Here is a 144,179-nt window from a genome sequence, read left to right on the forward strand (position 1 = left end):
AAATTTTCCTTTAAGTATCGAAGCGTGAATCACATTGCTCATCAGTTTTCTTATCACCAAACGCGTTCCATTACACAGTTTTGGTTGGTTTAAATTTCTAAGCATGATGACTACCGAGCCAACTTTAAGTTTTAAATTATGCGGTGGTAAACCAGGCACATCCAAGGAGTTTAAAAATTCAGTTGGATAATTAGTGGCTTCTTCTTCGTTTGTTACACAGTCGATAGATTTGAATGAATACAGAGTACCTACGATTTGATTTTGAATTATAAGATTGAGGTCATCTGCATCTTTATTTTTAGCGGCCAAAATTGCTCGCTCACTTAACCATTTAGTATTTTTGTGGTTAGCAATGTCGGATTATATCTGTGTTCTTCGATAATTTCCGCCCCAAATGAAGTCATTTGGAAACAGACATTGTATTTTTGAGTGTTCGCTAGAAAATGTCGTGATTCTAGTGTTTCGCCATAAAGCAGGGAGCACAATGGCTCTGGTGGCGGGACCAATAAAGGCAATTTCACTTTACCACTAAGGCAGCACAAACCAGGCGTTTCACCAGCAAACTTCAATGCTCCACAATGCTGGCAAACAACGTCCATTGGACCAATGCAAACTAAACGATGCAAGCTGTAGTCGATGGTGCAATCATACAGAAACGCTGCTCGATTCAAATCAATACTTGAACCATTTCTTCTTGCACTTCGAAGATTATTCCTCTGTTCATCTGTACGATAAGCTCGACGATTTCGCTCTTTTTGCTCTTGTGTTTGAGAAGCACGAATTAAGGCCCTTCTTTGCTCCATAATAACGCGGCGCAGTTCTCGTGAAATTTCTCGTTTTCCATCAGATAATTGACTCGCGAAATTCCGTTGCCTAATTGCATTACGGCTTCGCTGGGAAAGATTAGATCTTCTAGGACGCGGCATTTTTATACCCGGTACTCGAAGAGTAAATAGGGTATATTGTATTTGTGCACATAACGGTTGTATGTAACGCACAGAAGGAAACGTTTCCGACCCCATAAAGTATATATATTCTTGATCAGCATCAATAGCCGAGTCTCTGTCTGTCTGTCTGTCTGTCCGTCTGTCCGTCTGTCCGTCCTGATGAGCGCCTAGTACTCAGAGACTATAAGAGCTAGAGCCACCAAATTTTGCATCCAGACTTCTGTATGCTCACACTGTTACAAGTGTATTTAAAAAATGAGCCACGCCCCCTTCCGCCTCCGCAAAAGGGCGAAAACCTCCCAAATCTACAATTTTGAAGATAGCAGAAAACTAAAAACGCCATTCCGTAGGGAATGACCATATCTATCAGATCACCAAATACGATTGGATCATTATTATAGCCACAATGAAGAAATTAATTTGCAGTAGCCAAACCCACCCCGTCCCGCAGCATTCACACTCTGCTTCGCGCTGTTTATGGCCTGGCCCCTGACACGTCACTGCCTCTGCCGCTGCCTCTGCCGCTGCCTCTGCCGCTGCCTCTGCCGCTGCCTCTGCCGCTGCCTATGCCGCTGACTCTGCCGCGACTCCGCAGTGTGTGTCTATAGGGGAGGGTGGCGAGCTAAAGGAGCGTGTTGGCGTGAGTAGTGTTGTTGATGTAGATGACAGATGAAGAAAAAATGTAAAATTTGACAAATAACCGCCAAGTTGCAGATGTAGTACTGAGTGCCGGGTATAAAAGTTGTGACGCGTAAGAAGCGTCTCACACGTCCCTTCTCGTTATTAAAATGATTAATACAAAATTAAACAAATAAATAAAACAAATATTAAATATAATTAAACAAATACAAATAAACAACAAATAAACTTTTTAGACAAATTTCTGAACACACACATGATGTCTTCAGAAAAAATAAAGTTTTGGCTTTAAGGCCGCAACAAACAGGCCATAAGTTGTTATACCCGGTACTCGAAGAGGGTATATTGTATTTGTGGGGAATAACGGTTGTATATAACGCACAGAAGGAAACGTTTCCGACCCCATAAAGTATACATATTCTTGATCAGCATCAATAGCCGAGTGGATTGAGCCATGTCTGTCTGTCCGTCCGTCCGTCCGTCCGTCCGTCCGTCCGGCCGTCCTTATGAGCGCCTGGATCTCAGAGACCATAAGAGCTAGAGCCACCAAATTTTGCATCCAGACTTCTGTATGCTCACACTGTTACAAGTGTATTTCAAAAATGAACCCCGCCCCCTTCCGCCCCCGCAAAAGGGCGAAAGCCTCCCAAACCTACAATTTTAAAGATAAAAGTAAACTTGAAACGCCATTCCGTAGGGAATGACCATATCTATCAGATCGCCAAATTGGGATCCGATTGTACCAATATTATGGCCACTATGAAGAAATTAATTTGCAGTGGCTAAACCCACCCCGTCCCGCAGCTTATATTTGTTTTTTGTACATTCTCTCATTCACACTCTGCTTCGCGCAGTGGCCGCACACTGGCCGCCGGCCGCTGGCTCTGCTTCTGCCGTGAGTCTGCAGTGTGTTGCTTTAGGTGAGCTAAAGAGGCGTTGGCGTGAGTAGTGTTGTAGATGTAGATGACAGATGAAGAAAAACTTAAAATTTGACAAATAACCGCTAAGGTGCAGATTTAGTACTGAGTGCCGGGTATAAAAGTTGTGACGCGTAAGAAGCGTCTCACACGTCTCTTCTCGTTTTTAAGATGTATTCTGCTACTCGGGACGGAAACAAATCCAACAAATCAAAAACCATGGCAATCGGTCCAGCCGTTCTCGAGTTATAAGTGTTGTAACAAATACGACTTTCTTTTATATATATATAGATATATGTGACTTAAAAATAGTCTAATGACAGTTTTGTTTTTTTTTTCTATGGCAGAACTCTTTTTAAAGAATTTTTCAAATCGGTTTTTTTTAAAGCTTTTTTTCAGAGGTAGCGTCTTGTTTTTTTACATAACCTAAGAATCTTAGATCTTGTTGTAAAGATTTTTATACCGGGTACTCGAAGAGTAAATAGGGTATATTGTATTTGTGCGAATAACGGTTGTATGTAACGCACAGAAGGAAACGTTTCCGACCCCATAACGGATATATATTCTTGATCAGCATCAATAGCCGAGTCGATATAGCCATGTCTGTCTGTCCGTCCGTCCGTCTTGTTGAGCGTCTGGATCTCAGAAACTATAAAAGCTAGAGCCACCAAATTTTGCAGTTGTGGCTCTAGGGAAGGGGGTCGAGCTAAGAACAAATTTAAAATTTGACAAAAAACCGCTAAGGTACAGATGTAGTACAGTAAGAAGCGTCTCACACGTCCCTTCTCGTTGTTTATCTGAAAAGCTGATTGATGCAGCTGAAAAGTGAACACAAACACTTCGAAGCAGCAGCAAATACATAATTATTAAGAACAGCTCGGCTCGTTAATCTCTTATACTAATATGTCCTAATACACTCCGCGTCAACAATCTAGAGCCGAAAAATGGGAAATACAAAAAATAACAGAAAAAGTTGATCGCTTGCTATGGGAAATGAGGCTGGTGAAACACATAGCGAGTCTGTGGCTTTTGGCGTTGCTCCAAGTGGTGAAAGCTTTAGGGCCGACGCATCACACAATTCCCTGCGTCCCGGACTATATTATTGAAGCTGAAAACTAGGTCTACTTTTGATAAGCTAGAATCCATACGCATGGATATGGATATTGAGAAGCTGTGCCAAATGGATGAATATGATCTGCGAGGACTGTTGCAATCGTTGACTGTACTGGAATCTAATTTTGCTCTGGTGCACAGCAGCTTAGAGGAAATGGATTTTGAGTCCATGTCCAATGAAGTACCTGCCAAATTCGACTCGTCCATATTATCATTGCATTAGCAAGCATCCCAATCAATCGTCGTGATGGCCAATCGATCTCGGTTACCTCAACTGGTGCTGCCCAAATTCGGTGAAATTCATACGAAGTGGGCATATTTCTTCTCAATGTTCACCACGATCATTGACAAGGAGTCCGAGCTGACCCCTATTGAAAAGCTGCAGCATCTGCGTTCCTGTTGGAGTGGCGCAGCCCTCAATACCATCAGGAGGCTAATTATATCGTGGCATTAGATATTTTAAAGCGTCGCTTTAATAATAAACAGGTTATTTTGCAGGCACACATCAGAGGATGTTTGGGTTGGATAAGGCTGACGCATCGGTGGGCAGGCTGAGGGAACAGACTGACAGAGTAACCTCACATATTCGTGCAATGGAATCGCTGACAAGTAAGGAAGAAAGTAGCAGACTGTATTCTTGTACAAACAGTGCTTCAGAAGCTGGACAAGGCCACTCGGAACAGATGGGAGGAAACTTCGTCGCATCAAGCGCCCCCGTATCTTGTGTGTTTTGCGAGGGCACTAACCATATGATTGTCAATTGTCCACGATTTACACCTCTGTCGCCAAATTATCGCCATGTGGAAGCAAAGCGGCTTTTATTATGCCTTAATTGCCTACGAAAGGATTCACGCTTTTGCATTTCATTCGTCCAACTGAGACTATACAATCTGCTTCTACGAATAAAGCCTCGCAATAACAACCAAGTCATACCGCCATGGTTGCCATGTCGTCCTCATTGCCTCAAGTCCTAATATCCTTTAGTCCTTCTGATGCTGTGCTGTTAGCCACCGTCGTCGTTCTCGTAAAAAAACAGCGTTGGTAGGTATCTCGGTGGATCTCGTTCCGAAATCGCGGATTTCAGATTTCACCACTAGCATCACTTCCGTCGTTGCCCAGAAGATCACGGACAATGAACCTAGCATCTCAATTAGCACCGCTAATTGGACTATCCCGTCGAATATCCAGCCCGCTGACCCTTTGTTCCATAAGCCGCAACGGAATGACCTGCACATCGGAGCTGGACTGTTCTTCGAGATGCTGTGTGTGGGACAAAATTTAGCGGGCGCCTGGACTGCCGTTGCTGCAGAAGACACACCTCTAATGGATCATATGTGGTGGCGGGCACTCGGCCCCAGGCTCTCGTCGTTTATCACAGCGCAATCTTCGGATTGCGGGCATTCTGGCGGGTAATCGTCCCCCAACATATCGTCGTTTATTGTCGCCCAATCTTCGGATGCCGGGCACTCGGGCGGTCATTTGGCCCCAACACATTTCGGTTATCGCAGTCCAATCTTCGGATGACACCAATCACAGCACTCGGCTCGATGAGTTGATTCATAAAATTCGGTCATCGGTCATCTAAGTCACTCAACTCTCGGCTTCGATTCTCTTCACACAATCATTTTGGCCAGGGATCATCCATTGACGTTCGCCATAATAACTCACTTTCATCGAAAAAATCACCATGCTGGTCCACAGTCGCTACTTGGAGCGATTCCCCTGCAGTTCTGGCGCATCGGCGGCAGGAAAACCGTTTCTCAAGCGTTGCGAAATTCTTCGTCAAATTCGTCGACGAACAAATCCAGAACTCGTCTGGTGGAGCATATCATGGCTCACCTTCGGAAGGATCGGGTGCAGTATTCGCCTGCTTTCAACGCCACTGGAATTGACTACGGCAGTCCTTTCTACAATGATTTATATTGGAGACTCCGAAATATCGCTCCGTGGGATATTTCCCTCTTTAATTTCGATGAGCTGCGGACCTTGGTCTGCCAAATCCAGGTTGTAATCAATTCTCGACCACTTATCGCTATTTCAGAAAACCCTGAAAATCATCGCCCTCAAACCAGGACATTTTATAATTGGTCATCCGCTGATGGAGTTTCCCGAGCCAGTCGTATCGGGTCTAAACTACAGAAGTGGGGGTTGCTGGCAACGAATCACCTGTGCCCAGCAGATCTTTTGGAAGCGTTGGAGTGAGGAGTACTTGACTCTGCTCCAACAACGTGCCAAATGGAGCCAACCGCAGCCTTCGATTCAAGCCAACGATGGCATCTGCATCAAGGATGAGAACCTGCCGCCGTTGAAGTGGCCTTTGTCCTGCGGACATTATCCGCAACCACTCGTCGAGCTGTCAACAAGCTGTGCGTCCTACCCGTTGAGGATCCACCTAAAAGCCCTGGTCTTTCAACGGAGGGAAGTATGTTCGGAGCACCAGCAAATCCATAATTATTAAGATCAGCTCGTCTCGTTTATTTCTTATACTAATATGCTATTGCGCTCATCGCTCCCTCTTACAGTGCATAGAATCGTTATAAAATATTGTCGATCGCCGTGCATCTCTCTAAGCAGTCCAATTATTTCTATGTCTAATCGATGTCTAATGTCTCTTATAATCGAGGTCTCACCTACTGTACAACTTAATATACCGAATCTTTGTTCACGGCCACGGCCCTTTAAATTGTATTTAATCGTCGAATTTTTTAAATGTGGCGTCAGAGTTGCCGAAAATGCTCGGCAGCTTCCAGCACTTTGAAATGCAAAAATTATGATTTTTATGCGGTTTTTTTTACGACATGTTGCTTTTAAGAACTCAGGTAAAGTCGAAAAGTTTTTTTATTGACAGGCATTGCTCATTAAGCCTAGTACTCAGATCGAAAAAATCGAAAATTGAATAAAAGGTTAATAAAACAGTGAATGCAAAATGGATCCATGCAGGAGATTATTTTAGTGAGACTGGCGGCTCTTGCATGATCGGAGGAGGATTAAACCCCAAACTTTGATTAAACCCATATCTGCAGGAAAGAAACCAGGACGGTCGTTGTCCATACATTTGAGTATTATAAATCATATGAATATGTTTACATTTATGGAAACCCATTAAACGAGACCCTTTGCATATTCCGCAGTTTGAAAATATGACAGAGGATTTGCATATGGCTGTGAATAACATCTGCAGCCTTCTTTGATTGGTGGCCGTGCCAAGGAGTATTTGCGCCCGTGGCAAAGTTGTAAAACGGCGCGTCCAAGCACCCTTCCTATTCAAAATTTGATAGTTTCGAGTCCAAATTGTCGCCATCGCCCCTTGGCACGACCCTGTGGAGCAGTACTTGGTCCCAAACGGAAAAAAACTTAAACAGTTTGTTAACAGCCCAGCCGGGTCTGTGTCTTGGCAACATGGAGATACTGGCGTTCAAATAGGTTAAAAAAATTAAAAATGCAAATAAATTCAATATAATCTCATTAATCTATAATAAGTGTTTCCTTTCTTTGCCGTTTGATGGCCTTAAGCTCGTTTGGAAGCACGGTGGTCAATTATCTTTCAACTTCAGCTGTGTTTGTAGGAGGGCGGCTTCCTGGCGCTGCAGATAAAATCCTCAGAAGGTCCAAGCGTCCCGAAATGAATAGACGACACAGTTTAGGTATAATATATATATCGGCGGGCTTATTATGCACTCGGTCGGCGCGGGTGTAGAATAGTATGTGTTTGTGTGGATGGATGGATGTATGTGTGTGTGTAGAATTGACACTTCCGAGTTGCGTGTACCGGAATGTACGGGAGTGGGTAGAACTAAATCTTAGCTTAGCGGCTGGCTGCCCGCCAGCTGGCGCTCGCTCGCTCGCGAAAGAAAGAGAGCGTAGGGAGTGAGAGCGTAGGGAGTGAGAGCGAGAGCGAGCTCCGGCTGTTAACAACAGCCCGCTGCTAACTCTCTGCTGCTACTTTCAACATCCTCCCCCCCCCTTGCAGTACTGCAAAAGGAGATCCTGGGTCTCGAAGGCGGTGTCCGGCCTGGGACGCAGAAGCGGCCGATGCCACTAGAAGTGGTGCGGGGGCTGGACGTCGAGAAGAGGGCGGTAGTTGCGCACCGTCCATGTGCAGCAACGAGTGGTGGCGGCGGTCACACACCTTACACCGGTCGCCGCTTCGGCAATCCTGTCCGGAGTGGTGGTGAGCCAGGCAATTGGTGCAGTAGCAGAGCAGACTCGGCATTGGTAGGACTCAGTACCTTGGGATCGTATGCTCGGAATGGTGCGGTCGTCATGCGACCGAGACGCCATGTACATATGCATGCGGATGGCTAGGACGAAATGACGAAGTCGAAGAAGCATTAGTAAGTTGAGGAACGGAACGGAGTACGGATGTAAAATATGTCTGGACATGAGACTGAGGTTCGGATAAACCTGAATTCTGTGTGGGATGTACTGGTAGGCTTGGGCCTGGTGACGGGCTCCACACGTGACGCAATTGTGGGCGCTTGTACATTCTCGTAGCTGGTGACCTCGTGCCAAACAGTTTAAGCACAACTGCTTCGTCTTAATGCAGCTAGAACGTGCTTCAACGCCCATTTGGATGAAGTGCGGGCAGAGTCGGATTGGATGATCTTCCTTGGAACAGAGATCACACTTCTTCGGATTCACGCGGGTATTGAAGGATTGAAAATTCCTCGGAAGAGGACTGCCTTGAGACCTTAACGGGTTGGCGTGGCTTCCGGAGAGTTGCGGATTTTTATTGACTTTGGAATGTGGCGGATGCGGATCGCTCTTAGCCTGGAAAGGGTCGCTCTCCATGGCCTCTAGCGTCAAGTATAGCTGTGTGAGGAAGGAGTCCATTTCCGTCAATGGAGGCATTACCTTTTGGCCACTTACTGACGCTTCCCACAGAAGTTTTGGCAGCTTGGAGGCACAGATAGTCACTAGCAGACTATCCCAATTGTCTGTGCAGACCTTGGAGTGGGCCAGGGAGGTAAGAACCGCTTGAATAGTGCTCTGAAGGTCTTTCAAGGCACGACTGGTCTCGGAACAAACGCGAGGCAGCAATAAAAGGATATTTATTTGGGTAGTCACCATGAGTCGATTATTTTCATATCGGCTAAGGAGGGCTGACCATGCTGCCTCGAAACCGTCGTTGGATCGCCACGGGTCTTAGTGGTACAGCTTCTCCACTGGAGATAGCCTCGAATTGTTGATATAAATCGCGGTGAATAGGTCGCGGAGCGTCTGCCAGCGGACGTAATCCACTGCGAAAACTTCAATATCACAGGGGGGCAGCCGACAGCCGCCCTGGGAGGTTTGCGGCCCGGGAGGTCGGAGTTCTGGGCGTTATATTTGGGCTATGAGGTCCGCTACGCACCGCTCGTAGCCCTCATAGCATTCGCCATACATGTCCTAAACTTGCTGTTGAACTTGACGGGGGCTCGCACAGCTTTTGCCACCGAACAGGCCTCAAACTCAGCATCCAACTTGGCCCACATGTTCTGGAGCTGGTCACGACGGACCTTTGAAACCGCGGAAGATGGCGTGCTGGTCAGTGGTGAGCCGTGCTTCCAAGGTGGTCAGCCTATGGATGGCTGCCACAAACTTGGCCGGTGCGGAGGTGACGGTCGACTGTGCCATTGGAAGTGTGGGGCGAGAACTGATTTCCGATTTCGGTTGTTGAGCGAAAGCACCCTATGCGTGATCGGCAAAGGAAACAGGACCGATTTTGTCGTCGCCGCAGTGGCACTCGAGGAGGCCCTTGGAGTACCTGGGGTCTTTGCCTTTTGAGTCCCTGAGTCCCCTGAGTCCCTACCAGGCGTAGGCACCGACAAAAACTTCTTATTGTCTTCCCCACCTGTTGGCTTACTAGGAACCACCGCACGCGGAAGCACAAATGAACGCCAAATGAGGAATGTGCGGATGAGGCGGGTATGGACACCACACCAGAGGTAGAAAAACAAGGAATTGTTTTCCTGTCGAGCACGAATATCGGACGATATTCCTCAAGAAAAAGGATATTTTATTATTGGCAGTGGTTTTAATGCACGAAAAAGTCGGAAACGGAAACCGCACTAGACTACGATATTATATACATCGGCATTGGATTTTATATAGTCGTAGTGAGTGAATCAAAATCGGAAGTATTAGGGAAAAGTATCGGATGATATGACGCAAGAAAAAAGGATATTTTTCTTATTCCCATGATCCGATCCGATCCGATTCCGATGATCCTGTTGGGCTTTGAGGTGGCTCAGAGGGGGCCTAGCTGAGGCCACCGGACGGGTCGCAGGTTGCGGATAGCGAACGGCCTACCCCAGTGGGTAGGTCAGCTGCGAATAGGCGGGCATCCTAAAGAGCATCAACTAAGTTGGCTCTGAGGGAGAGTACCGAAATAAGCAGTCCCGGACAGCCAGCGGGTGTTCGCGACGCAGCAACACTGACGATGCGCTTGTGGTGCCGCCTCTCATTAAGTAGCTCACACAATCCCATCCCTACACAACACCTACCCACATCCTAGCCCCAACACTCACCTCACACCGGGCCGGACTAAGGTGTCACTCGACCCGTGCCAAGAGTCAGCCTGGCTGGGGGCCCGGTATAAACACTAGCCCAGTCGTGAACGGAGAGCTCAGGGATTTGGCAGCCCCTGTTCTAATTATGCCTTACCCGGGTAACGCAGAGCTCTGCCGGGGTGGACCGTTCCCCTTCTCTGCAGCTCGTGGGAACTATATGGATAAATCACTAAATATTGAAAACAAAAACCAAAACGAGAGAGGCACTCCCCAAATGCCTGCAGGGAGAAATCCCAAGCGGGAGAAGGCAGCGGCCCAAAGGCCTGGCCCGATCCGCTCAGACGCAGAAAAGACCTGCACGGTAAAAGACGCGGGTACGAATCCTGGTGGATCCCATCCCAAACCTGGGATGGGTGGAAAGTCAACACCCAAAACTGATACCATGGTAGGGCAGCTAAGCAATATTGCGGCTGCTCAACCTTCCGGTGAAGCGGCGGGTGAGGACTTGCCATCTACCAGCGTCCTAGCCAAAGTATAGCTATGCCGAAAAGAGAAGTGCTGGGCACATACTCCGTCGGCAGAACGCCAGCCAAGAAGTCAGTCCGACAGCAGACTGGCTGAAAAAAGTAGAATGGGCCTCGACGGTGTTGCCCAACTTCAGTGTGGAGCCACAGAAGGTGGCCGCACAACAGAAGAGGCAACGCTCTCAAGAGACGCCCGGACCTGCCGCGAAGCGATCCAGGATTCTACCTAACGTATCCTTCGCGCAGATTGCCAAGGAGAGGACGCTGATAGGCGTTCTCGATAAAGGCAGCGCGGAGGGGAAAATACCCAGAAGCCAATGGAAGTGGGTGGAAGCGGCACTGGCCGACCGCTGCTTCGAGCTTCTAGAGAAGGATCCCGGGCCACCCCAGTCTGCAAGGACATGGGATGGTTCCAGGGAAATATAAAAGTGGTAGCCTGCGAGGATGAGCGCTCCGTGAAGCTATACAAAGCTGCGGTGGCGCAAATCGGTGAGGTCTACGCAGGGGCGAAGCTCGTCGCTGTAGACTGGAGCGAGGTGCCAAGTAGGCCAAGAGCCCGTATATGGGTACCGGCCACTTTCAAAGGAGCCCGAGCGGATCCTAACGATGTTGCAGAGATGCAACCCCACACTGCCAACCTCAGACTGGAAGGTGGCTAAAGTGGAGGCATCAAAGGGCCCCACAAACCAGGCGGTAGTGATCCTGAACAAGGAATCGCTAGCCCCGATCGAGGCAGCCAGGGGAGAGCTCAACTTCGGGTTCAGCTCGGTGACCATGAAGGTCTACAAGTCGGATGCAGCGGCCGAGGCGCGTTCTGCCAACAAACCAGTTGAGCAGGACGTTGCCTCGGAGATCGAGGCACCGGAAGTAGACCCGGAGCCGGAGCCGGCCCTAGAGAGCTACTCCTCGGAGACGGAGCTGCTGCTCGATTTTGAGGCGATGTGTCGGGACGACATCCTCGACGACTCAGACGCCGATATAACAGTGGTGGAGAATGACTCTAATGAAGTCTCTGAGGCTTCTGCAGATAAATCTCCACCACTGTAAAGCAGCAACCGCTGCCCTTATACTCCGCTTAGTCGCGAGCGGAGGAGACATAGTCCTAATCCAAGAGCCCTGGGTGGTAGGAGGCAGGGTCTGTGGATTAGCGACAAAGGACTACAACCTAATTGTAGCCCAAACGGAAGGTAAAATAAGAACCTGCATATTAGCAAGAAAGCACTTAAATATCTTTCTGCTCCACAACTTTAGCAACGGCGACAACACGGCGGCCAGCCTAGAGCTACAAGGGACACGCCTGAACCTGGTGTCGTCCTACATGGCTCATGAGGAAAGCGATCCTCCCAGTGACCTCGTTCGCAAGATTGTCAGCGACAGCGAGAGGTCGGACACAAGCCTACTAATAGGCTGCGATGCCAACGCTCATCACACCCAATGGGGGAGCTCGGATACAAATGTAAGGGGTGAGTCACTTTTCAGCTTCATCCTTAACTCCAACCTATTTATTGGAAATCGGGGTAATGACCCCACTTTCATTATAAAAAACCGCCAAGAGGTTATTGACCTCACTCTGTTGTCTCACAAACTGTTAGACACTATGAAAAGTTGGAGAGTCCTAGAGGACCACTCCTTCTCCGACCACAGGTACATCGAGACAATCCTATCGCTCGAAAGCACCATACCCACTAGCTATGTAAACCCAAGAAAAACCAACTGGGATACGTATAGCGCAAAAATGGAGGAATTACTCCCCCCCCTAGCCCCAAAATGCCCGGATACACAAGACGATCTTAATCGTCTTGTGGACAATTTCACGGAAGCTTGCAATAAGGCCTTCATGGCAGCTTGCCCCTCGACCAAACCAAGAGGGAAAAAAAACCCCTGGTGGTCTAAACATATAGATACCCTCCGAAAAGACTGCAGGACTCTCTTTAACAGAGCCAAAAGCAGCAGCGAGGTAGCGCACTGGGAAAATTACAAAAGTAAGCTAGCCCTATACAAAAGAAACAAGGAGAGCAAAAGGGCCTCTTGGCATAAATTTTGCTCGAAATTGAGGACACGTCAGAAGCCGCAAGGCTACGCAAGGTCCTGTCAAAAACATCCCCCTCGGTGGGATATCTCAAAAGAACTGATGGTACGTGGACAAACTCTAGCGAGGACTCCCTACACATTCTTCTCGAAACTCACTTTCCTGGGTGTACGACCATCGAGCCGGCAGACACCCCAAGTGAAGGCCCGGATACCTCGATGGGGCACATCCTCACAAAACGGAATATAAGCTGGGCAGTAAACAGCTTTAAATCCTACAAATCGCCTGGCCCGGACCAAGTCATTCCGGCTCAGCTACAAAAAGCCGGGGACGTGGCCATCAACTGGCTGCAAAGCATCTTCAGGAAGATACTGACAGTGGGAAAAATCCCCCGCGCTTGGCTAAAGGCTAAAATAGTCTTTATACCCAAGGCAGGGAAACCCTCTCACACAACCCCAAAAGACTTCAGACCAATAAGTCTATCGTCCTTCCTTCTTAAAACCTTTGAAAGACTAGTCGGGCTGCAGCTGAGGACAACCATTAAACCTCAGTGGCTGTCAGGCGCTCAACATACCTACCGAAATGGGAAATCCACGGAAACGGCACTCCATGAAGTAATCTCGGCGGTAGAGAAATCTCTTCACGTCAAAGAATACTCCCTAATCGCTTTCCTAGACATTGAGGGAGCTTTTAACAACGTCATACCGGGAGCCATCACAGAGGCACTGACTGACCTGGGGGTGGATCGTCACTTGGTGATGCTCATAGATCAATTGCTCACATGCAGGACAGTGACATCATCAATGGGATCGTCCACTCAGTCAAGGTATGTCAACAGAGGCACCCCGCAAGGCGGTGTCCTGTCTCCCCTTCTATGGAACATAGCCGTCAATAAGATCTTGTGTGACTTGGAAGGGGAGGACTGTAAGGTGGTAGCATACGCGGACGACGTTGCCATTATCTTCTCGGGAAAATTCCCCCAAACACTCTGCGAACTAATGACCGCAAAGCTCGCACGACTGTCAGAATGGACAAAGTCGCGTGGACTGGGAATTAATCCCTCTAAAACGGAACTTGTGTTGTTTACAACCAAATACAAAATCCCGCCCCTCAACCCCCCAATACTAAACGGATGCAGGCTCTCCTTCAGCGACAGTGCCAGTTACTTAGGGTTGGTAATTGATAAAAAGCTCAGCTGGAACCTAAGCATCAAAGACAGAGTGAAGAAGGCTACGATAGCCCTCTACACTTGCAAGAAGGCCATTGGGCTAAAATGGGGCATGAACCCAAGAATAGTCCAATGGATCTACCTAGCAATAGTTAGACCAATACTGCTCTACGGAGTCACAGTGTGGTGGACTGCCCTATCGAAGGGGACCATCACAAAACAACTAAGCAAGGTGCAGCGAACTGCAGCCCTAAGCATCAGTGGAGCTCTGAGCACAACGCCAACGGATGCGCTAAATGCTATACTTTGCCTGCAGAGCCCTGACCTTGCAGGTAAGGAGCAGGCAGAAATGGCAGCAATCCGTCTCAGAGACTCCGACCAATGGGTGTCACATCGCACCGGCCATGCATCCATCCTAAATGGAAACAAAATCGTCCCCTCAAAAACGGACTACTGCGTTCCGAGGGAGTATACAGATACCCCCTTTGAGACAATCATCCCTCACAGAAACGACTGGCTTGAGGGACCGCCTGGTCCAAAGGAAGCCATTCAAATTTTTACTGATGGCTCAAAGCTTGACAACAAGGTCGGAGGAGGAATATACTCCGAACTGCTGAACATAAGCTACTCCTTCAGGCTCCCGGATCACTGCAGTGTCTTCCAAGCGGAGGTCATAGCGATCAAGGAAGCTCTGAGCTGTCTTCAGGAACTAACCCCTGAAGCGACTCACATAAACATCTACAGTGATAGCCAAGCTGCAATCAAATCATTGAATGCGATAACGACAAGCTCGGCCACAGTTGCGAACTGTCGCAAATCTCTTCACGAGATGGCTTATCAGTTCGTCATCAGCCTAATATGGGTCCCGGGCCACCAGGACATTGAAGGCAACTGTATAGCAGATGAGCTGGCCAGAGCTGGAACAACAATCCCCCTTCTCAATGATAAGGAGGATATTCGTATGCCAATGGCCACCTGCAAGCTCAGAATAAAAGAACATTTTAAGAAACTTACAAATGACAGATGGCAAACTGTGCCACTATGTCGCATAACTCGGCAAACATGGCCTAACATAAATAGGAAGCGCACCGATGAGCTCTGCAAACTCAGTAGGAGTAGGTGCAGCTCAGTCATACGCTCCCTTACGGGACACTGGCTAATAGGCACACATGCAAACAGGCTGGGAGCCCCTTATAACGATTTCTGTCGAAGCTGTAGAGATGAGGACGAGGAGGAGACTGTGGAACACCTTTTCTGCTCCTGCCCGGCTCTCAGTAGAAGGAGACTCCAATACTTGGGCGCTCCTTTTCTAAATGACATTTCGGACATGTCTACAATAAGTCCCAGACGGATCGCATGCTTCATAAGGGCATCCGGATGGGATAATGGATAAAATAGGGTCTCACGGGAGAGAAGGGAGCGAAACATACGGTATCACAATGGGCCGAAACCGGCCTAAGTGAGTCGGGTCTCTGACAATCCCCGACAGCCGCCTCAACCTAACCTAACCTAACCTTATTCCCAGCGGTTTTGGCGCACATAAATCACAATCGGGATCCGCACTAGACTAGGATATTTTTATATATCGATATCGGAATGGATTTAGTCGGAGTGGGCGATGGACAAGACGATTTGCGCAAAAACATTAAGTACTCGGATGGATAAGAGTCCCGTGAGCGATACTTTTATTTTTGCCACCACTAAGTTTTTTTTTGTTTGTCACCTCTAGTTTTTGGCAGTGCGGAAATGGGCTGTGCCTCTTGTTTAATTAATTTATCCCGGATGTGGGGGAAATTCTTTTGGCTGTGGGTCACTTCAGGTGCGCCTGGAATGCTAAGAATCACGGTAGTCGCAAAATTTGCATATGCAGCGGAGTGCTGGGACTAACGCGTAGGTGCATACATATACCAAGTGTGGTATGTAGATGTGAAGTAATTGGTTTTTTTGCGGTATTTTTCACCGGGATTAGTTATGTTTATTATATTATTTAAATATCATTCTATTTCTAGTGTTCGTTCGGCAAACAACACTTTTTTGAGTTCAAAATTTTCATTAACTTTTTTATAATATTCAACACAAAACTGGTCAATGCGGACTCATCTCTGCGACCAACCTATTTCGCTGTAGCGATAAAATATCAAAAATAAAAAAAATTTAAATATCCAATGTAAATAGAGAATGTAAGAATATACAAATCTATTGTGAAGGGTTCTCCAAGCACTATTTTATATATTTTTAACGGAGTTTAAGATTTATTTTTGCGCATGTTTCCTTAAATGTATTTTATATCGTTCTCTTCTCCAAGCAATCTCTCTCTCTTCCTTCACTTCCATCGACTGCCGGCCCGATCCAGCTTTCGATCGCTGGTCCACGATAGTTTATCGATAGTACATATTTTGTTACTCGATAGCCTACTAGCTACTTCACACTCGATAGTTAACACTAGTTATTCATTAGCTTAAACTACTTAACACTACTTAACAATCGATAATTAACATCAGTTACTCAATAGCTTAAACTACTTAACAGCTCGGCCATTCTGACCTTTTGATCGACCCGATCATCTTGGTTGCTTAGTTTAGTATATACAAGTTGTTTAAGATATCTCTATTATTACGGTATATTTTCAGAATCAACTACGACACAATTTCGCCAGTCTACCCATTTTCTTAATCTATTAGCCTCTATTATACCTTATATATGGGCCTTTAAATTTTGGTATGAATTTCTTATTTGATCCTATTGTAGTATCGACATTCCGCACTACCACAAAATCCCCAATGTTATGTACTATATGTGCTCTGTGGTTTTTCTTAAATGTCTCATTTGTTTTGTTCTGCATCTTCTGAATCTTGTCACTTGATGCCTTCCGTACTGCATTCAGATTCCGGGCCAAATCCGATTTATCCTCAAGATATTCACTAAGTGAATCGACTTCGAGTCCTCTTTGATAGACACCGTACAACAAAACTGAGGGAGCCTGACACTTTGTTGAATGCACTGAATTATTTACTGCGTATTCGACCTTACCTAACAATTTATACCAATCGGAATGCTGAATGGGATCTGAAATTTTTGGGATCTTAATTATTTTATTTATTCGCTCTACCTGGACGTTTGCTTGCGGAGATGCCGTAGCTACCTTAACGTGTTCAATATTGTTCTCTACCAGGAAGGAGCTGAATTCCATCGACGTAAAACAACTTCCTCTATCACTAATCACTCTTCTTGGTCTGCCATAATATTCAAAGTATCTGCCCAAACTGGAGTTTACTTCCTTCGTGCTTGTTGAATTCACGGAATAGAGCTTAACGTACTTTGTAAACGCGTCCACTATGACTAATATGTGTTTTTTCTTTGAAAGAATGGCTGGCAATGGACCAAAATGGTCTATATGAATTGTGTCGAACGGAATCGGTTTTTTCTTAATATTATGCAGTGTACGATTATTCCCGTGTCAAGGTACTGAATTCATAATACATTTTAGACAATTTTTAATGAAATGTTCGACCTTGGATTCCATGCTCGCAAAACCAATAGTGCCTCCTTAAGTCCGCTATACACTTAAAAGCTCCCATGTGGCATAGCTTCTCATGTACCGAGCGAATAACATTCTCCTCCATTTCCGATGGGACATAAAGCAAGATCATATCATCTTTTATTTTTCTGTACACTAATCCATCCTCTAGTGTAAAATTCTTTACTGGTCCCGACACTAACTCATCTCTTAATTTGGTTATTTCTGAATCTCTACTTTGTGTTATCTGTAGCTGAAGATTTATCTCGTCCTCGTTTAGCACCGCTATTATCTGATCAGATTTACTTATATTTTGAATGTCTACGGAAGATTCTAAACACCTGCTCAGCGCATCGACATGCGACATGAACTTCCCACTTCGGTGAACAATTACATATTGATAGTTTTCGAACTCTAAAGCCCAGATGGGCAATTCTGGCATTAACACTTTTTTTATTAAGCGTGAGGGCTAATGAGTTACAATCAGTAACAATTTTAACCGGAATACCCTCCAGATATATATGGAATTTTCTTAATGAGTACACAATTGCTAACGTTTCCAGCTCGAAACCATGGTGTCTCGACTCGGCTGAAGTTGCGGACTTTGAAAAAAACGCAATTGGGTGGAATTTCCCATCGTCTTGTTTTTGTAATATGATACCACCATAACCATGAATACTTGCGTCGCAATGTAATTCGGTCTCTCTATCTGGATTATATAATGCAAGAATTGGCTTTGAAGCTAATCTAGAACATAGATCCTGAAATACTTTATGGCATTCATTTGTAGACACAAACGTAACCCCTGGTCTTGTCAGGTTCTTAATTGGCTTGACTATTGTTGCAAACGCCGGAATAAACCGTCTAAAATATGAAAAGAGTCCCAAGCACGTTTCGACTTCGTACACATTCTTTGGAACTGGAAGGTGCTTAATTGCTACTGTATGCTCTTCATTAGGCCTTATTCCCTCTTTGCTAACTCTGAATCCTAAAAAGTCTATCTCTGTGGCGCAGAACTGACATTTCTTTAGTTTTAGTTCCAGTCGGAATTCCGTTAGCCTTCTTAAAACTCGTCCTAATAAAATTAAATGCTCTTCAAATGTTTTGGTGCCGATTGCGATATCATCCATATAAACCGCAATATTGGCTTCCTTAATCAATGGCTGAAGAACGAAATCTGTGAACCGTCTAAAACAAGCGGGTGCCATTTTTAGTCCGAACGGCATTCTCACGTACTCGTACTGACCATTTGGTGTCACAAACGCCGTGTACTTAACGGAATCTTTGGCAACCTTAACTTGATGAAATCCACTTTTTAAGTCTAATATACTGAAAAAACGATTGCCCTCCAGCTTCTCTAGGCAGTCATCTATGCGCGCCAATGGGTAACCATCCCTTTCAACAATTCTATTTAACTGTCTAAAATCTACACATAATCTTTTTTTCCCCACTTTTCTTTTTCACTAGCAGAGTATGGTGATGTACTGGGCCGAATGTGGCCCGCTTCTAACAATTCATTAACTAAAGTTTCTAGCATCTTACGCTCGTGGTATGAAACTCTACGCGGTGCTGATGTTATCGGAACGTCATACTTCAACTTAATTTTCAATTCAAAATTATGCTCTACCGGAGGGATCCTTGCGCTATCAACATAGTTTTCTTTAATAGTTTCCTTAACTGATTTAATTTGCTCAGTTCTTATACTTTGATTAATAGAAAAGACCTCTTCGTTCTGAATGTTAATACTGAATATAAATTGATCGGAATCTGAATAGTCGGAATTGAAAGGTTCGGAATCTGAATGGTCGGAATTTAACGGTTCGGAATCTGAATGATCGGAATTCAAAGGTTCGGAATCTGAATGATCGGAAATTAAAGTTACGGAATCTGAATGGTCGGAATTTAAAGGTTCGGAATCTGAATGGTCGGAATTTAGAGGTTTGGAATCTAAATGGTCGGAATTCAAAGGTTCGGAATCTGAATGGTCGGAGTTTAAAGGTTCGGAAACTGAATGGTCGAAACACACCGAAGCTGAATGATCTGAAACTGAGGGCTCAACCTGCGTTTTTATCTTATTGTTTTGATTTTCGGAAGCAGAAATATGCTTATGGTTGCAGAGATTACAACTTAACATAGTCCTATCAGATTTCACCGGACTGAATACACAGTGCAGAATTTTTTCAGAGATTTCCAAATTATATTTATTTGCCTTTAGTTCAATGTTTGGCGTTTCAATAGGTTCACAAAATTTTAATTTTAGGTTAAATCTTCTTAAAAAATCTCTTCCACATAAAATAGGATAAGGAATGTAGTTATCTGGAACAACGTAACATAATATTCTGTGCGTAAAACCGGAGAATGACATAAATATCCAGATCTTCCGAAACGTACATAACCGAAAATTTCCCAATCCCTTAAAGTTCGTTTCCTTTAAACTGTTTTCTCTTAATTTAAGTGGTAATGCGGAATGACGTACTAAACTAATTGCGCTGCCCGTATCAAAAAGAGAAGTATACTGCTTATAAATCCTATCTGGCGTATCTATAGTGTCGCAAGAGATTCTTACCGTATTTATTACTGACACTTCGTTATCGTCTACCTCCTTGCTAGTCCCTTCCTGTCGGAATTGATCCGACAATGCCACCGCTTTATTTCCTGAAGGTGGCGGGACCTTGCAGTTTTTGATAGCATGGTCCATGGAGCCGCAACGGAAACAGGAGCCCTTCATCCTCTTGGGCTGTGTACACGATTGAGCGATGTGTCCAGTGCCCAAACAATTGTAGCAGCGTACCGTAATTCCCCTGCTTGCCGGAATGCTATTGTGTCCCATCAGCTTCTTTGCCGACTGCGATGCGTTTTTTACGCATAGCAATGTCCGTGGAATCGTCTTTTAGCCCGTCGATCACGAACTGTACGGCTTGTTCTTCGTCGATCGGAGCTCGTTGCGCAATTTCTTGCATTTGCAGTACATAACCTAGAACTGACATCTTTCCCGGGCAATAAACCGTAGATTTGAGAGTGTTTATTACCTCTACTATTGAGGAAATCCGACCAAATGTGTCCAGGAAATCTTTCTTAAAGGCAGCAAACGACGTCGCCTTGTTTGCTTTCAGAAACAATTCTGCGTCCGTTTCCGCCTTCATTAAACGGTAATGATTTCAGGTAATTTCATTAAGTCAGCGCCATTTGCCATTGCCAGTTGCCGAAGCTGTCTGAATGTTGCAGCCTGATCGAACTCAATGTTATTTTCGATCAGCCACTCTGAAACTGCGTGTCTGTTCATCTTCTCCAGAAACTGCGACGCTAAAATCTAACGGTACCGAACGTTCCAGAAACAGAAAAATGCTCTATATGTTTTTGCTAATGCTGCGACGAACAGACGCCCAAAACGTACATATGTATGTATGTCGTGGCATCTCCCTTCTGTTACCGGAGTCTTATGTGCCGAAATCCAACTGTACCGAACGTTCCAGAAACAGACAATGTTCTGTATGTATTTATTTGCTTATGCTGCGACAAACAGACGCCACAACGTACTACCGGAGTCTTATGTGCCGAATGTATGAGTGTTTCCTTTATCCCACTTCTGAAGTTGTGAAGGGTTCTCCAAGCACTATTTTATATATTTTTAACGGGGTTTAAGATTTATTTTTCCTTAAATGTATTTTTAAATCGTTCTCTTCCCTAAGCAATCTCTCTCTCTTCCTTCACTTCCATCGACTGCCGGCCCGATCCAGCTATCGATCGCTGGTCCACGATAGTTCATCGATAGTTAATATTTTGATGGTTAACACTAGTTACTCAATAGCTTAAACTACTTAGCTCTACTTAACAATCGATAATTAACATCAGTTACTTAATAGCTTAAACTACTTAACACTATGGAAATGAATAAAACGCCAATAAACAACTTCAGAGGAGTGTGTTTTATTGGGGCCGGGGTGCGTGCGTGCTGATCAGATGTTAGATGTTAGAACAGGTTCGTAACAATAATGGCGCCCAATCTAAGACAAATTTATGAGTCGCAGTCCGTTCTCGAACACGAAAGTGGGAGAGTACGGCTGCGAATCATGAAGGTCGAGGAGGTTAAAAATGTCCAGCCGAGAGGAACGATCTCGAGTGGTAGTCTGCAGTCAGGGTCCGTCTGTGTTCCGGTGGCCTGTAAGGAGCTGTGAAGGTTGGCTCGCAGATGCACGGCACTGAGGGATCTGGAAATGTAGGAATTCACAAAGTAAATATTTTTTTTGTAGTTTGTGTTTAAACTTATCTGACAGAGGGAAGCAGGAGCTCGCAAGGGGGTGAGGTTGGCACTGACTCAGGAGAATCCTCAAGCCAGTTAGCAACTGACCCGTTGCCTGGTGGACGAAAGAGAGCCTGGAAAGAAAAAAAAATACCCGAAGTTAGATAAGATGAAGTTTTTATACCCGGTACTCGAAGAGTAAATAGGGTATATTGTATTTGTGCGGATAACGGTTGTATGTAACGCACAGAAGGAAACGTTTCCGACCCCATAAAGTATATATATTCTGATCAGCATCAATAGCCGAGTCGATTGAGCCATGTTTGTCTGTCCGTCCGTCCGTCTGTCCGTCCTGATGAGCGCCTAGTACTCAGAGACTATAAGAGCTAGAGCCACCAAATTTTGCATCCATACTTCTGTATGCTCACACTGTTACAAGTGTATTTCAAAAATGAGCCACGCCCCCTTCCGCCTCCGCAAAAGGGCGAAAACCTCCCGAATCTACAATTTTGAAGATAGCAGAAAACTAAAAACATTCCGTAGGGAATGACCTTATCTATCAGATCACCAAATTGGGATCCGATTGGATCATTATTATAGCCACAATGAAGAAATTAATTTGCAGTGGCCAAACCCACCCCGTCCCGCAGCGTTCACACTCTGCTTCGCGCTGTTTTGGCCTCTGCCCCTGACACTTCTCTGCCTCTGCCTCTGCCACGACTCTGTAGTGTGTGTCTATACTATAGACTCTATAGGGGAGGGTGGCGAGCTAAAGGAGCGTGTTGGCGTGAGCAGTGTTCTTGATGTAGATGACAGATGAAGAAAAAATGTAAAATTTTACATATAACCGCTAAAGTGCAGATGTAGTACTGAGTGCCGGGTATAAAAGTTGTGACGCGTAAGAAGCGTCTCACACGTCCCTTCTCGTTTTTGTGTATGTTTGTATCTGAACTTAGCTGACTGAGGGAAGCCGGTGCTCTCAATGGGGTTAAGTTCGTGTAGTTTTTTTTTTGTGCTGCTTCCCCTACTTACCGCTGGAGGACACCTGGAAAGTAGTATCTCGTAGAAATTTGTTTTGCTCTAGGTGACCCGTGGGGACATTAAGTCGGCCACGCGATGCACCGGGAGCAGCTACAGGATCCCGAAGAGAGCTTCCAGTAGAGTAGTGGGCTAGAAGGTAGCAGAGCTAGGTAGCTGGGTGAGCGCCCTTGACTCTTAATCTTCCGTAGAAGATGAGAAGTCAACAGCGCTCGCAACGACGAAGTTGTAGACGTTGGACAAGGAAAGACGTAGGGAACCAGGTGCAGATGGCTCCAGTAGCAGTTGTGGTTACTTTCCCCTCTTGTTGTTGATCTTGCAGTATTGTGAAGTTCCGTGTAAGTTTTGTTTGAGTTAGTTAGAGTTCTGTGAAAGAAAGAAAAGTTAGGTAGGTAGAGAAAAAGTAAATAAGCACTTGAAATTTGTCAGAGGTGAAAATAACTCGCAGGACTCCTCAGTCAGGGAACCTGACAGAGCAGATGCGAGGAGAAGATATGCAGGCCGCGGAAGGAGGCGGAAACGAGAGCTGGAATCGTCCGAAGACGAAAGAGTTGCCGTCCGAAATTATTTCGGGCATTAACGTCGCCATAGCTCAAGCGCAGGAGACGCAGAGGAGAGGTATGACGGACACCATCAGCGGGACGTTGCAGGAGGAGTTCCGTCGAGGTTTTATCGAGCTGATGGCGGCCATAACGGAGGCAATGAAGCCCCTGCGCCAGAAGAAAGAGATTACCTAGGATCTGGTCTGGGAGGATGATCCAAACGGCAGGGAAGACGGTCAGACGGCTCCAGAGCCACCAAGGAAGCCGCAGGGACGTAGCCGAAAGTGATCCTTTATGGGGGATGATGGCGACCTGAATAAGAGACCGGAAAGACTGGAACGGGAACCAGCTGACGACGGCGGAGCACTGAGATTTAAGACGCCCTACGAGAGGCGAGACGAATGGAGGATATCGAGCCAGAGTCGCTGTTGTTGGAAGGAGAGAAGAAGGATAAAAGGATACTCACGTGGAATCCGAGTGGGTGTGAGCCTACGTTGGGCGCTGCAGCAGCCTAGAGGAAAGACGGTATTATCATTTCCTTCGATTGTTTGCGAATAATTCCTCCGTCCATGTACGCCTGAATTTTCGCTGGGTGTTGCAGTCGAAGGAAATCGATTGGCAAAATACTGGAGTAGAAGTATTTTTTTGGAGGTCTACAGGGGAAGGGGCAAGGCGATCAACGATGCCGATGAGAGAGAGAGAGAGAGGAGAGTAGAAGAGAGACTCGAAAACATTGCGGGATCCACAAACCAGCTCACCCACACCCTCAAAAACGCCATGCTATGCCCTTGAACTTGGTTCAAGGGCAATAGAAGAGATGTGATCAGCTGCAGCAAGAGGGACTGCATACGCTGAACATGCAGGTAGTGGGAAAATAACGGTCAGCAGTGTTAGAGCGTTTTGTGTGCGTGACCGTGGAGCAAAAAATCGTGAAAAAAGAAGACAGACCGGCGGGACAATCTTGAGGACTTTTTTTTATCCGCATATTAATAAAGAGAGCCCATTCCAAAGGGAAAGAATCTCTGATTCAATATTTTAAAACCCGTTGGGGACAAATTGAACCGGCTGCCCTCCCGTAAATGGGCCAAATTCCCATTCCCTGGGCCTCGGAACATTGGACACACCCCTGCCCGGGCGCGAGCCCGCCACCGCAGCTCCAGCAGCAAATAAATTAAATACACGCCCGCACAAATAATATTCATATATACATAAACAATATTTATTTTTATGTTACCGCTCTACCCTTGGGTAGAGGGGGATTATTTGGCCGCCCGCCTTTACAAGGTGGAAATCGCCACGTCGAGATATGTAACTTGTTACAGTTTTACTCCAATTTTGTCGATGAACTCGATTAATGTTTGGTACGAGCTAATTTGTTCTTTTTCGAAGAATTTATAGATATTATTATATTTCCTTAGCGATGGGTAGCTTAGTCTTGCTGTGTTGTACTTGGTACAATTAAATATTATATGCGATGCGTCATCGATAGTATCGCAAGTATCACAAATGTTACTTGCGACTACGTGCATTTTGGCAAGAGTGTGCCTATCAAATGCACTGCCGCTAAGCAGTCTATTGATCCTTTTAGCGTCAATGGCTTTTAGCTTATTTCTATTTAGGAACCATGGTTTTGTTAAGGTAGAGGGAAAAAGTGAGCAGTATCCTCTGCGTTTAACGCTGGCAAACTCGGCATACTCTCTCTCCCATTCTTCTTTCAGTATTCGGTGTATCTCACATATTGCATCTTTAAGATTCCATTTAACGACTGTATATTTTCCCAGTCTGTGTGCTTCTTTGGCTGCTGAATCTACTGCCGTGTTCTGAGGAATGTTTGCGTGGCCGGGTATGAAATGGATTTCTACCTTCTTTAGGTATTGGGCTTGACGGATCTTCTCCCTGATTTTATAAGCGATGAAATTATCCTGAATGCTCCTTGCCAGTATTAGAGCCCCGTTTCTGCTGTCCGTTAGGATGGCGATTCGAGAAAACCCGCGCGAGATAGCATGGTCCAAGGCCTTTTCAATTGCAAGCAACTCGGCGGACAGAGATGACAAGGTTTTGTGCGTGTAAAAGCTATCTATGAAACCTGAGCTGTCGTGTAGGAAAGCTGCGCTAGAGTGTCTGTTAGCTACTGAACCATCAGTGTAGTAGATCTCAAAGCCACCCCTCGACAGGAGTGCCCTTTTTTCCCTATGGAGAACTAATATGCCCGCCTGGTCTAAGCTGTGCTTGTTATCAGCAGCCTCTTAAAAAAGTCTAAGTCTGACCTAATTTTGGTGCAATGCGAATGGCCTGCTCGATGTGCACTGAGGCTGAGTTGTTCGCTGAAATTGTTCTGCCTAGATAAACAATATTTATATTAAATATTTAATTCTTTTGTCGTCCCCATATACATATATGCATATATATATATATATTTCATTCCCCATATTAATGTAACATAAATGTAGTATTTGTATTTATATTTATTTTATTATTTATATTTATTTTCTGTAACCATTTATTTTCCGTTACCGATTATTTTCCACCCATAAAGGGAGTAGGCGGGAGTAGGCGAACGCGCCACCAAGGTTTAGTGTAGGGAATAACAATTAAGTATGTGTTAAGTTTTTGAGTGAAATTATAACGTTTGATATGAAGTGCTAGTGTGTTTAGTATGGGGGGAAAGGGGACCACAGCGGCGAAATGGAGGATGGCCGCTGCACTTGAAGAGGAGATTTGTAGTTGTTCTGCGTCGGAGTGAGGATTGTCCGTGAAATCGTAAAGTAAAGTCCGTTGCATTTTTTTCAATTATCGTTTGTTTTGGTATTCGTTCGAGATGTCCGAACAGTTGGTTTGTTGTGCGACCTGGGGGCCTGGGAAAACCTATCCCTGGGATGACTGGCTAGCCGGCCTTGCCCCAACACCATTACAGGTTCGTAACACAGACAAACATATGCACGTACATATGTAAATGTCGGACTCCGATATTATGGCGGTGTAGCGGATAACTTGACACGAAGATTCTTAGTGGGATCGGACATATGTACATATGAATGTATGTACATATGGATATGTGGACACTCGGACTTGAAGAGTGCGGAACGCCAATCGCGAAAGGATTCGATTGCCGGCACAATGTGAGCGTACTTATCTGCAGTTATTTTTTTGGAATCCACCGATGCTTGCTGGGACAGTCTCGATTCAGCAAGAATCCGGCTCGAAGGACCAATGTTGGTAGGAGGGCGGCTTCCTGGCGCTGCAGATAAAATTCTCAGAAGGTCCAAGCGTCCCGAAATGAATAGGCGACACAGTTTAGGGATAATATATATATCGGCGGGATAATTATGCACTCGGTAGGCGCGGGTGTAGAATTGTATGTGTTTGTGTGGATGGATGGATGTATGTGTGTAGAATTGACACTGACGAGTCGCGTGTACCGGAATGTACGGGGGTGGGTAGAATTAAAACTTGGCTTAGCGGCTGGCTGCCCGCCAGCTCGCGAGCGCCAGGAAAGAAATAGAGCGTGAGAGAGTGAGAGCGAGAGCGAGCTCCGGCTGTTAACAACATCCCGCTGCTAACTCTCTGCTGCTACTTTCAACAAGCTGCATTGTTGCCTCCATTTGATTGAGACTTTACCCTGTGTTTGCTAGGTACCCTCGGAATATAAAACAAATCTTTATTTTCTCTTCTTTATTCGAGCTGCTAGCAACATACTAACGAATACTATCGTTAATACAAAATACTATCGTCTGACTTTCTAGATTTTTTCGGCCTGTTTTTGTGTCGATCTGAGTACTGCCTGGCGAACAGCCGCTAGAAAGTAACTTGTGCGCACAAAATTTTCTTATCGGTTCCATACGAATATCGTCCCTGATTTTTTTTGCAAGGCTATAGAATTTCTAGGCTATAGAAAAAAAGTCATAATTCGTTAAAAAATGTAAATGCCCGATATCTATCAGAAAAAGTCGGTTTGGTTCCAAAGTTCGATTTTTTCGAGTATTGTAGTGTACCAGTTATCTGGTACTTTTTTAGAGCTGGGATTTGTTACTTCGAAAACCAGGGTGATTTACTGGAAACATAAACGGTGACTTCAGGAACATAGGTATTCAGGGCGGACTATAACGTGCGAAAAACAAATTGACTGTGGGCTCTATGCTTGATGAGAACTGAAGAAAGGACCAATCAACGTGCGAGAGATGAAGACAAAGATCGATAAAATTAGTTTTGCGAAAACACTTTATTCGACCTTTTGAAGGTAGAATGGTGTAAATACTTGAAAATTCGACTAATATAGATAAAGGAGGATGATGCGGATCTTTAGGAAATTGCCCCTGACAACCTTTGCTCGAGAAGCATAGCTGACAAAAATGAGATCTAAAAGTCTATCTCCATTGTTTTTGAAAGAGTTAATTTGGGCAAGGGAGTCGTCAGTTATCCCCTTGATGAAATCATGTTGATCAGTACAGCCTAAAGCAGAAACTACAGAATGAATTGCAGAACGGTGGTTTCAATAAACAACAGGATCAGATCTGGGAGGAATATAAGAACAGGTCAAAAAGATAAACGCCGTTCCAATACGGATTTCGACTGCGAAAAATGCAATACCATGGCTGATGTTAAATGGAAACAGGTCGGACGCAAAGACCGTTTTTACTGCAATAAGAACCCCACCAGCAAATTACGGACGATCCATTTTATAGGTAGTGAACTTCAGGACGAAAATTTCATGATCGGAGACAGAGGAGTTATGACAGGTTTCAGTAATAGCGATAGCGTCGAATCCAAAAGAGGCACTGTCCGTATGTGCTTCCGCAACACCTCGCAACCAGTTCGGAATAAAAATCTTCAAATAAAAAGCCAAGTGCTGCTGGTTCGACCGAGTCGGAATTCAATCAATTTAAAACTCTCCTTCTTTCAATTTCGCTATTCACCTATTACATGCATGTTCTTCCTCTATCTCTATCGATATTCACATATTACATGTATGTTCTATAGCACCAAACTTCTGTGAGCATGTAAAAAATACAACAATTCAATATCTTAATGCTACAAATTCATTTTACTTATATCCAAATACTAATTGCTCCCGGCCATAAGCCCTTTTCGCTAATTTGGCGTAAACATGCTCCCGGCCTTGGAAGCTCCTTCCAAATATCAATTCAATATCTTAATGCTACAAATTCATTTTACTTATATCCAAATACTAATTGCTCCCGGAGCCCATTGTCCTGGGGGTATGTTGTCTTCTCCCATTAAGACCAAAATGACTGGTTGAATTTTGTTGCATACCGAAGACCACTTGCTTCGCTCCTGCAACAACGTCAAATACTCCAGCGACCAGCGTCTCCAAAGTGCATGGTGTACTGCGACGATTCTTTTCCATCGATTAGCAGCAGATAACTTAAAAATGTCCTCATAAAATGGCTCAGGCATGCAGTTCAATGTTCGACCAATTAAGAAATGACCCGGCGTCAATGCCTCGTAGTCATTACTGTCCGACGAAAGTGGGTGAAGCGGTTGTGAGATCATCACTGCCTCTGCTTGTGCTATCGCTGTGACCAGTTCCTCGTGGTTAAGCGCTGTGCTATCGAAACTTCGCACCAACAATTGCTTCGCTACCTTCACCGCGCTCTCCCATAGTCCTCCAAAATGCGGCGATCGAGGTGGGATAAAATGGAAATTGACACCGAGTTGGCTGCACTGATCCACAATTTGGTGCTTGCCACTGTCATTCCAGATCAAATCCGCTATTGCCTTCAGCTCCCGTGAAGCACCAACAAAATTGGTGGCATTGTCACAGAAAAGCTCTGCGCTGATCCCACGACGTGCAAAAAATCGTTTGAGTGCGGCTATAAATGCGTTGGTGCTCAGGTCTGACCCAAGCTCTAGATGGCAAGCCTTGCTCAAAAAGTCCACAAAAACGCATAGATAAACCTTGATAGGCCGCCGTCCTCTTTGGTTGAAGTGCATCCATAGCGGTCCAGCGTAGTCGAGTCCAGTACGTTCAAAGGCCTTCACTCCTTGCTGCACTCGGCTTGCTGGTAAGGAATCCATAATTTTCGTAGCTAATATTGGACGTTGGCGAAAACATGCAATGCAACTCCTTACCGTGCTGCGAGCTACTTTTCTAGCATTGATGACCCAAAAACGCTGTCGCACAAAAGCACATAACGCTTGTGTATATTCAAACAATGATTTTACAACAATATGATTATTTGGTAAAAGCATGGGGTGTTTGGTGTCAAATGGTACATTGGCCCTAGACAGTCTGCCACCTACAAGAATTATTTCTATACCCTCAGACTGGTCTAGAAACGGGCTAAGTGCTTGAATTTTTGTAGAACTTATCATTTTGCCATTGTGTAATTTTTCGATCTTAGTGTAAAAACTTAAAGCTTGCAAATTAAATACTACATAATTCAAGCCACCTTTTAATTCGAGTGCCGTTAGCTCTTTAGCTCTAGTCGAATCAATCTTTTGTGCAATTTGACGCCAACGATAAACGAACCCAAATACTCCCGTTAGTTTTAAAAAATCCTTAGCATATTTGCTTCCTCCTATTATGTCATCTACTATAATCTTTGGACAGGCTAGCAGGCTAAATTTGTTGTTTCGTTGTTCGGGGAGTCCCTCTGGACCTTGCCATTCTCCAAGTGTCCACTGCTCATCAGGTAACTGCAAGAATTCTGGTCCTTGCCACCACAACGACGAAGCCTTTAGCTGACTCGTGCACAGCCCTCGAGAAACGATATCTGCCGGATTTCGCTTTGATTCTATTTTGTACCACTCCTGTGCGTTCGACAGCTCTTGAATTATAGCTACTCTGTTGGCCACAAAGGTTGTCCAACGACTAGCATGCGATGCGATCCAACTCAAAACAATTGTCGAATCTGTAAAGTAACCGACCTTAGAAAATGATTCGGGTGTACACCTTTTGATTTTTTCCATAAGCTGCGCTAACAGTCTCGCACCTTCTAATTCTAATCTAGGTAGCGATACTACTCGAACAGGTGCAACCTTCGATTTGGCTGCCAACAAATTTGCTGAAATGCCTCCATGCTTATCAATGACGCGAACATATACCGCCGCTCCGTAAGCTCTACAAGAGGCATCTGAGAACCCATACAGCTCAATACGGCTCAATGCCGATGCATGGACTGGCACTACAGCTCGTGGCAACGAACACTCATGAACAAGTTCCATTTCGCTTCTGTATTTCTGCCATTGTAGCGCATAGCTTGGTGGCAACTCCTCATCCCATTGCTGCTTTAGCAGCCATAGTTCTTGCATGAAAATCTTTCCTAAAATCAAAAGAAATGGGGCTTAGAAATCCCATTGCATCAAACAACTGTGCTAACTCTGATAACACGATACGCTTCGTAATGCTGTCCAAATTACTTGCGACGTACGAAAATTTAAACTTATCAATCCTCGAAGCCCAAGATATTCCAAGCGTCTTTGCTGTATCTGTTACCTGTAGCTCTAATGGTTCTACTACGTCTGAACGATCTCCATCACAATAGCTGTTAGAACGCCACTTATGAAGCTCGAATCGCCCCAACTTTAACAACTCGGTAACTTCATTTTTTAATGCCTTTAGCTGCTCATAAGAGCTCGCTCCAGCTAGCATATCATCCATGTAGAAGTTTTGCCTTACAGCTTCGCTAGCTAATGGGAACGATTCCCCAAATTGATCCGCTAAATAGTAAAGACATCTAACTGCTAGAAAAGGTGCTGAATTAGTTCCATAGGTAACCGTTTTAAGGCGTAGTACCTTAATTGGGTCATTACTACAATAACGCCATAAAATGCACAAATAATTGCAGTCGCTTGGCTCAACTAATATTTGCCTATACATCTTAGAGATGTCAGCCGTCAATGCGAATCGATAAAACCGGAATCGAGTAAGGGTATTGAACAAATCTGGTTGCCACGTTGCTCCTACCAGCATTGTGTCGTTTAAATCAAGCCCATTGCTTGATTTACACGATGCATAAAATACGACTCTCAACTTTGTCGTCAAACTTTCTGGGCGAATCACCGGATGATGGGGCATGATATATTTCACCTCGTGTATCTTGTCAGCCGCTACCTCCTCTAAATGATCCAATTGCCTGTACTCATCGATAAATTCTGCGTAAGCTCTCTTGAGCTCTGGATTCTTATTGAGCTTTCGTTCTAAGTTCAAACACCTAGTCAAAGCGATATTATAGGAATCACCTAGCGACTTCTGTTGCTGTGCAAAAGGCAAGCGATCTACTATACGATTATCGTTTGTCCGTTTTACTGTAGCCACAAACATCTCTTGACAAAGCCTTTCAGATTCTGTTAACCTTTCCGGGTCGCGACACTTCCTCGCATTGCCAGAACTGTTGCACCAAATTTTGAAACTGGTCAGCCTCCTGTTGCCTTGGACCATCAGGTTTATTCACAATCAACGCTACATTCTCGTCAGGAATACACTCGCCTACCACTATCCAACCTAACAACGATCTCTGTAGTACTGGCCTATTTAATCCCATTCTAATTTGACCAGCTACTATTAGCTGAAAGAACAAATTAACTCCAAGTAGCATATTTATTTCTTCTGCCGAATCAAATGAAGGATCTGCAAGTTTTCCCTTTTTTGGAACTAGTGACCTTATGACTCCTGTCGCTGTGGGATGATACCGTGTTATTTCTGGCAAAACACTAAACTTGCCTGCTGCAACAAAGTTTGTCACTCTGGACTTGAACGTTGTTTCAATCTCCCCTACAACCTCGGGCCTTAAGTTTCAAATATCATTTGGTGAATACTGCACTTCGCTGACTGGAAGGTTTAGCTGCGACGCAAATCTGGCTGTCACAAACTTAATTTGACTACCTGAATCTAAAACACATCTGCATTTATAGAATCTACTATCTGCACCTTTAACCAGTACAATGGCAGGAGCTAGAAAACTGGTTCTTCTATTTGTAAGAAGCGAACTTTGCAACGATGCCTGGCCATTACCTAGAGCCCTTGTTGCATTTCCATTGGTTGATTCCCCATGTAACAAGATATGATGTGGCTTATTACAGATAGTGCACAATGGCGCCGTACATTCCATGGTTCGATGCCGCTTGCTAAAACAACGAAAGCATAAACCATGTTTCTTAATTTCAAAATACCTTTGTAGACGAGTCAGAGAAGCAAATTTCGGACAGACCTTTACGCTATGCGAACCTGAGCAGCAGTGGCATTAAGTTCCACTTGAATCTACTGCGGCCGCCAAACTTCCCCTTTTTTTGCGGTTATTAGTCTTAACCATCCCTGGTTTTCTCACTTCTCGACCCGCTAGGTTAATGCCTCTGTTGACTATAAACAGCGAAAGCGCCTTCCATGATGGCAATTGAGAACAATCGAATTCGTTCTCCCATTTTTCCAGCGAGTCTTCATCCAACTTGCTTTGGACTAAGTGGAACAAAAGCGCGTCTAAGATTTCACTCTCACTGCCTAATGAGCGTAGAGCCTCCAACTGAGAGTTAACAGCATCAACTAATCCTCTTAGTGAATCTGAATTTGCATGTTTTAGCTTATTTATGCTAAAAAGCTCATGCACATGGGCTTGAACAATAATGGACTTATTCTCAAATCGATTCTTAAGCAGCTGCAATGACCTTCTGTAGTTAGCTGCAGAAAGTTCCAAACACTCAATCGTACGCAAGGGAATTTGGCCTAAACACGACCTTGAGTGGATAAATTTTGACAGTTCGTCAACATCACAATCCGATTCTATGAACGTTTCAAAAGTGTTGAGCCAACTTGTCCACGCTGTAACCTTTCCACTTAATTCGGGCAACTTCAAGTTACTTAGGTGACTTCGAAGCACGCGAACTTCCCGACGAAGTTGACAGCGTAGAATTAGCAGACGGACTTGTACCAAATGCCGCTTGACGGCCCTTTGGGCTAACTGCGTCAGAATTTTAGCAATTATATCACAATATAAATTTTCAATTTCTTGTCTAGTCCCAAATTCACGAACATCGTCACTATCATTTTCTATTTGTTGTTGGATGCTGCATAATTGCGTAAAAACTGATTCGACCAGATTCAATCGCGCTTCTAACTCTGATGCAACCATTGTTGCACATATCTCCGAAATGTATGCCTTGTTTTGATTTAACGAAGCCATCAAACTTTCTCGCGAAGCACTAGAGTCCGCATCTTTACCTTTTTTTGGAGCCATGTTGCTCGCAATATTATTAACCAATGTTAATACAACTGATTATATCTGTTTGAGCTAGGTGTTACAATGCTCACACCATCAATTAGCTACCGAAATTAAATCAGTTAAACAATGCACTCAACGTGGTGCCAAAAATTTGAAGTCACTCAAAACGATCTTTCTCTAAAAAACCACGGACTCAAAAATGCACTCAAACGCAGTACCCAAATTGCTAACTGACTTCGAAATTATTAAATCACTCAACAAACGAACTTATGAGTATAAGCAATGCACAATATACCGGCTTAATATTTCTGTATGTATTTCCTTTAAAAGTGTCATATACGCGTGAGCACAGCCATTGCTTCTTTCTTTTCTTTTCCTTTAGCTACTTTCTGCCGCTGCGCTTGCACACTATATTCCAAGATCAGTTCAAGGTTACGAACTCTATTCACTCTCCGAAATACGTACATATGTACATATGTACATATGTGTATGCATGTGTGAGAGTGTCTTTTGTCTTTTTATACCCGGTACTCGAAGAGTAAATAGGGTATATTGTATTTGTGCGGATAACGGTTGTATGTAACGCACAGAAGGAAACGTTTCCGACCCCATAAAGTATATATATTCTTGATCAGCATCAATAGCCGAGTCGATTGAGCCATGTCTGTCTGTCCGTCTGTCCGTCCGTCCGTCTGTCCGTCCTGATGAGCGCCTAGTACTCAGAGACTATAAGAGCTAGAGCCACCAAATTTTGCATCCATACTTCTGTATGCTCACACTGTTACAAGCGTATTTCAAAATGAGCCACGCCCCCTTCCGCCTCCGCAAAAGGGCGAAAACCTCCCAAATCTACAAATTTGAAGATAGCTAAAAACTAAAAACGCCATTCCGTAGGGAATGACCATATCTATCAGATCACCAAATTGGGATACGATTGGATCATTATTATAGCCACAATGAAGAAATTAATTTGCAGTGGCCAAACCCACCCCGTCCCGCAGCATCCACACTCTGCTTCGCGCTGTTTATGGCCTCTGCCCCTGACACATCTCTGCCGCTGCCTCTGCCGCTGCCTCTGCCGCTGCCTCTGCCTCTGCCGCGACTCTGCAGTGTGTTTCTATAGGGGAGGGTGGCGAGCTAAAGGAGCGTGTTGGCGTGAGCAGTGTTGTTGATGTAGATGACAGATGAACAAAAAATGTAAAATTTGACAAATAACCGCTAAAGTGCAGATGTAGTACTGAGTGCCGGGTATAAAAGTTGTGACGCGTAAGAAGCGTCTCGCACGTCCCTTCTCGTTTATTTTCTTAAGTTCCAATTGAACTAAGTACACTCACAATCACACTTGCATATACTCGAACCTCAATTATCTCGAGTTAGCCGTACACTATATTAAGCACCAATGTGTGTTTAACACTTTTACCAGACACACCAGCTTTATATGCCAATTTTTCATCTTTTATTATATTTTAATTACTATCGACATAGCAACATACATATAGGATGTACCGCTATTTTGGCCTCAACAAGCTATGTATATACTACTCACAGTCCGATTACAGAGCCGACACTGCAGCTTCCACCAAACTTCTGTGAGCATGTCAAAAATGCAACAATTCAATATCTTAATGCTACAAATTCATTTTACTTATATCACTAAGCAAACAACTGAGTTGTTTGCTTAGTGCTTATTTCCAAATACTAATTGCTCCCGGCCATAAGCCCTTTTCGCTAATTTGGCGTAAACAGTATGTATTTTAGACAAATTATCTAAAGGCTGGGTACGTTCTGATATTGGACGGAGAAATGGTGCCTTAGTTTTTTGAAATGTTAGGACAGTAACTCTAGGATTCTGGGTAGATTATCCAGGCAGAAAATCATGCATAATAGTGTGCTCAGGCCATGCAGACGGTTCTAAAGCTTTGGATGCAAGGAAATCGGGATTCTCATGCATCGATTGAAGATAAGAGATTAGATGTAGTTTGAAATCATCCGGTGTGGCTTCTGGTATATGACGAGAGAAAAAGATTGCTTGCGGGGGACCACCGCCCTGAGTGGTACTCCAGAAAAGCGAACTGGTGGAGCTACTCCTAAAAGAGTCAGTCACTGGAAACTGAGTCCGAAGTTAAATTGACAGGGGTATGGATTTTTGAGGCAACTACTATGTTGTTAGGCGTAAGAAAGGTTCGATCCTCCGACGGTGGATGGACATCCATCGGTGAAGGTTGGCTACTAGGAGTAGAAAATGAGTCCATGGGATGTAGGCGAGAGGCAGGCGTTCCACTAGGTAAGAACAGCAATAAGTGGTTGTTCGGGGTTTTCGGCTTGGTGACTCACTCAAGAGTTTGAGGCCCAGAAATTGCACTTAAAAAATAAGGAACTTCTCGTTGAGAGTATTGAATTGTTTCCAAACATCTTGGAAATCATTCCTCGATTTCCTCATAAAGGTGCTCATTTCCGCCTCAATCTCCCGGCAGGCCAAACATGACTAAGAATGACCCATACGTTTAGATATTAGGTCAGTAAGACTAGCAAAAACAATTGTATATACAAAAACAATGCAACGCTCCACTGTTAGATGTACGCTCGAGAGTCACAGAAAAACTATAAGTTAATAAATCAATTAAAAACACTGAGTATTCAGTTTGATCAGGTATGAATATGTGTGTAACTTAGATACATAAGACGAAATTGAGATATTAAAACTAAGTTAATTGTTTGATTAGGCGAAAAATGCGAGATCGATGCAGAAGCACGACCGGCTTGCTTGAAACTTTCTGTGCGATGTTAAGATGTGTACATATGTACATATGTACACAATCTCATTTCACTCATACAAACTCAATGATTCACAGAAAATCAAATCGATTTAGATATTTTCGCAAAAGTCATGCGCTCGGAACTTTTCAGCTACATATGTATGTATGTCTCTCTCGTTCTGCCCTCAGCAATGATCCAAGATGCAAGCCAAATGATGCATCGTGTGAACAAAGCGTGCATCCTCACATAAGTATGTACATGAAAGCTCTACGCGATTCAGAAACAGCGTAAACAGCGTCAACGATGTAATTACAATTGTGCAGTGAAGAGTGTGTGTCTGGGTTTGGATAAAATATATACATATGTACATATGTATGTACATATGTAAGTTGGGTTTTTCCATTAAATAATTTTATCAAATTATATCTAAATTACAGTACTTGACACGATTTTTCCTCTTCGAACCAAAAGGAAGATAGATTTAAGATACTAAAGTTATGTGAAAAAATAAACCGCTACCTCTGAAAAAAGCTTTAAGAGAGTTATGTCATAGAAAAAACGAGAAGGGACGTGTGAGACGCTTCTTACGCGTCACAACTTTTATACCCGGCACTCAGTACTACATCTGCACTTTAGCGGTTATTTATCAAATTTTACATTTTTTTTTCATCTGTCATCTACATAAACAACACTGCTCACGCCAACACGCTCCTTTAGCTCGCCACCCTCCCCTATAGACTCACACTGCAGAGGCAGAGGCAGCGGCAGAGGCAGAGGCAGAGACGTGTCAGGGGGAGAGGCCATAAACAGCGCGAAGCAGAGTGTGAATGCTGCGGGACGGGGTGGGTTTGGCTACTGCAAATTAATTTCTTCATTGTGGCTATAATAATGATCCAATCGTATCCCAATTTGGTGATCTGATAGATAAGGTCATTCCCTACGGAATGGCGTTTTTAGTCCGTCCGTCCGTCTGTCCTGATGAGCGCCTAGTACTCAGAGACCATAAAAGCTAGAGCCACAAAATTTTGCATCCAGACTTCTGTATGCTCACACTGTTACAAGTGTATTTCAAAAATGAGCCCCGCCCCCTTCCGCCACCGCAAAAGGGCGAAAACCTCCCAAATCTACAATTTTGAAGATGAAAGAAAACTAAACGCTATTCCGTAGGGAGTGTGGCGAGCTAAAGGAGCGTGTTGGCGTGAGTAGTGTTGTTGATGTAGATGACAGATGAAGAAAAACAAATTTGACAAATAATCGCTAAGTTGCAGATGTAGTACTGAGTGCCGGGTATAAAAGTTGTGACGCGTAAGAAGCGTCTCACACGTCCCTTCTCGTTGCTTTTTTTTACATTATAAATTTGACATGTGTCATCTGCCTACATCACTTCTCACGCCAATACGCTCTATTAGCTCGCCCCCTCCGCTAGAGAGAATGTGCATTTTTGAAATACACTTGTAACAGTGTGAGCATACAGAAGTCTGGATGCAAAACTTGGTTGCCCTATCTCCTACGGTCTCTGAGTACTAGGCGCTCATAAGGAGGGACAGACGGACGGACACTCAGACATGGCTATATCGACTCGGTTATTGATGCTGATCAAGAATATATAATAATTTGTGGGGTCGGAAACGCTTCCTTCTGTGTGTTACATTTTCAACCTCAACTATTAACCTCAACCCGATGCCATCAAGGGGTTAATCATCTCACTCTCTTGCCGCTTCACGCACACTTCGCAGAACCCTTTCCCTCGCACTTACTGGCAGCATTGTTAGGGGTGCAGTTCTGCCGACGAGACCTCCTTATGTAATTTCTTCATGGACGGGACCACCTTACATAATTTCATCATTGGGCTGAGCATGTTGCTCGTCGGGTCAAACAGTTGTGTTCCGATCGCGCCACTGAGAAGTACGAAGTACGGTGAATCACCACCATTTGAGCGTTGACACTTCGCCGAGTAAGTGGGGGCCCTCTTGCCCTTCCTCACTTTCGAGTCGCTGCTAAGTTGGGGAAAACAAAGGCAACAATGAAATGAAATTAAGCCTCTCAAATCACCAATAAATTGAATTAAACCGCGACAACTGCGCTCAACAGCACCAACAACAACAGGCTCCCGGCCGGACGACGCGGCGGCTGTTTGGCGATACGATATAATTGCTATTTTTGTGTACTGTTGTTCTCCCGGTGAATATAAAATTAAAGTGCAATCAACTATTATTTCCTGTAAAGTTTTAAGCTGAGGCTGAATGGATTCTCCCAAGAATCTCCTCCGACCCCACTCCACCCAAACTGTTTGCATCTTAATGGGGATACATTTTACTGTGTATGTGCTGTGTGACTTATTGACCCTTGCTAATTGAGCCTTGTCGCTCGATATGTGTGCCGTGAGCATTTTCTGGGAAGGTTCCACACCAGGACCGAATCGTTAGACATACCTATGTATGTATGTATGTACTTTGGAGTATTGATCGGTTCGGTTCGCCCTTGCGCAAGTTCGCCTTCGGAAAGTGTTCGTTGAACCTTGAAGTCTTAGCTAATGAAATGATTTGAATTCGTCTCTTCTGCCTGCTGAAAAGGGTATGTCTATTTCGCCAATAGCCATCCCATGATGAGTTTGGCTGAGGCATCTCGAAAGCAAATTCAGCACGATAGGGAAGACAATTAATTCCATAAGCTGGTGCTCCTTATTTAATCCAAATCAATTTCAATTAAATTCGAATCATTTCAATAACTTGATTTTGTATTCTTTCCCTTACCCTTACCTTACCCTACCATTGCTTGGTAGCGTACAATATTAATTAAACAAATAAATACTTAATTTAAAGCATGAACTCAACTGGAAACAAATTCGGTATCAAGCGATGCTGTGCGCTGAGCTTACGCGTTTTTTTATTAGCTTATTTGCATAATATGGAAATTTGCTAATGCACTTACATACATATGTATGTACATACATGCCCATTGAATTTTAGCTTTGACTTTGAGGCTTGAGCTTAATGTTGTTTGTGTATCTTTATTTCTGTTTCGTTTTAGTTTCTCTTGTATTCGGAGTTGGCAGCGAACTCGAATCAACAACAGCAACGGAAGTAACTGCGTGAACCCCCATAAAACAGAACCTGACCCACAAAATCCCATTAGCACATAGCAGCGCAGAGCTAGCAAAGCTGAGAAAAGGTCACACGTTTTTACAGCAATAATAATGTTTGGTAATGACAATGTAGACCAAGCACAGCAGAAGGAGCAACAGCAGCAGCAGCAGAAGAAGGCTTCCGGACCAGCGAGTTCGAATCGTTTCAATATTAGCTTCTATGTTAAAATTGCTGTAAACGTAAACACAACTATGTCCACCACCAACATCAGCCAGCAGTCGTCCCTGACAGCGGCGACATGCCAGAGAAAGCAGCAGAGCCGCTGCTTTGATTTGCGGCAGCAAGTGACGCGGCTGGGCCGGCAGCTGGCCAGCGGCCAGGAAGGACACGAGGGCATATCCGCAATTCTGATTGTGAATCTCATGCTATTGATTCTGTTGTCGATTTGCTGCGAAGGGTGTCGCTCTCACGATGGAAGGCATTTTAATTACTCAGGCATGCCAGAAAAGTTCCAGGACCATCTGGGTCTGCTCCCAAAGCTGGACAGTGACGTGGTGGAAAAAGTTGCCATTTGGCACAAACACGCTGCAGCCGACACGCCCAGTATAGTGGAGGGAATTGCCATCAGCAGCATATCCCGACCAATACAAGCACCAGCACCGGCACCAGAGGATGGAGTCGATGAGCGTGTAGTCCTGGAACGCGTCACACGTGAGTGTGTGCAGCGTTGTATTGTGGAGGTGAGTGCTGTCATTACACGATGCTTTATGCGTAAGTCAGCAATATGTATTGATAATATGTAAATACAAATGTAAATGTGGGAGAAGCACTATAAAATCGATTAAAGCTAGTATGTAAAATGAGAAAAAAAGTTAAGTCAGTTTTCGTCAATACTTTCCGAATTACAACATTTAATTGCGTACATATGGTTCACGATTGTTGTTGCTCCATATATCCAGCAGCTAAGCATGAGTGAACTCATAAGCATATGCCAAATTTAAAATATTCCGAAAAGGAGCAAAAACAGGCAAAAAGCAATAACACCACCCAATTCTATAACAACACTGCTCGACACGATTTTGCCGCTTCGATCCAAACCAATTTTTAATGAAATATATGGGGCTTAGAAATGGTTTGGTGATGCTTTTTTTTCTATGGCATAACTTTTTTTTAAAGAATATTTAAAATCGGGTTTCTTTTTTTCACACAGCTCAAGTATCTTACATCTGGTTGTAATGAACTTAGTTATTCTTTAAAGCTAATGAATGCATCTACATACATATATAGTGTACCCAAGCACTTTGTGGTTTTAGTTTACCGTTTGAAAAATATTAAGTTTTTAGATGCAAAAATGTTTTGTGAGGTATTTTTTACGACATTTTTGACTTCAAAAACTAGAAAAAATATTAAAAACGAGAAGGGACGTGTGAGACGCTTCTTACGCGTCACAACTTTTATACCCGGCACTCAGTACTACATCTGCAACTTAGCGGTTATTTGTCAAATTTTACATTTATTCTTCATCTGTCATCTACATCAACAACACTACTCACGCCAACACGCTCCTTTAGCTCGCCACTCTCCCCTAGAAACACACACTGCAGAGTTAGGGCAGAGGCAGCGGCAGCGGCAGAGGCAGAGGCAGAGGCAGTGATGTGTCAGGGGCCAGGCCATAAACAGCGCGAAGCAGAGTGTGAATGCTGCGGGACGGGGTGGGTTTGGCCACTGAAAATTAATTTCTCCATTGTGGCTATAATAATGATCCAATCGTATCCCAATTTGGTGATCTGATAGATATGGTCATTCCCTACGGAATGGCGTTTTTAGTTTTCTGTTTTCTTTAAAATTGTAGATTTGGGAGGTTTTCGCCTTTTTGCGGGGGCGGGGCTCATTTTTGAAATACACTGGTTTCAGTGTGAGCATACAGCAGTCTGGTGCCAAAATTTGGTGGCTCTAGCTCTTATAGTCTCTGAGAACTAGCCGACAAACAAGACGGACAGACGGACAGACAGACATGGCTCAATCGACTCGGCTATTGATGCTGAGCAAGAATATATAGACTTTATGGGGTCGGAAACGTTTCCTTCTGTGCGTTACATACAACCGTTATTCCCCACAAATACAATATACCTATTTACTCTTCGAGTACCGGGTAAACCATTTTTTATACCCGGTTTTTGTTGAGCGCCTGGATCTCAGAGACCATAAAAGCTAGAGTCACCAAATTTTGCATCCAGACTTCTGTATGCTCACGCTGTTACAAGTGTATTTCAAAAATGAGCCCCGTCCCCTTCCGCCCCCCGCAAAGGGCGCCATTCCGTAGGGAATGACCATATCTATCAGATGACCAAATTGGGATCAGATAGGATGATTATTATAGCCACAATGAAGAAATCAATTTGCAGTGGCTAAACCCACTCCGTCCCGCAGCTTATATTTGTTTTTTGCACATTCTCTCATTCACACTCTGCGTGCGGCCTCTGCCGCTTCTCTGCCTCTGCCGTGCCTTGGCAGTGTGGCACTAGGGGAGGGGGGCGAGCTAAAGGAGCGTGTTTTCGTGAGAAGTGTTGTAGATGTACATACATAGATGAAAAATGAAGAAAAAATTTAAAATTTGATAAAAACCGCTAAGGTACAGATTTTGTACCCTTTAGCCGCGACTGAGGCAGAGGAACGGCAGGGGCAGAGGCCGCACACAGCGCGAAGCAGCGTGTGAATGAGAGAATGTGCAAAAACGAAAATTATTCAATTTATTTCTTGGTTAACAAATACTAAGCGAAAAAATCGTTCGTTCTCTTTCGTAGTGACCAGACGTGTTTTTGTTTTGCGCTCCGTATTTTCCTTTCTATTTTGGATAAACAACCGGGTTTTTTTCAAAATAACTCTTCTAATAATTACTGAATAACTTGCCACTTTTCTTACATGTCCTAATACGCGAGTGCATGCCTTTTATTTGTTTAAAATTAAAATTTAATCATATTCATTTGTGCGTCGGTTAGTTGTGTGTTTGTGCTTTTTCTTTTTTGTAAGTACGCCCTCACTATTAGCCGCTCTCTCTTGTAGTTGCGCTTCCGCCGTCCACTCTCTAGCTCGAGTAACTGTTCTCCCTCTCTCGCTCTCAATTCTTGCTGTGCAGTAGCGCGCTCTAGCTGTCGCTGCGTTTCTTCTTTCTCTACTCTCTGCGCTCATCTGTTTTCGATCCCGCTTTAAGCACTGCTTATTTGCATTTGTCGGCACACTGGTTTCACTGCTATTTGTTTTTTGAGAAAATAATTTTTATTTATTTCATTTATTTATTTCTTTTTTTTATACCCGGTACTCGAAGAGTAAATAGGGTATATTGTATTTGTGCGAATAACGGTTGTATGTAACGCACAGAAGGAAACGTTTCCGACCCCATAACGTATATACATTTATTCTTGATCAGCATCAATAGCCGAGCGATTGAGCCATGTCTGTCTGTCCGTCCGTCCGTCCGTCCGTCCGTCCGTCCGTCCGTCCGTCCGTCTTGTTTGTCGGCTAGTTCTCAGAGACTATAAGAGCTAGAGCAACCAAATTTTGCATCCAGACTGCTGTATGCTCACACTGAAACCAGTGTATTTCAAAAATGAGCCCCGCCCCCGCAAAAGGGCGAAAACCTCCCAAATCTACAATTTTGAAGATAACAGAAAACTAACGAGAAGGGACGTGTGAGACGCTTCTTACGCGTCACAACTTTTATACCCCGCACTCAGTACTACATCTGCAACTTAGCGGTTATTTGTCAAATTTTACATTTTTTCTTCATCTGTCATCTACATCAACAACACTGCTCACGCCAACACGCTCCTTTAGCTCACCACCCTCCCCTATAGACACACACTGAAGAGTCGCGGCAGTGGCAGAGGCAGAGGCAGAGACGTGTCAGGGGGAGAGGCCATAAACAGCGCGAAGCAGAGTGTGAATGCTGCGGGACCGGGTGGGTTTGGCCACTGAATTAATTTCTTCATTGTGGCTATAATAATGATCCAATCGTATCCCAATTTGGTGATCTGATAGATATGGTCATTCCCTACGGAATGGCGTTTTTAGTTTTTAGCTATCTTCAAAATTGTAGATTTGGGAGGTTTTCGCCCTTTTGCGGAGGCGGAAGGGGGCGGGGCTCATTTTTGAAATACACTGGTTTCAGTGTGAGCATACAGCAGTCTGGTGCCAAAATTTGGTGGCTCTAGCTCTTATAGTCTCTGAGAACTAGCCGACAAACAAGACGGACGGACGGACGGACGGACAGACGGACAAAATTGTAGATTTGGGAGGTTTTCGCCCTTTTGCGGAGGCGAAAGGGGGCGTGGCTCATTTTTAAAATACACTTGTAACAGTGTGAGCATACAGAAGTCTGGATGCAAAATTTGGTGGCTCTAGCTCTTATAGTCTCTGAGTACTAGGCGCTCATCAGGACGGACAGACGGACAGACAGACAGACAGACATAGACTCGGCTATTGATGCTGATCAAGAATATATATACTTTATGGGGTCGGAAACGTTTCCTTCTGTGCGTTACATACAACCGTTATCCGCACAAATACAATATACCCTATTTACTCTTCGAGTACCGGGTATAACAACTTATGGCCTGTTTGTTGCGGCCTTAAAGCCAAAACTTTATTTTTTTCTAAAATGTTCATTTGTTGTTCATTTGTATTTGTATTTGTTTAGGTTAGGTTAGGTTGAGGCGGCTGTCGGGGTTGTCAGAGACCCGACACACTTAGGCCGGTTTCGGCCCATTGTGATACCGCATGTTTCGTTCCCTTCTCTCTCGTGAGACCCTATTTTATCCATTATCCCATCCGGATGCCCTTATGAAGCCTGCGATCCGTCTGGGACTTTTTGTAGACATGTCCGAAATGTCATTTAGAAAAGGAGCGCCCAAGTATTGGAGTCTCCTTCTACTGAGAGCCGGGCAGGAGCAGAACAGGTGTTCCACAGTCTCCTCCTCGTCCTCATCTCTACAGCTTCGACAGAAGTCGTTATATGGGGCGCCCAGCCTGTTTGCATGTGTGCCTATTAGCCAGTGTCCCGTAAGGGAGCGTATGACTGAGCTGCACCTACTCCTACTGAGTTTGCAGAGCTCATCGGTGCGCTTCCTATTAATGTTAGGCCATGTTTGCCGAGTTATGTGACATGGTGGCACATTTTGCCATCTGTCATTTGTTAGTTGCTTAAAATGTTCTTTTATTTTGAGCTTGCAGGTGGCCACTGGCATACGAATATCCTCCTTATCATTGAGAAGGGGGATTGTTGTTCCCGCTCTGGCCAGCTATACAGTTGCCTTCAATGTCCTGGTGGCCCGGGACCCATATTAGGCTGATGACGAACTGATAAGCCATCTCATGAAGAGATTTGCGACAGTTTGCCACTGTAGCCGAGCTTGTTGTTATCGCATTCAGTGATTTGATTGCAGCTTGGCTATCACTATAGATGTTTATGTGAGTTGCCTCAGGGGTTAGTTCCTGAAGACAGCTCAAAGCTTCCTTGATCGCTATGACCTCCGCTTGGAAGACACTGCAGTGATCCGGGAGCCTGAAGGAGTAACTTATGTTCAGCTGTTCGGAGTAGATTCCTCCTCCGACCTTGTTTTCCAGCTTTGAGCCATCAGTAAAGATTTGAATGGCTTCCTTTGGACCAGGTGGTCCCTCAAGTTTCTGTGAGGGATGATTGTTTCAAAGGGGGTATCTGTATACTCCCTCGGAACGCAGTAGTCCGTTTTTGAGGGGACGATTTTGTTTCCATTTAGGATGGACGCATGGCCGGTGTAATGTGACACCCATTGGTCAGAGTCTCTGAGACGGATCGCTGCCATTTCTGCCTGCTCCTTACCTGCAAGGTCAAGGCTCTGCAGGCATAGTATGGCATTTAGCGCACCCGTTGGTGTTGTGCTCAGAGCTCCACTGATGCTTAGCGCTGCACCTTGCCTAGTTGTTTAGTGATGGTCCCCTTCGATAGGGCAGTCCACCACACTGCGACTCCGTAGAGCAATATTGGTCTTACTATTGCTAGGTAGATCCATTGGACTATTCTTGGGTTCATGCCCCATTTTAGCCCAATGGCCTTCTTGCAAGTGTAGAGGGCTATCGTAGCCTTCTTCACTCTGTCTTTGATGCTCAGGTTCCAGCTGAGCTTTTTATCAGGCCCTTTTTGCTCTCCTTGTTTCTTTTTTGTATAGGGTTAGCTTACTTTTGGAATTTTCCCAGTGCGCTACCTCGCTGCTGCTTTTGGCTCTGTTAAAGAGAGTCCTGCAGTCTTTCCGGAGGGTATCTATATGTTTAGACCACCAGGGGGGTTTCTTTTTATACCCGGTACTCCAAGAGTAAATAGGGTATATTGTATTTGTGCGAATAACGGTTGTATGTAACGCACAGAAGGAAACGTTTCCGACCCCATAAAGTATATATATTCTTGATCAGCATCAATAGCCGAGTCGATAGAGCCATGTCTGTCTGTCCGTCCGTCCGTCTGTCCGTCTGTCCGTCCTGATGAGCGCCTAGTACTCAGAGACTATAAGAGCTAGAGCCACCAAATTTTGCATTCATACTTCTGTATGCTCACACTGTTACAAGTGTATTTCAAAAATGAGCCCCGCCCCTTTCCGCCCCCGCAAAAGGGTGAAACCCTCCCAAATCTACTATTTTGAAGATAAAAGAAAACTAAAAACGCCATTCCGTAGGGAATGACCATATCTATCAGATCACCAAATTGGGATACGATTGGATCATTATTATAGCCACAATGAAGAAATTAATTTGCAGTTGCCAAACCCACCCCGTCCCGCAGCATTCACACTCTGCTTCGCGCTGTTTATGGCCTCTCCCCCTGACACGTCGCTGCCTCTGCCTCTGCCACGACTCTGCAGTGTGTGTCTATAGGGGAGGGTGGCGAGCTAAAGGAGCGTGTTGGCGTGAGCAGTGTTGTTAATGTAGATGACAGATGAAGAAAAAATGTAAAATTTGACAAATAACCGCTAAAGTGCAGATGGTGCCGGGTAAAAAAGTTGTGACGCGTAAGAAGCGTCTCACACGTCCCTTCTCGTTCCCTCTTGGTTTGGTTGAGGGGCAAGCTGCCATGAAGGCCTTGTTGCAAGCTTCCGTGAAATTGTCCACAAGACGATTAAGGTCGTCTTGTGTGTCCGGGCATTTTGGTGCTAGAGGGGGGAGAATTCCTCCATTTTTGCGCTATACGTATCCCAGTTGGCTTTTCTTGGGTTTACATAGCTAGTGGGTATGGTGCTTTCGAGCGATAGGGTTATCTCGATGTACCTGTGGTCGGAGAAGGAGTGGTCCTCTAGGACTCTCCAACTTTTCATTATGTCTGACAGTTTGTGAGACAATAGAGTGAGGTCAATAACCTCTTGGCGGTTTTTTATGATGAAAGTGGGGTCATTACCCCGATTTCCAATACTTAGGTTGGAGTTTAGGATGAAGCTGAAAAGTGACTCACCCCTTACATTTGTATCCGAGATCCCCCCATTGGGTGTGATGAGCGTTGGCATCGCAGCCTATTAGTAGGCTTGTATCCGACCTCTCGCTGTCGCTGGCAATCTTGCGAACGAGGTCACTGGGAGGATCGCTTTCCTCATGAGCCATGTAGGACGACACCAGGTTCAGGCGTGTCCCTTGTAGCTCTAGGCTAGCCGCCGTGTTGTCGCCATTGCTAAAATTGTGGAGCAGAAAGATATTTAGGTGCTTTCTTGCTAATATGCAGGTTCTAATTTTACCTTCCGTTTGGGCTACAATCAGCTTGTAGTCCTTCGTCGCTAATCCACAGACCCTGCCTCCTACCACCCAGGGTTCTTGGATTAGGACTATGTCTCCTCCGCTCGCGACTAAGCGGAGTATCAGGGCAGCGGATGCTGCTTTACAGTGGTGGAGATTTATCTGCAGAAGCCTCAGAGACTTCATTAGAAACATTCTCCACCACTGTTATATCGGCGTCTGAGTCGTCGAGGATGTCGTCCCGACACATCGCCTCAAAATCGAGCAACAGCTCCGTCTCCGAGGAGTAGCTCTCCAGGGCCGGCTCCGGGTCTACTTCGGGTGCCTCGATCTCCGAGACAACGTCCTGCTCAACTGGGTTGTTGACAGAACGCGCCTCGGCCGCTGCATCCGACTTGTAGACCTTCATGGTCACCGAGCTGGCTGCCTCGATCGGGGCTAGCGATTCCTTGTTCAGGATAACAACCGCCTGATTTGTGGGGCCCTTTGATGCCTCCACTTTAACCTACTTCCAGTCTGAGGTTGGCAGTGCGGGGTTGCATCTCTGCAACATCGTTAGGATCCGCTCGGGCTCCTTGAAAGTGGCCGGTACCCATATACGGGCCCTTGGCCTACTGGGCACCTCGCTCCAGTCCACAGCGACGAGCTTCGCCCCGGCTAGACCTCACCGATTTGCGCCACCGCAGCTTTGTATAGCTTTACGGAGCGCTCATCCTCGCAGGCTACCACTTTTATGCTTCCCTGGAACCATCCCATGTCTTCGCAGACTGGGGGTGGCCCGGGATCCTTCTCGAGAAGCTCGAAGCAGCGGTCGGCCAGTGCCGCTTCCACCCACTTCCATTGGCTTTTGGGTATTTTCCCTCCGCGCTGCCTTTATCGAGAACGCCTATCAGCGTCCTCTCCTTGGCAATCTGCGCGAAGGATACGTTTGGTAGAACCCTGGATCGCTTCGCGCAATTCCGGGCGTCTCTTGAGAGCGCTGCCTCTTCGGTTGTGCGGCCACCTTCTGTGGCTCCACACTGAAGTTGGGCAACACCGCCGAGGCCCATTCTACTTTCTTCAGCCAGTCTGCTGTTGGACTGGCTTCCTGGCTGGCGTTCTGCCGACGGAGTATGTGCCCAGCACTCCTCTTTTCGGCATAGCTGTATTGTTTGGTTTGGACGCTGGTTGATGGTAAGTCATCACCCGCCGCTTCACCGGAAGGTTGAGCAGCCGCAATATTGCTTAGCTGCCCTACCATGGTATCAGTTTTGGGTGTTGGCTTTCCACCCATCCCAGGTTTGGGATGGGATCCACCCGGATTCATACCCGCGTCCTTCACCATGCAGGTCTTTCCTGCGTCTGAGCGGATCGGGCCAGGCCTTTGGGCCGCTGCCTTCTCTCGCTTGGGATTTCTCCCTGAAGGCATTTGGGGAGTGCCTCTCTCGTTTTGTTTTTGTTTCCAATATTTAGTAATTTCTCCATAAAGTTCCCATGAGCTGCAGAGAAGGGGAACGGTCCACCCCGGCAGAGCTCTGCGTTACCCGGGTAAGGCATAATTAGAACAGGGGGCTGCCAAGTCCCTGAGCACTCCGTTCACGACTGGGCTAGTTTTTATACCGGGCCCCCAGCCAGGCTGACTCTTGGCACGGGTCGAGTGACACCTTAGTCCGGCCCGGTGTGAGGTGAGTGTTGGGGCTAGGATGTGGGTAGGTGTTGTGTAGGGATGGGATTGTGTGAGCTACGTAATGAGAGGCGGCACCACAAGCGCATCGTCAGTGTTGCTGTGTCGCGAACACCCGCTGGCTGTCCGGGACTGCTTATTTCGGTACTCTCCCTCAGAGCCAACTTAGTTGATGCTCTTTAGGATGCCCGCCTATTCGCAGCTGACCTACCCACTGGGGTAGGCCGTTCGCTATCCGCAACCTGCGACCCGTCCGGTGGCCTCAGCTAGGCCCCCTCTGAGCCACCTCAAAGCCCAATAGGATCATCGGATTTGTTTAATCATATTTTATATTTGTTTTATTTATTTGTTTAATTTTGTAGAAGATCTAATCTTTCCCAGCGAAGCCGTAATGCAATTAGGCAACGGAATATCGCGAGTCAATTATCTGATGGAGAACGAGAAATTGCACGAGAACAGCGCCGCGTTAGTATGGAGCAAAGAAGGGCCTTAATTCGTGCTTCTCAAACACAAGAGCCAGCGCCAGATCGCGGAATGAATGACGAATTTAATAGAGAATTGGAACGTGAACGTGAATATGATCCACATGAACTAATCCAATCAGTTCAAACGAATGTACCTCTGTTGAATTCTAAGCAGAGGGAAGTCTATGATACACTGATTACACAAACGCGCATTGGAAGCACTAGACCGAATATTAAAAGATCTGCGCAATGACTCGAGATGTTTTGGTGGTGCAATGATTTTATTATCTGGCGATTTCCGACAAACACTACCAGTCATTCCAAGATCTACTGCTGCCGACGAAATAAACGCTTGCCTCAAAGCATCAAATTTGTGGCGAAATGTAAAGAAACTTCAACTGTCTGTAAATATGAGAGTTGCATAGTTGAACGATCTACATATCTGCTGCTGATTTCTCGAAGCAATTGCTGACTATCGGTAATGGCCGTGTTCCTGTTGACAAATCGAGCGGTTTGATTTCATTTCCTCCAAATTTTTGCAATTTCGTATCATCAAAAGCTGATCAACAAAGTATTCCCGGATATCATTGCTAACCACAAAAATACTAAATGGTTAAGTGAGCGAGCAATTTTGGCCGCTAAAAATAAAGATGCAGATGACCTCAATCTTATAATTCAAAATCAAATCGTAGGTACTCTGTATTCATCTGGGGGTTTATGTTTATTGTTTATAAGTAAAGTATAATAAGTGATTAAGTATGGTATAACGGTACAAGAATTAGATACCTGCGTCGTTCGTCGTCTGGTCTCGCACACAACCTTTTACGTCGGAGGTTGGATAGAAACTCCCTCTCAGCGTTCTCTCGCCGATCGGTTGTCCGCTCTCGTTCTCATCTCGCTCTCCTTCGTTTCTCTTTGCGTTTTGCTCTCGTGTTTGGAATTCGCAGTGACGCGAATTCGCCCTTGCTCGTTTTGGTGTTTTGTCTAGGGATCGCAATTGGCAAAACCTAGCCCACATCCGGCCGTCCTGACTATGCACTCGCCTCGAATGCATCGTCGCTATCGTCGTCATTGCTCGTGGACCATGGCTTCAGGTACTCCGCACACGAAGAGGAGTGCTTTGGACCATCGGAATTGCCAAATTTTTTTTACGTCGTAAGCATTGTTATGCTTCACCCTAATGATCTGGTAAGGACCCAAAAACTTTGGCTTAAGTTTGAGTCCGCTTCCAAACTGAGTCCTCTTTATGACAACTAGGTCGCCAACGTCGTAATGTCTGGGTGGTTTACGTCGCAAGTTATACGTCTTCTTGTTCTCGGCTTGCAGATTCAGAATTTGAGTTTTCGCTTTAGCCCGTAGCTCATTGCGGTCGTCTTCAAATGCAATGATGGACTCCTTCTGGATCAAACTCTGAAGCTGCTGGTCATCTTTGGTGCGCATCTTGATACCCATCAGAAGCTCGAAAGGAGTTGTATCGATGCTTCTGGTGTACGTCGAGTTTATTGCTCGCTGGACTCGATCTACGTGCTTAAACCATTTGGATGGATCGTCTACACTGAGCTTGGCCAGCACGGAGATGATCACTGAGTTGAGCCTTTCCACCTGCCCGTTTACCCGTGGCAGTCCGGTAGTCGTCTTCACCAGTTTAATTTTTTCGTCTTCGCAGTACTGTAGGAAATCTTGTGCGGTAAACGCCGAACCTCTATCTGAAATAATACAAGCAGGGTTGCCAAACGTCTCGCTTTGGCTGCGTAACTTTGATATGACCTCGTTAGATGTAGTAGACTTTGTAGGGTATAGCCAGCAAAACTTCGTGAAAGCGTCGATAACAACAAGTATGTGTTGTAGCTCTTGCTGGTTGACTCCAGTGGACCCAAAAAGTCGATGAGATAGGTCTGCAGCGGCACGTCATATTTTTGCATAAGCACGGCTCCAAAACCGTCTATAGATGCATCCGTCTGGAGCTTTGTCTCGTACTGCTGATTGTAAATGGCTAGCATTGGGTTTGATGTCAAACATTTCTTCAACACTCCAATAGCGTTCTCTTCGTCTGGGCCAATTACAAACTTTGCATTGTTCTTCGTTAGGTCAGTCAATGGTTTGAATTTTTCCGGTTTATACGTCGATATTATTTCGCGAACTTCATTTCGTGTAATCTCGTTTATCGCTTCGTTTATGTTTAGTTCACAATTGTCCACCGCTACGTCGATTTTCATTATGGACGATTCGTCATACGCAACTTCGTTATTTTCATTTGGCATTTTATTAACTTTTACTCCATGGCGATTAAATGATACTTCTGCGTGCAAACAAAGCTCTTCCCCGATTATCAGTTTAATATCCATGAACTTTGCAGCAACAACATAAAATGTCAAAACATATTCTTCGTCGTCAATACGTATGCTATGCTCCACTTGACCAATCGTCTTGATATTGTCAGCCTTGCTTTCATTTCCGAAACCGACCAAGCGCACTCTGCAGTTCTTTAATTTTGGCATACACAGTTCGTCGTAAAAGTCTTCGCGCAAAATATTGAATTTACTGCCAGTGTCAAAGAGTGCCATACATTTCTTATTTTTAATCGAAACTTCTTTGGATGTCAATTCCGCTTTATTCAAAACTACACGCATGTTTTGTTTTTCTTCGTTTGCCTTCTCACTTTTCTCCTTGCAATTCTTTGAAATGTGCCCAAACTGATTGCACTGGAAGCACTTTTTATACCCGGTAAATACCCGGAAGAGTAAATAGGGTATATTGTATTTGTGCAGATAACGGTTGTATGTAACGCACAGAAGGAAACGTTTCCGACCCCATAAAGTATAAGTATATATTCTTGATCAGCATCAATAGCCGAGTCGATTGAGCCATGTCTGTCTGTCCGTCTGTCCGTCCGTCCGTCTGTCCGTCCTGATGAGCGCCTAGTACTCAGAGACTATAAGAGCTAGAGCCACCAAATTTTGCATCCAGACTTCTGTATGCTCACACTGTTACAAGTGTATTTCAAAAATGCCTCCGCAAAAGGGCGAAAACCTCCCAAATATACAATTTTGAAGATAACAGAAAACTAAAAACGCCATTCCGTAGGGAATGACCTTATCTATCAGATCACCAAATTGGGATCCGATTGGATCATTATTATAGCCACAATGAAGAAATTAATTTGCAGTAGCCAAACCCACCCCGTCCCGCAGCATTCACACTCTGCTTCGCGCTGTTTATGGCCTGGCCCCTGACACGTCACTGCCTCTGCCTCTGCCTCTGCCGCTGCCTCTGCCGCGACTCTGTAGTGTTTGTTTCTAGGGGAGGGTGGCGAGCTAAAGGAGCGTGTTGGCGTGAGCAGTGTTGTTGATGTAGATGATAGATAACCGCAAATAACCGCTAAGTTGCAGATGTAGTACTGAGTGCCGGGTATAAAAGTTGTTACGCGTAAGAAGACGCGTCTCACACGTCCCTTCTCGTTTCCCTTCTCTTTGCTCCAGCAACTGCTAGACACATGACCCTTCTCTCCGCAGTTGTAACACACGACGTCTTTTTTGCCAGTATGGGTATAATTTTGTCCAACCGACATCTTCTTATCTCTTCCCGTCTTATCACTCTTTTTTATTTTCTCGTTTATTTTCTCATAATCTTTTAATTTGTCCTTAAAATCAGACAAATTTTTCGCACCATATAAAATAGATTTATTTAATGCCATCTCGTCGACTCCGTCAATCACGTATTGCATAAGTGCGTCGTCTTCAACATTTCCTCTTGCAGCAATATCTCTCATGCGATAAAAATATTCCAGAACATTCTCTATCGGTCTTCGTTTACTCTCGTTGAGTTGCATGTGTATCTGTTTGCTATTTACCTTCGACTGAAACTCATTCAACAGCGCAACCTTCAATGTTTCCCATGAGTTCAAATGGTTTTCGCTTAAAACAAATAATTTGGCAATGCCCTTCAAAGACTTCTTTGCAAAAATAAGTTTCTGTAAATTAGTCCAACGCATGAACTCAGCCTGCTCTTCAAACTCTGCTATCCATTCTTCGACAGCTATCTGGTCAGAGCCGTCAAACATTCGGATAGACTCTTCGATATCGCGAAAACTTATAGCAAACCGGGGTGCGACCTGCTCATCGTAGTTTTCCCTTTGTACGTTGCTTCGGCGTCTATTTTCTTGTCGTCTTGTGTGCATGTTGCTATAGTTGTCTCCCTCACTCGTGCGTATCTCGCAAACACTGCGAAACACGTCGTTCTCTTGATCTTCGTTTTCGTCTTCATCGTTTGCGTCTTCATCATTCTCTTCATCATTGTCGTCGTCTTCGTCGTTTTCGTCGTCGTTGTTGTTGCTTGTCAACAGCTTGCCTTTCATCAGACTGCGAAATATGTGTAGCATCATATTTTCTGATGCATTTTCTGCATCAATATCACACACACTGAAACAAGATCACGGTCCGTCAGCTCTGCTTGTAGGTATGTGCGCTTCGCTACAAATCTGGCGTCGTTTTCGTCGTATTGTCTGGACGTTGATATGCAATGACTGCACCATCAAGTGGCCCATGCGACACCAAGCCAAAGCCTGTTACGCGCGGAACCCAGCAGAACGCAGCCCTCCTCCCGCCCAACCGACCGAGAGGCGCTGCCGCATGACGCGCGGCGCGATTAACCGAACCGGTCGCGAGCATGCAGGAAAGATAGATGTTAGGCTAATATTCGAGGAAAATTAGAACTAAACACAACTAAACTAGAGCAACTATAGCTAAGCAAGCAAAATTATCAAAGTCAAAAATTAAATTAACTACGGGAGAGGTAGGCTAGTATAAGAGATTTAAGAAGAGGAAGGGAGTGAGTCGAGGATATAATGTGATAGAGAGAATTATAATCCGAGCATAACACTCTAAAGGGCTCGTGCAAGGCATAATTCGATCTACACATTGGAAGGAACAAAGGAATATAGTTTCTAGTGGGTCTAATGGGAATCGTAAAGTTTACGCGGCTCAACAAGTCAGGGCTGTCTACATCCCCTTGATCAAGTTGAGCATAAAGAGTACACCAAGCATTTTTCTACGACTAACTAAGGATGGAAGATTTATTAAAAGAAGTCTAGTACGGTAGGATGGCAGTCTCACAGTTGCATCCCAGTTGAGGCCCCGTAGGGCAAATAATAAGAAGTTTTTCTGTACTGATTCAATACGGTCCTGATGTATGTTGTACTGAGGGCACCATACACATGAGCCGTATTCTAAAATCGGACGAACAAGCGAGATATAGAGAGTCTTCGTTATATAGGGGTCATCAAATTCCTTTGACCACCTCTTTACAAACCCAAGCACACCCATGGCTTTATTTACCATGGTAGAAATGTGTTCAGAAAACTTTAACTTGGGGTCTAGTTTAACACCAAGATCATCAACTAATGTAATTCTCTCAAGAGAACTACCGCAGAGGGTGTAAGGTGCCAGTAAGGGGCTGGAGCGATGAAAAGTCATTACTTTGCACTTCAAGGCATTAAGGTGTAACATATTTGCGCAACACCATGACTGAAAGCTATTGAGATCAGATTGCAAGCGAGAGTGAAATGAGATGTCCTTATACTGGACACAGAGCTTAACATCATCCGCATACATAAGTATTCGAGAATTTGTTAAGACAGAAGGCAGGTCATTAATAAAGAGTGTGAAAAGTAAAGGGGCCTAAATGGCTACCCTGTGGTACTCCAGAAGTAACCATGACAGGTAAAGATAAGGAGTTTTTGAAACGGACCCTTTGAGACCTAGAACACAGGTAGCTAGAAATCCATCTCAACAGATTGGGCGGAAACCCTAGAAGGTCGAGCTTTTTTGTGCAAGAAGAGAGTGGTTTACAGAATCGAATGCCTTACTGAAGTCAGTGTAAATAACATCCGTCTGCAAGTTACCTTGGAATCCTTTAATGACAAAGGAGGTGAACTCTAAAAGATTAGTGGTTGTTGATCGTCGCCGTATAAATCCGTGCTGAGCTGGAGATATAAGTGATTTGCAAAGATGTTGCAAGTGCGGAGTTAAAATTTTCTCGAACATTTTAGGAATAGCGGATAACTTAGATATACCTCTATAGTTTTAGGCGTCAGACTTGCTACCTTTCTTATGGAGAGGAATTATAAAGGATTCCTTCCAGATGGGGGGAAAGCTAGAAGAATGGATGGAAAGATTGAATAATTTAAGCAAAGGTCCGCACAGAGACTCGGCACAGTACCTGAGTACACAGCCGGGAACTCCGTCAGGGCCCGGTGAAAATACCGGCTTAACTAATTTAAGTTCATGAAGTAAGGAGCCTTCATTTAACATAGGGCAGAAAATGCCATTGGACCTTGGTAAACTATATGGATACATAGTGCCTGGGTAGCTTTCCTGGGAATAGGTGGTTTGGAAAAATTGTGCAAAAGATCGGCGATTGCCTGATCATTGTTTGCCGACATATTCAAAAGATGATAGCATGGATGGATGTGCGGACGTTCTACGCTTACTGTTTACAAAGCTGTAGAACTGTTTAGGGTCCTGTGAAAAACGTATCCTGCATCGAAGTAGGTAGTTCCTATAGCATTGAGCATTAAGAACAGTGAAATTTGACCGAGCTATTAAGTAATTAGAAAGAGAAGAGGGAGAACCAACTTCTTGAGATTTTTTAAATAGTCTTGATTTTAGGTTCTTTAGACTGGATAACTCTTTGGTGAACTAAGGAGGTTTCGCAGATCTAGTCGGACATGAGAGTGGGAAAAAAAAAAAATTGTGTCAAGTACATTGTAAAAAATGTTTGTGCCTTCAATGACGTCAGTGCACGAGTACAGAGCGGACCAATCAAAATCCCTAATTAAGTTATTGAGCTTCGTAAACTCGGCTTTACGAAAGCAGCGGACGCGTTCAGATAGCCTACCCGCACGATCCGATACAGTAGGTCCAATATCTACCGACACTTCGAAAGTAGGATGATAGCAGTCTTCAGGAATAGTGAGCGGGAGTGCTCGTGTTAACAACGATAAGGTCGGATCCGAGACAAAGCACAGATCAAGCAATCGACCCAAGGAGTTTTTCACATGGTTGACTTGAGACAGGGATAGGTCTAATAAGCCATCAATAAAATCATGTCGTGACATGGGCACAAGGTTATTTGACTCGTTAACCGAAGACCAAACAGTACCTGGCAGGTTGAAATCCCCAAGAACTATTAAATGGTCTTTGTCAGATAGCGAGGAAGATACAGTTTTTAAGGCGGACAAGTGCTGCTCGTATATTAATACATACGAAGTCGGTGGAATATACGAGCAAGTGACATAAATAGACTGGCCGGGAAGAATCAGTCTAACACAGAGGAATTCCAAGTCTTGTGAAACCTGGACTATGAAAAGTTCCGACGTGAAGTAAGAGTTTACTGCAATCAGAACGCCTCCTCCACGCCGAGACGAACGATCATTCCTATAAATTGTGTACCTATCTGCCAAAACTTCGGAACTAAGAATGTCCGGCTTTAACCAGGTTTCGGTAAACACAATAACATGGGATGAAAATGTGAAACTATCCATAAAAGAGTGCTCAGCTTACTACGTAAGCCGCGAGCATTTTGATAGGCTACAACGAGGGAAATTAGTTTTTTTACTGCGAGGAGTGGGAAGAGGTGGGCAGAGCAGAGGAGGAATAAGCAGAAGAGGAAAGAGTAGAGGAGGAAAGAGCACTGGCCTCACTACTAGGAAGAGTTATGGGGGGCCTATTTTTCTTCTTAGCCTTAAACTCTTTCACAACCAGGTGCTCTGGCCAAAATTTGGAAGAGCAAATGGTCTCGAAATGAGTTGGAGACACGCTAATCTTGAAAGAGGATATCTCCCTGGCATGAGAGAAATTAAACTTCTCCACCTTTAAGCCATCGGTTTTTATTTTGCTTTGTATAAAAGCAGTTACATCATTAGATGTGAGGTCAGGGGGCAAGCCGAGAGACAAAAACTTGCCGCTTTGGTGGGACTCCCACCAGAGGTTTTGGCACCACAGGTCTGATACCTGTGACGGCAATATCCGGTGGTCCGGGACGTTTATTAACTGGTGGGATCGAAATAGATGGGATGGGCTTTGGAACGGACTCGACAGACACGGACGCTACAGTGCTAACTGGCTACATGTTCTCCGAGATGATCGATTCGGTAGCCGAAACTTGATCACCAGCAGCTGTCGTTGCCATTGGAGTGGCAAACGAAATTAGCTGCTGCACTATCGGAGTGGACGGAGACAGTTGATCAGCAGCGAGCGATCGAGGGACAGGCACTTGCAGATCACGAGGAGTGACTTTTTTGCGCCTAGGAGACTCATTCAGCAGTTTAAAACCGCTGAACTGAGACTCCATGGCTAGAAGCCGATCGTACTGCTTCTTAAAGCCCACGGTCAGCTCCTTAAAGCCCTTTCGCGTCTGCCTCATAAATGTGACCATGTCGTTCTCGACAGACCGACATGCCTCGCAACTGTAATGCAGACCATTACGGTTTGGAATTTCGTCACCCACGAGGCCTGAAAACCCAATACATTTTGCGTGCACTACATTATCGCAGAGCCAGCATGGGATGTTCGGCTGGTCATGGGTGATCTGCTTCTTGCAAGCCTTAGCGGAACACACAACCACGTATTCCATTATTTATATTAAATATAGAAATAAAAAAACCAAATAAATAAATGAAATAATGAAATATAAAAAATTTTTTCTCAAAAAAAAACAAATAGCAGTGAAACCAGTGTGCCGACAAATGCAAATAAGCCGTGCTTAAAGCGGGATCGAAAACAGATGAGCGCAGAGAGTAGAGAAAGAAGAAACGCAGCGACAGCTAGCGCGCGCTACTGCACAGAAAGTATTGAGAGCGAGAGAGGGAGAACAGTTATTCGAGCTAGAGAGTGGAAGGCAGAAGCGCAACTACAAGAGAGAGCGGCTAATAGTGAGGGCGTACTTACAAAAAAGAAAAAGCACAAACACACAACCAACCGACGCACAAATTAACACGATTAAATTACAATTCTAAACAAATAAAAGGCATGCAATCGCGCATTAGAATATGTAAGAAAAGTGGCAAGTTATTAGGCAATTATTAGAAGAGTTATTTTGAAAAAAACATTTTTATCCAAAATAGAAAGGAAAATACGGAGCGCAAAACAAAAACACGTCTGGTCACAACGAAAGAGAACGAATCGTTCGAATCCACTAAATTCGCGCAGCCGGCCTCGGTTGCCTCTGTCTCCTTCTCTCTCATACAAAAATTTGTGTAATGCACAAATGCTGGATTTCGTTGCTCCTCGTAGGCTTTTCGGAATTAACTCGTTTAAACACGTCATTTTGCTGAGATAAAAAAAATCGTCTATTTAGTTTACTCTGCTTTTTTTTTATACCCGGTACTCGAAGAGTAAATAGGGTATATTGTATTTGTGCGGATAACGGTTGTATGTAACGCACAGAAGGAAACGTTTCCGACCCCATAAAGTATATATATTCTTGATCAGCATCAATAGCCGAGTCGATTGAGCCATGTCTGTCTGTCCGTCCGTCCGTCCGTCCGTCCGTCCGTCTTGTTTGTCGGCTAGTTCTCAGAGACTATAAGAGCTAGAGCCACCAAATTTTGGCACCAGACTGCTGTATGCTCACACTGAAACCAGTGTATTTCAAAAATGAGCCCCGCCGCCTTCCGCCCCCGCAAAAAGGCGAAAACCTCCCAAATCTACAATTTTAAAGATAACAGAAAACTAAAAACGCCATTCCGTAGGGAATGGCCATATCTATCAGATCACCAAATTGGGATCCGATTGGATCATTATTATAGCCACAATGGAGAAATTAATTTTCAGTGGCCAAACCCACCCCGTCCCGCAGCATTCACACTCTGCTTCGCGCTGTTTATGGCCTGGCCCCTGACACGTCACTGCCTCTGCCTCTGCCGGTGCCTCTGCCGCGACTCTGCAGTGTGTGTTTCTAGGGGAGGGTGGCGAGCTAAAGGAGCGTGTTGGCGTGAGTAGTGTTGTTGATGTAGCTGACAGATGAAGAAAAAATTTAAAATTTGACAAATAACCGCTAAAGTGCAGATGTAGTACTGAGTGCCGGGTATAAAAGTTGTGACGCGTAAGAAGCGTCTCACACGTCCCTTCTCGTTTAACTTGTTAATATCCTCGTCGTTTTCAGAAATAACGTTTCTTGCACCGCCGTCGTCGTCGTACAGTCACTTATAGTTTTTTACTTATTCTTCACACGATGTTCCTTCACACACGTACGAGCCTCAAAAAATGTGGGGCCTTCTTTAAATCTTACTTCAATCCCGGACGAGCCTCCAAAAATGTGGGGCCTTCCTCAAATCTTACTTCAATCCCGGACGAGCCTCCAAAAATGTGGGGCCTTCCTCAAATCTTACTTCAATCCCGGACGAGCCTCCAAAAATGTGGGGGTTTATGTTTATTGTTTATAAGTAAAGGTTAATAAGTGATTAAGTATGGTATAACGGTACAAGAATTAGATATCTGCGTCGTTCGTCGTCTGGTCTCGCACACAACCTTTTACGTCGGAGGTTGGATAGAAACTCCCTCTCAGCGTCTCTTGCCGATCGGTTGTCCGCTCTCGCTCTCATCTCGCTCTCCTTCGTTTCTTTTTTTAGCGTTTGCTCTCGTGTTTGGAATTCGCAGTGACGCGAATTCGCCCTTGCTCGTTTTGGTGTTTTGTCTAGGGATCGCAATTGGCAAAACCCAGCCCACATTCATTCAAATCTATCGACTGTGTAACAAACGAAGAAGAAGCCACTAATTATCCAACTGAATTTTCAAACTCCTTGGATGTGCCTGGTTTACCACCGCACAATTTAAAACTTAAAGTTGGCTCTGTAGTCATCATGCTTAGAAATTTAAACCAACCAAAACTGTGTAATGGAACGCGTTTGGTAATAAGAAAACTGATGAGCAATGTGATTCACGCGTCGATACTTAAAGGAAAATTTACAGATGAGGAAGTTCTTATTCCAAGGATTCCGATGATCCCAACGGATATGCCCTTTGAGTTTAAACGAATTCAATTCCCGATTCGTCTTGCCTTCGCCATGACGATCAACAAATCACAGGGCCAATCCTTGACTATTTGTGGCCTCAATCTAGAAAATGCATGTTTTTCTCATGGTCAATTGTACGTGGCATGGTCCCGTGTCGGCAAACCATCCGCTTAATTTGTTCTTGCGCCTGACCAAAAAACAAAGAATGTCGTTTACCACAAAGTGCTTAAATGAAAATCCTATTACCATCGCATTGGATCATTGCAACCTATAGAAGATGCACAGCATAAATTCTTGCAAATATACTTCATGGGCAATATGGACACAGCTACGAAGAGAGCAATTCTCCAAGATCTGCAGCAAATGATTCATGAACATCATGCATTGGTCAGGCTGTTCAAGACTGCTTTAGAGCGCATGCCAATTGATTGCAATTCGGTCAAGTCAATTAAATACATTTGCAAATATGTCACGAAAGGGAGCGACATGTCGGTTTTTGGTATCCAAACATCCAATACCAACGATGAAATCACGCGCTATCAAGTTGGTACTTTTTTGTTTCTATCTATATAAACATATTATTTTGTATCATTGTTTTCCGTTCATCAAAGCCTAAATTAGTTCAGCTAAAAAGTAACACGACATTCATTGACTGTTAGGCGGTGCGAAGTTCGCCGGGTCAGCTAGCTTAATATAAATAATAGAAATAATGGAATACGTGGTTGTGTGTTCCGCTAAGACTTGCAAGAAGCAGATCACCCACGACCAGCCGAACATCCCATGCTGGCTCTGCGATAATGTAGTGCACGCAAAATGTATTGGGTTTTCAGGCCTCGTGGGTGACGCAATTTCAAAGCGTAATGGTCTGCATTACAGTTGCGAGGCATGTCGGTCTGTCGAGAATGACATGGTCACGTTTATGAGGCAGACGCGAAAGGTCTTTAAGGAGCTGACCGTGGGCTTTAAGAAGCAGTACGATCGGCTTCTAGCCATGGAGTCTCAATTCAGCGGTTTAAAAATGCTGAATGAGTCTCCTAGGCGCAAAAAAGGTCACTCCTCGTGATCTGCAAGTGCCTGTCCCTCGATCGCTCGCTGCTGATCAACTGTCTCCGTCCACTCCGATAGTGCAGCAGCTAATTTCGTTTGCCACTCCAATGGCAACGACAGCTGCTGGTGATCAAGTTTCGGCTACCGAATCGATCATCTCGGAGAACATGTAGCCAGTTAGCACTGTAGCGTCCGTGTCTGTCGAGTCCGTTCCAAAGCCCATCCCATCTATTTCGATCCCACCAGTTAATAAACGTCCCGGACCACCGGATATTGCCGTCACAGGTATCAGACCTGTGGTGCCAAAACCTCTGGTGGGAGTCCCACCAAAGCGGCAAGTTTTTGTCTCTCGGCTTGCCCCTGACCTCACATCTAATGATGTAACTGCTTTTATACAAAGCAAAATAAAAACCGATGGCTTAAAGGTGGAGAAGTTTAATTTCTCTTATGCCAGGGAGATATCCTCTTTCAAGATTAGCGTGTCTCCAACTCATTTCGAGACCATTTGCTCTTCCAAATTTTGGCCAGAGCACCTGGTTGTTAAAGAGTTTAAGGCTAAGAAGAAAAATAGGCCCCCCATAACTCTTCCTAGTAGTGAGCCCAGTGCTCCTTCCTTCTCTGCTCATTACTCCCCTGCTTATTCCTCCTCTGCTCCATCCACCTCTTCCCACTGCGATTCTTCGCAGTAAAAAACTAATTTCCCTTATTGTAGCCTATCAAAATGCTCGCGGCTTACGTAGTAAGCTGAGCACTCTTTTTATGGATAGTTTCACATTTTCATCCCATGTTATTGTGTTTACCGAAACCTGGTTAAAGCCGGACATTCTTAGTTCCGAAGTTTTGGCAGATCGGTACACAATATATAGGAATGATCGTTCGTCTCGACGTGGAGGAGGGGTTCTGATTGCAGTAAACTCTTACTTCACGTCGGAGCCTTTCACAGTCCAGGTTTCACAAGACTTGGAATTCCTCTGTGTTAGACTGATTCTTCCCGGCCATTCTATTTATGTCACTTGCTCGTATATTCCACCGACTTCGTATGTATTAATATACGAGCAGCACTTGTCCGCCTTAAAAACTGTTTCTTCCTCGCTATCTGACAAACCCCATTTAATAGTTCTTGGGGATTTCAACCTGCCATTTACTGTTTGGTCTTCGGTTAACGAGTCAAATAACCTTGTGCCCATGTCACGACATGATTTTATTGATGGCTTATTAGACCTCTTCCTGTCTCAAGTCAACCATGTGAAAAACTCCTTGGGTCGATTGCTTGATCTGTGCTTTGTCTCGGAAATTTCCATAAGAAAGGTAGCAAGTCTGACGCCAAAAACTATAGAGGTATATCTAAGTTATCCGCTATTCCTAAAATGTTCGAGAAAATTTTAACTCCGCACTTGCAACATCTTTGCAAATCACTTATATCTCCAGCTCAGCACGGATTTATACGGCGACGATCAACAACCACTAATCTTTTAGAGTTCACCTCCTTTGTCATTAAAGGATTCCAAGGTAACTTGCAGACGGATGTTATTTACACTGACTTCAGTAAGGCATTCGATTCTGTAAACCACTCTCTTCTTGCACAAAAGCTCGACCTTCTAGGGTTTCCGCCCAATCTGTTGAGATGGATTTCTAGCTACCTGTGTTCTAGGTCTCAAAGGGTCCGTTTCAAAAACTCCTTATCTTTACCTGTCATGGTTACTTCTGGAGTACCACAGGGTAGCCATTTAGGCCCCTTACTTTTCACACTCTTTATTAATGACCTGCCTTCTGTCTTAACAAATTCTCGAATACTTATGTATGCGGATGATGTTAAGCTCTGTGTCCAGTATAAGGACATTTCATTTCACTCTCGCTTGCAATCTGATCTCAATAGGGAACTCTGAACTCTAAACGCCTTTGGACTCTTTGTGTTTTTGGAACTATTTAACAACTTCAACTTTCATAAAAATTAAAGAAAATTATTTGCTTCTGCCGAAAGCACTATGCAACTAAACCTTTTATCTACAAACAAGTTTGTATGATTCTTTTTAACTTAAAAAATAGCTCTTACCATAAAACGAAAAGTACAACCAAGTCTACAAGATTCATATTTTAATACTAAGTCGACCTGTCATCTCCGCCCACTGATTCCCAATTAAGACGCTGAGTAAAAATGCTTGCTTGGCATTCCTCATTCCTCGCTTGAAACTGGAGCAATCCGCACTGTAGAATCGGGACCTGGAATTCGCTTTGCCCGGAAAAGCTGTGCACACAAAGCAGACTTCGTTGAGATGTTTTGCCTGCCGCACATCGAGAGTGTGCAAAATGCGTATCCAATTGATGAGCGATGTGGGAGTTACTCATATTCGTATTTCTGGGTTGGCCAGAGCCTGTTGAGATATCAGCAGCAAGATGAACACAATGGTGTCTATAACACACTAACCCCGTACACCAATCCCGAGCTAATGCAATCGAGAAATTTGCACAACAAAAGATGAGCAATGACGACATGAAAATCCCCAACCCCAATCAGTCTGCTTGGCCCACCCAGTCTCATTATCATTCTAGTCTCATTCCATTGCCATCGTGAGTTGAGAGAGCTTCAGCACGCAATAGCCATTTATGTATATGAAAAAGCCAATCGAGCTAAATTAATAAAATACTGCATACATTGTATGTACAATTTAAAGAGAGAAAAAAAACTAAAGCACAAACACCAGGAACATATTCTGTGTCAGCACTGCCTGAGTGTTTGGAGAACATCTAAACAATCAGTTAACGTTGAGCAAAATACCTATGTGTTGCATACAAACACTCATATGTACATACATATATGTACATATGTATGTACATACATACATATATCCCTATAAAACAACAAAATGTCCTATGTCACAACATGTGAATGCAAGCCAAAACGGAACATTGTCTTGGTTGGTGTTAGGCACTTCGCCTTATCCTATGCACAATAGATAGAACCCTTTTTCGGATGGACTTGGGCCACCAAAAATTTCACTTTGTTGTTAACTGACTTTGCCGTGCCACGTTTCTTTGTGGCTCAGTTTCTAGGCATTGCAGAGAAACGAGGAAAAAACATTTGAAGATTATCATAGAGTGTGTGGTGATTTTTTTTTTTTTTGTTTGCCGACACGGAAATTCCCAATCGATCGTCATCCCACTCGTTCCAGACCCTCCGCAATTTAAGCAATCCTCTGTTGTTCTTTGTATAATTCTCGAAACGAAAAAAATTCTGTTGTTCTCTGTTGCAGGCTAAAAACGCTCAGCCAAGTTTGGCCAACATTCAATAGAAAAACGAGAAGGGACGTGTGAGACGCTTCTTACGCGTCACTACTTTTATACCCGGCACTCAGTACTACATCTGCACTTTAGCGGTTATTTGTCAAATTTTACATATTTTCTTCATCTGTCATCTACATCAACAACACTGCTCACGCCAACACGCTCCTTAAGCTCGCCACCCTCCCCTATAGACACACACTGCAGAGTCGCGGCAGAGGCAGAGGTAGAGGCAGAGACGTGTCAGGGGGAGAGGCCATAAACAGCGCGAAGCAGAGTGTGAATGCTGCGGGACGGGGTGGGTTTGGCTACTGCAAATTAATTTCTTCATTGTGGCTATAATAATGATCCAATCGTATCCCAATTTGGTGATCTGATAGATAAGGTCATTCCCTACGGAATGGCGTTTTTAGTCCGTCCGTCCGTCTGTCCTGATGAGCGCCTAGTACTCAGAGACCATAAAAGCTAGAGCCACAAAATTTTGCATCCAGACTTCTGTATGCTCACACTGTTACAAGTGTATTTCAAAAATGAGCCCCGCCCCCTTCCGCCACCGCAAAAGGGCGAAAACCTCCCAAATCTACAATTTTGAAGATGAAAGAAAACTAAACGCTATTCCGTAGGGAGTGTGGCGAGCTAAAGGAGCGTGTTGGCGTGAGTAGTGTTGTTGATGTAGATGACAGATGAAGAAAAAAAAATTTGACAAATAATCGCTAAGTTGCAGATGTAGTACTGAGTGCCGGGTATAAAAGTTGTGACGCGTAAGAAGCGTCTCACACGTCCCTTCTCGTTGCTTTTTTTTACATTATAAATTTGACATGTGTCATCTGCCTACATCACTTCTCACGCCAATACGCTCTATTAGCTCGCCCCCTCCGCTAGAGAGAATGTGCATTTTTGAAATACACTTGTAACAGTGTGAGCATACAGAAGTCTGGATGCAAAATTTGAGAGCTCTAGCTCTTATAGTCTCTGAGTACTAGGCGCTCATCTGGACAGACAGACGGACATACAGACAGACAGACATAGACTCGGCTATTGATGCTGATCAAGAATATATGTACTTTATGGGGTCGGAAACGTTTCCTTCTGTGCGTTACTTACAACCATTATCCGCACAAATACAATATACCCTATTTACTCTTCGAGTACCGGGTATAATTAATTTAAGTTCGTCGAAGACTAACCCTCAAGTTTATTCACATGTACTTGTATTTGGGAAATAAATAAGACTAAATAGTCGAAAGTCAGACTATCCAATCCCCGCTACTCGGAACCATACATGAACAGATGAAAATGCAAATCCACATGTATCTATGTACAAACATACATATGTACATATATACATTGTTTCTGTATACTCGTATAATTTTATAAGATGTACACAGGTATTTACATTTAAAGGGTAATAATATCCACTTACCTTTTCCCATGCAAAGCAGCAGACACTTCCGTTCCCATGACCTACATGACAGTGAAATTTACTAATTGGAGTGTGGTCTTTTATTTATAATGTGTTTTTGAACTTTCCCAGGAGGACTTGTTTCTGGACGAGTTCGGAATCAAGTGCGAAAATGCGGACAGCAGCGAGAAGTGCTACAAAATACGCGTAAGTGGTGTTAAAACGAGGGTGCCAAACGACATGTGATATCCATCAGACGATGAAAGGAATCTAAAGAGCAGGGAGCAATAAAAGAGGGACCAGGGGTAATTTGAAACCGCCTTAGGCTTGACGGGAGGGAGAATTACTTGTTGACCGCGAACAGGTTTGAGGCTTCAGTATGGTTAAGTTTTTAGTCCTCGATTTCATCGAGAGAAATATTTCAAGTGAGCGTCTCTGCAATTCGCACTCTTATACAGGATACTTGCACAGGATACTATTTATGTATCTTACTCATAGAGTGAAGGATTTGGTTTTATAGCTCTTACAATGATACCTCCCTCCCTACCGTTGGATATCTTTGAATGCAAAAACAAACGACGTAAGTAGTAAATTAAATTTTGTAAATGAAACTCTGGTAATAAAACCTTAAATGCTGTAAAAAGTAAAACCCTTTCATCAATGTCTTTCTCGTGGTTCTTCAAAGAGTTAGTAATTCAAAAGAAATGCCTCTCAAATTTAAATATGTATGCACAGTGTACACTCTGAATGCTTGAATTTTCTGAAAAGTTTTGACTGATTTTCATTAGGATGGTGTATGATTGACTGATGGACTCTCCGCTGGGAGAGAAGCCTCTTTTTTAGCAATTGTAATATATTGAAATACATTCTGCAGTGCACCAAGGGATGTGCTCAGTGGTACAGAGCCCTCAAGGAGCTGGAACCCTGCCAAGAGGCTTGTGTAAGTGCAGGATAATATCCGACTTCCCTAAATATAATTTTCCGAATGATCTCGGCCATTTCCCTGTGGCTTGCCAGTCCTCGCCGCAGTTCTATTCCCACGACATGCCCTGTATCGGCGCCTGCGAGATGGCCCAGCGCAGTTACTGGCTCTTACAGCGCCACGCCATGACTCAGACGGTGCAAAGGACACAGCCACAGTTCGTGCAGGCACCCAGTCAGGAGCGACGGGACACGCCTCTGACTATCAAGTGGGCTATGCACTTGCCGGAGCACTACCTGTCCAGCCGACCTTTCAACATCCAGTACCAGTACGCAGACCTACACCACGAGCAGAATGGTGATACAGAACAGAAGAAGGATGGGGTGTGGTTTAATTTGGCGGACTACGACTGCGACGAGTACTACGTCTGCGAAATTCTAGAGCCCCTGATGCCCTATACACAGTACAGAGTAAGTAAAACCATTTCTTGCCTCCAAAAATAATCTATATTTTACGAGTATCGAGCCATTTGTAATGCCAAAGTTCCAATACCTACACCCTTTCCTTCAATGAAGATTTTTCGTTTAATTTTTGCTCCCGGGCGACTGCCAGTTTTCATTTCAATTAAAAAGTCTGAATGTCTATGTATATGGTATGTACTATCCGTACATATGTATGTATGTACATATGTATTATGTATGTAAACATAGATCCGAAATTCTCCTGTTCTCTCGGTTTCTCTGTTCTCTTCTGTTTTTATCAGAATTTGGAATCTTTTTCGAACTTCAGTTTGAAACAAATAATGACTATGCTCAAAACTTAAAGTTTAAAATGTTTGGTGGATCTGCGTAGTTATGTATACCCGGTTAGTTATAAATAGGGTTTATTGTATTTTTTGGAAGCAGTCGAGCTTTTTCGCTAAGTCTGACTCCACATTTACGGCGAATACTCTCCCTAGTTAGATTTTTATATTTTAGTTTATTGTTCGATGATTAAATACAATTTAAAGGACCGTGGCCATGAACTACGATTCGGAGTGATAAATGTGTAAGATTTTTGTAAGAAAACCGACAAGATGTTAAGCGCTTGATGATAATTCTAACTAGTTCGCGTTGGACGATGATATGCTTGCTATGCGCAGCATTAGAAAATAATTTGACTGCTTTGAGTGCGATGCACAGCGGTCGACAATAAGTTAGACTGATTCGAGAAAAGGGCGAAGCACTGCAATATAAGTAGTACGAAGGGTACATACATACATATGTCTGTCTGTCCGTCCGCCCGTCTTGTTTGTCGGCTAGTTCTTAGAGACTATAAGAGCTAGAGCCACCAAATGTTGCCTCCACACAAGATTTATGGCCATGATAATGCAGCATTTTATATCCGGTACTCGAAGAGTAAATAGGGTATATTGTATTTGTGCACAAAGTGAATGTATGTAACGCACAGAAGGAAACGTTTCCGACCCCATATAGTATATGTGTATATTCTTGATCAGCATCAATACCCGAGTCGATTGGGCCATGTCTGTCAGTCCGTCCGTCCTTCCGTCCGTCTGTACGTCCGTCCGTCTGTCCGTCTTGTTTGTCGGCTAGTTCTCAGAGACTATAAGAGCTAGAGCCACCAAATTTTGGCTCCAGACTGCTGTATGCTCACACTGAAACCCGTGTACTTCAAAAATTAGCCCCGCCCCCTTCCGCCCCCGCAAATAGGCGAAAACCTATCAGATCACCAAATTGGGTCACGATTGGAGCATTATTATGGCCACAATGAAGAAATTAATTTTCAGTGGCCAAACCCACCCCGTCGCGCAGCTTATATTTGTTTTTTACACATTCTCTCATTCCCACTCTGCTTCGCGCAGTTTATGGCCTCTGCCCCTGACACGTCTCTGCCTCTGCCCTGACTCTGCAGTGTGTTGCTCTAGGGGAGGGTGGCGAGCTAAAGGTGCGTGTTGGCGTGAGTAGTGTTGTTGATGTAGATGACAGATGAAGAAAAAATGTAATATTTGACAAATAACCGCTAAGTTGCAGATGTAGTACTGAGTGCCGGGTATAAAAGTTGTGACGCGTAAAAAGCGTCTCACACGTCCGTTCTCGTTTTTTTTTTTTGTTTTCATTGCCCATTTTTATACGCGAAGAGAAAATAGGGTATATTGTATTTGTGGGGAAAAAAATGTAACACACAGAAGGAAGCGTTTCCGACCCCACAAAGTACATATATTCTTGATCAGCATCAATAGCCGAGTCGATATAGCCTTGTCTGTCTGTTCGTTCCTCTGTCCGGAGTTTCCTTGTTCTCGGAGACTATAAAAACTAGAACCACCAAATTTTTTCTCCAGACTGCCTTCCAGCAGCTTTGCCTATGTTCGCTTTTTTTTCATTCTTTCTTGATCGCACACTCTGCCCCATGCAGTGTGCGTCACTGCTTAAGGATGTCGAGATAAAATGGCGTGTTAGAGGGAGTGATGTAGATGTAGATTACAGATGTAGAAACAATTTAATAAGTTAAATGTAAAATTCGAAAAAACCACTAAGGTACAGATATACTGACTGAGTACCAGGTATAAAAGTTGTGACGCGTACGAAAAGTCTCACAAACGTCTCTACTCGTTTTATTTTCACTATTCGGTAGTATTTATTTTATCTGCTATTAGCAGATTTTTGTTAATTATGGACCTAATAAATTAAATTAAATAAATAAAAGCAAACCGTGAACCGTGGCGGTGGCAAAACACTGCTTTGGGAATTTTTTACATGGCAGAGCGTTGGTCTTCTACAAAAAAACGATGGTATCATGCGAAAAGAAGAATTGATGGATTGGCCAGCTAAAAGTCCCGACCTCAATAAGATTGAAAATGTATGGTCAATCGTGAAACAACGTCTTGGGCAATACGAATTAGCCACATCTAACCTAGGCTAACCTAATATATGGGACCGTGTCCGTGTCCGGTGAAATGAAATGTCTTTATCCTAGACGCAGAGCTTAGCATCTCCGCATACATACATAAGTACTCGAGAATTTGTTAATACAGAAGGCAGGTAAATAATAATAATAATCAAAAAGAGTGGGAAAAGTAAGGAGCCTAAATGGCTACCCTGTGGTACCTCAGAAGTAACTATAACCGGTAAAGATAAGGAGTTTTTGAAGAGGACTCTTAGAGACCTAGAACACAGGTAGCTAAAGTGCTCGTGCTAACAACGCCACGTTCGGATCCGAGACAAAGCACAGATCAATCGACCCGAGGAGTTTTTTACATCTTTGACTTGAGACAGGAACCGGTCTAGAAAAAGCCATCAATAAGGTCATGTCATGACTCGTTAAACGAAGAGCAAACAGTACCTGGCAGGTTGAAATCCTCAAGAACTATTATATGGTCTTTATCAGATAGCGAGGAAGAAACAGTTTTTAAGGCGGACAAGTGCTATTATATTAAGACATCCGAAGTCGGTGGAATTTACTAGCAAGTGACATAAATAGAATGGCCGGGAAGAATCAGTCTGGCACAGAGGAATTCCAGGTCTTGTGAAACCTGGACTGTGAAAGGCTCCGACGTGAAGTAAGAGTCCACTGCAATGAAAACCCCTCCTCCACGTCGAGACGAACGATCATTCCTATAAATTGTGTACCGATCTGCCAAAACTTCGGAACTAAGAATTTCCGGCTTTAACCCGGTTTCGGTAAACACAATAACGTGGGATGAAAATGTGAAACTATCCATAAAAAGAGTTCTCAGTTTACTACGTAAGCCGCGAGCATTTTGATAGGCTACAAAGAGGGAAATCAGTTTTTTCACTGTGAGGAATTGCAGTGGGAAGAGGTAGATGGAGCATAGGAGGAAGGAGCAGAGGAGAAAGGAGCAGAGGAGGAAGGAGCACTGGCCTCACTACTAGGAAGAGTTATGGGGGGGCCTATTTTAAAGCCTTAAAATCTTTCACAACCAGGTGCTCTGGCCAAAATATGGAAGAGCAAAGAGCGATACGCTAATCTTGAAAGAAGCTATCTCCCTGGCATAAGAGAAATTAAACTTCTCCACCTTTAAGCCATCGGCTTTTATTTTGCTTTGTATAAAAGCAGTTACATCATTAAATGTGAGGTCAGGGGCAAGCCGAGAGACAAAAACTTACCGCTTTGGTGGGACTCCCACCAGAGGTTTTGGCACCACAGGTCTGATACCTGTGACGGCAATATCCGGTGGTCCGGGACGTTTATTAACTGGTGGGATCGAAATAGATGGGATGGGCTTTGGAACGGACTCGACAGACACGGACGCTACAATGCTAACTGATTGCATGTTCTCCGAGATGATCGATTCGGTAGCCGAAACTTGATCGCCAGCAGCTGTCGTTGCCCTTGGAGTGGCAAACGAAATTAGCTGAATTTGAAAGCTTAATATTTAATATTTTTAAAAATTTTTAATATTCCAGACGGTACGCTAAAATTACATATAGCTGGGTCCACTTTTTAGCTGCATCAATCATTTTTTCCGTTAAACAAAATTCTTTACAACCAGATCTAAGATACTTAAGTTATGTGAAAAAACAAGCCGCTATCTCTGAAAAAAACGTTACAAAAAAAACAAGACTTTAAAAATTCTTCAGAAACAAGTTCTGCCATAGAAAAAAAAAAACCATAATTCATTAAAAAATTTAAATGCCCGATATCTCAGAAAAAGTTGGTTTGGTTCCTTGAGGGTTAGGTTAGGTTAGGTTGAGGCGGCTGTCGGGGATTGTCAGAGACCCGACACACTTAGGCCGGTTTCGGCCCATTGTGATACCGCATGTTTCGCTCCCTTCTCTCCCGTGAGACCCTATTTTATCCATTATCCCATCCGGATGCCCTTATGAAGCCTGCGATCCGTCTGGGACTTATTGTAGACATGTCCGAAATGTCATTTAGAAAAGGAGCGCCCAAGTATTGGAGTCTCCTTCTACTGAGAGCCGGGCAGGAGCAGAAAAGGTGTTCCACAGTCTCCTCCTCGTCCTCATCTCTACAGCTTCGACAGAAATCGTTATAAGGGGCTCCCAGCCTGTTTGCATGTGTGCCTATTAGCCAGTGTCCCGTAAGGGAGCGTATGACTGAGCTGCACCTACTCCTACTGAGTTTGCAGAGCTCATCGGTGCGCTTCCTATTTATGTTAGGCCATGTTTGCCGAGTTATGCGACATAGTGGCACAGTTTGCCATCTGTCATTTGTAAGTTTCTTAAAATGTTCTTTTATTCTGAGCTTGCAGGTGGCCATTGGCATACGAATATCCTCCTTATCATTGAGAAGGGGGATTGTTGTTCCAGCTCTGGCCAGCTCATCTGCTATACAGTTGCCTTCAATGTCCTGGTGGCCCGGGACCCATATTAGGCTGATGACGAACTGATAAGCCATCTCGTGAAGAGATTTGCGACAGTTCGCAACTGTGGCCGAGCTTGTCGTTATCGCATTCAATGATTTGATTGCAGCTTGGCTATCACTGTAGATGTTTATGTGAGTCGCTTCAGGGGTTAGTTCCTGAAGACAGCTCAGAGCTTCCTTGATCGCTATGACCTCCGCTTGGAAGACACTGCAGTGATCCGGGAGCCTGAAGGAGTAGCTTATGTTCAGCAGTTCGGAGTATATTCCTCCTCCGACCTTGTTGTCCAGCTTTGAGCCATCAGTAAAAATTTGAATGGCTTCCTTTGGACCAGGTGGTCCCTCAAGCCAGTCGTTTCTGTGAGGGATGATTGTCTCAAAGGGGGTATCTGTATACTCCCTCGGAACGCAGTAGTCCGTTTTTGCAGGGACGATGTTGTTTCCATTTAGGATGGATGCATGGCCGGTGCGATGTGACACCCATTGGTCGGAGTCTCTGAGACGGATTGCTGCCATTTCTGCCTGCTCCTTACCTGCAAGGTCAGGGCTCTGCAGGCAGAGTATAGCATTTAGCGCATCCGTTGGCGTTGTGCTCAGAGCTCCACTGATGCTTAAGGCTGCAGTTCGCTGCACCTTGCTTAGTTGTTTTGTGATGGTCCCCTTCGACAGGGCAGTCCACCACACTATGACTCCGTAGAGCAGTATTGGTCTAACTATTGCTAGGTAGATCCATTGGACTATTCTTGGGTTCATGCCCCATTTTAGCCCAATGGCCTTCTTGCAAGTGTAGAGGGCTATCGTAGCCTTCTTCACTCTGTCTTTGATGCCCTTTTTGCTCTCCTTGTTTCTTTTTTGTATAGGGCTAGCTTACTTTTGTAATTTTCCCAGTGCGCTACCTCGCTGCTGCTTTTGGCTCTGTTAAAGAGAGTCCTGCAGTCTTTTCGGAGGGTATCTATATGTTTAGACCACCAGGGGGGTTTCTTTTTCCCTCTTGGTTTGGTCGAGGGGCAAGCTGCCATGAAGGCCTTATTGCAAGCTTCCGTGAAATTGTCCACAAGACGATTAAGATCGTCTTGTGTATCCGGGCATTTTGGGGCTAGGGGGGGGGAGTAATTCCTCCATTTTTGCGCTATACGTATCCCAGTTGGTTTTTCTTGGGTTTACATAGCTAGTGGGTATGGTGCTTTCGAGCGATAGGGTTGTCTCGATGTACCTGTGGTCGGAGAAGGAGTGGTCCTCTAGGACTCTCCAACTTTTCATTATGTCTGACAGTTTGTGAGACAATAGAGTGAGGTCAATAACCTCTTGGCGGTTTTTTATGATGAAAGTGGGGTCATTACCCCGATTTCCAATACTTAGGTTGGAGTTTAGGATGAAGCTGAAAAGTGACTCACCCCTTACATTTGTATCCGAGATCCCCCATTGGGTGTGATGAGCGTTGGCATCGCAGCCTATTAGTAGGCTTGTATCCGACCTCTCGCTGTCGCTGGCAATCTTGCGAACGAGGTCACTGGGAGGATCGCTTTCCTCATGAGCCATGTAGGACGACACCAGGTTCAGGCGTGTCCCTTGTAGCTCTAGGCTAGCCGCCGTGTTGTCGCCATTGCTAAAATTGTGGAGCAGAAAGATATTTAGGTGCTTTCTTGCTAATATGCAGGTTCTAATTTTACCTTCCGTTTGGGCTACAATCAGCTTGTAGTCCTTCGTCGCTAATCCACAGACCCTGCCTCCTACCACCCAGGGTTCTTGGATTAGGACTATGTCTCCTCCGCTCGCGACTAAGCGGAGTATCAGGGCAGCGGATGCTGCTTTACAGTGGTGGAGATTTATCTGCAGAAGCCTCAGAGACTTCATTAGAAACATTCTCCACCACTGTTATATCGGCGTCTGAGTCGTCGAGGATGTCGTCCCGACACATCGCCTCAAAATCGAGCAGCAGCTCCGTCTCCGAGGAGTAGCTCTCTAGGGCCGGCTCCGGCTCCGGGTCTACTTCCGGTGCCTCGATCTCCGAGGCAACGTCCTGCTCAACTGGTTTGTTGGCAGAACGCGCCTCGGCCGCTGCATCCGACTTGTAGACCTTCATGGTCACCGAGCTGAACCCGAAGTTGAGCTCTCCCCTGGCTGCCTCGATCGGGGCTAGCGATTCCTTGTTCAGGATCACTACCGCCTGGTTTGTGGGGCCCTTTGATGCCTCCACTTTAGCCACCTTCCAGTCTGAGGTTGGCGGTGTGGGGTTGCATCTCTGCAACATCGTTAGGATCCGCTCGGGCTCCTTGAAAGTGGCCGGTACCCATATACGGGCTCTTGGCCTACTTGGCACCTCGCTCCAGTCCACAGCGACGAGCTTCGCCCCTGCGTAGACCTCACCGATTTGCGCCACCGCAGCTTTGTATAGCTTCACGGAGCGCTCATCCTCGCAGGCTACCACTTTTATATTTCCCTGGAACCATCCCATGTCCTTGCAGACTGGGGTGGCCCGGGATCCTTCTCTAGAAGCTCGAAGCAGCGGTCGGCCAGTGCCGCTTCCACCCACTTCCATTGGCTTCTGGGTATTTTCCCCTCCGCGCTGCCTTTATCGAGAACGCCTATCAGCGTCCTCTCCTTGGCAATCTGCGCGAAGGATACGTTAGGTAGAACCCTGGATCGCTTCGCGGCAGGTCCGGGCGTCTCTTGAGAGCGTTGCCTCTTCTGTTGTGCGGCCACCTTCTGTGGCTCCACACTGAAGTTGGGCAACACCGTCGAGGCCCATTCTACTTTTTTCAGCCAGTCTGCTGTCGGACTGACTTCTTGGCTGGCGTTCTGCCGACGGAGTATGTGCCCAGCACTTCTCTTTTCGGCATAGCTATACTTTTTGGCTAGGACGCTGGTAGATGGCAAGTCCTCACCCGCCGCTTCACCGGAAGGTTGAGCAGCCGCAATATTGCTTAGCTGCCCTACCATGGTATCAGTTTTGGGTGTTGACTTTCCACCCATCCCAGGTTTGGGATGGGATCCACCCGGATTCGTACCCGCGTCTTTTACCGTGCAGGTCTTTTCTGCGTCTGAGCGGATCGGGCCAGGCCTTTGGGCCGCTGCCTTCTCCCGCTTGGGATTTCTCCCTGCAGGCATTTGGGGAGTGCCTCTCTCGTTTTTGTTTTTGTAATTAGCAATATTTAATTTTTCCATGTAGTTCCCACGAGCTGCAGAGAAGGGGAACGGTCCACCCCGGCAGAGCTCTGCGTTACCCGGGTAAGGCATAATTAGAACAGGGGGCTGCCAAATCCCTGAGCTCTCCGTTCACGACTGGGCTAGTGTTTATACCGGGCCCCCAGCCAGGCTGACTCTTGGCACGGGTCGAGTGACACCTTAGTCCGGCCCGGTGTGAGGTGAGTGTTGGGGCTAGGATGTGGGTAGGTGTTTTGTACGGATGGGATTGTGTGAGCTACGTAATGAGAGGCGGCACCACAAGCGCATCGTCAGTGTTGCTGTGTCGCGAACACCCGCTGGCTGTCCGGGACTGCTTATTTCGGTACTCTCCCTCAGAGCCAACTTAGTTGATGCTCTTTAGGATGCCCGCCTATTCACAGCTGACCTACCCACTGGGGTAGGCCGATCGCTATCCGCAACCTGCGACCCGTCCGGTGGCCTCAGCTAGGCCCCCTCTGAGCCACCTCAAAGCCCAATAGGATCATCGGATCATCATCCTTGAGGGAAAAAAAGTTAGATTTTGTCGAGTAGTGTTATTGATCAGTATCAATATGTAGCTATGGCCTGCCATCTGTCCATCCTGATGAGCGCCTACTACTCAGAGACCATAAGAGATGGGACAACCAAGTTTTGTATCCCGACTTCTGTATGCTCACACTGTTACAAGTGTATTTCAAACTTTCGCCCCAGCCAGTTCCGCCCCATAAAAATCGAAAATCTCCCAGAGCCACAATTTCAAAGATAAGAAAAAAGTAAAAGCGTAATTCCGTGGAGAATTTCCATATCCAACAGATCACCGAATAAGGATCAAATTGGATCATTACTATAGCCAGAATGACGGAATTCATTTGCAGTGGCTAGCCCCCACCCCTTCCGGCAGCTAGGATTTTTTGGCTCATTTAACACTCTGACTTATGCAGTGTGCGTCACTGGGGTAAGGTGGCGAGCTGTAAGGGCGTGTTGGTGTGAAAATTGATGCACATGGTACATCTACATCAGGGCTCGGCACGGCCCTATCCCTGGGGTGCGGAAAAATGCGCTGCTGCTGCGCTGCTGCTGCGCTGCCCTCACGTACACGCGTATTACAGTGATTCGTACCAATACCAATGTTCCGTTTTGCGTGCGTCTTCACACACAAACGCAAAAACGTCTCGTTAATTGTATGGGTGCCGAGCCCTGATCTACATAGTAGTTGTAGATAATAGATGTAACAAAAATATGAAATTCGAAAAAATAATGAGGTTAAAAACATACATGTAGTTGTTTTTATATTTCTTGATGGCAATGTGAACATTTAATGATGAATTAACGAGACGTTTTTGCGTTTGTGTGTGAAGACGCACGCAAAACGGAACATTGGTATTGGTACGAATCACTGTAATACGCGTGTACGTGAGGGCAGCGCAGCAGCAGCGCAGCAGCAGCGCATTTTTCCGCACCCCAGGGATAGGGCCGTGCCGAGCCCTGATGTAGATGTACCATGTACCATGTAATGATGAACTTATATTTATTAAAGTAGCTCCAAGTTACATTTGTTACAGTAGGGTATTCTTAATTATGCGCGTTTACAAAATGATGCGTGACTGCCTGAGTACGAGTGGCGACTTCGACTGATCTCTCGTTCTCGCTATCGGCTCTCTCAGAGCCGATGACCGCTCTCTGCAGACGACACAAAAAAACTGAGCAACGCCTTAACGCCTTAAGCAAGCCGGTCGTGTTTCTGCATCGCTCTCGCATTTTTCGCCTAATCAAAAAAAAAAAAGAAACTTATAAACTGTAATTAACTCAATTTGGTCTTAAGTACCGGAGTTACACACATCTTCATATTTTATAAAACTTGTGTCTACTCAGTGTATTAAATTGAATTATTAACTTATAATTTTTCTGTGGCTGCCGAACAAACATACATACATACATAAGTACATCTAACAGTGGAGCGTTGCATTGTTTTTGTTTAGACAATTGTTATTGCTATTCGATCGGTTGCTCTGCTTTACTCATCGACTCAATGCTCTTTGGCACTCACCGTACCCCTGTCAATTTAACTTCGGACTCAGTTGGCAGTGATGGAATCCCTAACAGTAACCAGCTTCCAGTTGCAAATTATTTGCCGGTCTCTGTTACATTGAATGGTGATGGATCGGCAGCCACTAGTCAACAGTCTTCGAAGGGTTGTTATCAATTGACATCTGTTTCTCTGCGGGTCCAGATAAAGTTCTGAGCTGTATTTTAAAATATTGCGCTCAAGCCCTATCTCATCCTTTGACCTTCTTATTTAATTTATCCCTGGAGCATTCTCGCCTCCCCATGATATGGAATGAATCCTACCTTATTCTTCTTCACAAGAAAGGGTCCAGATCTAATATCGAAAATTATCGTGGTATTGCTAAACTATCTGCCATATCTGAAGTTGCTCGAGCACCTTGTCACTCGTCAATTGCAACATGCATGTTCTAGCATTATATCCCCGACGCAACATCGACGGCTTTTTTAGACATCGATCAACATCTACTAACCTTTTAGAATTCTCGTCTCTAATCAACCGAGGATTTCAAAGTGGCTTGCAGACTAACGTCATTTTTACAGATTTCAGTACAGCTTTTGATTCTGTTAATCATACTCTGATGATCCTTAAGCTCTCTTTATTAGGTTTTCCCACAAATCTTGGAAATTGGATATCATCGTACCTGTCGAATCGCACACAGCGTGTTTTGTTTAACAATGTCTTGTCGAATGTTGTGAAAGTAACCTCTGGAGTTCCTTAAGGAAGTCATTTAGGTCCGCTTCGTTTCAATTTGTTTGTGAACGACCTACCCAAAGTTATTTTGCACTCAGTTACTTGAATGTATGCTGATGACGTTAAAATTTGTTTTTCCTTTTCCGACTGGTACTTGCATACTCGCCTACAACTTGACATTGATGAATTAAGCATTTGGTGTTCAAATAACCTACTTTTCTTGAACCATTCTAAGTGCAAACTTATGACTTTTCACCGCCGTGCACCACACTTTGTCTTCTATTCTCTAGGACACCATGTTCTGGACCGAATCTCCACATCAAATGACTTGTTTTAATAGCCATATTGCTTCAACCGTTAACAAAGCTAAGGGAGTTCTAGCGTTTATTAAGCGTATATAACTAAAGCACTGTACGTCTCGTTGGTTCGCCCGATATTAGAGTGTTGTTCTTGTGTGTGGAGTCCACAATACAAGGAGCAACAAATTATTATTGAATCCGTTCAAAAACAATTTTTAATATTAGCTCTTAGACATCTAAACTGGGACTCTAACAGACTCCTTCCACCATACCTATCTAGGCTAAAACTACTGAACCTACCCTCTTTACACCATCGCAGAATTTGCAATGGGGTGGTTCATGCATATTCATGCATAAGCTCATTCTCGGGATTGTGGACTCCCAAACGCTTTTGGGACGAATCGATTTTTCGGTTCCCCCAGACCAACCCGTACTTTCCGCCCCATCCGATTATCCATTTGTAGATCTTATTACTCCCAGCATGAACCTTTCCGGGTTTTATGCAATTATTATAATTACTTGTATCATTTAATATCCCCCGAATTATCCCTTCAAAAAATTATATTTAACATTTACCATTACCTTAGTTTAGAAAATGTGTAAACTGTATCTTTCCTTTCTCTCTTCTACATATATAATTAGTTTATTATTATTCCTATTCCATAATTAGCAGATAATTGTTAATTGAAATAAATAAATAAATATAAACTACGACCGCTTCGTGTCTCTCTCTTTCCTTCGTTTCCTACATTCGGCTGTCTTGGCGGACCATTCGTCTCGGACGGGTCAAGCCAAGGTTTCATATTTTCTGAAACTGTAGAAGTCTTATAGGGTCCTTCCGTATCACCAATCTTCTCGACTTCATACCTTCCACGATTCTTCACCTTAACTACCTTATACGGCCCTAGATATTTTCCTTTTAGTTTTAAGCCGGTTTCATACTGTGTCCGTTTGATAGCTACTAAATCATTCACCACATACTGTCTGTCTTCTTTCCTGTTTGAATCAAAACCCCTTTTCTTTTCCTGACTTACCCTTGCGATGTTCTCAACTACTGCCTTGCTAATCTTTTCGAGCTCCTTATCAAACTCTTTGATCAGTGATTGTTCCGATATTTCTTTTATATTCGGATCAATGTGATATTTTAGTAACGACCTGTCAGCCTTGTCTATCGGCTGCAAATAACCTTCCACGCTTTTCTTGTCCGGTTTCGACCTTGACATTACAATTTACAGCACGGTGCCCTGGTTGGTCACATTTGAAACAACAGAAATCATTCTTGGGACAATCTTTTCTCAAATGCGATTCTTCTCCGCACTTAAAACATTTCTTAACATTTTCTGATATTGATCCTTTCTACGAACTCTCACTTTTGTTACTCTCCGACCACTTATAGCTTAATGGCTTACATCCGCCTCTTGCTTTCTGATACACCTCGATCTGAAATTATATCTCCTTTATGTTTCTAGCTTGGTACAGCATTGCCTTACTCTCCCTAGCGTCTGGGATACCATCCACAAAATATTCGATTAAACTCTCATCATCTAGTTTAATTGGCTTGGCTATCTCCATTAACGCATACAAGAGTTCATGCAACGACTCTCCTTTCTTCTGCTGACGTTTCTGCAACATTCTATGTACTTCTAGTTTTACACTAAACTCCTCCGACAGAGCTGCCTTTAATGAAATCCAATCACGAACATCCCGCAAACTACGAAAAAACGATTTTGCAGCACCTGTCAACAACTGTTTGGCATAAACGAATAGTTGTAATTGATTCCACTGAACAGTAACTGCTGTTCTTACCGACTCATCCTCTGACTCATCTTCTTCCTCAACTTGAAAACCGAAATGCCTCATTAGTCTATCTTGCAAATCGGCTTTCGTCCCGTCGTCTGCAACGCAAGCTCTCTTAGCTTCTCTCGCATCTCTGCGACTCTCAGCGTCATAATCTCTTTAATCTGCATCGTGACGATTTAAATACAAAATAAAGATATCTTATATCTAAGAAAATGTAATCAAATCTAAATTAAGCAACTTTATACGGTTAACCAATTAGTAATATTCTATGTTAACACACCGTTAACTCGCATTTGCTGCCGTCTCTGTTATCACTCGCTTCTCTGTTAACACTCACCCCAAACAACGATTGATATACCCTTGTTAACTCTTGCTTCCACGCAGAACTTTCCAGAGTCCAAATTCGACGCACACACACCACCACATCCAGATCTCGCTTGTCTGCAGATGTCGTCCTCTATTGGTTGTTTTGCCTTGTTTTCGCTGTTCGCCGTTTACTTCTGGTTGCTTCTCGTCTCTGCTTCTTCTCTCTGGAACAGGCGCGCTCAGATGATCGTCTCCTTCCCGTTTGCCCCTTCTTGTAGCTGTAGCTTCTGTGGCTAGACAACAACAAAACCAACTGTTTGGTTCTTGATTTGCCTTCTGCCTTTTGCTCTTGCCGTTTTCTCTCGTCGCTTCTGCTCTCTCCGGAACGAACGCGCTCAGATTGTCGTCTCTGCGCCGCTTGTCTCCTTGTAGCTCTAGCCTCTCAGACGCAATGCACAACAACAACAACGAAGATTTTCTATTCTTGCTGTGTTTGCTGCCGTCTGCCGTTATGTCGTCGCTTCCGTGCCCTCGAATGTCTGCCAACGCTACTGCGTCTTCTTCGACAACTATTGTTTTGTCTCTTTCGCACTTGTTAGCAAGACTCCGTTTTCCACACAGCGATCGATCTCCAGTCCACGCACTCTTGTATTCCTCTGAATACACAAAGTCACAAATGTTGGTGTTTTAGTCTTGGGCTTTTCTCGGACGAGCCCCCAATTTGTAGTTGTTTTCATAATTGCTTGATGGCAATGTGAACATTTATTAAGTAATGCTGAACTTATATTATTAAAGTAGCTCAAGTTACATTTCTTACAGTATGGTATTCTTAATTATGCGCGTTTACAAAATGATGCGTGACTGCTTGAGTACGAGTGGCGACGTCGACTGATCCATGGTAGAATTACTAATAGGTAACGTCGTCAGCTGAGTGGAGGACCATAAGCTTATTCACCACGCTCTCTCAGCTCTCAGAGAGGCAAGCTATCTCTCTCTAGCAGATAGCAAACGTTTTACGTTCTGCACTCTTCGCTTTTATTGTTTCTGCTGACAGCAAAGAAAAGATGTTCGATAATAAATGACCCGAAATAGTTCAAAACAAATAATAACATTTTAATAGGTATGTTATAATAAAATCTTAAGATATTTTTTTTGACCAATTAGTCTTTGTTTCGTAATTAGTAAAATACTTCCATGCAAAGTTTTGGATCGGCATAGAAAACAATATTTTTCAGACATGTTCATTTCTAAAAATAAAAAAATACACATCCAAAATAAAAAAGTACTTGCATGTACAGTACTTAATTTCATTGTCTTCCGCTTACGCCTTCATTCGTAAACAATGAAGAAAAAGAAGAAGAAGACAATGAAAAAACTCGTGCGCTACACAACCTCTTTTGTCGACGTTTGGCAAACGACTGACAAGATTTATGGGCCTCGAATGAGAAGCACTGTGGTGAATCCGTCACCTATTAGTAATTTCACCATGGACTGATCTCTCGTTCTCGCTATCGGCTCTCTCAGAGCCGATGACCGCTCTCTGCAGACGACACGACAAAACTAGGACCGCTTCGTGTCTCTTATCTTCCCTTACTTATACTTATAACTTGGCGTACGGTCAACGTAAACAGAAAAAGTTAATCTTATATGTACATATATGTAAAAGAAAGTCGTATTTTGTTCAACACTTATAACTCGAGAACGGCTGGACCGATTGCCATGGTTTTGATTTGTTGGATTTGTTTCCGTCGCGAGTAGCAGAATACATCTTAAAAACAACTTATGGCCTGTTTGTTGCGGACTTAAAGCCAAAACTTTATTATACCCGGTACTCAAAGAGTAAATAGGGTATATTGTTTTTGTGAACAAAGTTAATGTATGTACAGGACAGAAGGAAACGTCTCCGACCCCATAAAGTATATATATTCTTGATCAGCATCAATAGCCGAGTCTATAGAGTCATGTCTGTCTGTCCGTCTGTCCGTCTTGTTTGTCGGCTAGTTCTCAGAGACTATAAGAGCTAGAGCCACCAAATTTTTCATCCAGACTTCTGTATGCTCACACTAAAACCAGTGTATTTCAAAATTAGCCCAGCCCCCTTCCACCCCCGCAAAAGGTCAGAAACCTCCCAAACCTAAAATTTTGAAGATAAAACGAGAAGGGACGTGTGAGACGCTTCTTACGCGTCACAACTTTTATACCCGGCACTCAGTACTACATCTGTACATTAGCGGTTATTTGTCAAATTTTAAATTTTTTCTTCATCTGTCATCTACATCTACAACACTTCTCACACCAACACGCTCCTTTAGCTCGCCCCCCTTCCCTAGACCCACACACTGCAGACTCACGGCAGAGGCAGAGCCAGCGGCAGAGGCAGAGGCAGAGCCAGCGGCAGAGGCAGAGCCAGCGGCAGACGGCCAGTGTGCGGCCACTGCGCGAAGCAGAGCGTGAATCAGAGAATGTGCAAAACAGAAATATAAGCTGCGGGACGGGGTGGGTTTTGCCACTGCAAATTAATTTCTTCATGGTGTCCAAAATAATGCTCCAATCGGATCCCAATTTGGTGATCTGATAGATAAAGTCAGTCCCTACGGAATGGCGTTTTTAGTTTTCTTTTATCTTCAAAATTGTAGATGGAGGTTTGGGAGGTTTTCGCCCTTTGCGGTGGCAGAAGGGGTCGGGGCTCATTTTTGAAATACACTGGTTTCAGTGTGAGCATACAACAGTCTGGTGCCAAAATTGGTATAAAAATGGGCGTGGCAACTCCTTCTCTTCAGTGTAAAATCGCAATTTCTATACCCGGTACTCGAAGAGTAAATAGGGTATATTGTATTTGTGCGAATAACGGTTGTATGTAACCACTAAGCAAACAACACATAGAGACTGCAAACTTAGATAAAACTGGCTGCCTAATCAGTATAGTGGATCGGCTCCCATTGGCTTCGGCTCTTGGTGAGAGAGCCTTCGGCTGAGAGAATTTGGCGTTGGCTCTCTTGAACATTGAACCCAAAGCGACTCTCGCAAAAACAAAGTTTTGTTTCCTCTTGAAGTCTGCTTCGCAATTTCATGTGTGCGGTGACACATACATATGTACATACATACATGATGGCAATGCGTGTATCCATTCTCGACTTCAATTTTTAGCGCAATTTCATGTGTGCGGTGACACATATGTACATATGTACATACATACATACATGATGGCAATGCGTGTATCCATTCTCGACTTCAATTTTTAGCGTTTGAGGAGACGCGTCTAGACGTTTGGCATTTTTCTGTTGTTCTGAGATCACATACCCTTTCTTTCAAACTTGCGACCTTATGAAGCAGCTTGCCCCAAATAAAAATAAATTGATTTTGAGTATCCCCTCTATGCTCATATATTTCTTAAGTACATTTAGGACGAAAGGGATAAACGGTTATAAACATCTAAAAATGTATACATATAACAACAATTGACTTGGCGTTGCAAATATTTTCCGTTAGAGTATTCAGCGTACGCTGTGTGAATAAACATATGTAGATAGACACACACGAGACTGCGAAAGCGACTTGAAAAGAAAAACAAATAAATTCTTTTTCGGCACAGCTGCTATGACTCCACTTACAACTCTATGTTTATTAGTTTCGATTAGGTAAAGATTTTAACGTAATTTTGCGGTGCCCAAATTAACAACAAAAAAATGCAAGATTTTAAGACTTTAAAATTTTAATTTTATATGAGCTCCTATTTGCCGAAGTACCTAATAATTTTTCCGAAAGCCATATGCTGTTCTTTCGAAGCAGAACGAGCAAAAAATAGCTTAGAATATATTTTCTATGTGCACTGCAGACGTGTGTTTTCGAAAACCAATCGCTAAATCTCTCATTGCTTTCCGTTTTTAAAATGCATTGGTCAAAAATATGTTGCATTATATTTCGGACATGGGGTTTGTTTTGAAAGACGTCGTGAAAGAGACTGTAATGGATTTTAATTAAATTAAAAAACTCGTCCTGCGGGGCCTTAAGCTTTAAATTGTTGTTAACTGCTTTAAAGTTTTTGTTAAACAAAAATTGCTCCGAATTTTCGCAGTGAACAATGCTGTCCTTCAAAAGTTCGCTGCAGGTATTGCAGTTAAACTTTTGTTGGGATTTGTGCAAAACAAAGCCTGTAAAATAGCGCAATGAGTTTTCAGTACTGGGACTGAGGCTAATAATATTATATTGATATGAATAGTATATGGATATGGTATGTACTTATATTATAATTGAATAATAGGAAATTAATAAGATGTGTATATATGTATGTAGGTTATAATAGGATATTTATATAAATGAGACATGTACATATGTTCATATGTACTATAATAATATAATTATAATATTTCGCAATATCGCAAAGGGACGCTTGAAATCGACTTGTCGCAACGAAATCTAGGAAAGAAATGACTCGCAATGACACAAATTGGTGAATTTATTTGTTTTTCTTTTCAAGTCGCTTTCGCAGTCTCGTGTGTGTCTATCTATGTTTATTCACACAGCGTACGCTGAATACTCTAATGGAAAATATTTGCAACGCCAAGTCAATTGTTGTTATATGTATACATTTTTAGATGTTTATAACCGTTTATCCCTTTCGTCCTAAATGTACTTAAGAAATATATGAGCATAGAGGGGATATTAAAAATCAATTTATTTTTATTTGGGGCAAGCTGCTTCATAAGGTCGCAAGTTTGAAAGAAAGGGTATGTGATCTCAGAACAACAGAAAAATGCCAAACGTCTAGACGCGTCTCCTCAAACGCTAAAAATTGAAGTCGAGAATGGATACACGCATTGCCATCATGTATGTATGTATGTACATATGTACATATGTGTCACCGCACACATGAAATTGCGCTAAAAATTGAAGTCGAGAATGGATACACGCATTGCCATCATGTATGTATGTACATATGTATGTGTCACCGCACACATGAAATTGCGAAGCAGACTTCAAGAGGAAACAAAACTTTGTTTTTGCGAGAGTCGCTTTGGGTTCAATGTTCAAGAGAGCCAACGCCAAATTCTCTCAGCCGAAGGCTCTCTCACCAAGAGCCGAAGCCAATGGGAGCCGATCCACTATACTGATTAGGCAGCCAGTTTTATCTAAGTTTGCAGTCTCTATGTGTTGTTTGCTTAGTGATGTAACGCACAGAAGGAAACGTTTCCGACCCCATAAAGTATATATATTCTTGATCAGCATCAATAGCCGAGTCGATAGAGCCATGTCTGTCTGTCCGTCTTGTTTGTCGGCTAGTTCTCAGAGACTATAAGAGCTAGAGCCACCAAATTTTGCAACCAGACTTCTGTATGCTCACACTAAAACCAGTGTATTTCAAAATTAGCCCCGCCCCCTTCCACCCACGCAAAAGGGCAGAAACCTCTCATACCTAAAATTTTGAAGAAAAAAAAAAAACCCCATTCCGTAGGGAATGACTTTATCTATCAGATCACCAAATTGGGATCCGATTGGAGCATTATTTTGGACACAATGAAGAAATTAATTTGCAGTGGCAAAACCCACCCCGTCCCGCAGCTTATATTTGTTTTTGGCACATTCTCTAATTAACACTCTGCTTCGCGCAGTGGCAGAGGCCTCTGCCTCTGACACGTCTCTGCCTCTGCCTCTGCCGCGTCTCTGCCGCGTCTCTGCTTTGACTCTGCAGTGTGTTGCTCTAGGGGAGGGTGGCGAGCTAAAGGAGCGAGTTGGCGTGTGTAGTGTTGTTGATGTAGATGACAGATGGAGAAAAAATGTAAAATTTGACAAATAACCGCTAAGGTGCAGATGTAGTACTGAGTGCCGGGTATAAAAGTTGTGACGCGTAAGAAGCGTCTCACACGTCCCTTCTCGTTTTAAAATAGAGTTTTGCCAAAAAAAAGTGGTAAAAGTCCCAAAGTGTAATGCAGCGACCGACATTTTTTCAGTTTTGTGCTAGAAACAAATGATAGTGTTTGCAAGATCTGCCGGCGCGTATTCAAGGGAAATTATTTAACCAATTTAAAACGACTCCTTCTTGAGGAGCACAAGTTACAATACGAAAACGAACTGAGGGGACAAGAAAGAAGTGTGCCCGTGGAGAAAAAGAAAAAAATGTCGGTTACTTTCGGTTCAAATGAAGTCAAGGATGCACGTGTTCAGCTGGTTCAGGAAATTGACAAACCAAATTTTTTCCGGTTTTAATATGGGTCCCATAACATCCAGAAATATCATGGAGCATGTGGCGGAGAAATATTAAATTGTCAAGGCGTCCATCATTAAGGCAATGACCTACAAGCGAATTTCCCTCAAGCTGGACATTGCTTCAAGGCACAGCAGAGGTATCTTGGGAGTAAATGCTCAGTATTACGAAGATAATTTAATTAAGGTGGTCACACTTGGAATAATCGAGCTGAACAAGAAGCACACCGGCGCCAATCTCAGTGCCTAAATGAATTGAGACTCAGGTCAATGTTTGTTCCATGGCATCGGTGAAGTGTGCTGCTCACACACTTCAGCTTGCAGTTAAGGATTTCCTTAATATTGGTGCAAGTGATACTCTTTTCCAGAAGGCTCGCAAGCTGGTTAAAGCTCTGCGGACAGCAACCTACAAATGTGTAAAGGTCAAAGATATCTAGTTTCTTTTACGACAAACGCTAACGTAATTGTTTTTTTTTTAGGCTTTTAATTTCAAATGAAGGCTTGCGTCAGGCCCTTCTTGACGTTCCCACAAGGTGGAACTCGACTTTCACGATGCTTGAACGCCTTTCCTTGTTCCAAACTTTCTGTGAGAAGCACGTTAGTGAGTCGCTTTAACTGTCTGAAGCAGCTTGGAAAGATATTCACGAGCTGATCGAAGCGTTACATCACTAAGCAAACAACACATAGAGACTGCAAATCAAGTAAAAACTGGCTGCCTAATCAGTATAGTGGATTGGCTCCAAGTGCCTTCGGCTCTTAGTGAGAGAGCCTTCGGTTGAGAGAGTTTGGCGTTGGCTGTCTTGAACATTGAACGCAAAGCGATTCTCGCAAAAACAAAATTTTGTTTTTATACCCGGTACTCGAAGAATGTATGTAACTCACAGAAGGAAACGTCTCCGACCCCACAAAGTATATATATATTCTTGATCAGCCGAGTCGATTGAGCCATGTCTGTCTGTCCGTCCGTCCGTCCGTCCGTCTGTCTGTCTGTCCGTCTTGTTTGTCGGCTAGTTCTCAGAGACTATAAGAGCTAGAGCCACCAAATTTTGGCACCAGACTGCTGTTTGCTCACACTGAAATCAGTGTATTTCAAAAATGAGCCCCGCCCCCGAAAAAGGTCGAAAACCTCCCAAATCTACAATTTTGAAGATAACAGAAAACTAAAAACGCCAGCGTAATCTGTTTGAATAAACATAGAGAGACACACACGAGACTACGAAACCAACTTGAAAAGGAAAACCAAATAAATTATTTTTCGGCACAGCTGCCATGTCTCCACTTATAACTCTATGTTTATTCACACAGTGTACGCTGAATACTCTAATGCAGGGCTCGGCACGGCCCTATCCCATGGGTGCGGGACAAGGCGCTGCTGCTGCGCTGCTGCTGCGCTGCTGCTGCGCTGCTGCTGCGCTGCTGCTGCGCTGTTGCTGCGCTGCTGCTGCGCTGCCCTCACGTACAAGCGTATTACAGTGATTCGTACCAATACCAATGTTCCGTTTTGCGTGCGTCTTCACACACAAACGCAAAAACGGTTCGTTAATTGTATGGGTGCCGAGCCCTGCTCTAATGGAAAATACTTGCAACGCCAATTTGCAATTGCCGTTATTCATTATTTGTAAACATATTTAGATGTTTATATCCGTTACCCCTTTCATCCTAAATTAAATAAAGCATATAAAGGTCACACAAAATATATTTATTTTGATATTGTGGGACAAGCTTCTTCATAAAGTCTTGAGGGTATTCATTTGGAATGGTATGTGATCTCAGAAGCAACAGAAAAATGCCAAACGTCTCAAGTGCTAAAAATGACAACGCATATGAAGTCGAGAATGGATACACGCATTGCCATCATGTATGTATGTATGTATGTACATATGTATCACCGCACACATGAAATTACGGAGCAGACTTGAAAACGAAAAACAAAACTTTATTTTTGCGAGAATCGCTTTGCGTTCAATGTTCAAGAGAGCCAACGCCAAACTCTCTCACCAAGAGCCAAGAGATTAGGCAGCTAGTTTTTACTTGATTTGCAGTCTCTATGTGTTGTTTGCTTAGTGGTTACAGCCAATTTATATTGCCACACAAAAGCTGCAGATGGAGCAGCTATATCTGGGCGATTTCTATAAGATTTGGTTGGAGCTTACGTTAACAATTAAAGCCATGAAAAACTCACATAGTTCAGCACTACATGGGGCAATTGGGAGAAGAGAAGAGGCTTTAACGTCGAACGAATTGGTTACTTCAGCCATTTATTTGGGTCCCAGGATGCGAAGGGTTTTCTTAAAAATCCATTAAAAACGAGAAGGGACGTGTGAGACGCTTCTTACGCGTCACAACTTTTATACCCGGCACTCAGTACTACATACATCTGCACCTTATCGGTTATTTGTCAAATTTTACATTTTTTCTTCATCTGTCATCTACATCAGGGCTCGGCACCCATACAATTAACGAGCCGCTTTTGCGTTTGTGTGTGAAGACGCACGCAAAACGGAACATTGGTATTGGTACGAATCACTGTAATACGCTTGTACGTGAGGGCAGCGCAGCAGCAGCGCCTTGTCCCGCACCCATGGGATAGGGCCGTGCCGAGCCCTGATCTACATCAACAACACTACGCTCCTTTAGCTCGCCACCCTCCCCTAGAGCAACACACTGCAGAGTCAAGGCAGACACGCGGCAGAGGCAGAGACGTGTCAGAGGCCTCTGCCACTGCGCGAAGCAGAGTGTGAATGAGAGAATGTGCCAAAAACAAATATAAGCTGCGGAACGGGGTGGGTTTTGCCACTGCAAATTAATTTCTTCATTGTGGCCAAAATAATGCTCCAATCGGATCCCAATTTGGTGATCTGATAGATATGGTCATTCCCTACGGAATGGCGTTTTTTATACCCGGTACTCGAAGAGTAAATAGGGTATATTGTATTTGTGCACAAAGTGAATGTATGTAACGCACAGAAGGAAACGTCTCCGACCCCATAAAGTATATATATTCTTGATCAGCATCAATAGCCGAGTCGATTGAGCCATGTCTGTCTGTCCGTCCGTCTGTCCGTCTGTCCGTCCGTCTTGTTGAGCGCCTGGATCTCAGCGACCATAAAAGCTAGAGCCACCAAATTTTGCATCCAGACTTCTGTATGCTCACACTGTTACAAGTGTATTTCAAAAATCAGCCACGCCCTCTTCCGCCCCCGCAAAAGGGCGAAAACCTCCCAAATCTTCAATTTTAAAGATAAAAGAAAACTAAAAACGCCATTCCGTAGGGAATGACCATATCTATCTGATTGGATCATTATTATGGCCACAATGAAGAAATTAAGTTGCAGTGGCTAAACCCACCCTGTCCAGCAGCTTTTGTTGCTTTTACACATTCTCTCATTCACACTCTGCTTCGCGCAGTGGCAGAGGCCTCTTCCCCTGACACGTCTCTGCCTCATCCTCTGCCACGACTCTGCCGCTGCCTCTGCCCTGACTCTGCAGTGTGTGTCTCTAGGGGAGGGTGGCGAGCTAAAGGAGCGTGTTGGCGTGAGTAGTGTTGTTGATGTAGATGACAGATGAAGAGAAAATGTAAAATTTGACAAATAACCGCTAAGGTGCAGATGTAGTACTGAGTACCGGGTATAAGAGTTGTGACGCGGCTTAAGACGCGTCTCACAACGTTCCTCCTCGTTTTATCTTCAAAATTTTAGGTTTGGGAGGTTTTCGCACTTTTGCGGGGGGGAAGGGTGCTGGGCGAATTTTTGAAATACACTGGTTTCAGTGTGAGCATACAGAAGTCTGGAGCCAAAATTTGGTGATTCTAGCTCTTATAGTCTCTGAGAACTAGCCGACGGACAGACGGACAGACAGACATGGCTCTATCGACTCGGGTATTGATGCTTAACAAGAATATATATACTTTATGGGGTCGGAAATGATTCCTTCTTTGCGTTACATACAACCGTTATTCGCACAAATACAATATACCCTATTTACTCTTCGAGTACCGGGTATAATAATACTAGCGAAGAACCATTTGACTAAACTTTACAGGCAAATAAATGGAATTGCAAAAAAAGTAAGTAACTTAAGGAATGTAGAATGCCATTTTTTTCGTAATTATTTTAATCTATGTTTACACTGTTAATTGCAGGACGATCTATTACCAGCTATAAGCTTACATTCGCCAGAGCCCACTGCGCATGAATTTGACCAGCCTTCCACAAGCCAATTTTCGAGCCCGTCACAAAGTTCTTGCTCATTACTGAATGATTTCCTCAATTCCATTGAGGTTGCTTCAGGCAATGAGGAGTCAGATGAAGAGGAGGAAAACTATGATTTTCGGCACTGAAACTTGTACTATCGGACTTGCGCTGCAATTTTTCCGCAATGTCTATAAAATACCTAAGTTTTTAAAACTGAATAAATATTGAATAAATTCACAATTTCGTTAAAATTTCCATTTCTTTCTTTTATAGTGGGTGTTTGGGATTTTTGGGATATGGTGCCATGTGTTTTTTTTTTCAAGTAATGCTATGCATGGTACTGCAACAAATTATGAAAGCTAAAAACTAAATATAAAGAAAAATAGTGAGATCCTTAAAATTCGTCTTGAAGGATCAGGAATATACATACATTCATGAGTTTTTCGAAGTTCGAAGGATAATCAATTAAACTTTTATTTTTAACTTTTAAAATAAAAGTTACGGAATAACTCTTATTTTCAACTTTTTAAATAAAAATAAGAAAAACCTCTTAGTTTTGATTTTTACTATAAAAATCTAAATTAGTTCTTATTTTTTTATTGTAAAAGTATAAAATAAAAATAACTCTTAATTCTGATTTTTATTGAAAAAATTGAAAATAAGAATTACAAATAATTTTTAATATATTAATCGTAAATATAAGTTTTTGGCTGATATTGAAAGCTATGCCTGAAATATAATTTTCTGTATATGTTAAGTTGCTGTAACATATTTCCTTCAAGTTGATTTATTTACTTGAATTTAGTCTTCATAACTGTTATTTGCGGTCCCTGCTTTATTCATATGTATGTATGTATGTAAGTATGTACTCCCGATGGAAAGACGGCAAATCTGAAGTAAAGAAATATTGAGGTATTTCTTGGTTATCAGATATTCTTAAAGCGACGACTCTTAACATTTCTATAGATCTCCCGATTGAGGGATCCGGCTCTTTTGAATAGTGCCTGCAGTACAACTCGTATGTACAACAGTACATGTGTATGTACATATGTATGTATATGCTTGGGACCAACTGGCCCGCCTTTTTACTCGTACATGCATCTAACGAAATGATTTAATTTTAAGCGAATCAGTTTCCAAAACCTTCAAATCATGTCGCCATTTCTGTACTAGAAGGCACTAGAAGCACCTGCTGGGTTCGTTATCCAATGCTGTTTCTCTGGGAAGGAGGATGATCTCATCCATATGAGCCGTGAATAGCACTCGTTTACATTTAGTCGATATTCTCAGCATTGTATACACATTAAAATTAATTTTTATTTTATTCTGGGTCATAAATTACATCCGTCACGCAGTTCCGCTTTGAGCTTTCCTTCGGTGAGGGCAGCGACGATGTGCTTTACTCGCCGGCTACACCCGCCTACCTAACGCCTTCTGAGGGTGCACCCATCTCAGCGCCGGTTATCGAGGAAGTGCTGCCGTTGGACGACAGTCACGTGGCCGTGCACTGGCACCCGGGCAGCTTCACCAACGGCCCCGTCGAGGGTTACCGCCTCCGTCTGAGCCGTTCTGGGGATAACCTGACCACCGAGCAGGTATTTACTTGAGTAGCTGCCCCATCCGGACGAAGCACTCATTACTTTGCACTACTTTCTACAGCTAATGGCGGTGCAACGGGGCAGCTTCATATTCTCGGAGCTGCAGGCCGACACCAAGTACCGGCTGGAGGTAACGATGATCAACAAGCAGGGCGAGGGTCCAGCGGCGACGGTTGTCAGCATCGAGACACATCCCGCCAAGGCGGCGCAACTGCACAAGGATCAGGATGGAGCCCACTCCCTGAGCGCGCTGGTGGCCGGGCAGCGGAGTATCGTGTGGCAGGCACTGGCACCGGGCGGGGAGACACGACTCGTCCTGCACTCCGAGCAGCCCATTAGTGACATGTCCTGGGAGCAGAGGGAGCAGCGGCTGTGGATTGTGGACGTATTGGGAGAAATGCGCAGGTAGGCAGTCAGCAAAATATGTCAAAGAACAAGCCCAGTAGATACGAGTAGACCTCTTCATCCCCCTTTCCAACAGCCTGAGACTGGAGCAGGGCCAGTCCACATCCGGCATCAGCACGGTGGAGATACATGGACAGAGGAATATCTCCGCCGAGTGGATTCCACGGAAGCTCAGCCTGGATTGGCTCCGCAGACGGCTTTACTTGGCTGTCGAGGCGGCGAGTCTCGGATTTGCCTTGCTCAAAGTGGATCTGGGCAGCACGGACTTTGATGTGCTGTGTGAGGCCCTGGACCCTGTGCAGCAATTGGAGGCTGACCCCTTAAACGGCTGGCTCTTCTGGAGCGATGCTGAGAGCGTCTGGCGCCTCGATTTGGGCACCAAGAAGCGCATACGCATCGCCAGGATCCGGCAGCCTGGCTGGTTCACCCTGGACCCGCTGCACTGGCTGCTCCACCTGCTGGTGGCGCACGAGGGGAAGATTCTAGAAATCAGCTACGACGGCAGCCACAAAATGTCTCTAATCGCACTGCCCGCCATGCCCACAAACTCGTGGCAGGCCTTCGCCCTCCAGGGCCGCTCCCTGCTTCTGGCTGGTTCCAGCCAGATGCAGTTGCTGCTCGCGGATCAGCCAAACCACGGGGGACTGACCACCTGGCCGCTGCACCACCTCCCTGACTGCTGGGGTCTAGTCCTACTCACCACAGAGCGCTACCCCTCGGCGCATCCTTCTGGGGTGCCACGACGGCTCAACGCCGTGCTGGGCGCCCAGGCAGCACACATATCGTGGCAGGAGCCGGCCAGGAATCGATACCAGTCCGCCGACGCCGCTTTGGATCTGAGCTACGAGCTCGAGGTACTGGACGTGGCTAGCCAGAGCGCGTTCAGCATCCGTAACATCCGCAGCCCCTACTTTGGACTCGAGCGCCTGCAGCCGGATAATCTGTACCACTTCCGCGTGCGAGCCATGCGGTCCTCCGGGGAGGCCGGTGAGCCCGGTGCCTGGACGCAACCCCACGTAGCGCGCACCTGGCCTATGGGCCCACATCGCCTCCGCTGGGCCACCGCTCAGGGCGCCCTCTATGAGACCAATGAGCTGGGCGAGCAGCTGGTGCGGCGGGAGGGTCAGCTGGAGGCGCGACCCGGACCGCTAGCTATGATCAACGCCAGTGTGGGCTACTACGTGGCCGGATCCGGCGTTTTGCACTGCATCAATGTGGAGCAGCTGCATCTGCGATGCCTGGTCCCCGATGAGGTGCCCCACGCAGGGGCCGTGACGTACGACTGGAGGGGCGGTCGAGTCTACTGGTCGGATGTGGCACGAAATTGCGTGGTGCGCCTGGATCCCTGGAGCGGGGCGCGCGAGCTGCTGCCCATATTTGGGGCCCGCCAGCTGGCCATCGATCCACGGCACGGCCATCTCTACTACGCCACCGCAACCCGCCTGATTCGACGCCATCTCAGTTCCTCCCTGAGTATGGGCCTGGGACATCCGCAGCACGCGAACGATCTGGAGGTGGAGTTCTACCAAGTTAACGGCCTTGAGGGTAGCATCGCCTCGTTCAGCATTGATCTTGAGCAGGACCAACTCTATTGGCTGGTCTCAAGTCCCGTCGCGTTGCTCCTTTACCGGGCTGCTCTTGGTGCGGACTCCGTCCAGGACTCCCAGCAACTGTTGCAGAGCTGGCCTGGCAGGGATGCTCTGCCTCAGAGCCTTCAATTGATCCGACCCCTTGGTGCTCTGCTCTGGCTGGAGCGGGACGGACGCCGAGCACTACTCGCCAGGACAACAGCCCTGAACGATACCATGGATCTGTCGCCACAGGGCCTCGAATCCGCCGCCTCCTCGTTGCAGCTCGTTGACCCAACAGCCCCTCCACCACCCGATGCTGGGGTCATACCCTCGGCGGTGCCCCCCGACAGCGTCCGCCTGGACGACGGCCACTGGGATGACTTCCACGTGCGCTGGCAGCCGGCGACTAGCGGAGGCAACCACAGCATCTCCTACCGACTGCTCGTAGAGTATGGCTCGCTACTGCAAACCCTCGACGTGGCCACCCCATTCGCCCGTCTCACACACCTTCCGCAGGCGCAGCTCTTGCTAAAGATCAGCATCACGCCCCGTACCGGCTGGCGCTCCGGCCCCACCTCCCACGTGCAGCTGTGCACTCCCGCCGCGGCTGCCACTCAGCCGCGGCGCCTGCGCGTGTTCGTTGAGCGCATGGCCACGCCCTTGGTGCCGCCGAGCATCGGGGCCCTGCTCCGCTGGGACGCGCCCGAGCAGGCGACTGCTCCGGGGCAGACTCTAGAGTACTGCATCAGCTGCTGGCTGGGATCGGAGATCCACGCGGAGCTTCTGCTGAACCAGAGCATGCTCGAGGCCCGGGTGGACCACCTACAGTCGGACCAAACCTACCGCTTTCAGGTAGAGGCGCGTGTGGCATCAACGGGGGCGGCCGCTGGCGCTGCCAGCCACGCCCTTCACGTTACGCCTGAGGTGCAGGCCGTCCCCCGCCTGGTCTTTGCCAACACAGAGTTCATCGGGGAGCTGGACCTGGACAGCCAGCTGCGACGCCGTCTGGTGCACACCGCCAGCCCCGTGGAGCACCTGGCCACCATGGAGGGGGAGCAGCGGCTTCTATGGGTCAACGAGCATGTTGAGCTGCTCACCCACGTTCCGGGATCCGCGCCCGCCAAACTCGCCAGGATGCGGGCGGAGGTTCTTGCCCTCACCGTCGACTGGGTGCAGCGCATCGTCTACTGGGCCGAGCTGGAGGCGGGTCAGGAGGCGCCGTCGTCGCATGTGGCAGTGATATACCGCCTGGACCTGTGCCGCTTCGAGGGACGCATCCTCCCAGGCGAGCGTCTGTGGAGCACTCCGCAGGGCCACCTGCTGAGGGACTTAACGGCCCTGCCACACAGCCGAGCCCTGGTCTGGCTGGAGCACGAGGCCGGCTCCCGGAATGCCACACTTCGGGGCCGCAGTCTCGCCGACGGATCGCCCATTCCCCTCGATTCGCCCACAGCCCTCTTTCGACTGCACGAGGGCAGCCTGGAGCCGGGGACGGAGACGATAAACTTGGTGGACCATCGGGGCAAAGTGTGCGTCTACGACGTGACCCGCCAGCTCTGCACAGTCACCGGCCTGCGCAGCCAACTGCATCTGATGGCAAAGGACGGCGAACAGTTGGCCCAGGACGCGGGCTATCTCTATGCTCTGCGCAACGGCAGCATCCGCGCCTACGGTCGGAGGCGCCACCAGCTGGAGTATCACGTCGAGCTGGAGCCGGAAGAAGTGCGGCTGCTGCAGGCTCACAACTACCAAGCGTACCCCAGCCGACGCTGCCTGCTCCTCCCGCCCGCCGCTGCCCTGGAACCCACTGCCGTCCGGTGCGATGAGCTGCAATGCACCATGACCCTGTCCCAGCTGCATGCCTTCTCGGACTGCGCGCTGCCCGTACCAGGTCTGAGCTTCCAGCTGAACCTCACTGCCCTGGAAGGAGGGCAGAGCGAGGGGGCGGCACACCTGTGGCTGGGTGGATCGGGAGACACCATCAACATTACAGGGCTGCAGCCCTACTCAAGATACCAGCTGATAGCTTCTTTGAGCAGCTACTATCAGCGCCGCCTGGGCCTCGACGACCTGTCGTTGCCGACCACGGAGGTGCGCACTGCTCCAGCCTCTCCCACGGCCCCCAGGAACTTTAGCGCCCGCGTCCTGGGCCCCAGCGAGGTGGAGGTCAGATGGGCTCCGCCCGCCCAGCTCCGCAGCGAGGGCGTTCACTACACGCTCCACTGGCAGGAGGACTCCACTGGGAACGGCACGGAGCAGGAGCAAATGGAGCGTAGAGTGGAGTCTGCGGGGGTGCATAGGCTGAGGGGGCTGCGTTCCGGGTCTAGCTACCGGATCTGGGTGCTGGCCCATGCCACGCCCACAAAATTCAACAGCAGCAGTCTGCTGCACGTTCGGACGTACGTGAGGCTGCCGGAACTGCAGCTGCTGGAGCTGGGACCATACGCATTGACCCTCTGCTGGGCAGGAACCTCGGACACGCTGACCTCCCTAGTCCTCGAGTGCCGCTCAGCGGCGGAACATCTGCGCTTTGAAGTAGCCGGAAACCACTCCTGGATGGTGGTGGAGCCACTGAAGCCGCGCACGCTCTACAAGTGCCACCTGCAGCTCCTATTCGCGTCCTCCCCAGGCGCCCCAGTCTACAGGGGACCGAGCCAGAAATACGTGACACTCGGGGATGCACCTGGTGCGCCGGGAAGGCCACGACTGCAGCACATTACCGGTGAGATCTTCCGGGTGAACTGGAGCGCGGCCCGCGGCAATGGGGACCCCATCGACCTCTACAACCTCGAGGCGCTGCAGGCCAGGGCCAAGTCCAGGTCCAGACGAAGGCGCCGCAGACAGAGTGTGGGAGGGGGCCGGCTAGCCCTGCTCCCATGGGCCGAGGAGCCGGTGGCCATCGAGGACCAGTGGCTAGACTACTGCAACACCACCGAGCTGAGCTGCATCGTGCGGAGTCTGCACTCGAGCCGCCTGCTCCTGTTCCGTGTGCGCGCCCGCAGCCACGAGCATGGCTGGGGGCCATACAGCGAGGACAGCGACCGAGTCTCGGAGCCCTTCGTCTCTCCCGAGAAGCGCGGCTCCCTGGTGCTAGCCATCATTGCCCCGGCGGCCATTGTGTCCAGCTGTGTGCTGGCCCTGTTCCTGGTCCGCAAAGGTACAATTTTCACATCCTTTACACCTATGTACATAAATACGTATGTATGTACATATTCTTGATTTCTCGAAATACTTATGTATCCATTATATACTAACTGTTTCTGTGTGCAACCCTGCCCACACCTACAAAGGGAAGTTCACACAAACAAACATCGTTGGATCGATTCTTATTCACTTAGAGTGGGTACACTCGTGGTGTTGGGTTGTCCAACTGTTGAGTGAACTGAGCTGTTTTACTGCTTTCTCGTTCAATTGTTCCCTTTCGGGAGTGGCTTTAGTAGATAGGCCGGCACGCAGGTACTCACATGTTTTGTGCGTTTGGGACATAAGCACAGGGCATAGGCATAGGGACATCGGCATCACTGCCGATGCGGCAGCCGAGCAAGTGTGCATAGGCCGAAGCCACACGAAGCTTTAACGCTGAGCTTATGCCGATTTTGCTGCCCGTGATCTTTATCCTTACAAATATGCATATGTACATAGCTAGATGCTTAAGTGTTTAAGTCCATGAATTGTGTGGCAAGTTTTCTTATCGCGCCACCATTTAAGCTGAATGTACTTTTATTCATATTCATCTACTGCACACTACATGGATGTTCCATTTATAATCTATGATATCCAAGCAGTGCAAAAGCGGCGCGTGCGGGCCAAGAAGCTGCTGCAGCAGAGCCGTCCAAGCATCTGGAGCAACCTGTCAACGTTGCATACCCAGCAACAATTTCTGGTCGGCCGCAGCCGCACCTTTTCCACGACGCTCAGCGACGCGGACATCGCCCTGCTGCCGCACATCAGTCGCAGCCAATTGACCCTTCGCCGCTTCCTCGGCAGCGGAGCCTTCGGCGAGGTCTACGAGGGAGCCTTGCAGGCGGAGGACAAAAAGGATACGCAGCGCGTGGCCATCAAGGTGATTTAACGAATCAACAAAATCTAACAAATTGACCACTCTAATCCCTTGCTAATTAATACACAGAGCCTGCGAAAGGGCGCCAGCGAGTTTGCCGAACTGCTGCAAGAGGCGCAACTAATGAGCAACTTTAAGCATGAAAATATTGTAGGCCTTGTGGGCATCTGCTTTGACGCCGACTCCATCGCTCTGATCATGGAACATATGGAGGCGGGCGATCTCCTCTCATACCTAAGAGCTGCTCGACCCAAGTCTCATGTAATTCCACAGGGGCCGTCCAAGCCCTTTCTTCCCAGTCTTGCCACGGCATTAACATGTACACCCTTCCCATTGTAATCTTTAAGGAGGAATTCAGGGGACTGTCGCTGTCGGAGTTACTTTCCATGTGCATTGACGTGGCCAATGGCTGCTGCTATCTGGAGGACATGCACTTCGTCCATCGTGATCTCGCCTGTCGCAACTGCCTTGTGTCTGAGGATGCAGACGCGGGGAACGGGCAAGGGCACCGGCGTGTGGTGAAGATTGGCGATTTTGGCCTGGCCCGCGACATCTACAAGAGCGACTATTACCGAAAAGAGGGCGAGGGGCTGCTCCCAGTACGATGGATGGCCCCGGAGAGCCTCGTGGATGGGGTGTTCACCACCCAGTCAGATGTGTGGGCTTTTGGCGTTCTCTGCTGGGAGATCCTTACCCTGGGCCAGCAGCCGTATGCGGCTAGGAACAACTTCGAGGTGCTCGCCTATGTCAAGGATGGTGGACGCCTCCATCAACCCACCATCTGTCCCGACAAAATGTAATTGGTGTCTCCACCCCCTTACCATTGAAGGCTGCTTCTAAATTAGATCTCCCTCTTGGCAGGCACTCCTTGCTCTTGATGTGCTGGCGCACAGATCCATCGGAACGACCCAGCTTCAGGCGTTGCTTTAATGCTCTTCATGCCATTATCATGGATCTGCGCCGCAACCAAATGCCGAATGTCGACTCAAGCACTGCGGGATCTAATTCGGAAGCCGCTTCCGCATTCGGACCAGAGCTCAAGGTGCGCTTCGATGAGCATTTGGAGAAGGCTGCGGCGCAGGAAAAGGAGGACACGAAAGAGCCAGAGGGCGTGTCACTTCGGAATGTGTCCAGCCACAGTCCGTCTGAACAGCTGTATGCCAACGAGGGGATCTCCCGCCTTTAGGCAGACCAGCGTTTTTCTCCAGATGTCGTCTCAAATGAGCGCGCTCTTTTTCCGTTTCCGATGCATCACGATGCTGGAAGAAATCAGTCTCTGAGACCAACCAGTTGGGCAATGTTAACGAACTAGCTTTCCAATTTACGCTTAAGAAGAAATGTTTGATTAAATGTATCTTATCCGCGAGAATACATCGAAAGTAAGCAAACTGCAAGAAACTGGCCCATTACGAAGTCGTTTGATACATGATATCTGAGTCTCCTGGTTTCCTTCTGTCAATCTCTCTCCCCACTTATAAGTGTTATGTTTATACGAATTCACGGGAGATTCACTGATATGATATGGCACTACCAGCACTTCGATACGATGTTTGCAAATGTTCAAACTATTTTTTTTGAACATTCCATCTTCTGAGCTCTTCGGTAGAGCTGCGTACCTCGATGTTTAGAACAAAAAACTTGGATGGTACTATATATCCGGTACGAAATATCGGGATTTAGGAGATAAGACAAATTATGAAGATAAAGACTTGTATTTTCATATTTTGTACAAAAAATAAATAAATTTAAGCTTTTCAGTGTTAGAAATGAGAAAAATTGAGAATCCAATCTACCCGATTTATTTTTCTTTTTCAGCTTAAAATTAAAAAACAATAACAGCTGATATATTGCTATATATATATATATTTTATGTTTTACATAAAAATCCAAACATTATCTGGCATTTACTATAAATCGGAGACCCATTTTTTTTTTATTTATTTTTTTTTTTTTAATTTAATTGCTACAGCGAACATGGTTGGTCGCAGACAATAAGTCCGCATTGACCAGGTACAAATGTTACTAAAAATTTTGAACTCAAAAAAAGAGTTGTTTGCCGAACGAACACCAAGTAGAAATAGTGCGTTTCTCACTTCAATTTTTTAAAGAAGTGTCATACACTCGACCTGTCTGTCTTTTTATACGCGGTACTCGAAGAGAAAATGGGGTATATTGTATTTGTGCGAATAACGGTTGTATGTAACGCACAGAAGGAAACGTTTCCGACCCCATAAAGTACAGACATATATTCTTGATCAGCATCAATATGTCTGGACGTTGATTTGCAATGACTGCACCATCAAGTGGCCCATGCGACACCAAGCCAAAGCCTGTTACGCGCGGAACCCAGCAGAACGCAGCCCTCCTCCCGCCCACCGACCAAGGGGCACTGCCGCATGACGCGCGGCGCGATTAACCGAACCGGTCGCGAGCATGCAGGAAAGATAGATGTTAGGCTAATATTCGAGGAAAATTAGAACTAAACACAACTAAACTAGAGCAACTATAGCTAGCAAGCAAAATTATCAAAGTCAAAATTTAAATTAACTACGGGAGAGGAAGGCTAGTATAAGAGATTTAAGAAGAGGAAGGGAGTGAGTCGAGGATATAATGTGATAGAGAGAATTATAATCCGAGCATAACACTCTAAAGGGCTCGTGCAAGGCATAATTCGATCTACACATTGGAAGGAACAAAGGAATATAGTTTCTAGTGGGTCTAATGGGAATCGTAAAGTTTACGCGGCTCAACAAGTCAGGGCTGTCTACATCCCCCTTGATCAAGTTGAGCATAAAGAGTACACCAAGCATTTTTCTACGACTAACTAAGGATGGAAGATTTATTAAAAGAAGTCTAGTACGGTAGGATGGCAGTCTCACAGTTGCATCCCAGTTGAGGCCCCGTAGGGCAAATAAGAAGTTTTTCTGTACTGATTCAATACGGTCCTGATGTATGTTGTACTGAGGGCACCATACACATGAGCCGTATTCTAAAAATCGGACGAACAAGCGAGATATAGAGAGTCTTCGTTATATAGGGTCATCAAATTCCTTTGACCACCTCTTTATAAACCAAAGCACACCCAGGGCTTTATTTACCATGGTAGAAATGTGTTCAGAAAACTTTAACTTGGGGTCTAGTTTAACACCAAGATCATCAACTAATGTAATTCCCTCAAGAGAACTACCGCAGAGGGTGTAAGGTGCCAGTAAGGGGCTGGAGCGATGAAAAGTCATTACTTTGCACTTCGAGGCATTAAGGTGTAACATATTTGCACAACACCATGACTGAAAGCTATTGAGATCAGATTGCAAGCGAGAGTGAAATGAGATGTCCTTATACTGGACACAGAGCTTAACATCATCCGCATACATAAGAATTCGAGAATTTGTTAAGACAGAAGGCAGGTCATTAATAAAAAGTGTGAAAATAAAGGGGACTAAATGGCTACCCTGTGGTACTCCAGAAGTAACCATGACAGGTAAAGATAAGGAATTTTTGAAAAGGACCCTTTGAGACCTAGAACACAGGTAGCTAGAAATCCATCTCAACAGATTGGGCGGAAACCCTAGAAGGTCGAGCTTTTGTGCAAGAAGAGAGTGGTTTACAGAATCGAATGCCTTACTGAAGTCAGTGTAAATAACATCCGTCTGCAAGTTACCTTGGAATCCTTTAATGACAAAGGAGGTGAACTCTAAAAGATTAGTGGTTGTTGATCGTCGCCGTATAAATCCGTGCTGAGCTGGAGATTAAGTGATTTGCAAAGATGTTGCAAGTGCGGAGTTAAAATTTTCTCGAACATTTTAGGAATAGCGGATAACTTAGATACACCTCTATAGTTTTTAGCGTCAGACTTGCTACCTTTCTTATGGAGATTCTGGATTCCTTCTGGATTCCTTCCAGATGGGGGGAAAGCTAGAAGAATGGATGGAAAGATTGAATAATTTAAGCAAAGGTCCGCGCACAGAGACTCGGCACAGTACCTGAGTACACAGCCGGGAACTCCGTCAGGGCCCGGTGAAAATACCGGCTTAACTAATTTAAGTTCATGAAGTAAGGAGCCTTCATTTAACATAGGGCAGAAAATGCCATTCGACCTTGGTAAACTATATGGATACATAGTGCCTGGGTAGCTTTCCTGGGAATAGGTGGTTTGGAAAAATTGTGCAAAAAGATCGGCGATTGCCTGATCATTGTTTGCCGACATATTCAAAAAATGATAGCAAGGATGGATGTGCGGAAGGATGGATGAACTGCGGACGTTCTACGCTTACTGTTTCCAAAGCTGTAGAACTGTTTAGGGTCCTGTGAAAAACGTATCCTGCATCGAAGTAGGTAGTTCCTATAGCATTGAGCATTAAGAACAGTGCAATTTGACCGAGTTTTTAGTTTTAATCTTCAAAAGAAGATTTGGGAGAACCAACTTCTTGAGATTTTTAAAAATAGTCTTGATTTTAGGTTCTTTAGACTGGATAACTCTTTAGTGAACCAAGGACGGTTTTCGCAGATCTAGTCGGACATGATGGGGTCGGGGACACACGTGTCAAAAACCGTTATGCACAAATACAATTTACTCTTAGTACATTGTAAAAAATGTTTGTGCCTTCAATGACGTCAGTGCACGAGTACAGAGCGGACCAATCAAAATCCCTAATTAAGTTATTGAGCTTCGTAAACTCGGCTTTACGAAAGCAGCGGACGCGTTCAGATAGCCTACCCGCACGATCCGATACAGTAGGTCCAATATCTACCGACACTTCGAAAGTAGGATGATAGCAGTCTTCAGGAATAGTGAGCGGGAGTTAAACACCTAAGGTCGGATCCAAAGCACAGATCCGATCGACCCAAGGAGGTTTTCCAATAAGCCATCTCATGTCGTGACATGGGACACTCGTTAACCGAAGACCAAAAGTACCTGGCAGGTTGAAATCCCCAAGAACTATTAAATGGTCTTTGTCAGATAGCGAGGAAGACACTTGCTGCTCGGAAGTCGGTGGAAATAGACTGGCCGGGAAGAATCAGTCTAACACAGAGGAATTCCAAGTCTTGTGAAACCTGGACTATGAAAAGTTCCGACGTGAAGTAAGAGTTTACTGCAAATCAGAACGCCTCCTCCACGCCGAGACGAACGATCATTCCTATAAATTGTGTACCTATCTGCCAAAACTTCGGAACTAAGAATGTCCGGCTTTAACCAGGTTTCGGTAAACATAATAACATGGGATGAAAATGTGAAACTATCCATAAAAAGAGTGCTCAGCTTACTACGTAAGCCGCGAGCATTTTGATAGGCTACAATAAGGGAAATTAGTTTTGACTGCGAAGAATCGCAGTGGGAAGAGGTGGATGGAGCAGAGGAGGAATAAGCAGAGGAGTAATGAGCAGAGAAGGAAGGAGCACTGGCCTCACTACTAGGAAGAGTTATGGGGGCCTATTTTTCTTTTAGCCTTAAACTCTTTAACAACCAGGTGCTCTGGCCAAAATTTGGAAGAGCAAATGGTCTCGAAATGAGTTGGAGACACGCTAATCTTGAAAGAGGATATCTCCCTGGCATAAGAGAAATTAAACTTCTCCACCTTTAAGCCATCGGTTTTTATTTTGCTTTGTATAAAAGCAGTTACATCAGTGAGGTCAGGGGCAAGCCGAGAGACAAAAACTTGCCGCTTTGGTGGGACTCCACCAGAGGTTTTGGCACCACAGGTCTGATACCTGTGACGGCAATATCCGGTGGTCGGGACGTTTATTAACTGGTGGGATCGAAATAGATGGGATGGGCTTTGGAACGGACTCGACAGACACGGACGCTACAGTGCTAACTGGCTGCATGTTCTCCGAGATGATCGATTCGGTAGCCGAAACTTGATCACCAGCAGCTGTCGTTGCCATTGGAGTGGCAAACGAAATTAGCTGCTGCACTATCGGAGTGGACGGAGACAGTTGATCAGCAGCGAGCGATCGAGGGACAGGCACTTGCAGATCACGAGGAGTGACTTTTTTGCGCCTAGGAGACTCATTCAGCAGTTTAAAACCGTTGAATTGAGACTCCATGGCTAGAAGCCGATCGTACTGCTTCTCAAAGCCCACGGTCAGCTCCTTAAAGCCCTTTCGCGTCTGCTTCATAAATGTGACCATGTCATTCTCGACAGACCGACATGCCTCGCAACTGTAATGCAGACCATTACGCTTTGAAATTGCGTCACCCACGATGCCTGAAAACCCAATACATTTTGCGTGCACTACATTATCGCAGAGCCAGCATGGGATGTTCGGCTGGTCGTGGGTGATCTGCTTCTTGTAGGCCTTAGCGGAACACACAACCACGTATTCCATTATTTCTATTATTTATATTAAATGTAGAAATAAAAAAACGAAATAAATAAATGAAATAAATAAAAATTATTTTCTCAAAAAACAAATAGCAGTGAAACCAGTGTGCCGACAAATGCAAATAAGCAGTGCTTAAAACGGGATCGAAAACAGATGAGCGCAGAGAGTAGAGAAAGAAGAAACGCAGCGACAGCTAGAGCGCGCTACTGCACAGAAAGTATTGAGAGCGAGAGAGGGAGAACAGTTATTCGAGCTAGAGAGTGGAAGGCAGAAGCGCAACTACAAGAGAGAGCGGCTAATAGTGAGGGCGTACTTACAAAAAAGAAAAAGCACAAACACACAACCAACCGACGCACAAATTAACACGATTAAATTACAATTCTAAACAAATAAAAGGCATGCAATCGCGCATTAGAATATGTAAGAAAAGTGGCAAGTTATTAGGCAATTATTAGAAGAGTTATTTTGAAAAAAACATTTTTATCCAAAATAGAAAGGAAAATACGGAGCGCAAAACAAAAACACGTCTGGTCACTACGAAAGAAAACGAACAATAGCCGAGTCTATGTCTGTCTGTCTGTCTGTCCGTCTGTCCGTCCTGATGAGCGCCTAGTACTCAGAGACTATAAGAGCTAGAGCCACCAAATTTTGGCACCAGACTTCTGTATGCTCACAATTTTAAAGATGGCAGAAAACTAAAAACGCTATTCCGTAGGGAATGACCATATCTATCAGATCACCAAATTGGGATACGATTGGATCATTATTATATCCACAATGAAGAAATTAATTTGCAGTGGCCAAACCCACCCCGTCCCGCAGCATTCACACTCTGTTTCGCGCTGTTTTCGCGCCTTCCCCCTGACACGTCTCTGCCACTACCTCTGCCTCTGCTGCGACTCTGCAGTGTGTGTTTCTAGGGGAGGGTGGCGAGCTAAAGGAGCGTGTTGGCGTGAGCAGTGTTGTTGATGTAGATGACAGATGAAGAAAAAATGTAAAATTTGACAAATAACCGCTAAGTTGAAGATGTAGTACTGAGTGCAGGGTATAAAAGTTGTGACGCGTAAGAAGCGTCTCACACGTCCCTTCTCGTTTCGTTTTATTTTCGTCATTGATCGAATTGTTTGCCGCTCCGGTGTCTACTCAAAACATGTGACAATTAATATCAAACGGCATTCTTATTCTTATTATACACACATACATTCATATGTAGATTCCTTAACTTCCTTTCTGAAACCTGTTAAAAATTGTATTTGTGCACAGAGTGGATGTATGTACATATGTAACGCACAGAAGGTAACTTTTCCGACCCCATAACATACATATAATAAGATTCCCGATTTCAAAAGTAGGTTTTTAAAAAAAGATATTTTTATTTAACCGAACTTATAGTAGAACATAGGATGATGAATTCCCCAACTCAATTTTAGAAAGTCTCAAAGTTTTATAGATGCGAATACATGGGTGTAAGGGTGAGTGCTGGGCATATGCATAACGTGTATAGGTGTGGGTGTGGTTATGAATATGTCAAGTGCTTAACGTATACATTATTATGGATATGTTACTCCCCCGGCATCTCTTATAAGCCTGTCCTCAGGTTTTCACTTTAGGGTATAGGGAGGGAATTTCCTCTATAACTATTGGAGTACTATTTTCTTCTTCTTCTTCCTTAGGTTTTACATGTTTAATAGTTATATTTTTAGGTATTTTCTTAAATTTGACAATTAGATGCCCAGTTATGCTTAATGTTGATAACATGAACATAATTATTATAACTATCTGCAATATGTTACTATACTTATTTTACTATATTAATTATTTCTTTTGTCTGTACATAAGACAATGGTTCTAATCTAGTTTGTGTGTTATTACTCACATAGACAGTTTGTGTGAAATCTAGCATTGAATTAGTTATTGCGAATTCGTTTAATTGGGTTGAACAGTTATAAATCTTAATTATGTTATTTCCTTCGATTGTTATTTCTTTGTCTAAACAGTTTTGGTTTATTTTGGATTTTGGAAGGTTCCATGTTAACAATATATTTGGTTCAACGTAATTAATATGGAAATTCTTAAATGTTCTTGTGTATGGACATTTAGTGGGTTCTTGTTTTAAAATCCCTTTTATACAATTGTCTTCTATTATTTGCTTAGTTTCTTTGCTATATATTTTGTCTTCGTAACTATAATATTTATCGAATATTAATTCTGTTAAAATATTATTTTGGTTATCTGGATATGGCACAATTTTGTATACTGGGATATTAGCAATTTCGCTCGGAATATTGGAGATTAAATAGATTTCGTTTGTACTTATCAACTTTTAGCCATGTAGAAGTTTTAATATTTAATAATTTCTCAGAATTTATATGTTTCAGGTAATCTTGTTTTAGTAGTTTTGGGTTAAAAATACCAAGTCTAGTTAGTTGAATTATTGTATTTGCTAATATTAATTTTCTTTTTCTTTTTATATTTGGTTTTGTAATGTGTTATCTTTCTTCCTCTATTCTTTTTCTTCATAGTGTTTTTCATCTATTTTGGTTATTTCACCCGTCTTCTGAAAGGGTTAGTTATTTTGGACTTTACTAGAGGTGATTTTCTAAACCTAGTGTCTACTTCAAAGTCATTACGACTTTGGTTCAACTGGGTGATCTGATTCACCTTGTTCAGTTGAGTGTCGTACTCTGGACTTCCTGCGTATATGAATATGTCTGCAGGTGTTCTGTTGGTAGTATTATGTCGGGTCCTGTGATTATATGTGTATATTATCAGTTCAAATTTAGTGTATTTGTTTTCGGGGTCATTCTCACTGGATATGATCCTCAATTTTTCGTTCACCGTTTTATGGAATCTTTCAACGTCTGATATTCCATTTTTACTGGATGTGATTAAGATCTTGACATCTTCCGAGATAAGCCATGCTTGCAATGCTGCGCACATAAAAGCTGAATCTTTGTCGGCTTTAACTTCTTGGGGTTTTCCCATTTCATTAAAGACTTTTAGTATCGCCCTTTTGGTTTCTAACCAGTCACGACTGTTCACTTCTATTAGTGTAGCGAATTTTGAGTATATATCGATACATGATAGGAACTGTTGGTAACCTATCAGATAGAAGTCCATTACGTAACGTTCTCGGATGTTTAAGACTTCCGGTGTTACTTCAAATGACAACTTGGTGTTTCTATGCTCAGTCTTGGCAATATTACACGTTGTACATTCGTTTATTATATTTTGTATCAATTTTTGGTGGTCAGGGTAGTAGTATTTTCCCTTAAACCAATTGATGGTTTTCTCTATTCCAGGGTGAAGTAATTCTTTATGGTTTTTCATTATCAATTCTTTGAATTCCGCGTAATTGGGTATATCTATGAGTTTTGAACTTGATTTCATAACTTTTGTGAAATTGTTTGGACTGATAATTTCCAAATACGCTTGTTGGAAAGTTGGGAAATCGGTCGCGTTATGGAAATATAATGCACTCTTTTTGGTACATAGATATTCCTTAATTAGTTCTTTAGCCAAGGTGTTGGTCATTTCCTTGTATGTGATTTTGATAATCAATTTAAGGAAATAGTGTTGTGTAGTTACTTTATCTTCATCTCCCTTGATCAACTCAATCTGGCGATTGAAATAGTTGATTGGTCGTTCTGTAATGGGAATATGATTGAGATTGTCTTCTTGCGCACTGTGTATTGGGGCGCCTGCACTGTCAGAGACTTCTCCGAGTAGGTTTTCGTTAACTTTAACTCGGGAAAGGGCGTCCGCTACATGGTTTTCTTTGCCAGGTAGGTATTTGATTTTGAAGTCGAATTCGTTTAATTTGATCTTCCACCTTTGTAGTTTCATGTTTGGTTCTTTGAGGTTATTTAACCATACTAAGGGCTTATGGTCGCTAAGTATTTCGAATGTTCTTCCGAACAAGTATGATCGGAAATACTTCGTAGCCCAAACAATTGCTAACAATTCTTTCTCGATAGCGGAATAATTAATCTCATGTTTGTTCAGCGTTCGGCTGGCATAGCAGATCGGCTTATGGTCTTGCGATAGGACTAAACCTATAGCCATGTTACTAGCGTCGGTAGTAACAGAAAACATTTTGTTAAAGTCTGGATATACGAGAATTGGGTCTGAGGTGATGAGTACTTTTAGTCTCTCGAATGCCTCGACATACTTCTCTTCTTTAGGATCTATTATTGCTCGTTTCTTGAGTTTGAGCGTCATAGGCTTGGCTATGTTAGCGAAATTAGGAATGAACTTCCTATAAAATCCGCATAGTCCTAAGAATGACTTAATTTGTTTTGTGGTTTCGGGGATGGGAAACCCAGTGATAGCTGTTATCTTGTTGGGATTTGGTACTATTCCTTCGGGTGTAACTATATGACCTAGGAACTCAGTTTCTTTCTTCAGAAACTCACACTTATCCATTTGTAGCTTGAGGTTTGCGTCTCTCAGCTTGCCAAAGACTTTTCTTAGTGACAAAAGGTGTTCGTCCAATGAAGTGGAAAAAATTATTATGTCATCTAAGTACACAAAACAGTCTGTGAATATTAAGTCTTCCAAAAGATCGTTCATGCATCTTTGGAATGTGGAAGGGCCATTGGTTAGCCCAAATGGCATTCGAGTATACTCGTAATGACCATGTTTGGTAGAGAAGGCCGTTTTCGCGATCGAATTAGGTTCCATTGGGATTTGATGGAAACCTTTTGCCAAATCGATTGTGGTGAAATATTGGCACTTTCCTAATTTGTCTAGGATTTCTTCCATTCTTGGAGTTGGAAACTTATCCTTAATGGTTATCTCGTTGAGACCTCTATAGTCTACGACTAACCTGTACTTCTGTTTTCCAGAAGCGTCTATCTTCTTCGGAATCATTGAAATGGGGGAACAGTAAGGCGATTTCGATTTACGAATTATTCCTTGTTTAATCATTTCTTTGATTTGCTTATTGACTTCTTCGTCATGTATTTGGGCATACTTGTAGGGCTTTCTGTATACCGGATCTTCATGTTGTGTTTGAATTGGATGTTTGACAGTACTTGTGAAGGTCAAATTGTCACCATCTCTGTACTGCACATCGCTGAATTCATACAACACCTTCTTCAATTTTTATTTCTCTTCATCGTTCAGATGCTGAAGCCTTAGCTCGTGATATTCCCTTAGTTCATTATCGATAGCGGAAGTGAAATATTGATCCCCTTCTGAGGATGAGTCAAGGCACTTTTGTGCGGTCTTAACTTCTTCAATTGCTTCTCCACTAATAATGATTGGGAATGTTCTTTCTCCTAACCTTACAGTATTGTCACTGTAATTAATTATGGCTTTGCTAGCCATCAGGTATTCTCTTCCTAGAAGGATATCATAGTTGTCCGAGAAGTTATACAGGTAGAACTTCTGCTCACTGGGACAGACTGCGTTGGGGGGCCTAACTTTACTTTGTGAAGGAGCGTACGCTCCCCCACATTTTTGCCCCGTTCCCCCCCCATGTATCATATATAATCAGTAGACGACGCCGTCCTGGGAATGAACCCACTTACGCATTTAGTTTTTGGATATTTAATTTCTTTTCTTTAGCTTTAAGGTCCGTCGCCACGAAGGCATTTGTTTTCTATTATCTTAGGCTAAGTATTTCTAGTTCCCTACTTTTAAGTTGAATTTACCCCCCTGGAATTTATAATTTTTCTATTACACGGCCCGAACTGCCTAAAAAGTCCGTGAGTCATGTTATCAGTTGGTAGGAAAGAGCGATCACGCGGGCATCACTGGTGAGATGCGGCATCTCTAGTGCCGAGATTGCGGTACATACTAGAGGGAGAACGAAAGCGTAGGAGCCCAGGCGAGCACCCTTATGACAGCGGCAGCGAGGCCCAACGGTTATTAGCGGATAGGAGTAAAGCGCGAACGGATAGCAGGCGACACCGCCAGGGAGAGTGCGGACAGCCAATCGCAAGGCTTGCTGGCCAAACAAAGGCGAGAAGCTGCCGATGCCGACGTCGACGTCGCCGCCCAGGCAGCCCCCAGGCGGGACCGAGAGCCACCGACGCTGAACGCAACGGACCGATCCGCCGACCCGAGAGAAGAGAGCGACAGCGCTGGCTAGAGAAAACGAAAGCGCAGAGCCGCTGACGCCGACGCCGACGGAAAGCCAGCAGAAGACCGGCAGAAAACCCAGGAGCCCGGCTGCAAATTAAAAGACAAAAGAGTCGATCGCGAGAACTGAAACTGGACAGACGTGCCTGCGGAGAAAAGTAAAAAGTAGTGAAGTGCGTACAGCGAGACAAAACGTGAGCAGCGGGACCAGAGCCAGGAACACGAGAAGCAACAGGACCAGGAGAGAGACTAGATAGCCGCGACCGGACCAGTACAGACGACATGCCGGCGAGGAAACTCAACACATCCATCGCTAACGTGGCACCAGACGACGACTCGAGCAGGCAGGGTAAGCGAGTCTCACACTGTGAGTAAGGGGGAAGCTGGGCGGTGCGGTAGGTAGGCAAAAGTGACAAATAAAGAATTTAGTTTGCAGACAGATAGTCCGCGTGTTAATATTGGGGTGTTGAGGGTATATTGGGGCCTTCCTTGTACATCTCTGCTATCTTTTGTAGTAGCATTTTTCCAGGTATTCCTTATTTCCTTCTCACCTCCTCCTCCCAGTAGTTTGAACGAATGCACGGGCCCCCTAAGTGCCGACCGACGATAGTCTCGGCCTTTGCGGACGTTGACCGACGTCTCCGAGCATTCTTCCCTCCCTTTCCAGTAGTATTGAGTGAGTCTTCGGTTCCTAAAGTGCCGTCCGGCGACAGCCTTGGCCTTTGCGGACGTTGACTGACGTCTCCGAGCCTGCTTCCCTCCCTTTCCGGTAGTATTGAGTGAGTCTTCGGTTCCTAAAGTGCCGTCCGGCGACAGCCTTGGCCTTTGCGGACGTTGACTGACGTCTCCGAGCCTGCTCCCCCCCCCTTTCCCGTAGTATCGAGGGAGTTCTCGGGCCCACCAAAGCGCCGTCCGGCGTTAGTCTTGGCCTTTGCAGACGTTGATCGACGTCCCCGAGTATTCCTCCCCCTCCCTTATCGTCCAATAGCGTTCCCTAGCGAACCTTTTCCTCCCCCTAAACGCTCGGAGTCCCGGCAAATTATAAATTTTGCTGTAATTTCGACCCTGGCGTGACTGAGATATGTACCCCAGCCAGAAAGCTTCCTTACAGATGGCGCCCGAGCAGGGACTCCGGGATTCCAATATGTTTTAGGTGGCTAGGGATTTGTAGGGGAAGATTTTCGTGGAAAAATAAGTGGAAACGGGGTTTTTGTCGGCATCGACTCGGAATTTTTCGAGTGGCAGCACGTGGCGTTATTTTTTGGGTACGAGACGATCAAGCGCAGGCGAATTGTAGAGAGGCACACAGATTTCAACAGTTAATCTTTTGGCAAACCGCACGTACAGTCACCCATTATTCAGGGACAGTCGAGGCTGGCTTTCCTAACCTCCCCAGCCATAGCGTGCACACGTGACCGTCCCGCGTGCGCCAAGCAGCGGAGCAGCAGCGGAGCAGCAGCGGAGCGGCAGCGGAGCAGCAACGGAGCAGCAGCGGAGCAGCAGCGGAGCAGCAGCGGAAGAGCGGCAGCGGAGGGGAGAGGGCCTCATAGCGTCCACACGTGATCACCCCGCGAGCGCCGAGCAGAGGCGCTACGACAGCAGAGCGGCAGCACATAAGCAGAGCAATCGAGAGAGAGGAAACGAACGATGGGTCGAGAGAAGCAGACCGGGCGCCCGATATTTATATCGCGGACCCGCGACAAGGAGGGGAGTTAGCCCGCGGCCTTCAAGCGAGACAGTCGACACTGAACAGGGAGCTAGGAAATAAAACACAACGAGGACACACGACTTACAGACAGGATCAACGACAAGGACCTTCACCAGGAACAACGAAAGCGAGGATCAATATTTCCGCCCCGTATACCAGCATCATCTCAAGGACCAACGAAGCCCAGGAGCCGGGACCGAGCCCCAAGGACCAACTATTAAGGATAACAAGGACCCGCGCCCAGGATACCAAGGAGCAGCATCAGCCAAGGAGCATCATCTACGAGCCGTACGCTGCTTAATCGTGCCCCACCCTGCGTGAATATACCCTGTGCGGTTAATCTATAGTGACCTGGATACCCCGTGCCGAGATTAAATACAAGAAATCCCTCACTAGGCATCAGCGTATCCGATCACGGTTTCTTCAGTGCGACTTTCGGACAGGAAAAGTGCTGCCGCTACCCTAATCATTGACTTTCCACTCCCTCGAAATATAAGTTTTAGGCTCATCGGTCAACGATTCGGCATGGGCGTACAGTGGATTTCGTATCGGCGAAAGGACGAGCTGCAGCCCATCGCGGTTGAATTCGGCCTCGGTGAGACGGGCACGGTGGAGGAATTACGGAGTCGCATATCAGCTTTTATATCCCGCGCCGGTCATCCAGCAGAGATTTCTAGGCGGATAGAGGAGCTAGGGACACACCATATTAGTGCCCCTAGCCCGAGGACGCAGTGGACAGCATCGTCGGCATCGGGGCCCAGCCGTGGAGAGCAGAAAGAGGGTATCCAGTTAGAACAACCTTTGTCCATAGGGATTCCCGAAGTGCCTCGAATAGCCGGAAGTACCCCGCTTAACGATAGCAAGCACCAAGAAGCCATGTCGGATTACAGGCCTGGCCAACGTATATACTCGCGCCACCCTGCCAAGGAATTCCAAGCTTCAAGATCTGGCAGAGAAGAAATCTCCTACGCATCATTGGCCGACAAATTGTGTAACTGGGGGTTGAAGTTCGACGGACATTCGGATGCATTGGCTTTCATCGAACGGTTGGAAGAGCGCGTGGAAGCTTACGGAGGGAGCCCGGAGCAACTACCTCGAGTCATCTCAGGATTGCTGACCCACAAGGCAGAAGGATGGTTTAGGACGTTCCAGATGCAAGGGAAGCCCTGGGCCGAATTTCGAAAGGAATTCTTGGAATTCTTTTTGCCCCCTCGCTATTTTCAACGCCTCGAGGACACTATTCGAAGCCGGTACCAACGACCCGGGGAAGCATTTCAGGATTACCTGATTGACCTCCGCCTTATGATGCAGCGAGCCCAGTATACACCGGACAACGAGCTAGACAGGATCTATGAAAATCTCAGGCCTGAATACCAGCTGTTTACCAGGAGACACGAGTTCACGACGCTGAGAGAACTCACCCAGTTGATAGTCGCATACGAAGTGACTAGGGATCGCGGGCAGGCCTACCCCTCTAACCAGCGCACGGATACGAGGACCCGAATGCCATCGCATACAGGACCAGGATCGCCGACCATACAACGGGACAGCCCAGAGGAGCTCGGACCTTCGCAAAGCGCCGAGACGACTAGCCGCGCGATGGCTCAAGACGGGAACAAACCTTTGGACATACGCCGGGCCTGCCACAATTGCGGAGAACAGGGTCACTTCAGCAGTGCCTGCCGGAATCGACGAGTTCTGTTCTGTTGGGAGTGTGGTCGTCGAGGTATCCGGACCATCGACTGTTGCCGCCAAGAGGTGTCGGGAAACGGATCGAGTCTCTACCCGGGAGGGAACCGAGTGGAGACATACGACCAGAGCCCCCAGGAGTAACACACCCGTTGAGGTTGGAAAATGGGAGGATCGCAGCATTGGTGACCATCGACGGAAGACCTTTGTCCGCAACCTTGGATACGGGGGCGACACGATCCTTTATCAGCCATCGAATGGTGAAGGCGCTGCGAGTGGAAGGAAGAGTACGGGACGTAAGGACCAGGGTCCGCCTGGCGGATGGGAGCACGAAGGAGGTGACGCATGCAGTGACAGTCGAGGTACGCTTGGATCAACAAGTAACACCGGTGTCCCTATTAGTACTACCCGTAGTGGCGGACGACGTCATATTAGGACTCGACTTCCTTTGCGGGATCCAAGCGGTACTACAATGCGGACGAGCGTATTTACAGCTGACACGAGACCTCAACAGTATTCCCCCGTCGCCACCTTCTCAGATTCGCACGGTGACGTTCCGTGATGAGCCACCCTCGGCCGAGCCCCTCGCGAGTACACCCCTGGCTAACCCCATGACGACCTCTTCGCCTCGATGCGACCCCGCTAAAGCCAACAGCCCACAAAGGACGACGCACTCACTACGGTACGAACACGCCGGACCCAGCAACGCCACCAGGACAACGAAACCCACTCTCGACCACGCCAAACCCAGCAAGGCCCCCCTGACGACACCATCGGACCACGAACACACCGACCTCAGCCGCACGACCAGGACAAGGCAAAAGGACATTGACCATGCCGGACCCAACGCCAAAAGGACAAAGACGGAGGAGACTGAGATACCGCTGGACACACCCAGGGCCAGCCCGCCTTCCTCCCACTCGACAACAGGAGCAAGCAGGAGCACAGGAATACGGATGGAGACCACTGCGACACCGCTGGATACACCCAGGGCCAGTCTGCCTTCCCCCCACTCATCGCCAGAGACAAGCAGGAGCACAGGAATACGGATGGAGACGGCTGCGACACCGCTGGATACGCCCAGGGCCAGTCTGCCTTCCACCCACTCATCGCCAGAGACAAGCAGGAGCACAGGAATACGGATGGAGACGGCTGCGACACCGCTGGATATGCCCAGGGCCAGTCTGACTTCCACCCACTCATCGCCAGACACACGCAGGATCACAGGAACACCGACGGAGGCAACTGCGACACCATGGGATACACCCAGGGCCAGTCCGCCTACCCACCGACATCACCAAGACGACGACAGGAAGCATGGAGACTCAAGCCAGTATTCAGTAAGCAGTATCCAGACCACTTACCCCAGCCTCGACCACACCGGACCCAGCAGCACGAACAGGACAACGCACCGCAGCCCTGACCACACACGACCCAGCAACCTCACCCGGACAATGCAGCCAATTTTTCCCCACATTGGACACCGCAACGACGATGTGACGACGTACCCAAGGTCTGACGACGGTTTACCTAGATGCAGTAACGAAGCTATAGTAGTCTTCCGAGAATGCGAAGCTAACAACACGAACCTCGGCGACTCCCCGGATTACCACTTGACGCCCTTGGCCGACGCCGCCGCTGCCCGACAGCGCAATCCTTTTCGTAGGACGAAATCGACGAACACCGGCACGGTGAACCTGGCCATCATGACGGTGACGAGACCGGAAGACCTCCCGTCGCGGAAGCCCCCAGCCGGAGAACCCTCGCTCGCACCATGGGTGACCGATTTCTTGCGATGCGAGCTGGCGAAGTTTGAAGGACTGAGCAACGTCTCTCACATAACGCAGCATACGATCATCCTGAAGGACGACAAACCCATAAAACAGAGGTATTTCCCTAAAAATCCGGCAATGCAGAAGATCATCAACGCCCAGGTCGACGAATTACTTCTGGACGGACGCATCGAACCCTCGAAGAGCCCTCATAGTGCCCCTATCGTTTTAGTAGGAAAGAAAACCGGGGATATGCGCATATGTGTAGACTACCGGCAACTCAACGCTCGCTCCGTGCCGGACGCCTACCCGCTTCCTCGAATCAACCACATCCTCGAGAGACTCCGCAACGCACACTACATTTCGACGTTGGACCTCAAGAACGGATATTGGCAGATCCCCTTGGCGGAGGAAAGTAGGGAGTGCACAGCGTTCACCGTTCCTGGTCGTGGCCTTTTCCACTGGAAAGTCATGCCGTTCGGACTTCACTCTGCAGCAGCAACGTTTCAACGGGCATTGGACAGCGTCATCGGACCCCGTATGGAACCCCACGCCTTTGCGTATCTCGACGACATCATCGTGATTGGAGTAGCTCTAGAGGACCATGTCGAAAACCTACGAGAGGTGTTTCGGAGATTGAGGGAGGCGAACCTCCGATTGAACAAAGACAAATGCAGTTTCTTCCAAAGGAGCATCGTATATTTGGGTCATGTCATCAGCGAGCAGGGTATACACACAGACCCACAGAAGATTGTAGCAGTCCGGAAGTTAGCTCGCCCGAGCACAGTCAAGGAACTACGGCGATGCCTAGGAATGGCGTCGTGGTATCGCAGGTTCGTTCCAAACTTCGCTACCATTGTACAGCCCATGTCAAACCTCCTGAAGAAAGATAATAAGTGGGCCTGGACCAGCGAACAGCAAGCAGCATTCGAGGAACTGAAGGAGAAATTGACGCAAGCACCAGTCCTAGCCTGCCCCGACTTCGCAGAGCGATTCACCCTACAAACCGACGCAAGTGCATACGGGCTGGGAGCCGTCCTGACACAGCAGATCTCGGGAGAAGAGAGGGTCATAGCATACGCGAGTCGCCGCCTCCTGAAAGCAGAGGAGAACTACTCGGCAACAGAGAAAGAATGCTTAGCTATCGTCTGGGCGATAAGGAAGTTGCAGTGTTATTTAGAAGGTTACCACTTCGACGTCATCACGGATCACCTCGCCTTGAAGTGGTTGAATTCCATCAACAACCCGACCGGACGCATAGCCAGATGGGCGTTAGAGCTGCAACAGTTTCTCTTCGATGTTCACCACCGACGAGGGAGTCAAAACATCGTAGCAGATGCCCTTTCTCGCCAACCCGTCGAAGCCCTACAACGAACGCAAGAGGAACCACCCAAGTGCTCGTGGATACAAAGATTACTGAAACGGATCCAGACGCAACCCGAGCAGTGCAGTGAATTCATAGTCGAGAACGGCCAAATATATCGGCGACCAGGAAACCGACCGGACGAGGAGGACTCCCACCAATGGAAATTGTGCGTCGCCCGTGACCACCGCCAGCGGGTACTTCAAGAGTGCCATGACCATCCGACCGCAGGACATCAAGGGATACGAAAGACGATCAACCGCGTGATTCAGCGATATTACTGGCCCGGACTTTACCGAGACGTAGCCCGATATGTGCAACGCTGCGAAAACTGCCAGAAGTTCAAGGTGAGTCAACGGAAACCCGCAGGACGGATGTACACGCGACAAGCAAAAAGCCCGTTTGATATACTTTGCGCGGACTTCGTCGGCCCATTGCCCCGCTCCAAACACGGCAACACGATGCTCCTCGTCTTCTTCGACTCTTTCTGCAAGTGGGTGGAATTGGTACCCCTTCGGAAAGCCACCACGGCTCACCTAGAGAAAGCGTTCAGGGAGAGGATCCTCAGCAGATTCGGCGTCCCATGGAAGTTCGTGTGTGATAACGGCACACAGTTCACGAGTCGGTCATTTCGCCGGTTCTGCGAACTGGCAGGAATGGAACTGGAGCATACCGCCCCATACACCCCCCAGCAAAACCCGACGGAAAGAGCCAATAGGACCATCAAGACAATGATCGCACAGTACATCGAGGGAGAACAACGTACCTGGGATGATCTGCTACCGGAGCTGAGCTTAGCAGTGAACAGTAGCACATCGGACACCACCGGCTTCAGCCCGGCGTTCCTGGTATTCGGTAGAGAACCGAGGCTACCCGGCTCCTTGTACGATGAGGTAACTCCGGGGTTGGGAGATGAATCCGAAGCCGCGCAAGACAAGGCCACCCGGCTACAGGACATCTTCAAAGTAGTACGAGAAAACACCCAACGGGCGACCCAGGCACAGAAGAAGACATACGACCTACGCCGACGCGAGTGGCGACCAGAACTAGGATCACTGGTTCTCCTACGTCAACACCACCTATCCAAGGCAGCCGACGCGTTCGCGGCGAAACTTGCGCCGAAATACGAAGGACCGTACAGGGTAATCAAATTCTTGTCCCCTAATATAGTCAAACTCCAGATGCACCCAGGACGACAAAGGAAGACCGCGAGCCTAGCAGACCTAAAGGCTTTCCACGGCAATGAAGACAACGAAGAAGCCCCGACAACGACAGAGACATGCACAGGAGCTACTAATTTCGCAAGAGCCACTTATGGCGGCTCGCCGCCATAACGTCCTCGTCCCGCAAGGGGCGAAACGCACAAGTAGTAAGTTACGTATGCATCCCCTTAAGGGATTAGTTAAGATAGGATAACACAACCATTGTAAAACTTTCTCAAGCGCACCGCCCAAGCAGGATAGGGGGAAGGGTATGACATAAACCCGCGGAGGTAGGAAAGTACTAATCTTTAGGGGTTCTCCCAATAGGAATTGACCGAAATGAAGCGACAACGCGACGGTAGCATGGCCCGGCCCCTAGGAGCACATGATGACGCGACGGGAAACGCTCGAGGACACACAGAAGGAGCCCGGAACCCATCGACGACAGTACCCCACCAGGCCCAGCCGACTCACTGGCAGTTCGACCCCACGGGACCCTCGACGTCGAGACAAGCACGTTTATTCCGCGTGGAGCGGCTGGGTGTCACCAGGTACGACCGACTCCCCCTCGAGCAAAGCTTACTCTCGGTGCAAGGTTGGCTGGACAGGCAGCCCATAAACGCTGCCGCAGGAGACTCGTCCGAGGAGGTGGAGCCTGACGGGCGTTTCGCGACGTCAGGATGCCGACAAAGGCCACATAGGGACCTGGTAGCCCTGAACCGGCGATGGACCCTGGAGTATGACCCCGCAATCGATGATGACAACGCGACCACCGGCCCGGAGGACGAGGCCACGACCCCTTCGATAGGCAATGCCGGATCGATTGACCATCTGTTAGCCTACGCCTCTGACAGCAACGCCGATACCCACGCCGACACCCTACCCCGCCCGGAGGATTGGGAGGCGACAATGTGGGCTGATTGGGAGCTAGCCGCGCCCCGCAAGGTCGAAACCCAGTCGACCGGAGAGGCCGAACCCAGCCTGCGGGAGCCAGCATCAGCACCCGGCGAGCCGAACTACTGCGTCCTGTCGCCGCCTATCCCGCCTGTCGACGACCATATGCCACACGCCCTTTACGGGATCGCGGAGTTAGAAGATATGGGGTCCGAGTGCAGCATACCCGAGAACCTCGTGGCCACAGCGGACTTGCTAGAACTGCTCCGACTCCACCCCGGGTTCCCGGTGTTGCAGCACGAAGGGACCTGGGCGGAAGCACCGCTACATTGGCGGTTAGACTCGCGCGATCGGCTCCTGCCCGCAGAACTGATATCGGACATAACGGTCTATCTGCAGAGCCCCACGGCCCGGTTAGGCATCCGCCGACTGGAGGTCTACGACGGACGCGCCTTCCGTGTAAAAATCAACAGACGTCGCCAGGTCACCGTCACTATGAGGACCCCACGGACGCCAGAGTATCCCCGACGCCAGGAGGAGAGCCACGCTCCCGACCCCGTGCAGTAGGACTGATTTGGAAAGAGTCGATCGCGAGAACTGAAACTGGACAGACGTGCCTGCGGAGAAAAGTAAAAAGTAGTGAAGTGCGTACAGCGAGACAAAACGTGAGCAGCGGGACCAGAGCCAGGAACACGAGAAGCAACAGGACCAGGAGAGAGACTAGATAGCCGCGACCGGACCAGTACAGACGACAAGCCGGCGAGGAAACTCAACACATCCATCGCTAACGTGGCACCAGACGACGACTCGAGCAGGCAGGGTAAGCGAGTCTCACACTGTGAGTAAGGGGGAAGCTGGGCGGTGCGGTAGGTAGGCAAAAGTGACAAATAAAGAATTTAGTTTGCAGACAGATAGTCCGCGTGTTAATATTGGGGTGTTGAGGGTATATTGGGGCCTTCCTTGTACATCTCTGCTATCTTTTGTAGTAGCATTTTTCCAGGTATTCCTTATTTCCTTCTCACCTCCTCCTCCCAGTAGTTTGAACGAATGCACGGGCCCCCTAAGTGCCGACCGACGATAGTCTCGGCCTTTGCGGACGTTGACCGACGTCTCCGAGCATTCTTCCCTCCCTTTCCAGTAGTATTGAGTGAGTCTTCGGTTCCTAAAGTGCCGTCCGGCGACAGCCTTGTCCTTTGCGGACGTTGACTGACGTCTCCGAGCCTGCTTCCCTCCCTTTCCGGTAGTATTGAGTGAGTCTTCGGTTCCTAAAGTGCCGTCCGTCGACAGCCTTGGCCTTTGCGGACGTTGACTGACGTCTCCGAGCCTGCTCCCCACCCCCTTTCCCGTAGTATCGAGGGAGTTCTCGGGCCCACCAAAGCGCCGTCCGGCGTTAGTCTTGGCCTTTGCAGACGTTGATCGACGTCCCCGAGTATTCCTCCCCCTCCCTTATCGTCCAATAGCGTTCCCTAGCGAACCTTTTCCTCCCCCTAAACGCTCGGAGTCCCGGCAAATTATAAATTTTGCTGTAATTTCGACCCTGGCGTGACTGAGATATGTACCCCAGCCAGAAAGCTTCCTTACAACTTTTGGTTAAAATAACTGGTCCGTTGATGGTATGGACCTTGAGGTTTTCTATATTTATGGGGGCATTCGGAATGTTTTCTTTTATGATGTTTATTGATGATCCCGAATCCACGATACCTCTAAGTATTTTATTATTTAATTTTAGGTTTATATAGGATCCCCCTCGGTTTCTTCCGAGGCTGTTTGATGAAAATTTACATACATTTTCATCTGGTCGCTTTGACTTTCTCGAATTCTTTTAGTAGGTTGATTGGGCCTGCTGCCACTAGCTTGGTTTTGATTCATTTGATAATTCACAGGATTCTGTGCTTGACCTTTATTCAAGGAGTTACGAAATTCCTGTTGCAGTCCAGGATTGTTATTATTGTGCCTAGATGTACCTGAACCAAATGGATTCTGAGCTTGTTGTGTATGGCTACCAAAGTTTGGGTAATAATTCCCATTATTCTTCTGAGCGGACTGCTGCGGTTTATGCTGATCTTTATTGGTGTTCTTATCTTCTATCTTAACTTCGTACAAGCCTTCTTCTTGAGCGGCTTCTTTAAGTTTAGACAGTATTGTTATGTCTTTTCGGACTAATGTCATAAAGGTCCTATCTGGGAGTTTACGCGATATTACATTTTTAATTGTGTTATTTAATGCGTTTTGATAGATCAGGGTGTTGCCTACACTGTTTTCTAAAGCAAGCTTATTAATAACTACAAGGGCTTTAGTTTCTAGATCTTCTATAAACTTACGAAGACTCCCATTGAATTTTGTGAAGTAGATTTGTCTCAGAAGTTCTTCATATGGTGTGTGGTTCTTGAATTCGTCTATTAGAGCATTCTTCAGCTCCAGCCAGGTGTTGGGTTGCACCAATTGTGAGAGTCGTTGTGCTTCTTCGGTCAGCTGCACCTCAATGGCTCCAAACAGTATTCGTGACTGTCTGGCGTCCTGCGTCGGGTACAGTTCTTGTATGTACTCAACGCGTTTGATGAAGGAGCTCAGCTTTCCAGCTGATCCGTCATAGGCTGGCACTTGTCGAATTGACAGTAGTGCTTGGTTTAGGTGAATTTCACTAAGGGTTACAGGTGGTAATGCCATTTTGATTTGAAATTGATTTTAGTTCACTTCACGTGTGTTTAACTTAATGGATTATTTTAGTTGTTGCTATTTTAGTTACACAATTATTATTTTGTTTAACGTTTGTGTTTGGCCTAGTGCTACGTTGCACCTAGGTTCTTTGGCGGATTCACTTGGTTTAACTAGCTTCGCTAATCTCCAGCAATCTAGTCGTTTAGATTGCTTCTAATAGATTAGTACCGGAACAATAACGTTAGTGTTTGTGAATCCTACCGGCTGCGCCAATAAGATTTCCCGAGTTCAAGAGTAGGTTTTTAAAAAAAGATATTTTTATTTAACCGAACTTATAGTAGAACATAGGATGATGAATTCCCCAACTCAATTTTAGAAAGTCTCAAACGGAACTGTCTTCTTATTCTCGAGATATTGATCTCGAGACCTCTGTTGGGAAGCTTAAAGCTTTGTGAGGGAACGCGTTCCTCACAGGCTTTAGAGGGCTAAAGCCTAGGGCTCGGATATCCGAGCACGGCGAATATGGAAGAGGCACTCAGAGAGCGGGGAGCCCAAGATGGCGACACAGAAGAGAGAACAATCTGGAAGAAGCGCTCAGAGAGCGGGGAGCCCAATATGGCGGCTCGAAAGAGAGTGGAAGGATGGGATCGGGCCGGCAGCGGGCCGACGCATGACCAAATATGGCCATGAGATCGAGGTCCCGTTACGAAGAAGGGAGAAAGCATCAGAATCGACGATGGAAAAGTACTGGCCTCGTGGGAGAACCGTTAGCCGGCGCCTATATAATGAGGGCGGCAGCCAAGGCACGGGATCTTTCGCGCGCGAGCAGCCCAAGAGCTAAGTCGAGTACAAGTGAATCGAAGTGCAGAATAACGGAAGGTGTAACGGGACCAGCGGCATCGAAGACCCAGAGTGAGTCTGACATAATCAGAGTGTACGGTAGATTTTGGACGAGGTTAGAACGGTGAAAGGCGAACCGTTAGAGTGCGGAATTGGTGTGGCGGAGTAAGATCAATTGCCCCAGTTCAGCAGCATCAGCGTGCAACGCCCGGATCCGACCCGCCAAAGTCGACAGGTAGCACGATAGCGATACTATAACAATAAGCTAGGCTAACAGAGAACCTTAATATATTGAATAAAACTTGAAATATCAGAATTAAACCAATCCTGCGTTATTACTTGGTCGTCGAGGCAACAATACAAATTCGTTGCAACCACCCCATTTCCCGCTGAGCCAGCTCAGCCCAGGTCATACGACTGGAAAAAGGGTTCGTTACAACTGCCGCCCAACGTGGGGCCTCACGACCAAAAAAGTAAAAACGTAAAGAAAGGTGGTCTGATAGATCGAAAAGGGTAAGATGGGAAAAGGACAATGGATCCACAATTTGAAGAAAAAGGAGCTGGTGCAATGCGCTCAGGCGGTAGGCGTACGGTTAGAGGGGACGCTGGACGAAATGAGGAAGATGTTCAAAGAGTGGGTCAGAGAACATGGCGGAGAGCCAGAGTATGCGGACCTGCTGGAGGTCTGGGAGTGTCGGGCGAGCAGAACGTCGCCGATGCCGCGGGCTGACGACAAGCCAGCCGCGTATGAGCAACTCGCTCTGCCGCAAGGAAAGGCGGCGGCGGCGCTATGGAAATCGCCGGCTGAGTTTCAGCAGGAGCTCATCGCGAGCCTGGCGGTGCCCGAGCGGTCGGTCACTCCGACACCCAGCCGGCATCGACAGGCAAGCCGAGACAGAAGCCGAGACCCAGAAAGGGGGTTCCATGAGCCACAAGGCCCACGGCCGGCACACCTGGACTACGCTAAGGTGGCCAAACAGGTAAGAGAGTGGTCGTTCCGGTTCGACGGAACGACGAAGCCTCTCGAGTTTTTGGAACAGGTCGAGTGGTCAGCCGAGACGTACGGGCTGGACCCGGACCTGATCCCAAGGGCGATGCCGGAGCTCTTAAAAGGGCGGGCGCTGATGTGGTTTGTGGCCAACAACCGACAATGGAAGACGTGGAAGGACTTCTCCAACAGCTTCCAAGCGTATTTCCTGCCAAGGGGATACTTTGAGAAGCTGCTACAGGAGGTGAGGATGCGGAAGCAGAGGTGGGGTGAGCCATTCAAAGACTACATGGTGGAGATGCAGACTCTCATGCGGCCCCTGAAATGCCCACAGGAAGAACAAACGGAACTGATAAGGGAGAATAGCGTGCCAGACCTGAGGGCGTACATGCGACCGCATAGATGCCGTGACTTGGAGGCAATGATGGCTTTGGCAGACGAGTTTGAGGCCCTAGAAAGAGATCGTGAGGAGTTCCAACGGGAGAATCCGGTCATGAGGGCCCGAGCCGCCAATCCATTTAGCAAGCCGAAGGGAGCAGAGGTGTGCCGTCGGTGCACAGAAGGGCCGGCCACGGCAGGAGAAGAGGGGACGCGGTCAGCGATATCGGCTCCAACAGCGGCCGTTGTGAACGGGTACGTTCAAAACCCGGGACAGGCGTGCAGAAGATGTGGGAGCGGAGAGCATTGTTCACGAGAGTGCCAAGCGCGGCCCCTCACGTACTGCTGGATGTGCGGGAAGGTGGGAATTTCGACGCGGGAATGCTGTCGGAAGGCGGGAAACGCCCCGCGACCCCAGCCGAGGAGGGCCGTGCCAGGGTCGCAAGAAACCGCCCCCACAACCTAGTCGGAGGACTGAGGAGCGAGGAGGCCCAGTTGTCAGCCGCCGTGGCCATCGGAGGAACGGAGTGGCGGGCAACGCTGGACACGGGGGCCACCAGCAGCTTCATCAGCCGTGAGTTGGCCGAAAAAGTGAAGGGGCGGGGGAAAGAGATTGCGGTGAGGAAGCGAGTGCGGTTGGCAGACGGCCGCAGCCAGGAGGTGAAACGCCAACTCAAAGTGAAGGTGGCGTTTGGGAACCAGGAGATTGAGATGGCGCTGCTGATTTTGCCAGCGAACCTTTTCCTCCCCCTAAACGCTCGGAGTCCCGGCAAATTATAAATTTTGCTGTAATTTCGACCCTGGCGTGACTGAGATATGTACCCCAGCCAGAAAGCTTCCTTACAACTTTTGGTTAAAATAACTGGTCCGTTGATGGTATGGACCTTGAGGTTTTCTATATTTATGGGGGCATTCGGAATGTTTTCTTTTATGATGTTTATTGATGATCCCGAATCCACGATACCTCTAAGTATTTTATTATTTAATTTTAGGTTTATATAGGATCCCCCTCGGTTTCTTCCGAGGCTGTTTGATGAAAATTTACATACATTTTCATCTGGTCGCTTTGACTTTCTCGAATTCTTTTAGTAGGTTGATTGGGCCTGCTGCCACTAGCTTGGTTTTGATTCATTTGATAATTCACAGGATTCTGTGCTTGACCTTTATTCAAGGAGTTACGAAATTCCTGTTGCAGTCCAGGATTGTTATTATTGTGCCTAGATGTACCTGAACCAAATGGATTCTGAGCTTGTTGTGTATGGCTACCAAAGTTTGGGTAATAATTCCCATTATTCTTCTGAGCGGACTGCTGCGGTTTATGCTGATCTTTATTGGTGTTCTTATCTTCTATCTTAACTTCGTACAAGCCTTCTTCTTGAGCGGCTTCTTTAAGTTTAGACAGTATTGTTATGTCTTTTCGGACTAATGTCATAAAGGTCCTATCTGGGAGTTTACGCGATATTACATTTTTAATTGTGTTATTTAATGCGTTTTGATAGATCAGGGTGTTGCCTACACTGTTTTCTAAAGCAAGCTTATTAATAACTACAAGGGCTTTAGTTTCTAGATCTTCTATAAACTTACGAAGACTCCCATTGAATTTTGTGAAGTAGATTTGTCTCAGAAGTTCTTCATATGGTGTGTGGTTCTTGAATTCGTCTATTAGAGCATTCTTCAGCTCCAGCCAGGTGTTGGGTTGCACCAATTGTGAGAGTCGTTGTGCTTCTTCGGTCAGCTGCACCTCAATGGCTCCAAACAGTATTCGTGACTGTCTGGCGTCCTGCGTCGGGTACAGTTCTTGTATGTACTCAACGCGTTTGATGAAGGAGCTCAGCTTTCCAGCTGATCCGTCATAGGCTGGCACTTGTCGAATTGACAGTAGTGCTTGGTTTAGGTGAATTTCACTAAGGGTTACAGGTGGTAATGCCATTTTGATTTGTAATTGATTTTAGTTCACTTCACGTGTGTTTAACTTAATGGATTATTTTAGTTGTTGCTGTTTTAGTTACACAATTATTATTTTGTTTAACGTTTGTGTTTGGCCTAGTGCTACGTTGCACCTAGGTTCTTTGGCGGATTCACTTGGTTTAACTAGCTTCGCTAATCTCCAGCAATCTAGTCGTTTAGATGCTTCTAATAATAGATTAGTACCGGAACAATAACGTTAGTGTTTGTGAATCCTACCGGCTGCGCCAATAAGATTTCCCGAGTTCAAAAGTAGGTTTTTAAAAAAAAGATATTTTTATTTAACCGAACTTATAGTAGAACATAGGATGATGAATTCCCCAACTCAATTTTAGAAAGTCTCAAACGGAACTGTCTTCTTGTTCTCGAGATATTGATCTCGAGACCTCTGTTGGGAAGCTTAAAGCTTTGTGAGGGAACGCGTTCCTCACAGGCTTTAGAGGGCTAAAGCCTAGGGCTCGGATATCCGAGCACGGCGAATATGGAAGAGGCACTCAGAGAGCGGGGAGCCCAAGATGGCGACACAGAAGAGAGAACAATCTGGAAGAAGCGCTCAGAGAGCGGGGAGCCCAATATGGCGGCTCGAAAGAGAGTGGAAGGATGGGATCGGGCCGGCAGCGGGCCGACGCATGACCAAATATGGCCATGAGATCGAGGTCCCGTTACGAAGAAGGGAGAAAGCATCAGAATCGACGATGGAAAAGTACTGGCAGCGGGCCGACGCATGACCAAATATGGCCATGAGATCGAGGTCCCGTTACGAAGAAGGGAGAAAGCATCAGAATCGACGATGGAAAAGTACTGGCCTCGTGGGAGAACCGTTAGCCGGCGCCTATATAATGAGGGCGGCAGCCAAGGCACGGGATCTTTCGCGCGCGAGCAGCCCAAGAGCTAAGTCGAGTACAAGTGAATCGAAGTGCAGAATAACGGAAGGTGTAACGGGACCAGCGGCATCGAAGACCCAGAGTGAGTCTGACATAATCAGAGTGTACGGTAGATTTTGGACGAGGTTAGAACGGTGAAAGGCGAACCGTTAGAGTGCGGAATTGGTGTGGCGGAGTAAGATCAATTGCCCCAGTTCAGCAGCATCAGCGTGCAACGCCCGGATCCGACCCGCCAAAGTCGACAGGTAGCACGATAGCGATACTATAACAATAAGCTAGGCTAACAGAGAACCTTAATATATTGAATAAAACTTGAAATATCAGAATTAAACCAATCCTGCGTTATTACTTGGTCGTCGAGGCAACAATACAAATTCGTTGCAACCACCCCATTTCCCGCTGAGCCAGCTCAGCCCAGGTCATACGACTGGAAAAAGGGTTCGTTACAACTGCCGCCCAACGTGGGGCCTCACGACCAAAACAAGTAAAAACGTAAAGAAAGGTGGTCTGATAGATCGAAAAGGGTAAGATGGGAAAAGGACAATGGATCCACAATTTGAAGAAAGAGGAGCTGGTGCAATGCGCTCAGGCGGTAGGCGTACGGTTAGAGGGGACGCTGGACGAAATGAGGAAGATGTTCAAAGAGTGGGTCAGAGAACATGGCGGAGAGCCAGAGTATGCGGACCTGCTGGAGGTCTGGGAGTGTCGGGCGAGCAGAACGTCGCCGATGCCGCGGGCTGACGACAAGCCAGCCGCGTATGAGCAACTCGCTCTGCCGCAAGGAAAGGCGGCGGCGGCGCTATGGAAATCGCCGGCTGAGTTTCAGCAGGAGCTCATCGCGAGCCTGGCGGTGCCCGAGCGGTCGGTCACTCCGACACCCAGCCGGCATCGACAGGCAAGCCGAGACAGAAGCCGAGACCCAGAAAGGGGGTTCCATGAGCCACAAGGCCCACGGCCGGCACACCTGGACTACGCTAAGGTGGCCAAACAGGTAAGAGAGTGGTCGTTCCGGTTCGACGGAACGACGAAGCCTCTCGAGTTTTTGGAACAGGTCGAGTGGTCAGCCGAGACGTACGGGCTGGACCCGGACCTGATCCCAAGGGCGATGCCGGAGCTCTTAAAAGGGCGGGCGCTGATGTGGTTTGTGGCCAACAACCGACAATGGAAGACGTGGAAGGACTTCTCCAACAGCTTCCAAGCGTATTTCCTGCCAAGGGGATACTTTGAGAAGCTGCTACAGGAGGTGAGGATGCGGAAGCAGAGGTGGGGTGAGCCATTCAAAGACTACATGGTGGAGATGCAGACTCTCATGCGGCCCCTGAAATGCCCACAGGAAGAACAAACGGAACTGATAAGGGAGAATAGCGTGCCAGACCTGAGGGCGTACATGCGACCGCATAGATGCCGTGACTTGGAGGCAATGATGGCTTTGGCAGACGAGTTTGAGGCCCTAGAAAGAGATCGTGAGGAGTTCCAACGGGAGAATCCGGTCATGAGGGCCCGAGCCGCCAATCCATTTAGCAAGCCGAAGGGAGCAGAGGTGTGCCGTCGGTGCACAGAAGGGCCGGCCACGGCAGGAGAAGAGGGGACGCGGTCAGCGATATCGGCTCCAACAGCGGCCGTTGTGAACGGGTACGTTCAAAACCCGGGACAGGCGTGCAGAAGGTGTGGGAGCGGAGAGCATTGGTCACGAGAGTGCCAAGCGCGGCCCCTCACGTACTGCTGGATGTGCGGGAAGGTGGGAATTTCGACGCGGGAATGCTGTCGGAAGGCGGGAAACGCCCCCCGCGACCCCAGCCGAGGAGGGCCGTGCCAGGGTCGCAAGAAACCGCCCCCACAACCTAGTCGGAGGACTGAGGAGCGAGGAGGCCCAGTTGTCAGCCGCCGTGGCCATCGGAGGAACGGAGTGGCGGGCAACGCTGGACACGGGGGCCACCAGCAGCTTCATCAGCCATGAGTTGGCCGAAAAAGTGAAGGGGCGGGGGAAAGAGATTGCGGTGAGGAAGCGAGTGCGGTTGGCAGACGGCCGCAGCCAGGAGGTGAAACGCCAACTCAAAGTGAAGGTGGCGTTTGGGAACCAGGAGATTGAGATGGCGCTGCTGATTTTGCCAGGAATCATAGATGAGTTGGTGTTGGGTTGGGATTTCCTCCGAGCGGTCGGAGCAGAGATGACTTGTGCGGGTCACAGGGTGGTGATTCCTGCCCAAGATCGAGTACAAAAAGGCATGGAAGAAAGGCTGTCGGTAGCCGTAGTGGAACACTCAGGCCCGGAGGAGGAGGAGATCCCAGCTAGAGCCGCGGACTCGATCCCAGCTGAAGCCGAGACGAAAGGGGGCAAGGAGGAGTCAACAGAAGAATTCTTGGCTCGTGAGTTGGAGGGATTTGCTAAATCCAAGGGAGTATCTAATGTGGCGGTGCATACGATCACCATGAGTGATCCGCAACCGATTAAACAGAGATACTACCCGAAAAACCCCAAGATGCAAGCAGAGATAAATCGAAAAGTGGATGAGCTTTTAGAATTGGGGTGCATCGAGCCCTCCAAGAGCCCGTACAGCTCGCCCATCGTGATGGTGAAAAAGAAGACTGGCCAGTGGAGGCTGTGCGTGGATTTCCGCCAGGTGAATGCCAAATCAGTGAAGGATGCGTATCCCATGCCCAGGATCGATTATATATTGGACCAGCTCAGGGAAGCCCGGTTCATAAGCAGCTTGGACTTAAAAGACGGATATTGGCAGATTCCGCTGGAAGAGCGGAGCCGGCAAGTCACCGCCTTTACGGTGCCAGGCAAGGGGTTGTACCAATGGAAGGTGATGCCGTTTGGGATTGCACTCAGCATCGGCCACCTTCCAGAGGGCCTTGGATCAAGTGATCGGGCCCGAGATGATGCCGCACGCGTTCGCGTACCAAGATGATATTATTGTCATTGGGCGAACAGAGAAGGAGCACAAGGAAAATCTGAAGGAGGTATTCCGAAGGCTACGAGAGGCCAATTTGCGACTGAATGCAGAGAAATGCCAGTTTTTCCGAAAGGAACTGCGATATCTGGGCCACAAGGTGACGGCAGATGGAATCTGCACCGACCCTGAGAAGGTGGCGGCAATAGCCGAGCTAAAACCACCAGAAAACGTGAAGGAATTACGCCAGTATCTGGGGGTGGCGTCCTGGTATCGACGCTTCGTGCCGGACTTTGCGACGTTGGTGCAGCCGCTGACCACGTTGCTAAAGAAAAAGAGCAAATGGGAGTGGAGTGAAGAACGGCAGGCGGCGTTCGAAGCGGTCAAAGGGAGGTTGGCGGCCGACCCAGTGTTGGCGTGCCCCGACTTCACGAAAAAGTTCGTGTTGCAAACGGATGCTAGCGATTATGGATTGGGAGCAATTCTGACACAAGAAACGGACAGGGGAGAGCGGGTGATTTCGTACGCCAGTAGATCACTAAATGCGGCAGAGAGGAATTATTCGGCTACCGAAAAGGAATGCCTCGCCATCGTCTGGGCCGTTAGGAAGCTCAAGCCATATCTGGAAGGATATCGCTTCAAAGTGATCACGGATCACATGGCGTTGAAGTGGCTGAATAGCATCGAGAGCCCAACGGGAAGAGTCGCGAGATGGGCCCTGGAACTACAGCAGTACGACTTTGAGGTGACGTACAGAAAGGGGCAGCTAAATGTTGTGGCGGATGCACTGTCTAGGCAGCCCGTGGCCGAGCGATGCCAGCGGATAGAGGACGAAGAAGACAATGAAGGGGATCCGGATATCGGCGAAGGGTGCCGATGGATCCAAAAGGTGAAGGAGAGGATGAAGAAGGAACCGGCAAAATTCCCAGATTATGTGGAGGAGGTGGGTGGAATTTACAGAAACATTCCCCACAGAGCTGGAGACGAGGAGGTGGAGGCGTGGAAGTTGTGTGTCCCCACGAGCCTACGGGAACAGGTTCTAAGGGAGAATCATGACTCCCCAGGGGCTGGGCATGCTGGCGGTCGGAAGACCATGGCACGAATTGCCGCAAGGTATTATTGGCCAGGGATGCACCGGGACGTAAGGGCATACGTGAGGAGGTGCGAAACCTGTCTGCGCTTCAAGCCGAGCCAGATACGGGCAGCTGGGAAAATGTTGACCCAAGTTCCAGAAGAGCCATGGGCAACAGTGTGTGCGGACTTCGTGGGACCTCTGCCGAGATCGAAGCATGGGAACGCAATGCTGTTGGTGCTAGTGGATCGTTTCTCCAAATGGACCGAATTGGTACCGTTGAGAAAAGCCACTGCGGAGGCCCTGGTGAAGGCAGTCCGCGAAAGAATCCTGGCCCGATTTGGAGTGCCAAAGGTAATGATCACCGATAACGGAGTCCAATTTACAAGCCGTGTGTTCAAGAAATTCCTGGAGGAAATGGGGGTCAGACAACAATTCACCGCGCCATACACACCCCAGGAAAACCCTACAGAACGCACCAATCGTACGGTGAAAACGATGATCGCACAGTTCACGGAAGGGGATCAGCGCTGCTGGGATGAGAAATGGCCTGAGTTGATGCTAGCCGTGAATACAGGCGTAGCGGAATCAACAGGGTACTCTCCAGCGTACATAGTGCAAGGAAGAGAACCCCGTTTGCCAAAGGCACTGTACGACGAGGGAGCGCTGGGAACAGGACAAGGGCCGAGAACACCCGAGGAGAATGCATCGAAGTTAAGGGAAATCTTCCAGTTGGTGCGACGCAATCTGGAAAGGGCGGCCCAGGATCAGGCAAGGCACTATAACCTGAGGAGACGCGAGTGGAAACCACAGATAGGAGAGGTCGTGTGGGTACGGCAACACCATCTGTCTAACGCGGTGGAGGGATTCGCGGCCAAATTGGCACCGAGGTATGCCGGGCCGTATCGGGTGGTCGACTTTAAGTCGCCAGTGATCTGCGAGCTGAAGAGAGACAGCGATGGGCATGGTAGGACGGCCCACTTGGCGGACCTGAAACCACAGCCAAATGAGGGATGAGAGGAAATGCCACCCAAGCCCACGGGAAAGACAGCCAAAAGGCTGGAAAGGTGCAGAAGGGCGTCACGGAGGAGAACACAAGGATGGAAGATGAGACAGACCCTACGAGCAGACAGAACTGCGGTACGAGTGGGTTAAGAAAGTGAAAATCCCGCTACCAAATAGAATGCAAGAAATGTTACAAAAAACAAGGGAAGAGGTGTCGCGCAGGACACGGGAAGAGGGGATCATCACGCAGGATGAAGGAGGCGAGACATGAGGTGACTCGCAGGACACCATGGAGGGACAACATCACGCAGGATGAAGCTAACCTTAAAAATACGGGTTAAAATAAAGGAGTGGTGCCACGCAGGACACGCTGGAGGGGCCTCGACACGCAGGACGAGCGAAAGGTGTGGGTAAAAAAAAATAGGGATAAAAACGGCGCGCCTGGAAGAAAAGCAAGAGTTAGACCAAGTATAAAAGGCGGGTCAAGACACAAATTACCCGCAGTCCACAGAATGGAACGACGCCTCCTCACGCATGGCGCAGGGGCGAAGCCCAGGCATGGTAATGGATGGTGAGGCGGACGCAGGGAAGCCAGGCTCGTGCCTCCGAAGCGGTAGCCGGAGCAGGCCGGAGCACCGGATCCAGGGGAGAGGGAGCCGCCCAAGCGTGGACGACCGGGCGAGGCATCGGACGATCCTCGGGTCCGAGACACTGCGTGGGGGGACTTCCGACCGAGCTGGAACACAGGCGCATCCGGCATGCTCGGGATAGCCAACCGTGAATCCGAACCCGGGTGAACGGACAAGAGGTCGAGGAATCACGGGCGGATTCACGGCCGGCAGACAGCACGGGGGCACAGAAGCGAAAAAAAAAAAAAATGAAAAAGGTATTAGGGAGGAGGCGTCAACCGTATCCAAAACTTACCAGACCTGGGTGGAACCGAGCAGCAGTAAAGAGGGACGGCGAAACACACTCATCCATCCAAAAGGGAGCGGCGTGCCATAGATCCACTTCCTGTCGCAGGTACACCCAAGGCATCCATTCCACAAGGGTAGTAAAACGTCAAAACAAGCTGGAAGAAGGGAGAGTTAAAACACGCTGGCGCACTACCGAAGGATCCACTCACCAGTATACAAAAGCCAACCGGAGGAGCACCGGGCCACAAATTCACTCCAGTTACAAATTCACTCCATAAGCGGCCGAAGAGATTCCATTAACGCACGGTAAAGGGTAATGAATCCATAAATAACATTTCACACCATGAATCCCAAATGAAAGATAAATTTATTATTATTTATTGATTGGTGTAACCGATTTAACACCATAAATGCACAATAAATAAGGGTAAATAATATTTCATGTAACGAGTCACAAATGAAGAAAATTATTTATTTATTCGCATGATGGAAGGGGAAGGATTGGTTCAAACTATTTCACTCCCTAAACGCACAGTAAATGGTAATAAATAATATTTCACACCATGAATCACAAATGAAAAATCAATTTTTATTATTTATTGATTGGTGCCACCGATTTAACACTATAAAGACACAATAAATAACGGCAAATAATATTTCCCATAATGATTCACAGATAAAGAAATTTATTTTCACTCATTTAAATTTAAATCACAGAATTGACGGGTATTTAAACTTGTATCCATTTATGGTGCGTTTAGGTAAGCACCAGGAAAAGCGGGCGGTCGCGAAATAGTTTAAAACAAAGAGAATAGAGCTTAGCGCGGCGAGATCGGATAAGGGCAACAACCGTTAGGAGAGCGTGTACAACGGTGAGAGAGAGTGCAAGGGCCCACGAGGAGATGCACCGTTAGCCGGAACGAGTGGGAGTGCAACGAGGGTATAAGTAGGGGAGGTTAAGGTCTGGACCGGCACTTTGTGAACACACGCGGTAAGCAAAGGGTTGGCCCCAAAAGGAAAAAACAAAAAAAAGAAGAAGAAAAAATGGAAAATTTGGCACACGTGCACGAGTTTGTGGAGGAGCAGGAGGAACGGCTAAGGTACGGAGACTACGACGTCGACGTGCACCGTCAGCATGAGGCGACCGTGCCCATGCGTGGAGACGAGTGCGGTCGGCGGAGTAGCTCTCCTGTGCTACAAGAGATGGCGTCGCCATACGTGTCGCCGGCGCCGTCGTCATGCTCGTCGACGAGCCCGGTGGTGTCGCCGGTGGAGAGTGAGGACGAAGATGACGTCGTCATTGTGGAGTGGCAGCCGGCACCCAAGCGAGGGGAGCTGAGACGCGAGGCGCGCGCAGCAGAGGAAGGGAGGCGCAAGGAGGCGAGCGGCAGCGAGAGGCCCAGGGAACCAGGCACCGGGAGAGACAGATGGAGCTTCCTCACACCCGAGGAGAGGGCCCGCGTGGTGCAGCTCGGGGAGCAAATAAGGCAGTCAAGGAGGTGGTCGATTGCCAAGGAGATGGAGCTGAGTGAGCGGGAGGCTCGGGTGCGAAGGAGGGAGGAGAAGGTCCGCACCCAGTGCCTCTGGAGGAATCTGGCCATCAAGAAGAGGTGGGTGGAGGCCAGGGAGAAGGCCCTGGTGGAGCGCGAGGCGCAGATCAGGAAGAAGGAGCAGCAGCCCGGCATAATGTCCCCCAAGAGGACAAGGGACCACTCGCCCACGACCACGCCCACGCACGTGCACACGACCACGCCCACGCACGCGCACACGCCCACGACCGCCACAACGCACGCGCACACGCCCGCGACCGAGCCCACGCCCACATCGCAGGCCGAGGTGAGCTGGGAGGAGCGGCTGCGGCAAGCCGAGGAGGAGGAAGAGGCCATGTGGGGGGCAGAGGAGCCCACGGAAGATGCCAGGGAAGCGGCCCCGGAGACACTGGCAGCATCGGAGGAGCAGCCTCAGCAGCAGCAGCAGCAGCATCAGCAGCAGCAACATCAGCAGCATCAGCAGCAGCAGCAGCAGCATCAGCAGCAGCAGCATCAGCAGCAGCAGCATCAGCAGCAGCATCAGCAGCATCAGCAGCAGCAGCAGCAGCATCAGCAGCAGCAGCATCAGCAGCAGCAGCATCAGCAGCAGCAGCAGGAGCAGCAGCAGCACCAACAGCAGCAGCATCCGCAGCCAGGGCCCGGCTGGCAGGGGCCCCAGGGGGCCGTGATCGGCCCGTTCGTATCCCAGGAGGTGCGCACGGCGGTGCGCAATGGGATGGTGTGGCACCACCAGACGTTGCACATCACCTGGGCCTCGGGGCCGGCGCCGGTGGACCCGGATCCAGAGGAGGCGCGGGTGTGGGAGGAGGCGCCATCCCACGGCAGCAGCCGCGACCCAAGGCGGAAACCGGCGGGCCCATCAGCGGACGCGAGCGGGGCGGACGCCAGCGCAGCGGAGGTGCCGAGGAGGGTGGAGCCGAAGGCGGCGGATCCAGCGCAGCCAGCAGAGGAGGAACCGGGGGCAGCGGAGGTGGAGTCGGATGTGCCGGAGGCGCTGAAGGTGCTGAGGGCTGCAGCGACGATCCTGCGAGCGGAGGCCCGGGCACAGGAGGAGAGGGCCGGGCAGGCGGAGCAGCGGCCAGCGGCGGAGCCACAGGCGGAGAGCGCGGCCGAGTCCTCGGAGCCGTGGGAGCGGGGTCCATGGCTGTGGCCAGAGCCGGCACCACCGGCGCCAACGCTCAAGCGGCCGACAGCCGAGACGGCACCACCGGCCCCACCGTTCAGGCGACAAGCGTCGTGCCCTGAACCGCGACGAGGACACCGGCCGACACTGCAGCGACAGGCGTCGGAGCCAACGGGGCGCCGATGGACGCTGCTCGAGCCCGAGGAGTGGCCTGAGGCCGTGGTCCGCGCACAGGCCAGTGCGAGGCTGACGGGACGGCGCACCAACCGGCTGGTGACGGAACGCGGCGTCCGTTACCGGGTCACGATGTCGGCCGCGGGGACTACGGTCTTCCGGGACCTACGGGCGGTGTAGCAGGCGTGGGAGAGGGGCGACGCAGAGAAAAAAAGGGGTATATTGAAATAAAATAAAGGCACAAAATTCACAAAAAAAAAAAAAAAAAAGGTAAACACAATAATCGGGAACAGAAATGATGAAATAACCTGGAAGAGAAATGGAAATCAATCAATAATGAGTCCAGCGGGGAGCGTGGGGTACTTACATACTCACGGCGACACTGAGGTGAACGACCTCGGGACATCGGGCAGGCAAGACATTCGTTGGCGCCGCGGGGGAGAAAGGGGGGCCCAGGGTGGTCGGCGGGGCGCGGCGATGTGGAATAACCTAGGAGAGGGGAGGCGAAGGTGAGTAATGGGAAAATATGTTGTTTATTTTTTTTATACCCGGTACTCGAAGAGTAAATAGGGTATATTGTATTTGTGCGGATAACGGTTGTATGTAACGCACAGAAGGAAACGTTTCCGACCCCATAAAGTATCTATATTCTTGATCAGCATCAATAGCCGAGTCGATTGAGCCATGTCTGTCTGTCCGTCCGTCCATCCGTCCGTCCGTCCGTCCGTCCTTATGAGCGCCTGGATCTCAGAGACCATAAGAGCTAGAGCCACCAAATTTTGCATCCAGACTTCTGTATGCTCACACTGTTACAAGTGTATTTCAAAAATGAGCCACGCCCCCTTCCGCCTCCGCAAAAGAGCGAAAACCTCCCAAATCTACAATTTTGAAGATAGCAGAAAACTAAAAACGCCATTCCGTAGGGAATGACCATATCTATCAGATCACCAAATTGGGATCCGATTGGATCATTATTATAGCCACAATGGAGAAATTAATTTTCAGTGGCCAAACCCACCCCGTCCCGCGCATTCACACTCTGCTTCGCGCTGTTTATGGCCTGGCCCCTGACACGTCACTGCCTCTGCCTCTGCCTCTGCCTCTGCCGCGACTCTGCAGTGTGTGTCTATAGGGGAGGGTGGCGAGCTAAAGGAGCGTGTTGGCGTGAGCAGTGTTGTTGATGTAGATGACAGATGAAGAAAAAATGTAAATGTTGACAAATAACCGCTAAGTTGCAGATGTAGTACTGAGTGCCGGGTATAAAAGTTGTGACGCGTAAGAAGCGTCTCACACGTCCCTTCTCGTTTTTTTTTTTTTTTTTGGTATTTAATCGCTGACGCGATATTGGATGGTCGCACGACGATGAGTCCGCATTGACCAGGTACTTCAGTTCGATGATGGGGCTGTCGATATTTTCTTGACCATCGATGGTTGTTAGTGAGACCGTGCATGGTGTTGCATTGGTAATTCTTATAATTTAAACAATATGATGCTTAGTTTAAAGTGTGGTCGTGTGTAAGAGTTTAACAAAATATATAGTAGTGAAATGAATTGATGTGTATGTGTTGGTGTAGGTGTGTAGGTCAACAGAAGGTTGCCTCAGAAAGTAGGAGCAACAGAAGGTTGCTCCTCAAGGTGACTTCCGTTGGCACCGAGTTAACCCGACCTGAATAAAATTCAGTGTGTTTCGATTCACAACTCCAAATTAGCCTCATTAATAAATTTGGCCAATTCTCTCAAAAAAAGAGGCTCCTTTGTGAGCAATAACTCCTTAAGATCTTTAAAGCGATGAAAAATTTTATATTTTTTCCTGATAATAGCATGTCGTTGGCAGGAGAAGATTTCATGTTCCGCATTGTCGAGAACTTTGCAAACTTCGCAAATGTTGGTGTTTCTGGCTTTGATTTTGTGTAAAAAAACGCTATCATAGGTTCGATTAATTAACAGTCTATTTATGACCTTTATGTTTTTTGCACTCCAGTCGAGAGCCCAGTGCCATGGTTTGACTGGAATTTCATTGTAGATTGACGCAAAATAAATTCCTTTTGTTTTGACCTATTTCCTTGTATTCACTTCATCGAATGTTAGGGGTAAATTAAATCCATTAGTGGCTGTCTGATATCAGTCTTTTCATTGATGGCAATGTTCTTTGACCGGGTATCCAGTGCACAATAAAGTCATCGTGAAGGAATTGTCCATGTTGAGGTGGATTTCGTCTGTTAAGTATGAATTTGAAAGAGCCTTTAAGGCGCCTTGACTATCGCAGAGAATGACAGTTTTACTGTATTTTTATATTAGATATCTTAACTGCCGTTAATATACCTACAAGCTCTGCAAACACAGATGAGGAATTACTTTCAGTCCTAAACATATAGCTAAAGAGGGTAATCTAAGATACCTATACCTGTCTTATCACCATTGATGGATGCATCAGTGGAAAGAATGTTCCATCCACCTGACACCCATTCTTCAAGCTTAGCTTGATATATCGCATTGCATTCTTCGTTTGAGATGTCAGTTTTTTTCCTGTCAAAGACTGACAGACAAATTAAGGCTTTGGAACTGTGTTTGTACTTCTTAGCTTCATTATAATTGTCGAAAAGACTACTATATTCTTGGTACACAGCTGTGTAGGCAGTCTTTGCAGTGGATTTAGTGACATCATTATACAAGGTCGGGTTTAGAGACTTTACTTTAAGTAGTTCCCTGACTGTGAGAATTTTAGCTCTGTGTTTGGGAGGTAAAATACCAGCCAGAGCAAAAATCAGATGCGTAGATGTTTTGGAGGCACACCCACGCAACGGCGAAGGCAGTCCGTCTGTGCAGTGTTAAGAGACTTGCTGTTGCTAATGTTAAGGTTCGAAAAACTAGTAATGGCATGTTCCTGCTGAGATCTGATGAAGGATTTGAAGATGTTGGATGAAACCTTGGGTTTGAGTCCCGCTTTGATGGTAGTTACAGCATGCAACAAAAGCTCACTTTTGTCTGATTTGTCCCTAATTTTTGCAATGTGCAATTTGTCTGACATGTTGGCACTAATGACCCTGCCTAGGAAGGTAATTGACTCCTTTATTGGGAAAGTGATATTATTACATGTAACTGCAATATTATCACGTCTTCCCCTACTGCAAAAACATAACTGAGGATTTGCTGGGGTTGAAATTGAGGCCTAGATCTTGACAGAGAAGGTCAAAGTCGTTGATCTTTAACTGTAAGTTTTTGCTAGCATCATTTATGTTGTTACCTGTTGAGATGATGACAAAGTCATCAGCAAATTGAATAATGGACGTATGTGAATCATTAATTTGATGCAGTCTTTTGGTGTATAGATTGAAAAGTAGAGGTGAGAGACAGGAGCCTTGCGGCAACCCACCATTGATTTCTTTAATGAAGTTACCCAGTTTTAGGAATCTAGACGAAAAGAAATTGACAATCCAGTGAGTATATTGCGTGGGAATGTGTTCATAATCCATTAGCATTTGTAGAGTTTGTAGATTAACGCAGTTATATGCATTATCGATGTCTACTACTACAATTGCAACGAATTTTCCCCTTTTCTTCTCACAGGCCATGGTATTGATGAGATCATTTATGCACATGGCTGCTGATTTACCCTTTGGTAGGCATAAGATCGTCTGGGCATGGTGTTACGTTTTTCTAAGAACATGTCTATGCGACTCTTGATCATAAGATTAAGAGTTTTAGCCAATACCGAGATGAGTGAGATAGGTAGATAGTTTTGATAGATATGGAGATCCTTACCCCTCTTTGGGATGGGAATGACTTTGATTGTACGCCATTGATCAGGGACTCTACATTCTGTAAATAACCTATTGTATTCTTGTAAAAGATTACTCAGTGCTGGGCTCCTGAGGGCTCTTATCATGTCATATGTGATTCTATCTATTGAGAGCAGCAGACAGATCACTTAAGTTAAAGGGACCAATGTTGAGTGAAGCTGGCCTGACAGAGAAGGTATGAACTTTCGCCAACACAGAGACTTGGCTTTTAAGAAACTCAAGGTAAGGCTGGGACCATTCTGCATTAAAGCTGGAATTAACGGGATCATTAAAGGACTTAATGTTCCTCAAGAAAAGCCAGGCTTTCCTTGAGTCTGGCTTTTGATTAAGTACATCGATCTTGCGGGCGTAAGCGTTTCTTTTCGCAAGTATTACTGCCTTCTTCCATTCTACTCTCAAGTTAACTGCTTTTATGTAGCTTGACAGACTTGGAACTCTTTGTGCCTGAATCTGTGCTTCGGTATATTTAGAATACAACAGTTGCAGTTCTGGATTCCACCAAGTCTTGGGGCATCTATTGCTGCTCAAGAAGTAGGTGGAGGCCTTAATGTTGTTTGCGAAGCTTTCTGTGATGTTTGAAATGTCTCCTGATGGCGTAGCACCTGTTAGCCTTCGAAGCAGTCTATTCTTAGCGAGAAAGAACTTGGGCTTCTCTTTGCACTCCGGAATTTCTATGGAAATAGGATGATGGTGGCTGTCTCCAACAAAAATTGAATTGCAGCTCCAGGTGACATTATCGGTGCAGTTTGAAAAGGTCAAATCCAACACAGAGCCACTTTGACTGTCGATGTGACGTCTAAAGGTGCACCTTCCATCGTTCAAACAATTATAACCGGAGTTACTCATGTAGTTCTCTAGGAATCTACCCTTGGCATTGGTGACATTGTCACCAAAGCAAGTGTTTCTGGCGTTAAAATCCCCAGCAAAAATCACATTGCTCCTGCCGTCCAGTTTTTCAACTATGGTTTGAAAAGCATCTTGAAAGGTGTTAGTCTTCATGGAGGGTTCAAAGTATACTGAGACAATGGTGATATTTTTATTGAGGTTGCATGTCTTGGCTATGATAACATCGTGCTCTGAACTAAAGGCTTCCTTTTTAAGCTTGATGCCTTTTTTAACAGCAATGGCTACACCTCCGTAGCCATCATCTCTATGTTTTTCCAATCGATCGTAGTTGATTAGATTTCTGTATGACATGTCGTGGGAGAAAACTTCTGAGAAGATGGCTATGCCATATCAACCAGAGTTCAGGGTGTATTCTATGTCATTATACCCGGTACTCGAAGAGTAAATAGGGTATATTGTATTTGTGCGGATAACGGTTGTATGTAACGCACAGAAGGAAAAGTTTCCGACCCCATGATCAGCATCAATAGCCGAGTCGATTGAGCCATGTCTGTCTGTCCGTCTGTCCGTCCGTCCGTCCGTCCGTCTTGTTTGTCGGCTAGTTCTCAGAGACTATAAGAGCTAGAGCCACCAAATTGTGGCACCAGACTGCTGTATGCTCACACTGAAACCAGTGTATTTCAAAATGAGCCCCGCCCCTTCCGCCCCCGCAAAAAGGCGAAAACCTCCCAAATCTACAATTTTGAAGATAACAGAAAACTAAAAACGCTATTCCGTAGGGAATGACCATATCTATCAGATCACCAAATTGGAATACGATTGGATCATTATTATAGCCACAATGAAGATATTAATTTGCAGTGGCCAAACCCACCCCGTCCCGCAGCATTCACACTCTGCTTCGCGCTGTTTATGGCCTCTCCCCCTGACACGTCTCTGCCTCTGCCTCTGCCGCGACTCTGCAGTGTGTGTCTATAGGGGAGGGTGGCGAGCTAAAGGAGCGTGTTGGCGTGAGCAGTGTTGTTGATGTAGATGACAGATGAAGAAAAAATGTAAAATTTGACAAATAACCGCTAAGGTGCAGATGTAGTACTGAGTGCCGGGTATAAAAGTTGTGACGCGTAAGAAGCGTCTCACACGTCTCTTCTCGTTTTTGTTGTTTTTGAGTGATTGTACATTAAGCTGTAAAATCTTAGTGGACATATTAGTGGATGAGATTTGTATTGTTACCAACATCATGTTTTCCATGTTTCGAACTGCTCTGTAGGAATTTTCCTTTGATGTTTTGAATTATGTTTGTTCCATTAGCTGACTTAAGCAGTATGGGAGTGACTTATTCAAGAATTTCCTGAACTATGCTGCTACTGACACTGCTAATAGTGTCATGGTTTTCTTTTCTTGGGAATTCATATGCATGATCACTAGAGTCATTTGTGTATGACTCCAGTGAGTAGTGCGGTTTTTGCTTCTCAAAGCCTACAGTGCGTTGAATCACTCTGCTGCTATATGAATGTTTTTTTAATACCTGGTTTGCTTTTTCATTATTGCTTATAACTTGCGGTATTTGCTCACATGCATTTTTGTTGTTGTTGTTGTTGTTATTTTTATTTGTCATTTGAGGAAAGTTTTTGTCATAGTCTCGAATCTGATCGTAGTTTTGTTGAAAGGAAAACTGCTTTAGAGCTTCCTTTCTTGCCAGTTTCTTAATGGCCATGATTTTGTTTATGTCGCCTTCTCTGGCCCACACCTGACACTTGTTCCTTTCAAATGCATTGTGCCCATCACCTTGACATAAGATGCACTTGTTTGTGTTACAATTTTCGTTGCAAGTGTTATTGCCACATTTCTTGCATCGCTTTTGTGACTTACAGCGCGCTGCTGTATGACCCAAGCGACCACAGTTATAACACTGCCTAATCGCAGGAATGTAGTGGGTTACCTTTAAAGAGCAAATACCATAAATCTGAACGGCCGATGGAATTTCGGTACCCGCAAAAGCAATTTTGACTGTCTCAGTTGGGACGAGCACAGATTCATTCATTTCGTTTTTCGTTTTCCTAAAAATTCTTTCCACTGTGTTTATCTTAATAATTGAATCGAGATTGTCCAGCAGTTTCATATCTGAGATATTTGGTGGGATACCCCTTATAACACCCACAGACTCAGTGTAATTCTTTGGGATAAATACGTCGATGTTTAATTTTTTAAATTCCTCACTTAGGACCATTTCATTAGCTTCAAAAGGACCACCGAAATAGAGTTTGTACAGAGTGGCAGCTAGCGGGGTTATGCGTTTGAGACCAACAAGATTGATGTGTCTTATTTTCTCAAAAAGGTATAGATCACTTTTAATATTTTTGTTTTCAAACAAATTACTTCTCTTAGTCGATAGAAGCACACTGGCTTCTCCTTTAAATGAGTGCTCATACAAATTTATATCCCTTTGTTTTTTATCGACTGTGTTATGCACATCTCTAGCGATATTTGCATTGGTATTTGTGCTGTTGACGGGGACATGAACATTCTTGTCCAGATCGTCCTCCATTGTGTTTGTAGGTAGAATTTTATTTTCACCTTTCGCATCATTATTAGATTCTGCCAGAAATCTTTTTGAAGCAATTTTCTTGTCTGAACAGGACTCAGACAAACGCTTAACGCCTGACACCGACTGCTCGGCGTCAGCCATCTTCACTGGTGGTTTCACCAGCCTGCCAACGACTTACCCTCTTCGTTTATATAAAAATAGTTATGGTCGCGCAAAAAAAGAAAATATATCAAAAAGCCCTTTAATACAAGAGCAATAGCTCACAAACAAAAACCCGGATGGAAGGAGTGGAAACGAACACTGAAAGGGTGCCCCCTGATAGGTCTGTCACACGCGGTTGCCAAAACGGAAGTGTGTTGTTTATTTAATTACTTACCGGAAACACGAGCCATGCGAGAAAGAAAAAACGAGTTCACTGGGTCTGGCAACCCCGCGCATATCGAGTTCACGAAGATGCAACCCCGCGCATTATCGATCACAACATCGATTCATCCAGATCTGGCAACTCACCACTATCGTTTCCCAACACCGAGTTTCCCCTATCTGGCAACCGGCCACCTATCGATCGCAGTGCGGAGAGCCGGAGATATGGCAGCCCCACCACCTATCGATCGTGAGGGCAGGTTGCGTCGGTCTGGCGGCACCGAACCGGTTAACCGGGACCGGTTCAACCGGAGGCTGCGCGCGCGCCAATGCGTAGGCCGTAGGCGCGCGCGTTGATTCAAAAGCGACGCGCTGGTACGCGCGTTGATTCAAAAGCGACGCGCTGGTACGGCGGAAAACGGAGGCTTTCCGCTTCCCGAAGAAAGAGGGGAGTGTGAGGGAACGCGTTCCTCACAGGCTTTAGAGGGCTAAAGCCTAGGGCTCGGATATCCGAGCACGGCGAATATGGAAGAGGCACTCAGAGAGCGGGGAGCCCAAGATGGCGACACAGAAGAGAGAACAATCTGGAAGAAGCGCTCAGAGAGCGGGGAGCCCAATATGGCGGCTCGAAAGAGAGTGGAAGGATGGGATCGGGCCGGCAGCGGGCCGACGCATGACCAAATATGGGCATGAGATCGAGGTCCCGTTACGAA

General features: G+C 46.3%; 1 protein-coding gene across 3 annotated transcripts; it reads left to right on the forward strand.

Moving 5' to 3' along the window:
* Positions 1-37,969: 37,969 nt before the first annotated feature.
* LOC117903746 (protein sevenless) lies at positions 37,970-100,102 on the forward strand. 3 transcript variants are annotated; one of them, XM_034816144.1, is made up of 12 exons: positions 37,970-38,051; positions 39,128-39,923; positions 65,931-66,005; positions 66,673-66,738; positions 66,816-67,190; positions 92,141-92,380; positions 92,445-92,788; positions 92,865-97,516; positions 98,142-98,422; positions 98,489-98,680; positions 98,767-99,215; positions 99,281-100,102. In XM_034816144.1, the coding sequence occupies exons 2-12, from the start codon at positions 39,294-39,296 to the stop codon at positions 99,603-99,605; spliced, it is 7,629 nt and encodes a 2,542-aa protein (XP_034672035.1). In that variant the 5' UTR covers positions 37,970-38,051; positions 39,128-39,293; the 3' UTR covers positions 99,606-100,102. The 3 variants fall into 3 exon arrangements, with proteins under 3 accessions (XP_034672035.1, XP_034672044.1, XP_034672053.1); XM_034816153.1 differs by having other exon boundaries at positions 98,145-98,422; positions 99,281-100,101; XM_034816162.1 differs by lacking the exons at positions 37,970-38,051; positions 39,128-39,923 and adding an exon at positions 58,301-58,345.
* The last annotated feature ends 44,077 nt before the right edge of the window (positions 100,103-144,179 follow it).

Source organism: Drosophila subobscura, chromosome A, assembly GCF_008121235.1.
Source record: "Drosophila subobscura isolate 14011-0131.10 chromosome A, UCBerk_Dsub_1.0, whole genome shotgun sequence".
Lineage (NCBI taxonomy): Eukaryota > Metazoa > Arthropoda > Insecta > Diptera > Drosophilidae > Drosophila > Drosophila subobscura.

Coding starts and splice junctions, on each gene's coding strand:
- LOC117903746 (XM_034816144.1), top strand. CDS start 39,294: ATGTTTGGTAATGACAATGTAGACCAAGCACAGCAGAAGGAGCAACAG. Junction 66,739..66,815: donor AACCCTGCCAAGAGGCTTGT/GTAAGTGCAGGA, acceptor GTGGCTTGCCAG/TCCTCGCCGCAGTTCTATTC. Junction 67,191..92,140: donor TGCCCTATACACAGTACAGA/GTAAGTAAAACC, acceptor TCCGTCACGCAG/TTCCGCTTTGAGCTTTCCTT.